At 33.7% G+C, this 144,179-nt stretch overlaps 1 long non-coding RNA gene across 6 annotated transcripts; it reads right to left on the reverse strand.

Moving 5' to 3' along the window:
* Positions 1–34,483: 34,483 nt before the first annotated feature.
* LOC141521460 (uncharacterized) lies at positions 34,484–102,447 on the reverse strand. Of its 6 annotated transcripts, none has more exons than XR_012477946.1 (7): positions 101,189–102,447; positions 87,589–87,643; positions 65,925–66,012; positions 65,339–65,424; positions 46,692–46,862; positions 37,455–37,565; positions 34,484–35,008 (listed from the first exon to the last, which is right to left on the reverse strand). It is a non-coding gene; the product is annotated as an uncharacterized LOC141521460 (long non-coding RNA). The 6 variants fall into 6 exon arrangements; XR_012477947.1 differs by having other exon boundaries at positions 46,692–46,805; positions 65,301–65,424; XR_012477943.1 differs by having other exon boundaries at positions 65,301–65,424.
* Positions 102,448–144,179: the final 41,732 nt, after the last annotated feature.

Here is a 144,179-nt window from a genome sequence, read left to right on the forward strand (position 1 = left end):
ACGGGCATCTTCAGATTTGACCTCAGGAGCAGAAGAGCTAACCCAGAGGATTTGCATATTTTGTACTGACAACTGGGGTAATAGCCCATGGATCCCCTTAGGTGACCTCAAAACATTTGAAAATAAGCACCCTCCATGTGCGATCAGGGCAGAGAGCTGGCATTCTAATTTTCAGATGTGTTGAGCTCCCAGAGACAGCCAGGTGTGCCACTGCTTACCATGCGAGCTGAATGTCCTGTCAGTCTCCCAAGTGCTGCAGAAGTACATTCTGAAATGCTAATCTTTCTCAGCTGTGCCCACTCAGGAACTCTTCAGAGTTAGAGACTACTCATCTCCTCTGTGTGCAAAGTCTTTGGTGTCTCAGCATTTTGGCAAATGGCTTTTCATCAGCCTATTTTTCTCCGATTGTGTGTGTGTGTGTGTGTGTGTGTGTGTGTGTGTGTGTGTGTGTGTGTGTGTGTGTGTGTGTGTTTGAAGTTCTTTTGTGTGCTAGACAGGAAGGAGTAGTCATTCCAGGAGATAGAATCTGGAGATAATGGACAAAAATGAGAAGACAGAGACAGGCAGAGAGACAGAGACAGAGACAGACAGACAGAGACAGAGAGACAAGAGAGAAAAAGAGATAGAGAGAAAGAGACAGAGACAAGGAGAGAGACACAGAGGCAAAAAGAGACAGAGGCAAAGGCTAAAAGAGACACAGAGGCAGAGAGAGAGAGAGAGAGAGAGAGAGAGAGAGAGAGAGAGAGAGAGAGAGAGAGAGAGAGAGAGAGATACAGGAGAGAAAGAAAGAGAGAGAGAAGCAGACAGACACAGAGAGACAGAGAAAAACAGTGATGGACAGCCAAAGTCAGAGAGAGAGATTAAGAGACAGGAAAAATAAATGTGTACATGTACTTCCTCAGAAATATAAATGCTCCAAACAAAACACAAGGACAAATGAGAAGAGTAAGAAACTACCCTGAAAAAAAATTAGTCTAAGAATAAGGTAGATAGGGAGAGGTAAGATATAATGGGATGTTAACTTACAATTAAGTGTAAAAACAAGAAATTAGAAGATAGTAAATTAAAGTATATTAAAGTTGTTATGTCTTATCTGATCCAAGAGAGTGAAACAGTTTTCTTTTGGAGAATATTATTTTGAACTTGAAGTACAATTAGGAGAGAACATCATTGTATTTGTAAGGCAGATGGCATTATCTACTCACCAGAGTAAGTAGTAACTCATACTAAATATAAAGGAGTACCAGGTACATCATATACTCTAAATACTCTGCAGAGACTACAAATTTCTGCTATAGATTTTTAACTGATGTCTTGGTTTCCAGATCTTCTCCCTTGAGAATGACATGAAGACTTCTGTTTAATTTTCACCAATTGTCTGACCTTCAAAGGAACACAAAATAGAGCAGTCCTTCTTCTACATGCAAATTCATCAAATATTTGAATATTGCATGTCTCCCTAAACATCTCTTTCTCTTTTTATGGAACATAACATAAACCATATTGGACTTCATTCTACTGTTTATCAATTTAATTCTTTCCTTTCTTATATTAAGAAAGAATATTGGAGTGAAATTTAGAGATTTCATAAAACTCCTTTCCATTTTCACAAGTAGTATTGTTCCATGCTCATCTCTGAACATAACTTTAAAATCACTACTACTGAACTCTAGCATTTTCTAGGTAGTTGTGAATTTAAACTTGATACCTGGACACTTATTACCTGGGTGACTATGGGAAAATCACTTAATCTCCATCTTCCTCAAGTCTCTCATCTGTAAAATGAGGATAATATTAAGATCTACCTCCCAAGGTTGCTATGAAGATAAAATGAAATAACCTTTGTAAAATACTGTAGAAACATTAAACTACTATAAAAACATCAACTATCCTTCTTTCTCTTCTTCCTTTTTCTCTTTCATTCTTTTTATAAGTTCAAATTACTTTTTGTGTGTTTTGCTTTGTACACTTTCATCACCTTTGGGACTTCTTAGAGATCCATTACTTCCTGATGATAAAACCTTAAGTATCAAACTTCAAATGACCTTAGAGTCATTTAGAAGAATCTTCTTATTTTGCATATGAGGAATTAGTGAGGTGAAATGTCTTACTCATATTTATATGGGTATTAAAAATTGTCAGTCTCATTTTCTCATTACTGTAATCATTGTCAAAATTCAATTCTTCAAAGATTTCACGACCATTTTTAGAATCTTCCCTTTTAAAAGTCTCTGCCCAAATAGTCCTACTTGCATTTTCTCTGAACTTTTTGAAATCTGCTTTTTGAAAGCTTAGATGACTTATTGATTCTTGAGTTTAAAGCTGTATGACCTTCAAAGTCATCTAATCTAATCTACTCATTTAACAGATGAAGAACCCGATTTTTGGGACATTGCTAAGGTGACACAAGATTGTTTGAAAGTAAGAGCAGGAAGAGATGTCATAAGTCATGTGTTCCAACCTGTACATATCCAAGAATCATCTCTAGAATATTTGCTGGGAATATTTATCAAGTCTGTGCTTAATCCCTTCCATATAGAGAGCATATGTTGAGATATGTTTGGGCTTTACACTGGGTGTGGGGTGGGAAAAAATATTTCTTAACATTTTGAGATACTTAAAAGCTAATTGGGCTGTTGCAAGATATAGTGAGTTCCTCTTTCCTTGAAGTCTTCAAATACAAGCTGGACAGCCCTTTGTTAGGTATATTACAGTAAGGATCTCTTTCAGGAATGGGTAGGATTTGATGTCTTTTGAGGTTTTTTTAATTGTTCAATCATATCAGACTCTTTGTGATCCCATTTAGTGATTTCCTGGCAAAGAAACTGGAGTGGTTTGCCTTTTCCTTTTCCAGTTCATTTAATAGATGAACTGAAGCAAACAGGGGTATGTGACTTGCCTAGAGTCACACAGCTAATAGGTGTCTCAAATTTGTACTCAGGGAAATGAATCTTCCTATCTTTTCACTGACTGCTGAGATGCTGTAGTAATTTACTACTCTACCATTTTTTGTAAAAATGGTTAGAAATTACTGAATTAGAAGATCTCTCAGGTTTGTTCCATTTCTAGACTTAGGATATCACTCATATATCTCTGTCAGATACCTGTGTAGTGCTCCTCCTACTCACCACCATGAACTCCAAATAAATAATTGTCCAATGAAAATTTAAGTGAAGATGGATCCATAAAAGTCTCTGAAATCTCCAGATTACTTACTAATTTTGGCCTATTTCAACCCCATTTATTATGACAGCTAGCAGATACAATGGCTAGAGTGATGAACCTGAAGTCAGGAAGACATGAGTTCAAATCCAGCCAAATTATTGTGTGACCTTGGCAAGTCACTTAACCTAGTTTGTCTCAGTTTTCTGTTCCATAAAATGAGTTGGTGAGGGAAGTGACAAATTACCCTAGGACCTTTATCAAGAAAGGGGATCATAAAGTGCTAGACATAACTGAAAAACAACTAAACAAACAGTTTCATTTGAAAAATGAAGACAAGAGATTTAAAGTGAATTGATCCAAGACCTCACAATGGAAAGAGCACTAGGTCTGGAGTTAGAGGACCTGATTTCAAATCCTGTCTTTGGCACATTCTATTTGGGTAACCTTTACAAAGTAATTTCTTCTGTTAGTCTGCTCAACTGTAAAGTATTGGATACAATATCCAAGCAGTTAATTTTTCAATGCCCCTTCTAAACTCCAAATCTTCTGAGTCTATGATTCCATGATTGTGGGAGGAGCATTGAAGAAATTGCTTATTTCCTTTAAATGGTTTGGGAAAAGAAGTTTTGGGAGAAGCTGCTTTTCCATTTATAGCCTTCATCAGATGATCAGATTTCAGAGATGGAGATAATCAAGTCCAAATTGTTCCTATAGGATAACATTATTGATGAGTTTTCATCAGACCTTTATCTGAAGATGTGCAGTTATAAGGAGCTCATAGTCAGCAGCTGCTACTATTTATTTGGGAGGGAAAAAATAGTCTTAAAAACTATTCAAAAAACCTTTAAACCCCACTAGTCTCAGTAGTTTGGATCTTTCCATTTCTCTTCCCTCCTTAAAACATTTTTTCCTATTTTTTTTCCAGCATGCTCTCCTAAGTCACGCTGTGAACTCCATGGCAAATATGATACACATATTTCATATAACTCACTGTGGTGACAAAGGGATAATACCATTGATTTAGGACAGTTAAGGAGCACAGTTAGATGATTTTATTGGAGCACAGATGATATGAATTTGAATCTAGCTTCAATTACTGAATGTGACTCTGAGAAAGTTACTTAACATTTGTCTACCTTGGTTTCCCCTAACTGTAAAATGAGAATAATAATAACATAATTTATTTCCCAAGGTAAGTTCTGAGCATAAATGCTTAGAAAGGTAAAATGAAAAATAGTAAAAAGATTTGCAAACCTTATAGCACTATATAAATACAAGCTATTATCATTATCTTATCCCAAGCAGGTAATGTTTTCATTTTAAAAGTTATCTATAAGTTGTTGCCAAAACTAAGTGAGTAACTAGTGAATGAGGATCCTTATATAATTGGAGTTACTTCAGTTTTCATTGTTTTTATACCCTTTAAAATTTTAAGTTGATATGGAAAACAGAAAATTAATCTTGCTACTTTTGCATTTTTATTTCATTTTCTATTGAATACTGTGAACAGATATTTTCTTCTGAAAATATTTTTTCCTTTTTATTGTGTGATTTTAAAATGTTTATAGGATTCTGAAATATATACATATGGGTGAGAGCTATTATAATGTCTAGAAACTATAACTTTCAAAAGTTTTCCACAAATTAAAAATGAAAACAAACAAGGACAAAGAATTTCAGATGATGAAGTTTCAGAAATCTGCACTCTGACCACTATCCTGAAATACATTTTCTCTATATAACAAGGGGCAATCACTCTATCTTAGTGAGTTGATACTCCACTTATGATATTCCTTTTTGTTTTCCTCAGAGAGACAACTTAAATAAAATCATGTATATTAAATAAGATGAAAGTTCTCCCTATCCCACCCATACACACACCATATTTTCCTCCAAGCATGATAAAAAAAACTGAATGATACCACTATTTAAAGAGTACTTGCAATTAGTTTTCATGCAGTTAACTAGTTAGCATTCTCTACAGGTCAAGGGTTAGTAGAGTCAATTATTTTGATTCAGTTTTTTTAGCTAGGAGTTATCTCTGTCAAGCAACAAGCATATCCCAGTTGAATCTTTAAATCTCTCAGAATTTTTTTTTCTTTTCTATGTAAATTTCCCTTCAGTAGGACATCTGTAGATTAAAATTTCTTCAGGTTTCTCCATTAAAGAGACATTTCTCTCTCATTTACTATAATAACTAGGCCATTCTTTTGTTAAAGATTGAAGCTATAGGGGTTGTGAAAAAACAAGAACATTATTTTATTGTTGGCAGAATTTTGAATTGATCCAACCATTTTTGAGAACAATCTGGAATCATTCCCAAAGAGTTATTAAACTAACTGTACCCTTTGATTCACCAATACATTACTAGATCTATTTCCAACAATGATTAGGGAAAATTAAAAAGAACTTATTTATTCTAAAATATTTATAGAAACTCTCTTTGTTACAGCAAAGAAGAGAAAATTGTAGGGATTTCCATAAACTGAAGAATGATTGAACAAGTTGTGATATAGGATCATGATAAAATGATGAGATCAATGATTTTAGAAAAATACGGATAGACTTGCACAAAATATTGAAGTGTGAAAGAGCAAAGACAAGAGAATGTTGTATACAGTAATGAAAATAGTTTAACAACTTTGAACACATAAGTCATTTTGACTATTTTAAATACCACAATTAACTATAAAGGATATATAAAGGAAAAGACACCATATGCATCCAGAAAAAGAGAAGAATTAATAGAAATATGTATCAAATGATTTAACATACCCATGTATTTGTGTCTGATGGTAGTTATCTCCAGGGTGTAGAGGGAAATAAAAAAAAAGAAGAAACAAATCACAGGATATCTTTATTTTGTATCTAAAAGGAACAACATTTAGGACAACCATTTTTGACTAGCTATGGACAATGCTATCCCTATCCAGAGGAATAAAAACAAAAGCAAAAAACAAACAAGCAAAAAGATCCTTCAGAATCTGATGCACACTTCGTAAAAATATTCTCTTATATATCTTTCCCTTAATCCTAATTCCTCATAATGAAAATGACTAATCTGTAAAAACATTTATCAAAAATATGTATGTACAATGTTCACTGCTGAATAGAGGTGGGATGTGGAGGAAGGATGGAAGGAAATTTTATAACTTAAAAATATGCACATGCATATGAATGAATGTAATATGTATAATTTTAATGTAATAATAATGTAATATTTATAACATGTATTTGGAAAACTAAAATATCAATTAAAAAATAAAAAGGAATAGCAAGTTGTACATAATAGACAATGATTTCATGTGCAATCACTTTTTTATTATACTATATTGTGGAAATGCTTGTTTTAGTCCACAAATTAAAAATAAAATAACTTAATAAATCAATAAAGATTAAAAAAATAAAAGGGTATTTTTCTCTTATAACCATTTTCGACTTTAAGTAAAAATGAATCAGCACCTAATTTGTGCCAAATATTGTGCTAGGTACACAAAGACAAAAATAAAACATTTCCTGTCATCAAGGGATTCATATTTTGTCTATTCTCAGGGATGGCATTTCTGATATCTATAGTTTAATCTTGTTACTTGGGAAAAGTTTAGAGTTTGGTTTAGAAATATTTTAGTGTTATGAACTTAAGAGTTTTGCCTACTTCAGATCATAGACTCATGATCTAGGAAATACTTGTATTTGAATCATCTGCTTTATCTTATTCCAGGATATTTAATCATTATACTTGACAGCACCTATTTTCAACGAAAGATTTATGACTGGACTGAAGAGAACTTTATAATCCAATGTCTTTCAGGAAAACAATAGACCATCATTAAGATTTAAAAAGAATGTAATCAAATGTCATATTTTCATCATGTTTTTTCTTATTACCTATTACCTCATCTCAGTATCTTGATAAAGAGGAAATATTGCCACAAATTGAAATTGAGGCTCTGCTACTATTTGAAAGAAAGAATCTGAGGCTCCAAGGTCACATGTGGCTCTATGGAGCTAATGGTTGAGTCAAGGGCTTCAGTTTCTTAAATTAGACCTCTGCCCATAGGTCACAGCTGACACACCATTTACATTCTCATACTAGAAATGTTGAGAGAGTATATCTGATTAATCCTTTGGAGTGAAGTGGAAATAAATCCTTTCATTCCAAGGGCATGGATTAAGAATGAGGGGAACAATGCTGAAAATGAGGAAAAGGACAGGTTTTTTTTTAGGTTTTTTGCAAGGTAAATGGGGTTAAGTGACTTGCCCAAGGCCACACAGCTAGGTAATTATTAGGTGTCTGAGAACGGATTTGAACCCAGGTACTCCTGACTCCAAGGCCAGTGCTTTATCCACTACGCCACCTAGCCACCCCAAAGGACAGTTTTTAAGTAGCCATTGTTCTGTTTTCATACATGTCCTATATGATTGAAACAATCAGATCACAAATATTAATAGCAAGGGCAAATAAAATGTTTTTTTAAGTCAAAGAGAAAGAATAAAAGATATGAGACCTGAATAAAAAGCTTGAGTTGATGAGGGAGTCCCAGAGGAAAGGTTGTCCCAGGTGGCAATTTTTGCAAAGTTCAGCCAAGATAAAACCTAGGGTGCTGGTGAGTATGTCAAGGAAGCAGAAAACAAATCGTTAGCTTGTAGAGAAAGATCATTTCTGAAGAAACTTGAAATTTTAAAGCAAGGGAAGATGAGGAGGAGTACTAAAATGGCAGTCATTTTAGAATTTTGCAAAGAACTTTATAGCCATTGTCTCCCTTGATAATCATAACAAACCTCTGAAGTAAAAATAAAACTATTTAACCCCATTTTATAGATATAGAAACTGAGATTCAGAGTACTTAATTGATTTTCTCAGGTAAGTATCAGGTATAGGCTTTGAACTGATAATTTTCCAAACTCCAATTCATGTACCCTATATACTTAACCAGTAGTGTTCAAACTGTTGTCTGGGAATCTATATAGGAATCCATAGGGATCAGTATCATGGGCCATATGCAATTATCTTACTATTTGTCTTGCCATTGAACTTTGATGTCTTAGGAAGAGAAAGTGAGGGTTATGACTTTGTGTAACTATGTCTTGCTTAAATCCAATTCACCTATAAGTCGAGATATCATTCATAATGTAATTGGTCCTCTTTAAAGAAATAAAGGATTAACAACAGGTATAAGCAAGATAAAATCATAACATTAAAATGTATTCATTTTCAACTCAGTCAACATAGGTAGATATAATTCACATAAATAAAAGCTCTTTATGGGATCCTCATAATTTTTTAAGAATGTAAAGAGCTATTGAGACCAGAAACTTTGAGAATCATTGCACTAAGCCATCCTAAAGTGAATTTTAAATCAGTCTTTATCCAAAAAAAGTTACTAAAACTGAATATCTTTATATAAATCTGTGAACAGGGTAACCAGATGATACCTTTGCTCTCTGACCTATGGGAATTGGATTTTGACATGAGGTAAATCTTAGACATGAGGAACACCATTGAACCTGTCATTATTGCTACAGTTAGAGAGACTAGCCTTCTTTTCTGACCTCAGCTTACATGTCCTTTGAGGGGAACTGCCAATTGCAATGTGAATTCCAATGGGATGTTTGAATCTCTCAGAGATTTTTTTTCTCTTTTCAAAGTGAATTTCCCTTCACCAGGACATCTGCAGATTGACAGCTCTGCAGGTTTTTATTTGTGACAGAGCAGTTTCTGTCTAACTTTTTATTGTAACTAAACTCTTCTTTCCTGAAAGGCTGTTTTTTTTAAAAAGAAGACCTTTCTCTTATAACCAGTTTCAGCCTTAAATAAAAATGAATCAGACCCCAGTATCATACAGAAATATTGTTTTTAGAAGTCTGCCAAAGTTGGGAATATGAAACAAGAGAGTCTGTTTTTCAGGTCTTGGGTTGCCATAGCAACCAGATTAGGCCCAATATAGAGAACAAGAATGGGGAAGATCAGGGATAAAGAGAGCACAGAACAAGTGTATTTCTTAATCTTAAAGCCAGAAGGACATTAGGCATCTAGTTAAAGAAGAGATATTAAGTTTCACAATTACAGGATAGTTGGACGACTTGGTTCCCTTTCCTTAAAGAAGCACAAGAGTGACTCATAAAATGATACATAGAATGCTTCATAGAATCATATATTTAGAACTTAAATCTTTACCCATTTTATAGATGTCAGAGCTCTATCACTTCCAGAGAAGGGAAGTGATTTGCCAGCTCTTTCCCACTAATTACAAAAGAACTGTTGCTCTAAATACAAAAGAAATCATTATCTTAGAATGATCATTCACCTTTCAGAAACATAAGGCTAAACTTCTGTTCACCCAAACTTCTGTTCAATCCCTTACATAAAATGATAACGAAAAGAAATGATGCTTTAAAAAATCATATTTTTTGTTGTTCAGTCATGTCTGATTCTTTGTTATCTCATTTTGGTTTTCTTGACAAAAATGCTAGTTTGCCATTTCCTTCTCCAACTCATTTTACAGATGAGGAAACAGAGGCAAATAGGATTTAAGTGCCTTATTTAAGGTCACAAAGCTAATAAGTGTCTGAGGCTAGATTTGACCTTAGGAAAGTTAGTCTTCCTTTAGGTCTGGCACCCTAACTGCACCAATGAGATATATAGATTAGAGAAAGGGAACCTCAGAGAATCTTATGAAAAGAAGGAAAATTGAGATGACATCACAACTTTATATATAGTTATACTTATGGTCCATACTATGCTGAATAAGCTTAATATTGTTTGATCTCAGGAGTAAAGCCCAATTGGCCCTGATTAAATTCGTGGAAGGTCAAGAAGGTGACACAGTGTACTGATCTTGGAATGAGGAAGACTTGTCTTTATAAGTTAAAATCCAGTCTTCTACACTAAATAGTTGAATGACTCTTGGTAAGTCACTCAGTCCTGCTTGCCTCAGTTTCCTCATCTGTAAAATGAGCTGGAGAAGGAAACAGCAAACCACTCCATTGTCTTTGCAAAGAAATCTCTAATGGGTCACAGAGTCAGACACAACTGAAAATGACTGAACAAAAATTTGTAAAAAAAAGGAATAGACATAGCTTTTCTCAAAATCAGGACATGGATTTGAGTCCAACCTCTGATATAAATTTTCTATATAACACTGTTCAGATAAGTTCAGCTTTTATTTCTCTGAACAATATTCTAAGACTGTTTTTCAGAGAAAGAGTTGACCTGTCATTTTAGAAAGATTGTCCTTAAATGAGAGCTCTTCAGATAGTGATATAACAGATCTAATCCTTATTCTTATCTCAACACAAACAAATACTTTAATAAACTCTAATCTAGGACTGGATTAGTCAAATTACAAATGGAACACAAGTCAGTGGCACAGAGGATAATCTTACTAAAGATGTAGTTTCATAAGAGGGGTTATAGTTTATGTTCCCCTCCTGCTAGCCTGGATTGCTAAGTGGAAGAAGGACTGCAGCAAAAGGAGCACCATAACAATTGAAACATTGTGCTAATTGTTGTAGAATGTATTATTGGAAAACTATAAGTGAAGATAGGAAGATGAAGAGCATATAAAAGATAAAACTCCACACTATATTGGCACCCTGGGAAGATCCCCATGCTAGTTGCAGAACCCAGAAAAGCATGGTTCACCTTTTATCTGTAGAGGTCATTTAGAGACTTTACTAGGAAATAATATCAGAATTCATCATTTAGGATGAGAAAACTGGGCCAAGATGTATTATTTAACATAAATTTGTCCAAGATTACACAGATATAAATAGTAGTGTCAAGATTTGAAAACAGTTATCATACCACAAGGTCTGTAATCCAAAGAGACTAAGAAAAGGAAAAAAAGACCTATCAATACAATAATATTTATAACAGTCCTTTTTGTGCTGCAAAGAACTGGAAATTGAAAGGTTGCCCATCAAATGGGGAATAATTGATTGAATTGTGGTTTATGATTGTGATTGAATACTACGGTGTTGTAAGAAATGACAAGCAAGATGGTTCTAGAAGTCTTAAATGAATGAATTGAAATCAATGTGAAGAAAGCAGAAGCAGAAGCATTAAGAGCAATATGGTAAAGATGATCCATTCTGAAAGACTTAGCTACTCTGATCAAGAAAATGATCAAAGACAAATAATTCCCAAAGGACCTATGGAGAAAAATGCTATTCATCTGTAGAAGGCAAGAAAACTTATGAATTCTGAAGATTTATTGCAGATGATTCTGCAGATTGAAGTGTACAATTTTCACTTTTTATTTTATGTGATTTTGTGTGTGTTTTCTTTTGCAGATTGGCTAATATGGAAATGTTTTGCATGATTTCACATGTATAATTGATATCATATTGTTTGCCTTTTCATGGGGTGGGGGAGAGATGTGATGGAGAAAAAATTTAAATTCAACATTACAAAATGAACACTAAAATTATTAGAAATGTAATTTAGAAATATGTAGTGACATAAATAAAAATATATTTTAAAATAGCTTTCATCTTTCAGTCTATTCTTTTTTTCCAGACTAATGATCCCTATTTACTTTCATCAGTTCACATAAAGGAATACTCTCTAGGGCCTTCTTATTCCCCTTGGACTAAGCTGTCTACCTTCTTACTGATTGTAAAATAGTTTTCAAAATTTTAAAAGACTAGATTTCAGTTATTATTTTCATTCTAATAATCGTTCTTAAAAGGAGCAAATGTTCTACAACTAAATAGAATTGTCCTTTTGAGCTTTTTGTTACATAAATGCACTAATGCTCTTCTATTTTCTAAATTTTCCAGTCCTACATAAAGTAAGGAAAATAAAAACAGAGAAGAATGAAAGGAGAATTATAGTTTTCAGTCCCAATCATCCTCTAAGTTAGTAACTAGCTCTTGCTGCTTTCCCACCATCACCTTTAAACCATGGAAGCTATGCCAAGGGAAACTCCGTGTATGGCAAGTAGACAAGCAGCCATTTATTTCCCCACTGAAAGCCAGAGGATGGCAAGGAGGATTTGGGTAGAGTGAAATGAGGGTTGTCAGGCTAAGAATGACAAATGAGATGCAATTGTTCTCTAAAGCCTGGGAGATAAGAAGGGACTTCCTTCCCCCCACCTCCCCTCACTCCTCATTGCTTCCGCCCAGCCTGCAAACAGAGAAGGTGGTTAACAGAGGAAAGCCCCTTGAATGAGCCCTGACAGCAGTATATTCAGAAACTGATGTCATTTCCCTAAATACTGTTTGTAAAATGGTAATTATCTGCCAGGCAATGACAGCTGGCACTTAGCATAGAGAGACAGAGAAGCAGGGAGGGAGAGAATGTGAAGAAAGGGTCCCTGCGTAATTTAACAAAAGACTGAAAGAGAAAAAGAAACATAATCAGAAAAATAAAATGATTACTAGGGTGTGATGGGGGAGAAGCAAAATTGCTTTGAGGCATTTTTTTCTTCAGAAAACACAAAATTTAACTGTAAGGATGAAAGAGACTAGAGCGCCCTGGTACGTGTTTGAAGAGACATGGTGCTTGGATCTAAAAGGAAGTAGGTAGGCAGGGACTAGAGTTCTCTCTTATGATGTTGTTCAAGTCAGCTATTACATAAAATTACAGTATACTCCAATTCCCAAAGACTTATATACTTAATTGTTCTATGACAAAGTTGCTGCCACCAGTTAATTTCTCCAGAAATTTTGTGACTCCAGGTCACTACAGCCACTAGTTGTGGGGTTCATTTGAATTCAGTTGAATGTAATTCTAGAAATATTAAGTGCCTGTTATTTGTCAGGGATTATGTTAGTCAATGGAGATGGAGACAAAAATAAAATAGATCTTCCCCTCTGCCAAGGAGTTTATATTCTATTGCAGAAAATAATATGTACATCGACAATTAAATTAAAAAAAATTAGAAGTGAATAAAAAAGTAATATTAGAGTAGGAGAAGGCACTAAAAAGTATGAGTCAGGAAGGAATTTATATGAAAGGTGGTCCTTGAGCCAACTGTCATCCCTCTCCTCAAAAACTGCTACTGTTTCCATATTGCCTACAGGATACAATATCAAATCCTTTGACTGGTAACATATGCAATCTGGTTATAATCTGGTTTTTCAAGCTTATTTTATTCTATTTTGAAAAATACTTTGAAAAATGCTTCCATGTGCAAAATTGTTTCTGCCTAGCAGGAAATAGACTTCTTAACATCAGGGGCCATTCTGTTAGTTTGTGACGTTGTTGTTGTTGTTTCAACTTTGTATTACAAAATATAAGAACAATGCCTTATACATAACAGATACTTAAAACTTTACCAAGGACAAATGAAAATTGTTCTTTGACAGATGAATGATGTCAAAGAATATGTACTATCTAATCAAAGTTTGCAAAGTGCCCTTTATGAAAATCCAATTCTTTGTCCTTCTTGATCATGGCAGCCAAAGAGACTCCACTTAAAACATGGGGGGTGGGGGGTGGCTAGGTGGCACAGTGAATAGAGCACTGGCCCTAGAGTCAGGAGGACCTGAGTTCAAATCCAGTGTCAGACATTTAATAATTACCTAGTTGTGTGAACTTAGGTAAGCCACTTAACCTCATTTGCCTTGCAAAAATCCTAAAACAAAACAAAAACAAAAACACATAGGAAATGATGAATTATATTTCTCACACCATAGCAAAAAGCTGAGGGACTAACAGTTGCAAAATATATGTTCAGAAATGGTCAACATACTTGTTGATAATACTTGCTTGTTAATAATTAACTAATTAGCTAACTAACTAAACTTAAGAAGAGTTTCTATTGGGGGGGGGATGGAATGAAGTCGTAATGATAGATTACAAAAAAAAGCACAAATAAAATATCCAGACACAGAAGAGGAAAAATTCAAAACTGGGGAATAATCAGGCAATTTTATTAAACATTATTAAATTTAGTATTTATTTTTTTAAATTTTTTATATACACAATTTAAAATACCATTATTTCCCCTTTCTTTGTGTAACATTTGTGTTGTTTGGTGATTGTTTAATATATATATGCACATGTGTGTATGATGTATACCATATAATACATGCAAAATGTGTTTATATAGATCATATGTGTCCAAACACATAATTTATTTGTTTGTTTGTTTACTTATTTATTTGCTGAATCCAAGAGACACTTTAATTTAACTCATTTAAAGAAAAGACAATGAAGTCAAAAGTTAACATTAAATGAAGTATGGAGTTAGAGATAAGGACTAACTGGGAAGTATAGTAGAACAAGTCACTCAAGCCTCCATTCTTAGACTGGGACTAATACCTCTAAAAAGAAGCCAGGAGTACAGAGCACAATCTTCCAGTTGCTTCCTTGTTTTTAAGGCTAAAGCAGGAACAGGAAAACCATGATTGATTGATTGGTTTATCTATCTATTTATTTATTTTTCCATTTATATTTTTGAGGAAGAAATGAGTTAGCAAAATTAATTTATTAAATTTATTTAATTAAATTTATTTAATTAAATATATTAAAAATTAAAGGTAAGCGTCTTTGGTCTTTGTTTAAATTCCATAGTTCTTTCTTGTATAAAGATGATATTCTCTGTCACAGGTACCCTAAAATTGTCCCTGATTATTGCACTGATTATTGCAAGTCCATTAATGTCGATTATCACTCTATGTTGCTGTTAGGACACACACATAATTTAACAATCAAATGAGAATTGAATTCTTACAAATTAAATAACTGTTTGCTAGCAAACTTCTGCAATAAAAATACATGCATTTTTACAACTTAGTATGAAAAATATCCCTTTCCTGGGCCTTCCTTCATGTTACACTCTTGGTGTCAGTCCACTTTGGCTTCCACTAGTCCCAGATCTTTTAATTAGTTAATCTAGGATTGTATGGCCTAACCAATACTTGATAAAGATCACTTAGTCCCAAACTTTCAATAATGAGAAAATGATGGAAACTGGCATTTGCTTACTCCCCTGATAAATAAACTCCAATGGTTCTCATTGCCTTTGGAATGAAATTCAAACTCCTTCATTTAGCTTTCCAACCCACCTTTCATTATATTTCATTAGTCATTCAGTCTCTCCATTCATTACACATTCTAGTCAAACCAGTCTTAGTTTTTCTCACAAGTAGCATTCCATTTTCTAGAAAGCAGTTATATAATGCTAAGTTTTGCCAAGCATATTACATAAGTTTTCTCAGTTATCATCTTAATAGTTCTAAAAGATAGAAATTAGCCATGAGACCATTTTATAGATGGAAAAGTCAAGAATGAGATGAAATTACTTTCCTCAAACTATGGAGAATCTGAGACAGGATTTGTGACTCTAAATTCAGTACTCTAAGAGTGCAACTTTTAGGAATTATAATATAGCATACCTGTGAAGATGACTGGAATATATTACCTTCAGTTCTTAGAATACTTTGTTTCAAAGCAAATCACTCTTTCATTGGGTTTTTCCCCATTTAACTTTCTCCATTACACAGGTATGTATGTGTATGTGTGTGTGTGTGTGTATACCCATGAATATGATTAAATTTTGTATCTTGTCTACCTTATATAAATTATAAGTTCATATTCATCCCCTGGAAAGGATTTGTCCATGGTAATCCAGTATCATCCTAACTTTAGTTCCTAGAAGATGAATATAATGATAATAATAATAATAATAATTTTTAGAAAATTGCCTTGAAATTTGTCCAGATCACTCTGAACATATTCTCAACATATATCAAGTTTTTGCTTGGTAATAGTTTATCATTGCAATCCTGACCCACAACACAGTATTTGGCAAATAGAAAGCATTTGATAAATGCTTATTGATTGATTACAGTAGGTTAATTCAAATCTTCATTACCTCAGAAGGAGGTAACAGGTAAGGATGAGTGCCTCAACTTTCTCATTATACAAAGGTTTATAAGGTCTATCAAGTATTTCAGAATGCCTTGTTCAAAAACACACACACACACACACACACACACACACACACATATCAATGACACATGTATATACAAGTTTATACCTGTTAAGCTATGCATTTGCATGATAAATATGTGTATATAGAAATATATGCTTATCTACATATATGCATGCATATAAACAGTCTTTCTGTATATATTTTATAACATATAAATATATGTATATATTGGTCTAAAATATTTTAGTATATATACATACATGGGTATATGCTTGTCAAAGAATTTATATGTGTGTATACTTGCTTATGCATGTATATATACATGAGTGCATATGTATTTGTATGCATAACTATAGTGATACACTTGTATATACACATGTATAAGTCAATGGGAAGAAATTACATAGATATCATTATTGATAGTTCTAAATAGTTTCTAAACTCTACATAAATTTTATAAATAATATATAAATATATATATTTGAGTTTTTATATGAATGTAAATTATATATAAGAATGTTATACAAATAGCTTCTCAATTATAAATAGATATAGATACAATTTTCTCCCTTTAACAAATATATATCTGGATAAGTATATATAGAGAGATATATAGACAGAGATATAGATATATTTATACACCTATATGCTTACACAAGTAGTATCTAGTGTCCTCCCATTGACATTTATATGGATGTATTTATATGTGTGGTTATGTGTGCACGTATATACTATATATATATATATATATATATATATATATATATATATATATATAAACACTTGTTTGTTTATGTACACATATATAGATATATGATGACCTTTCCAGGGAAAGTGATATTGGTTTCTTTCTTATCTTCTAGTTTTAAACTGATTTGAAAAATTCCTGTCTTGTTAGTCTCAGACACATTTTAATAATGTACTGATATTTAAAGTGTACACTGATGTTTGCAAACTACTTTACTTGCAATATCCTATTTGGAGTTTACAAATAACCTCCAGAGGAAGATATTACTGATATTATTATCTTACAGGTGAGAAACTAAGGTTCCGAGTGTTTAGCGATTTGCTTGTGTTTCTGCAGCAACCAAATATTAGAGACAAGATGTGAATCTGTTTTTCACCTCCAAGTCCATCACTCTCATCTATATATATATACCACATTGACCTCTGAATGGTACTTATTTATAATCTAATAGTCAACAAATTTGGATGTGGTATTCAAATATTATGAATCTGGCTTTGGGCATGACCACTGATCCTAAACTTTGATAATGACTTCAGCTTCATACTTAGCTGCATGATGTTACCAGGAGAGAGTTCTGTTCAATAAAATTCATACAGTTAGATGCTGCTCTGGGTATGTCCTAATATTGTTGATCAGACCAAAATTAGTGTCCTGATTAAGAAGAACAGCTGTTGGTTGATAAAAGAAAGGAAAGTCTATCTTTGATTGGTTATGCAGTTGCACTGAGTTTTCTCAACAGTTTAAATGTTTTATTTTCTTAATGACAAATCAATCAATAAGCATTTATTAAGTGCTTACTATGTGTCAAGCATTTTGTTTAGTTGTGTGCTATTGAGTATTAAAAGCGCTGGTAAAAAAAAAATGAAAGTTTCCATTATCCTTAATGATATGATATTTATCATTTGAGGATTTGAATAAACAAGAGGGAAATGATTTTAATGCTGTATAATGCTTATCAGTTAGTAGAAATGGAACTAGAGTTGAGAATTATGAACAAGCAAAAAGATTTTTAAGAGAAATAAAAACAAGAAATATTCAATGCATCTTTTAAAAATTAACATTAAATTAAACATAAAAATTAACATTAAGATTTAAAATTAAAATTTACAATGACATGTACCTTCAATAAATATATTGAAATAACTAAAGTATATTCAAATCAGAGTATATTAGAACTATAAAGCATATTAAAGGGTATTTTGTTCAAATTTTTCACTTTATAGTGGGGAAAATGAAGTTCAAGAAAACAGAAGAAATTTTCTTATGAATTTTATATTATATATTTAAGTAAAACATAAAATTTAATTATTATTATAGTTTATGTTTATCTTTAGTTTATGTAATATATATACATATAAAGTTTATTTAGTTATATATTTAACAGCAAAGCAAAGAGAATTCTGCAAAGAAAAGAAATTTAAAAAATAAAATAGAAAGAGAACGAATCTCTATTCTACCACTGACTCTGATACCAATTATGACTTGTTTCCTTCTCTACAATGATTAATTTATGCAAGATGATTTCAAGAATCCCTCCCTATCTGAAAATCTGTTTAGGAAATTGTTGGAAGACAAAGAAAAAGAAGTGAAGAACTTGAGAACAATAGAGATGAAAGAAGACAAAAGGAAACCTCAGACTTTCAGGTGAGAATTAGTGGGTGCTTAAGCAGTTTGACTACAAGTAGTGTCCTATTATAACATCCCCGTGTTTACTCAAAACCATGGAGGCAGCCAGACTACATAGCAGATAGAGTGCTAGGACAGGAATCAAATATTCCTTCAAAACCAGAAGACTAGTTATATATAGAAGAATCCTTCCAGTTTTGTGATCCTGGGAAAGTGACATTTTATGTTTTTTTTTTATTCTCAGTTTCTCACCTATAAAAAAGGATTCATAATTGCTCCAGTCTCTCAGGTTTGTCTTAAGGATCACATGGATTAATTCCTTACAAGGACTTAATCACTTTTTGCTTCTTTCTTCTCTACAGACTATAAAGAAGCAGTTCAGTCATATCAAATTTTCACTTGGAAAAATGTTGATATTTTAGAAAGTGCAGTACCAAACACTAAGACTGAGGTTTTTTTCTAAGTAATTTTCAAGGTCATTGTTATCAGAAATGTATCTTTTTGTGAACTTAGTAAAACCCTTATCTATTATGATAAGGGGAGGGGTATTATTTATTTGATTAACTCCTGGAAATAACTTCCTACTAGTTATTTATTGAAGGGCTAAAAAAAGATATTAAACAATGAATGGGGACTGAGAAATGGCCTTGGATGCTCTTAATGTTGTCTAGGACCTTCTTTTCTTCAATAATTAGATGACAGAAGATTTGGATGAATGTGATGTGTGCTCTGGGGCTGTTTCCCTCTGACAATGACTGCCTGAAATGTTAAACTTCTGCTATACACTCTATTACAATAATACTTGGCTATGTGGTATATAAGCCACCATGGACTAGAGGAGAGAGAGTCCTGAATTTGGAATCAGAATACTTGAGTTTGAACACTAATTCTGTTCCTTTCTACTTTTATCACTTTGGAACAGTCTTTTAATTTATCCAGGTCTTAGTTTACTCATTTCCAAAAATGAAGGTTTTGGAAATTTATTTTTTTTAATATCTCTCCCAGCTCTAAATTCTGTGATTCAACTAGTACAAATGCCATGTAGAGGAAAAAAGAAAAAGTCTAGCTTTCTTCCTATGAAAATATAATCCCAACTAGAGAATAACAGAATTCCTTCCTAAATCCTGGGGGAACCTATTACTAACACTTTGGAGCCATGGTGACTTCCTTCCTAAAGTATAGGTAGTACAAAAAGAACTGATCTATTAGAATCCTACTAGGATCACAGTTTAGAAAACTTCAGTCTGTTCCCTTTAGATTCTTCTAAAGATCAGGAAAGAAAATAAAAAAAAAATTTCTGTATGGTGTGAGTGACATTACACATATATATTATATTTCCATAAATATATTTTATATTCAAATATTTAGGACTCTAGTGGATAGAGAGTCAGTTTTGGAAGTTAGGAAAATCTGTGTTCAATTTATTCTCTGATATATACTGACTATTTCAATTTGTGCAAGTCACTTCACCTCTGAGTACTCTAGGCAACTCTATATGACTAAATGTTACAAAGAAGGTGTCAGTCTACTTAGGGAGAATGTCGTTTTCACTTGAGAATCCCCTGAAAAATGAAATGATAAGTTCAGGAATTATTCAGTCCTTATTTAAAGGCTAAGCACAGTAAATACGTTGATTTCTGTTGGGAGAGGATAAGAGAAAATCAAAAAAAGATTAGTCAGGCTTTGTTTTTAACTTTTTCTGTGAAGGATGAAAATATTTAAATAAGATTATATTCTTTTATTATAGCTGTGCCAGTACAAGAGAGTGTTTATTAAGGATGGGCCCTCACTGTGAAATGTAATAGTGAAAACCTCAAATATACCTCTGATTTTCAAATGCATTATATTTTACCTTTTTGGGGTTAATGACTTTTATAAGACAGAACATCTGATTATCTTGGACTAAAGAAATATAAGTAGAATATATTAAGTGAGATTTGCTAAACCTTCTTCCCTGATGGACAGTTGAGAGTGCTGACATAAACAAACAATGCCCAGAATTTAATTTTAAATATAACCCAGGGCAATTTATTACATGAAGAAAAATAGGTATGATCAGACTGATTACAGCATTATCAATCTAGCTTTTTTATATGCTGATATCCTTGACTAATTTCTTTATAAATACATATAACCTCTGAAAACATGTTTAAGCTAGTGAGCATTCTCTACATTCTCTTTTGATAACACCTTTTGATTTGTTTTAATCTAAATTTTGTTAAGATCTTATTTTTTTCACATTCCAAAATCTTCAATTTTCCCTTCATTTCCTACTACTTTTCTTCTTCCTCCTTCTTCCCTTCTTCTCCCTCTGTTTCATTCTACTTCTCCCCCCCATCCCTTCCCTTCTTAATCTTGTTGCTGTTGCTGTTGCTATTGGTGCTGCTTTTCTTCCTTGTTCTTGTTCTTGTTGTTCTTGTTCTTTTCTTCTTCTTCTTCTTCTTCTTCTTCTTCTTCTTCTTCTTCTTCTTCTTCTTCTTCTTCTTCTTCTTCTTCTTCTTCTCCTTCTTCCTTTCCTTCCTTCCTCCTCCTTCTCCTTCTCCTTCTCCTTGTCCTTCTCATTCTCCTCCTCCTCTTCCTTCTCCTCCTCCTCTCCTCTTCCCCTTCCTTCCTTCCTTCCTTCCTTCCTTCCTTCCTTCTTTCTTTCTTTCTTTCTTTCTTTCTTTCTTCCTTCCTTCCTGTCTTTCTTTCTTCCTTCCTGTCTTTCTTTCTTTCTTTCTTTCTTTCTTTCTTTCTTTCTTTCTTTCTTTCTTTCTTCCTTTCTTCCTTTCTTCCTTCCTTCCTTCCTTCCTTCCTTCCTTCCTTCCTTTCTCTCTCTCTCTCTCTCTCTCTTTCTTTCTTTCTTTCTTTCTTTCTTTCTTTCTTTCTTTTCTTTCTTTCCCCTTCTTTATTATTTTCTTTCATCTTCTCCTTTTCTACATTCTCTTACATTTTCACTACCATTGCAATCACCACACCATTAACAAATATTTACTGACAGAGTTTACTCAATTATTTTAATTTCCTAGTATATTTTTATCTTCCTAAAACTGTGAACAAAATTTACATTAATATAATGGTGTATTGGTTGAGAATTAGCATAACAAGTACTATAGCCTCAATGCTAAATCATGGAGGTTTTTTTTTTGGGGGGGGGGATTGTTTTTCTAATCCATTCCCTTGATTTTCTTTTTTTTTAAATTTATTTATTTACTTTCATCAATATGCAAATGTATATTTTTAAGTTACAAAATTTCCTTCCACCCTCCCTTCCCAGACCCCTCTCCTCAGCAGCGAACAGTCAGGTTAGTATAATGCATACATATTTTTATATGGATTAAAAATTTTCAGTATGAGGAATTAGGATTAAGGGAAAGAGTTATATAAGAGATAATTTTTATAAAGCATTCATCAGATTCTGAAGAGTTGGGGTTTTTTGCATGCTTTTTGTTTTGTTTTATTTTTCTTCCTCTGGATGGGGAAAATATAGTCCACAGTTGTCCTAGTTCTCTGGACTTCTGAGAGGCCTTGATTTTCTTATTTGATAAATGAACCAGGACCTCATGGAGTACACTGAGGAGAATGTTCTGGTAGGAATGACTCACAAGTATGTGTGATTACCTTTCAAATACAAAGTGCTAGAGAAATGTTAAATATTAGTACAGATTTTTGACCCTGATGTCTGAGCATGATTATATATTCATAACTCCCATGTATATGCTAATTTAGTTGATCTTTTTCATCTTATCCAAGACAAAAATCAAAAGAAATTCAGGTTATTTCTAATAAGTTGGTCTGTATAAAAGTGTAAGTTTTCACTAAAATTAATTCGATTATGTCTCCTCTAACGTCTTTCAGTTTCATTTAATTTTGTTTTCCTTATTTTTCCCATGAGTAAAGAAGGAAACTGTATTACAGCTACATTTTCTTTACATTCCCTCCATCAGAAGCACAATTTTTACAATTGAGAAATGATGCTACCAAACAAATTAAAGTTCAGACAAGCTGATTCAAATTAAATCCAATCAACAAACAAATATGTATTTTTTTTATATATTTAAGGCAATGGGGTCAAGTGACTTCCTTAAGTTCACACAGCTAGGAAAGTATTAAGTGTCTGAGGCTAGATTTGCACTCAGTATTCCTGACTCCAGGGCCGGTGCTCTATCTACTGTGCCATCTGGCTGCCACCTATGTATTTTTTTTTAAATCTCCCCTGTTGTCTGTCTGAGTTTTGGGGAAATTTCTTTTTTTTTGGTCTTCATTTGTGATTTCTATGGTATAGAATAGCACCTCTACTAATGTATCTACTCTACTGTTCAATTCAGAGACTTTAAAATTAATCTGGATCACTGAGAGGTGAAGCTAAGAAATTTATAGCTGGTATGTGTCATAAAATGATTTTTGCCTAGATACATCAAACTGTATTCTAGTCACTAAATCAGTGGTTTTTCCAAAATGGTGACTTTACATATAACTTTCATATAAAGCTGAATTTCAGAACTGAAAATTGGTAAAAATGACAATAATAACTTTAAAAATTATAACTGTTTTATACATCTATTTCTTTCTAGATAAATAGATTTTGTAGATAGAAAAGAGAATTCTCATTTGATCTTCACAATAACTATGAAAATAGATACTTTATCAACAGTTTGCAGATGAAGAAACTGAAGCTCGGGCAGACTAAATGACTTGCCCAAGATCACACACCTAGATAAATGATTCTGATAGGAGTGAGTCCAGAATCCTTGTCTTGTATTCTATCCATTGAAGCATGCTGCTTCAATTTCTGCTCAAGTTTTAATTTTAGAATAACTAAGGATTGAAATATTATTATCTCAGATTATCTCTAAACATACTTCCACATCTCTGTTCCTAAAACCAACCATGTAAAAACCTTTACTAGATCTTATTATCTTTGTAGCTGTCATTACCTATATCACTTCTATTTTTCAACCAAACTTTCAATTTTATTTCTTTTATTCTTAACCAATTGCAATCTGATTCTGAAAGCATTCCCTCCAAAATTATAAATAATTTTTAATTGTTCCATCATATATGTTCTTCTTTATTAGTCATTCTCCTTAACATTATTGATCACGTTCCCTTACTAGATACTTTCCCTTCATTCAGTTTTTTCTGACATTGCTCTCTCTTGATTTTCCTCTTATACACCTAGTGGTTTCTTCTCAGTCTCTACTGATGCATACTTTGTTGCTTAAAAATACTTGATGTTTTTATTCATAAGAATATAAAGGAATTTTACCCCCTTTCAAGAAAATTGATTTTTGCCAAAAAACAAAACAAAAATATCAATGTATATGAGATAAACAACCTTGATGGAAGCAGCTCCTCTCAGCAATTCAGAGAGCTAGGACAAACATTTTAGAACAACTATGGACAGTGTTATCCCAAACCAGAAAAAGAAAAAACAAAACAAAACAAAAAGAAATGAAAACAACCTTCAGAATCTGATGAACACATTATAAAAATTATCCCTTATTTATCACATTTCCTTAATCCTAATTCCTCATAAGAAAATGACTAATATGTAAACATCTTTATCAAAAATATGTATGTACAATGCTATGCTGACTGTTTGCTCTTATGGAGAAGTGGGTGGAAAGGGAGGGTGGATGGAAATTTTGTAACTTAAAAAGATAAATGTGCATATGGATGAAAAAAATAAAATTAAAAAAATTAAAAAAGAAATAAACCAAAAACCAGGTATTCAATTTGAATAGATATAACACTACAGGACTTTAAAAAATAGTCTTGGTCTAAAAAAAATAAACAGGCTTTTAACAAGAAAAGATTTCCATAAACTACAAATTTTATTCATGGTCATTGTCAATGGATGTATCACTGTAATGGTGCCCTCAAAACATCCACTACCACATTTATTACAAAGATCCTTTGTATTGTTCTTATGTCATAGCCTATATATTTTATTTCCTCTAATAGAATATAAACACTTTGAGAACCTAAGTGCAATTTAATTCATGCCCCAAAATAAAGCACTTACATAGTGCTTAATAGGATTAAATACTTTTTGTTATTATTGTATATATATAAGATCTCTCAGAATTCAGAATATCAAATAGATTCAATCATAGAAGTCAATGCTATGGCATTTGGTTGTTATTTGGTGGTCAGCTAAGAGATATTTAAAGTTTTCAAGCAGGGCAATGACATGATCAGAGTAAAACTGTAGGAATGTGAATGAACAAATTGAAAGAAAGAATGAATGAATGAAAAAATATTTAATGAGCAGAAGACAATGCATGAATATGCCTAATTCTACTGCAATAGTATCATTTTGTGCTTTCTTCCAGAGAGTGAGCAATATTAAGATTTTCTGTGGTTTATTTAGGTAGAGAAATGCCTGGATATATTCCTAAATTTCCCTCTGATAAAAATAAGGAATTTAGGACTAGTTCTGTAAACATTTTGGTGCAACCACAGGAAGACACACCCCCCATGTAGCTATGAAAAGAATAAATGAACAATTTGAATTGAGGATTTTAGTGAGTTCCTTATTCCCTAACTCAGCTCTTCTTCACTGTGAAATAGCTATGAACTAACCCATGCTTGGCCATTTGAGACCCAATAGAGTGTAAACCTTCATTGCTAATAATTTTAATGCTAGTGATTCTGTAACCACTGTAGGCATCCTGTTTCCATGTTAAGGAAAACTTTGTGATTTAAGAGCAATTTAGCATCTATACCAAGGCTTCTCTGCTGCAGTTGAACTCCATTTCTACTTCTTCTATCTTGAGTGACTATAGAGAATAATGGATCCCTGCTCTCTTTATAGCATCTCTTTCCTTCTATGTAGGTAGTTATCATGCCTTCCCTCAGTTATCTTTTCTCCAGTCTGAACATGCCCAGTTCCCTTAATGTTTCCTTATAGATCTCATTTTCCAAACCTTTTATCATTTTTGTTGCTCTCTTCTGAACTCATTTCAATTTATCTATGTTTCTCTTTCAACTGTGGTTCCAACACTGAACATAGTTATCCAATTGAGTCCAAACAGTGCTGGGTAGAGCAAAATAATTACCTCTCATTTTGGCCATGCTTTTCCTATTAATATAACCCAATACAGCACCTGGGATTTTATATGACAGTATCATATTGTTGACATATATCCATCATTCATTGTAGCTTTTACCTTCTTCCCTAAAGAACAATTGTGTATATACATCTTACATTTTTATTGAATCTCATTTTATTGATTCTTCCCCCTCTCCTCTATTTATTGAGACCATTGTTTGCAATTCTGAGTCTCAAATTGCCTTCCTCCATTCAGGATCTGGGATGCCATAAATTCTTAACTGTTTGTGAAAATGATTAGCACACTTTCTGCTTTATCCTCCAAATCTCTCAGCACACAGCCAAGTGGGTTTAGATGGAGAAAAAATGAGTTAAGATTTAAAGTGTCTACCCCCTATGGCTTCTACTGCCAACTATGGCAGCAAGAACTGATACAGTTCAAGAACATGCTGAAGAGTTTTTTACTCATTTTCCAAGAGGCACCTCAGTGGTTTTGTTTGGTTACTCCTAGAAAATGTTTTGGGAAGACTAAGGCAATGTCGTCTCTCTAGGGTGTCCTTAACCAGACTCCAGTGGGGCAGAAGAGGAGTTTGCTTTCTATAGCTCATTAAATATTTGCCTTCCTTGGAAATGTTAACACTGTCCTGTGATAGAGACATTAAATATTTGAAACAGAGATAGCATCCCTCACTCAGAGAACCTCAGCAAAATGTGCAGGGGTTGGTATTTGGAAGTCTACCCCATAGAAGTAGGTATTTGCTTTACCTGAAATTAGCTTTTAATATTTTGTATTCCACTGTCGTTATCCATAATTCTATTTCTTTGTTTTTCAAAGTAACCAAGGCCAAATATAATAGAGAACATACCAAACATATGGCAGTGGTTGCCAAATGAGGGCCACTATACCAATGTGGGTTTTAAACATCCCTGAAGAATGCTGAAAATTTTAATTTGCTAGCTCATAAGAAGAAAACACAAGTTATGCTTTAATTAGGATTTTATATGTTGCATATATTCATACTGGCCACTTGATACCACTTTTTCCATATCCAGAAATACATATATATGCCCATCTTCCAGGTGTCTATTGACCTCACTTGTGGGGCAACTAGGTGGCACGGTGAATAAATCACCAGAGTCAGGAGGACCTGAGGTCAAATCCAGCCTCAGACACTTAATAATTACCTATCTCTGTGACCTTGGGAAAGTCACTTAACCCCATTGCTTTGCAAAGAGCAAAAAACAAAACAAAACAAAAATAATAAGACATCACTTGCAACAATTCTGGGTCATATCTGTAGTGCTAACTTGCACAAAGGAGTGTTGTTCATAATGCCAATATAGATAAGTCTATTCCCCCAGTTAGGGGGTGCAGTAGATAGTGCACTGGGCCTGGAGTCAGGGAGAATACCATTCCTGAGTTCAAATCTGATCTCAGACACTTGCTAGCTGTGTGACCTTGGGTAAGTCACCTAATCTGGTTGTCTCAGTTTCCTCATCTGTCAAAAAAAACTGGAGAAGGAAATGTTATACCTCTCTAGTATCTTTGACAAGAAAAAAATCTCAAATGGGGTCAGGAAGGATGGGACACAACTGATAAGAGAGAGACAGAGACAGATAGAGGAAGTAAGGAAGAAGAAATAAGTGGTATAGTTAACACATGCTGGACTTATCAGAAAGGTCTATGTTTGAAGCCTACCCCAGAAAGTGTTAGTTTTGTGACCAAGGACAAGTCACAAAACCTCTTCCATTCTCAATTTCCTCACTGCAAAATAGGGATAATATTTACAAATAGGGAACTTGTAAGGATGAAGTGAAATACCATTTTAAAACCCTCTGATATCCTTAAAGAGCCATATGAATGTTAACTGTATTATTATTATTATTATTGATAGTAGTAGTAGTAGTAGTAGTAGTAGTAGTAGTGTAATGAGCAGGTTACAGAGGCTGAATGACATGAAGAATAGAAAATTTCACTAGTTTCAAATTTTAAAAACCTGGAACTTAAAAATATAGATGAATGTCACATGAGAATGAAGGTGCTTGCTGTAATGAATGATAAATCAAATATGTTGGCAATAGGATAAGCAAATTTACTATTCTAAGAAAACAGGCTTTTCTTGATATGAGAATGAATTTCATCTTGACCTTGAATGCATTGAGTGCAGAGGAGACTTCAGAACTGGAGCTTATGTAATTTGCAAACAGATGACACATTTTTCTTCCAAATAGCTACACATTTCAAGTAAAATCCTAGATTGCTTTTAAGAGTATGTGGTTCTATGTTCACTTCACGTTAATTAATGTCAGTAAATCTTGTGATTCTGAAAAATGGTATCAGAATATTTTCCAAAATATTCAATTCATTGTCATCTTAAAAAATCTATTGAAATTCTTTACTTCCTTCAAGGCTCTCAGATGCTACATCATATGAAGCCCTCTCTGGTCACTTCTTATGACACCACAGTTGAAAACAATCTTTTCTTTCTCCAGTGTCTCATAGAACATTGGCTGGGTTTTCCATTTCACTTTTCTTTATTCTCTGTGTATCAATTATTTTTGTCATTTATTTGACCTTCTATACTGGACTTTTAAACTCACTGATGTCAAGATAGGTGTCATCCCCTTGCTCAACCCAAGCTGACCAGACTGATTTGAATTTTAATCTTTGTTGAACCAAAATGTATTTCAGTACCTAAATGAAATTATTAAATTTCAATTATAATTTGAAATTTCTCTAGTCAATTTATAATTTACACTGCCCTTAGAATCAGGAAGACATGAATTTATATCCTGTCTCTCTGGAAATTACTAGCTATATGACTTTAGGCTGGTGACTTCACCTATGTCTACCACTCAGTAAATGTCTACTCAGCAGTAAAATGGGGAAAATAGCAACTACATCCTAGCGTAATTGTGAGTCTAAAAGTAGATTATATTTTTAAAGTAAATTTTATAAATCTAAAGTATATGTTTCAAATACACTTAAAATGCTATGAAACGGGGAGGCTAGGTAGCGCAGTGGATAGAGTACTGGCCTTGAAGTCAGGAGTACCTAAGTTCAAATCCAGCCTCAGACACTTAATAATTACCTAGCTGTGTGGCCTTGGGCAAGCCACTTAACCCCTTTTGCCTTTCAAAAAATGCTATGAAAGCTAGATATTATTATTATTACTTAAAATAGAGATAGTAGTCATATATTTTCTTCAGAAAGTGTTCAGTGTTTTAAAATCATCAAAATAGATTTTTAAGGTTTTAAGTAAGACATTTTGGGGACAACTGCTAAGAGCATTTGGGGACAATATTGTAACCAGTAGGATGCAAGATAACTTATGGAAGGTAAAAGATAGTAAAAGGAAGGAAAGATAATAGTACTAGCAAACATATATAGTACTTTGAGATGTGAAAAGTACTTTACATGTTATGTTATTTGGTTCTCGTAACAATCCCATAAGGTACTTGCTAGGATCATCCACATTTTATTTATAGAGAAGCTTAAGTTATAGGAGGTTATGAAATTTAGCCAGAATCTCATATCTAACAAGTGTGTGAGGTAGAATTTGATTTCAAGTCTTCCTAACTCTAAGTCCAGTATTCTACTCATTTTGTCACCTAACTTTAAGGAGTATCAAATTAAAATTAAGACAGATATAAAGGGTAATGAAGAGTGTTGTGAAATGCCTGAGTAAAATAAGAAATTGTCTAGGGAATAGAATCAGGGTATCTATAAGAATACATCGAAGGAAGGTTAAATCAAAGACAAAACTTCTATATATGTGTAAAAATTATTTATATTCTATAAAACCTGGGAATTTTCCATCTTCTCCTCAGAGATGTTTATAGTCTTGGACTATGAAACTATGGTCAAATCATGTGGAAACTTTAGAAAATCATATATTTATCTGTATTTATCTGTATATACATATATATATATATATTCATGTACAAATAGGTACATGTATAAATAGGAAATATATAATACACATAGGTATGTATATCAAGATCTTTCACTACAACTTAGAAAAATTAAAGAGAAAGGAGAGGATTAATTGTGAATAAGTATATTTTAATATTCTATAAACTGCTTATATATGAAAACTATGTAACAAAAGTTATAAACATATGCAGAAATGCCCAGAAGGGGATTGTGTTTGAAAACAAATTCTTAAAAGACAAATATTTAAAGGTTTTTCAATATTCAGCATCCAATAAGGGGAAAACTACAAGGAAAATTATGATTTCATTTGGGATCTTTCTATATAAAAATAGCAATTCCATAAACCCATATTTTAACTACTATGACAAAACATTCCATGAAGATTTTTACCAATGAACTTATTTTCCAAAACAGGTATATTTCCTTGTACTATTTTGATCTGAAATGATTTTGATTTATTTGACTTTCTCTCATAGTTGCATGTTGAAAATAGGAACCTATCGTTAGCCTCCTCAGGTCTCAGAGAGTAAATACAAGTAGAAATGGGTACCTCTAGATTATAACTAAGGGTCTTTAAAGACAGTATATTAACTTAAAAACATATATTAATATATATGCTTAATATCTATATGTAAATTTTTTATTTGTTTTGTCAATATTTTCTAATTACTTCTTAATATAGTTTGACTGCAGAGCATGGAAGTGTGTTTGACACCTATTCTGTAAAGCATTAAAGGATCAGAATTGCTCTGCTAATAGAAAAGCTATTTCATGGATTCATGAGTTGTTTCAGGGAAATGCCAATTGTATAAACACCTTCTGACTTCTAAGTGGCTGCTGCCTCTATAACCACTCATTGCTGACACCATGACTACCAGTATCACCATCATTTTTATTTGGTTGTAAGAAAAAGAGACCAAAAGAGCTATCATATAAAAAATGTTAAAATAGTACCTTCTCCAAAGTTAAGGAGCTATATATACTTTTAGTTTGTGTTAATATTCCAAAGAGCAATTTCAATCTAGCTCCTGCTCTTTGGGGGGGTGTCTTAAGTATATGTTTTGCACTTCAATAATGTCTCTGTTATTTTTATGCAAATCATTGGACAAATGACTTAAACTTTTGTTATTTGGGGCAAGTGTTTATGACAATTAAGTTTACAAAGAATTTCCAATCTTCATGGTACTATTAATTTACTCATTTAAGAAGGCCAACAAGAATACACAAACAAATAAAAATAAATAAATAAATAAATGAGCAAATGAATGAATAAAAAAGCAAATAGACAAGAATTCAAATTAATAATTCATTCACAGATAATTCCTGTCTCCATTTTAGACCAATATGTTGTCTCAGTTGGCTTGTAGGATATATCATCATTATTATTATTATTATCAGCATCATTAAAAGTGGTAAAATGTCATCATCATGTATTTTAGTGGACAGCCATCATATCTATGTTGGAAAGATTAAAGCATTCTCATCAAGAGAAAAGTTCCTCAGCAGCTAGCAAGAAAGAATAATTCACATATACACAACACTCTCACAGGTACAAACTTCAGCATATAAATATTAGCTAGTATAAATACAATTCTATTTCTAAATACAAGTCTAAATTATCCATGTACTTTTGACTGAAAAAGATTCTTACAAGCATGTGAAGAACTGAAAAATTTATGAACTTTTAATCTAAAACACTAAAACTCGAGATCATTGCTCTGCCCCAGACAACCCCAAAACAATAGCCAGTTGTTTTTTCTTACCAGAAATCAAACAAAATAATATTAGTGGCTTTGGAAGATTTTATGAGTAATATATTGAAAAAAATTTAATTTTGAATTTGCATTTAACATTACAAGCATAGATAATATAATCTAAATTCTTTCTCTGCTTTTCCCTTTTCCCTTAGCTCCTAACTTCTTGATTGCTAAAAGTACTACTGGGGAAATTGCTTACCTCTTGGTTTTACAGAGCAACTATTTTTGACAATAAAGTTACAAAGAAGTTGCCAAACTGCATGATAGAATTAGTTTTTCTCTTCTAGGAGTTTCATAAGCTAAAAATCAAAAAATAAAATCAAAACCACAGGTAGTAATTGACTACTAAATGGAATTTGAAAGAGGTTATGTTATGCAAGCATCTTTGTTTAAACAGGATTTGTTGCTCTCATGTCTGCAAAGCAGTGTTGGCAAGGTCTGAACACAAAAAACACTCATAGTTCTGAATTCAATTCAACAACAAATATTTATTAAATGCCTCCTGTGTGTCAGAAGGAAAAAAGGGGGTCTAAATAAAAAGTTCCTAAACTCAAGGAACTCATGTCCATTGAGGCTGTAATATGCACAGATAAGTCAGTATAAATAATATGAAATGCAATAAAAATAATTTCATGAGAAAGGGAAATAAGGGGTGAGATTTAATGGGGTGGAAGGGATCAGAAGAGTCAGAGTGACAGTCAGTAGTGACAGCCAAGCTGTGATCTGAAGAAAGCTAGTGATTCTAAGAGATGAAGATGAGTAGGGAGGGCATTCCAGTAATGTAGCAGAGCACAGGGCTTGGGAATGGCAAACAGTTATGTTTCTGTGAGAAAATGAAGTAGGGATAGGAACTAGAGCTGTAATTTCACTGATCTAAGGAATTCCCTCCCCTGTTTAAGGTTAGCACTTTCTCTGTGACTTAGACTCTTAGAAAATTTTCTAAAACACTGAGAAGCTGATTGTCTTAACCAGGGTCATATGGTCAGGATGAGTTAGAGACTGGATTTGAAACCAGTTCTTTCTGCCTCTGAGGACAACTCTCTATATACTATATCAATCTGTCTCTAAATTGAGAGGAATGAGAAAATGTGGTCTGCATTCCTAAAGAGCTTAAAATTTATTTGGAGGAAATAAAGCAGGTGATTGTTTAATTGTTTTTAGTCGTGTCTGACCTTTTGGGACACATTTTTAGGGTGTCTTGGCATGGATACTGGAATGACTTGCCATTTCCTTCTCCATCTCAAAACTGAGTCAAATAAAGTTAAGTGACTTGCCCAGGTCACACTAATAAGTTTCAGAGGTCAGATTTGTATTCAGATCTTCCTGACCCTGGGTCCAGAACTCAATTCACAGCCCCCATACTGCCTTCAGAGATAGGTCTAGCTGACATTAAAAAATAAAATGTATGGAAAAACATGAAATGAAAGGTGAAATATATCAGTTAGTATCTACTGCTTTAATAGTCAGGTAATTCCATAATATACTTGTAATCTAGGGGCTATGCATGGTCACACAGTTGGACTTGAGTCAAGTTTTCCTATCTCCAAATCTAGCCTTCTATGCATTCATTACATTATATGCCAAGGATAGGCTCTTATACTATTATGTAAATAGATATATTATATAATGGGATATTAGAGTGCACAGCGCAAGCTAACTGATGACATTGTACATAATCTTCAGAGTATAACTTATTGTCATGGCTATGAAGGACATATAGGTTGCTGCTTTGGCCCTTAAACTACATTGTCACAATGAGTAAAAGATATCTGTCCCTGATCTATTTACTAAATGCACTCTCCCCCCCTTCCTCCCTGGCCTTGAATTTGTGACATGGTTATGACAACTCAGCAAGATTATGCTAGGTAGCATTGAGCCTGGTTATAGTGATGATATTTTTGAGACCAAAAATTGGGACACATGGTTTGACAAGGAATTCTTCACTGCTCATATTGCCTTGTTATAGTAGTAAATCAATGTTGAAGCTGAAACTGTTCCAGAATATCCAGGCTGTGTGGTCACTATAAATACAGTAAAAAAAAAATTATTCAGTACTTCTAGATTTCAGTCTAGTAGTATTTACATATGTAGGGAGGTTTTTTTTTTTAATATTGACTTCAGTGGAAGTCTAAAAGCAGTCAGGTATCTACTTCCCTTTCTAGATTTTTGAAAAATATATATTTGTTCAATAAACATCTAATCAAAGAAGCAAATAAGTTTTATACTATAACTCCAAGTTTTCTGAGATGAAATTGTTCACTTTATACATAATAGCTATTAGTCCTCAAAACATAATAAATGTGAAGTCACATATTGGATTTTTGGTCATCAGAACAACAATTTAAATCTGACTACTGTCATAGATTGGTGTAATGTAAGTAGAATGGCAAAGGGAAAATAACATTGCATTTGGAGCCAAAAGTTCTAAGTTCAAATTCTTCTTTGATTATTTTGTTTATAATTCTATGATCCAATGAACATATGATGACATGTATAGATATCAGCAATGATAAGGAAATAAATAGCAAGCAATAAAGAACAGTGGGTATGTTGGGAGATTTATTGTCAAATTTATTATTGTTATTAAGTCATTTCAGATGTGTCTGACTCTTCAGGGTTTTCTTAGCAAATATAATAGAGTAGTTTTCAATTTCCTTCTCTAATTCTCTTTATAGATGGGAAAACTTAGGCAAACATGTAGAAAATGATTTGCCCAGTGTTACACAAGTTCTGAGGTCAGATTTGAATTCATGAGAATGAATCTTCCTGATTCTAAGGTCTCTGACCTGTGCCACCTACTTGCTTTGTGGACAGATGCCTTAGATGTAAATCACAACCATTTCACTTTGTACATGTATGAGTTTGGACAAATCACTTTTCCTTAGATCGTTCATACTTCAAATGAAAGGATTATACTAAAATTGATCTTCTCTGAGGTCCAAGACAGCTTTGAACCTTGGTTCTTGCCATTATTGATCTAAGTAACACAATGGTTAAAGTGCTAGTACTTCAATCAGGATATTCTGAATTTAAATCTAGTCTCAGACCCTTATATGCTGTTCTACCCTGGGCAAGTCATTTAACTACTCTCTGCCTCAGTTTCCTCATGTATGAAATGGTATGATAAATTGCATTTGTGAGAATACATGCAAGGCATGTTGCAAAAGATTAAAGAATTAGAAAAATTTAATTATTCTTAAAATATAGCATATTGAACTGAATAAAATATTACAGATATGGTTGGACAGGATATGAAATAACCATCACTTCCCTATTTCTGATTCTCAGTGAAACCTAGATTTTTATTAACCTTTTTGACTGCTCCATTATTTTGATGATATTTTTAGATCTTGTTTTAAATTGTATGCTTTCTTTGTTGTTCAGAAATACTATGCATATTATGGTTAACATGTTTGATATGAAATCAAATCATAGTATTAATACAACAGAGACTAATTGGTAAGAAAGATGCCCACAGGGTTCTCCAAATGATCAAGGAGTGGCTGTTCCCAGATCAGGTCAGGGAATCCGGAAACCTGTTCAGTTGCTCTTATGTTCTCAGCTGAAAGGTATACGGATTTCCCCTGCCTGCCCAAGTGTATTAACTGTGATGATGAATGTGAGCTAGTAAGAAGTCTTCTGTTTGTCCAAACTGCCAACACAACTCTGGATACATGTTCAGTTCTTGGCCAATGGTGAGTCTTTATAAATCAGGAAGGGTTCTGTTTTTTTTTCTTTTTTTCTTTCTTTCTTTTTATTTGTCATTGACAAGATGGGGTGTCCTCCTTTGAATGGAGAAAGACAAATACATCTCCCTCTTCCTCTTCCTCTTACATCATCTCCAAAGACTGTCTGTATTTAAAGAGGGATAGTAATGATATGACTTGCAAACATATTGAACACAAATGAACTCTTTTGGACATGGAAAGACCACCTAAGGTATCTGTTATGTTCTTATCTAGTCAAATTCTCTCTATTCTGCATATCAGTAAAAACAATATGGTTTAGAGAAAAAATGACAAACAGTTTTAAAAGTGTCAGTCTCTCCCTAGGCCACACTGCACATTCGGTTGGAGTGGTCTTATAGAAATCTTTTTTTGGATGTTTTATATATTTCTGTAGGCAACAAATGTTTTTTTACACTTGTCAAAGATATGCAAAACTTGAAGAAATATTGTTCATATTGTTCAAAAACCTTCATTTTGCATATAAAGACAAAGAAACCCTTGGGGGAGGGAGGGATGAATTTCCCAAGGTAAAATCAAAAAAATAAGTGGAAGGGCTAAGAACAGAATTCAGGCCTTTTGGATTCTAGGTCAGGTGTGTCTTTTCCCTGCTCCACATTAGATTTGGTTGTTTCTGTAAAACTCCTAGAGCCTTACCCATATATTTTTCCTTTGACAACTGTTCAAATTTTTCTGTTTGTTACATCAGCAATCTGTACATTTTCATCACTGTTATATAATCATTTTTGGTATAAGAAATTATTTAACAAACATTACTTTCTGTGGGTCTTTAAATTTTATATGGTCATTGCATGCCACTTACCTGATTATGACTTTAAAGGAAGAAAAAAAATTGATGAACTGATTTAGAAAACTTGAATATTGCAGTTCCAATCAAGAGTACATCTATCTTGTCAAATAGTGTGGTATTCAGCCTTCTTACCCTCCCTCCTATTTGTTGTTCCCAAGATTTATAATGTAATCTTCTTCCATATTTGAATTAGAACTGAGCTGTGCTGATGACAACTAAATACAGGTTAAATTATAAAGTTAAACACCTCAGTCCATTATATCTTCTCCTTTCACTACTGTCTTTGTTTTGACACCAAAGTCATTTTAAAAAAATCTTACTGTGATTTAAAATTCTTATATTGTTGTGGAAACAATTTAGCACTTTTATGATATTTAAGAAATATTTTATATTTTAAAATTCTCTATTTCATTTTATTAGTCATTCCTTATAAACAGGCAACAAAACTAAATAATATTTAATCTTTAGGTACATATAGAAAATACCAGAACACCTGAAGGACTTTTCTAAGGTTATGGAATAGTGAGTACTAGTAGCAAATACAGAACTTTTACATACTAAGCATATTCCATTACTTACTAATTTGTATTAACTGAGTAGAGAACTTGTTGCAAGTTGGGATTGCTTCACTCATTTTATTTGCAATTTCAGCACCAAGCATATTATCTGGCATATAGCAGATACCTAATAAGTACTTTTTGACTGAAATGTGAAGTGAGCAATGTGAGACAATGGTATCCTATAAGAACCAATTATCTGTGTGCAATTCTTTTAAAATAAGACTATATGTAATAGTCAATTTCCAAATCCCGAGTAATTTGAAGAGAGCCCACATTGTAAAAGGACCAGAGCATCCATCTCCATGACTTGAGTTTAAGTACCTACTCTGATGTACCCTGGTTATGTAAGTCCCATTACTTCTCAGTGAGTCCAATAAATTTCTAAGGATTTAATTTGTAAAGAAACTTCTATCTTGCACTGATAGAGGAGGATTCCTCCTTTGGAGTTCTTTAATCAATGAAATAACAGACCTATTTCTAAACTACCTTCCCTATAACAAATAAATAACTAAATAAATTTTATGGTTTCATATAGTTAAGGTTAATTCTTTTTGTATCCTTTATATGAACAAGGACATTATATACAAACAATGGATAATGTTGGATTCTTCTTTTCCCCTAAGCTAAAGATCTCAAGTTGGGATCAGGATAAAACCACATTATATTTATAAATAATATACCAACCACCATTGTAGAGTGAAATAAATATCACTTCTATATAGTAAGAAGTGTTATTTCAAAGTTACAATCTTAAAATAAGTTTCAGTAAATGAATTCAGAGAAATAGAAACTGTATAAATTGTTAGAGCTCACTTTGCAAGCTGTAATGCATTATAATAACCTCTCATAGAGAATCCATAGCATCCCATAAGTAGATCCTTGTAGAAACACTTGGTTAGAGGTGGATAGGAAGACTAACATGGCAAAATGAACATTTTGGTCAACATTAAGTTGACCAAATATCAAAATTCAAGATCTGACCCTATTCATCCCTTTAACATTTTCTGCACCCCCAGGCACTCAACTAGTAGCAAAACTGTGCCATCATGTCTGATATTTAAATACAAACTTTAGCTTAGCACAGTGAAGTGGAAAGAACACTGAATTTAGAACCAAGATACTTGTGTAATAGAAAATGTCATCCATATCCAGAGAGAAAACTCTATGGAATCTGAATGATAATCAAAGCAAACTATTATCACCTTTTAAAGTTTGTTTTTTGCTTTTTCCTTCTCATAGTTGCCCTCACTTTATTTGGATTCTTCTTTCATGTGATTGTAGTATGTCTAACCCGTATCAGATTACTTGCTATTCTAGGAGAGGGGGAAAGAAAAAAAAAGCTTTACAGAAATTAATGTTGAAAACTATAACTATAATTGAAAAAATAAATTTAAATTAAATTAAAAAGCAAAACCTGACTCTTCCCTTCACATAAGAGATTGATAAATTACTTAACACCTCTGAGTCTCAAATTTTATCTGTAAAATGAGAGGAAATAATGCTAGAAATAGTGACCTCTCAAGGCTAATGAGAATAAAATAACCTAACTACCCTATAGAACTATTTAAAAGTAAGCTATTGTGAGTAATGAAGTGACACATAAAGTTGTTGTTAGGGACTCTCATCAGATAACAATCCTCTAATCCTCTAAATCAGGAAGAATTCTGACCACTCCTAGTAGATGACCCTGGCAAGAGTTCAACTTCTCAACACCCAAATAAGTGTCTAAAGTAATTCTAAAATGTAGAGCAGATACTGTGTATGTTGAGAGAGTTTCCTACATCAACAAAATCACAGGTTCAGTCAAAAACTGTATATAGATAATAGTTAAGAAATCTATTTAGCTGAAAAAGAAAAGTGATTCAGATGACCTCCATTCAAACACTGAATCTTCCATTTATCAGCTGTTTGTCTTTGGGCAAGTTGTTTGAACTCCCTGAGCTTAGGGTTCTGCAAAATAAAAGTGGGGCTAATCATACTTGCATTGCCTAAATACATCAGATTATTTTAAAGAAAGTTCTTTGTAAATCTTAAAATGTTATGGCATGTGAGTTAATATATATAATAACCTAAAGGGAAGTTCTGTTTTTTAGATAATATAGCTATGGAAAGTCAAGCATTATAGTACTAGTATATTTGTGTGTGTGTGTGTGTGTGTGTGTGTGTACACACTTATAGATATATATGTATGAACATATAGAAATATATGAGTACATACATATATGCATATATAAAGATATTTCTATATATATAAAATATGAATTTGGAGAACTTATCATTTTGAAGGGTCATTTTAAACACTTTGATATGTATCAAAATTCCTCATTCTGTTCTTATTAATTGTATCTATTCTTAACTGTTCTGCCTCTTTTGCTGAATCTGCTCTAATCTGGCCCCACCCTCTCATTCCACATGCCAAGATTTTAAAATGGTTTGCCTTAGGCAAGTATCATAAAGTGCATTGAGTGTGGGCAGAAAGATCCCCAAGATACAGTCATTTCTGGGAGTATATGTGTTTTTATTTTCTGTGTATGTACATGTATGTTTTAGAGAGGGAAAAGAGTCCCAATCTGCTACTCAGTAATTTTCTATTTTAATTTACACTCATCAGATTGACTAAAATGACAGAAAAGTCAAATGACAAAAGCAAGAGTGGATGTATAAAAATAGATACACTAAGGTGAAACTATAAACTGGCCCACCCACTTTGGAGAACAATTTGAAACTATGCCCAAAGTGTTATAAAACTGTATAGACCCTTTGCTCCACCCATAACACTAACAGGTCTATATCACAAAGAGATCATTAAAAAAGGGCAAAAAAGACCTATATGTGCAAAACTGTTTAACATATTTTTTGTTTTTTAGGCCACATAGCTAGGTAATTATTAAGTGTCTGAGGCCAGATTTGAACTTAGGTACTCCTGACTCCAGGGCCGGTGCTCTATCCACTGAGCAACCTAGCCACCCCAACATATTTTTTTTGTGGTGGCAAAGAATTAATTGCAGGGATGCCTATCAATTGAAAAATGTTTGAATAAGTTATAGCATATGATTATGATGGAAAATTCCTATGTTGCATTAATAATGAAGAAAATAAGTTTCAGAATAACTTGTGAAGACTTATATGAACTGATACAATGTTAAGTGAGCAGAACTAGAACCATGAAAATTCCAAATGTCTCATGATGAGTCCTTCAATTAGAGAACCATTTACCTCTGAGAGTGCAGAATGAAGAAGATTCTTTTTTTTTTAAAATGCTTTTATAACAGGGCTAACGCAAAATATGTTTTCCATGACTTAATAAAAATAATCAGTATAATATTTCTTGCCTCCCAAATAGGTAGAAAGGGAGAGATTTTGGAACTGAACTTTTTAAAAAAATGAAAAATTTTGAATTTAAAATAATTATGCTTTCTAATTAGATGCTAAGTTTCTAAAGGACTGTAACTGAAATGGTTGTCTATCCTCCAAATTCAGTAGTGAGGGTGATTCTCATTTATTCCACTCTGATTCCAATTCTATCAATGAAGCTCTTTGGTTTATTGCTTCAAGATGTGTATCAAGTTCATTCCTTCTCAACTCAATCTGTAATGTTCTTTTTATTCTCTTCAAGCTATTTAAATCCTTCCCTCCCTTTCAGACTTGGTTCAAATCTCACTTTATGAAATCTTTCCTCCAATTATTCTGGTCCACAGTGACTTCTCCCTTATCTGTTCTACTCTTGCTTTTATAGCTAATAGCATACAACCTAACAATATTTCATTGTTTTTAATTATTTTTGTATCTGCTACTTTACTTCCCTTAATTAGTTACTTGAATCGGGGAAGGGAATAAACTTTAACAAGGACATACTATGCATTAGGAATTGTTTTACATATTGTTTTTTACAAATACAATCTTATTTAGTTCTCAGCAACCTTAAGGTAGATGCTTTGCTCTATTATCCCTGGTTTAGGGTTGAGAAAATTAAGTGAGTTGACTAGGATCACACAGTGCCTGAAACCACATCTAAATTCCAGTCTTCCTGGTGTCCTCTATGCACTGTGCTATTATCTTCCCTGAGAAAGGACAGGACAATATCCATGAGGACAACAATGATGGTAAAGTCAAAGGTTCAGATTTGGGTAGATCCTGAGAGATGATCTATTTTTGTCCAATGCACTTATTTTAGTACTTTATTCACTGTGCCACTTGGAATGTTTTATTATTTTATATCCTCATCAATACATCCCTGTATATATAATATATGCTAAGCCAACATTTATTTAACATAATCCATCAATATCATTGTAATTAAGAATTCAGACTTACTAATAATGCCTCTATTTTCTTCTTTTTTGGAGGCAACTAGGGGGTGTAATGAGCAAGATATTAGATATAGTTTGAGTTCAAATTCTGCCTCAGACACTAACCCTATGACTCTGGGCATGTCACTCTCACCTTTTCCAGTCTCAGATGCTTTATCTATAGAAGAGGAATAACTACAGGGTCATTGTGAAACTCAAATGAGATGGTGATTTAATAATTTTCAAGCCTTAAATTACTTTTTAAATACAGTAAATGTCATAGAATATTTAGCTCTGGAAGAGACCTTAGAAGCTTTCTAGTTCAACTCATTTTTCATTTTACAAATGAGAAAACAAAGAACCAAAGGACTTCAGTCAAATGATTTTATATATATATATATATATATATATATATATATATATATATATATATCCTTATACTAAGAATCAATATTCATTCTCCAGTACCATGGGGTCCTTAAAAGGTGACTGATTAGTATAATTGGGGAAGATATTTGTACTACCTTAAAGGTATGATGATTCAGTATTTCCCCATATAATAGGGACTCTTCTTAACATTTCTAAAGAGCATTCCTCTGATTTGGATTTGCATTTTAATTTTCATTGTGATTTAAAGAGTACAGCAAAATTACAGCCTGGGTTTTTACAACTATTTCCTTTTGCTTGGAAAGCAGTAAAAAAAATGTCCTTCAGCTCCTAACTTCTGCCATTTTCACCTTCCCCATCAGAACAATTCTTGCCAAAGGAAGAGGAATGAACAAGATCTCAAAAGACCCTCAATTTTCGTTTCTTACATCCTCTCAGACCCTGGCCTTTTGCTGTGCCCCAAAGGTGAGTTTTACCTCTAGCAATATACTTGCTACCATTAAGGACCCAAAGCAGGCTAATGACTACAACCAGGAAGAGCAAATAACAAATTCATGAATTATATTTCTCATCCCAAAGGTAATGGCTTAATAAAAACCCTTTGCCTCAACTGTAAAGAGATCAGGAAATGTAAATGTGCTGGTAGCTCTACAAGGACATCTGAATTAACTCTGCATCTTATGTTTTACATAAGGGAGCAAGAATCAGCCAAAACTTCCACTAGCTTCAGTATTTTGTTTTATATCCATAAGAAGACACATATTAACAGAACAAAAAATTTCATTAACTTTCTAATTCTTTCATGAATCAGACATTAGCATATCGAATTAATACACCTTTTATAATAAAATTCCACTTCACTAATGAAGTGTGATTCTCCACTGTAGTAAAGTGGAGATATTTCAAAAGAATATGACTTTTAGTTGTATTTCTTGCTCTCTAGATGTATCTGGACTCGAGTTCTAGCTCAGCCATGGATCTCTCTAGATGCTGATTGTTGTGTAATATTTAAGGGTAACAAACTTCAATCTTATACCTAATGTTTGTTGTCTGTACTCTCAGTTAATGGTGTAGGTTAATATGGCTATAGAAGAAGCAGTTGTGTGCTTCAACCTGGCTTGTGAAAGTCAATTGCTCTATTATTAGAATGCACTCAGAAATCAGCAATCACTATAAACCAGGGCTTGATTTATTGTTTTGTTGATTGTTAAGCCTTAAGAAAGTAATGGAAATTATATTAATGCAGATAAAAATTAAAGGTGTCTTGTACATATATTTTGGGGGAGATCTGGTTGTTAAACTTTTACCTAAATACCACTTGTATGAATAATCAAAAAGTCAGTGGTTAATTGTTAGTTACTGAAAACTTCAGCCAGGAAAACTCAATGGGAAAATCTTGCAGAACATAAGTAGTTGGGAGTGATTGTGATGAGTATGGATGAATGAACTTCATCCCACAGATGCAATTACTCCAAAGTTTACTTTTAAAACTTTGATAAAGGTCTAAGTTAATTAAGCATTAATTCCTGTTCATTTCCAAAACCATTGTGTACATACATGCCTTACTTAAAATTGTGACATATTCTTACTTCTGCTCTTCACAATGGTAGGCTCACAGAAAGAATATAGCATGGTTATTTTCTTCTTGCTTTCAAAAGTAAGCCACCTGCCAAGTTAGGCTTGGGTATGAGAAATTGACAGTATAAGGAGAAGGTAGAGAAGGAACCAGACCTTGTAAAGGAGAAAATTGATTCAGGGATTGGAAATTAGGCTCAAAGTAAATAAGACTTTAAATGTTGATAAAGTAAGTGACATCTATCCTTGCTGGGTTTGCCATAGCAGGTCATGGGTGAAATAGGATATGACTAGATGCTAGATGGGATGGGTGCTGGGGAAGAGACAGGGATAGTTTGAGTTGTTATGAAGAATAGTAGATGGGCAGTGCTTATTATCTCCTTTTCTTTATGGTCCTTTCTTATTTTGAACTGACCATCTTCCCCTAATCCCTTACATATGCAATTGAAGTACAGGGTGTCCCAAAAGTTTCCATGAAGTTTTAAGCTGGTTAAGTTTAAAACTGCACAAAGACTTTTTTGGACTATGCAGTTGTTACATCTAAGATTTGTTTCATTTAGAAAACAAAATCTCACATGCATTATTGTTAACTTCAGATAGCAATCAAGCTGAATAGAATACTGGTTCAAATAGAATCAACACATTTCCCCCTCCCCTAGATTCCTTCTATAATTGCAATCAGCAAGAGACTGACAATAAAAGTGTTAAAAAAAAAAAACAAAGAGAGAAGTGATGATAAAAATGAATAACATTGATTTGAATTGGAAAAAATAGAATAAATAGTAAATATAGATTGTTTATGGTAATTCTGTATACTGAACTGTATGTTCTGTCTTGATGTATAACTGTTACTGAGTTGCTACACTCCCCCATACACCCCAAAGATCTTGAAGAGCAGATAAATAGAAACTAAACTTTGGCCAGGTCTATCAAGTTGGAAAGGGTCCAATTAAATATCACATATGTGTATGTGTGTATTTGTATATATGTATGTGGGTAGAATATTTCAAAATCACTTTGTCCCAAGTACAGAGAGACTCAAGACCATTATGATGACAAAGGATGAATAAATCTCTCTCTTTTTTTTGCCTAAGCAATTATCAAAGATATGAGAATGAAGATTACTGCAATGTGTATAACTGAAGGGAGAATTAACACTAAGAAAATTGCAGTACTGTGAAATATTGAAGTGTTTATAAAATATTTTCATTGTATACTTCTACACGTGTATATAAACATGCTCCTGTGTGTTTATATATGTAAATATGTACATGTACTTGTAATGATATGTTATATATGTTCATGTCTGTATATACAAGATGTTTCAAAAGATTTTGTGTATTTTCTGTACTTCATGCCATTGCTGTGAGATAAGTGGTATTGTTTTCTCCATTTTACAGAAGAGAAAACTGAGATTGAGATCAATAAAACAGCTCCAGGTCGAACCCCTAGTAAGTGTTTAAGGAAAAGTCTATTGACTTCAAAGTCTTAACACTCTAATGTTTTTGTCATTCAGTCATGTCCAACTCTTGCACATTTGTTTTGGAGTTTTCTTGGAATAGATACTAAACTTGTTTACACTTCTCTTCTCCAGCTTATTGTACAGATGAAGAAACTGAGGTAAACAGCATTAAGTGACTTGTTCAAGGTCACACAGTTTGCAAGTCTGAGGTCAGATTTGAACTCAGGAAGATGACTCTTCCTAAGTTCAGTTTTGGCACTAGAAAACACAGCATTCCCTAACATTATACATAGTGTTATTTTCTTTCAAAGATATCTTATTTTAGGGGTACCCAAATTCATACCAATAAAGTAGTTTGCTCTTTGCATTAGTATCCATCCTTGGATATCTGCTGATAAATACATACATATATATATATATATATATATATATATATATATATATATATGTGTGTGTGTGTGTGTGTGTGTGTGTCTGTGTGTGTATACATTTATATATATAGTTATGTAAATATATATAGAGAGTTATGTAAATATATATATATTATATATATGTGTGTGTGTATACATTTATATATATAGTTATGTAAACATATATATATAGAGTTATGTAAATATATATATATATATATATATATATATATATATATATATATATGAAACAAAAAAAAAAACATGAGCAGAGATTCCTATAGAACAAAATATGTTTAATCAGAGCAGTGTTGTTAATTGTACCAGGCCAAGAATTCAGACATATCTAGCAAATTTAATGGAGATGTTGCATGATAAAAATATGTCTAAAACTGTTAGATATTCAGGTATCCTCTGACAACAAATAAGGAAGATCATATTCTTCTTTCCAATACAACCCTCTGGAGAAATTATCAGAAGTTGTAGTGAGTAGTTTACATTCATTTAGAGGCAGCATTTCCTGTTCTTGGATGTCCAAAGGGGAATTAGAATTCAAAATATTTTACTTTCTTCCAAAGGATGAGCTAATTCCAACAAAAAGAATATGTTACAACTCAAAATCCTTAACAAGTCCAAGGAAAATGATGACATAGATTATTGAATTTATCTCATTGAGAAGGTTATGAGGGAAAGTGATGCAGGATATTGCAATAGAAAAGAAAAATATGTTGAGATTTTTGTCAGGTGTCCAAACTGCCTGGATGAGCTGAGATATAGAAACCAGTTAATTATTGTCTGTTTTTTTTTACTTTCATAGCTTAGAACAAAAGAAAAATAAACCACACAACATTTTCACACTCTTACTAATAAGCAAGATTTCCTCATTTCCCCATCAATCTTTCCTCAAGACTCTTGGGACAGAGGCAATTCTGTCCAACAGCTATCAGGCTCAAGAGAATGGAAGCAATAATGAATTCATGAAACCTAGCAAATCCACATGAAGGAAACTAGTTTTTTTCTAACATTCAAGAGCATTCCACACATAAAAATGCCTTAGAAACCTATCAGTAATATATTTTGGCTGATGGGTATATTATAACTTTTGAGAAATAGTTCTGTTAAAAAAAAAAAAGCCAGTGAGTCAAAAATAGATTATTAGATCTTAAGTTTGATAATCAAGCAATTCAAGGAAAACCTTATAATTTTGTAATTAGATCCACAGACAGACTATAACTAGGAGAATCATCATCATCATCATCATCATCAGCTTCTTCCTCATTCCCTTCTCTTCCTCCTCCTTTTCCTTCGACTTATTCTTTTCTTTCTTTTGTTCTTTCTTTCTCTCTTTTTTCCTTCCTTTCTTCCTTCTTCTACTCCTTCTCTTCCTCTTGTCCAGTTGTAAAGATATATTAAAAAATAAATACCAATTGAGCGCTTTCTTTAGACAAATCACTTTACTAGATGAATACAAAACAATATGTGATTCACCCTTTTAAGGATTCAAAGTCTAATTGAGGTACATCAAACCCACTGATCTGGAATTAATTCATTTCTTCATTCCTCCATTTAATTTTTTCATATTCATTTATTGAGAGAAAATATGAAGACTGGATTTACAAAACTTAAAGCCTTACACAAATTTTAGAGGGTTATATTTATTATTATTGTTATGAAATTGACAAGGTAAGCACTGGGGATTCAAATAATAACTAAAACAATCCTTACTCAAAAAGACCTTACATTCTAATTCTTAGTACCTTCTAATGAATTGATCACTCATTAATGAGACTTTTGAGAAAGTCCTCTGGCATAAGGGAGGACCTAGGTCCTTCTGGGAGGACATAGGTTTCTTCTATTGATCCTGGCTTTTTACAATTGTGTTCACAATGTCATACTCCCCAATGTAGGTGCAGCTGTTGAGAGGTTAAGTCTTTGTCTGGATATATAGTTCATGTGAAGGAAAAGACCCTGGAGGCTTGCCAGAAATAACAGGAAAAACTACCCTGTTAGGAGTTAGGGTGTAGTGAATAATATGTAAGCTAAGAGGAGTTGAATTATGGCAAGTAATGGATAGCAGGGTTTAGGGGAAAGAGAAAATGGGGAACTGACATCTCAGTCATATACACTAACACAGAGTATAACTCAAAAATAGGGCAACTCTGGGTTGGGAAACACAGAGACACAGATGCATTCACGAGAAAAAGGATGCTCCAGAAGAAAAGTTTGTTTCTGCTAGGGGGAGGGTATTTCCCAGCAACAAGGGTGTGGCTGCTAGAGGTGAGGGTATACTACTGTTGAAGGGGAGAGGGTACTTACTCCTTCTGTGGGGGAGGACTTCAGCAGGAAGTGGTGCTTTTGCTGGAGAGCAAGATTTGCTCCAAAAAACGCTTCAAAAATGGGATTTTCATGCTTTCATTTTGTGTAGCCTTCCTGGAGGTGGATAATATGCACAACAGGAGATAGGAGAAATAAAATATTGGCGGTTTGCTATCAGGGAAAAAATAAAACAAAACTGGTGGAAGACCAAAAAATTATGTGGGGGATAGCTTTGCTAAAACTTTAAAAAACGTTATTTTCAGTATTTTTTAACTATTTTATTTTACTTTTAATTTATGAAACAAAGAAGCAATTCCATAATGGCAAAATTAAAAAAAAAAAACTTGATTGTACCACAAGAATGTTCTTTAAACCTGTAGTGCCCATTAAGGGAAAATTGTCTTTGGGATCTCAAGATTTCCCGGACTAGTCTCATAACAGCAAGGTAGAGGAGGAAAAGCCCTGGACCTGGAATCAGATTCTTGCCCACTTCTACCACTAGCTAGCAACATAACCTTAAGTAAATCAATTAACCCTTTGGAATTTCAGTAAATTTGTTAAAATATCCTTTTCATCTATAAAATGAGGATCATAACACATGTTCTAAATGTTTAAAACTGATTACAGGGAATAAAGCATGTTAATGGAATGAAAACCACTTTTAAAAATGATAAAACCACAAAATAGATACCTATTCATTGTTATTGTCATGGCCCAGGGTTCAATGATATGGTGTTGGAAGAGATGAAAAAGGTCATAAAGTCCATTCTTTTCATTTTACACAGTTTTTTTTTTTCTCTAAGGCCCAGGGAACTCAGGCAACTAACCCAAGGACAAATAATAAGTGATAAACTAAGATCCTCTGAATCCAAATCTAACATTGTTTTACTATATCACATTGCAATCCCCAGACAAGAATTTATGGAGTCCCTACATATGCTAAGGTACTATAAAGAAGCTGAAAAAGGAGACAGAATGTTTGACCTGGTGTTGGTAGACCTGTTTTCTAATAGTATTTCTGATATTTAATAATTGGTTTATCATGAGCAAATCATATTAGACTCTCTTAACCTCAGTTTCCTCAGCTATAACATGGAAATAACAATGTCTGTGGTGCTTTATCTCACCTGGGTAAGGTATTCATGAGGTATTATGTGTGAAGTACTTAGAACTCTTTCAAGAGCTGGGAAATGGTAGCTTTCTAACACAGAAGTGAGTCTAGGTTTAAAGATGGAGGAGCCTTGGAGAACATACTTTCCCAAGATTTTCATAAAGGTGAAGAAATTGAGATTCAGAGATTTTATGTGTTTATACAAACCCTGAGCATCAGAGATGAGATTTGAGCCCAAGTTTATTCTAACTCCAAATTTAGCCCTCTATTCACTATACCATAAGTAATTATTACTTCAGAAAAATGACAAAGCAACCCTTCAAGAAGAGTAAAACAAGTCCACAAACTGAATATATCAGTGTTGAAAGGGATCACAGGATGAAGGTTATTAAAATGGAATACAATAAATCTAGAAAGCTTTCCTGGAAAAGCTTGAGGATATTTTTTTTCTCTAACAAAGCTATTCTCTAATGTTTGTTCTACTTAGAATTTCAGGATTAAACAATTGAAGTATTCTCTATTGAGTATTACACAGAAAGCTATTTGGAACCTCCTTGGTGTCTATATCTGCAAAATGAGGGGGTTGGACTAAAAGATCTCAAAGGGCTCTTCTGATTCTAATTTTCTTAGAATCTGTAATGCTACAGTATGTACCAGTGGTCAGGGGGTATTGGTAGAACAACTGGTCCTCAATAGGAAATCTCCTAATTAGCTCCATTAAGTGATGATTTTAATAAGTTAAAGCCCCCAAATGCCTTCAAATCTGATACTTTTGATCTCACTTCTCACTAGGATGTAAAACAGCAATAAAGAATAAGCAAAGCACTCCTGTGGATGCTAAATATTGTTTTTATTCATGTATTCTCATTCTTTCTTCTGCTTAAACAAGAATTTGAGGAGAAAATAAAATACCTCCCTTACCCCACCCTTCCAAGATTACTATTCCAGGCAAACTGCTGTTGACACAGTACTAGATTTGAATAAATTTTATGGTTTTCTCAGACCAGACTAGCATAGAAGCTCATGTTTAATGTGCCCAGGCATATACCTGAAAAAAAAGTCTCTTCCATTTTATTTAGATATAAGGTATGTATAACATTATGTTCCCATAATACAATCTATATGTTCCTATAAATATATATATATATATATGTTTGTGTGTGTGTGTGTGTGTGTATGTGTGTATATGTATGTAAATATAGAGCTATCCCTTCCTTCCACATCACAACTTTTCCTATCATGGATTTGATATATTGCAATCAGCATATCAAATTAAATTGGAATTTTGAGGGAGTTTTGCAGAAGCCATAGATGATATGCAAAGACAAACAGAAGACATAGAAAAATTTTAGAAACTCAGAAATGCATAATATCAACATATTTTATTTTTAATACCAAAATATACACAATTTCTTTTTCAAAGTCAAAATAAAAAAGGTTAAAGTTTGCAAAAAGAACATGAAAGCCAGCAGAGGACACAAAACCGGTACAACATTTTATGTGAATTTTCTAGATCTCTGAGGATATCCTGTATACACATATAAAGATGTATATATGTATGTGTGTGTATATATATATATATATATATATATATATATATATATATATGAATATATGTGTATATAACATGAGTTCAAATACTGCTTGGGATACTTGCTAGCTGGATTATTTTAGACAAGTCACTTATTCTCTTAGATTTAATTTCTTCCTCTATAAAAATGAGCATCACAATAGCATCTACAGGAAAGGGTTGTGACAAACATTGCAAATCTCACCTAATCTGGTCACTCCCTTAAGGCATTATCATTTAGATCTTCCTTTCACTGCTTAACTCTTTTAAAAAAACTACTCTATATTCATTATGTTGATATTCTCATCACTTACTCTTTCAGCCAATCTGTATTGTCTCCATCTCTCTATCTAAACTGTTATCTCCAAGGTCATCAGTACTTTCTTAATTGCCAAATTCAATATTCTTTTTTCAATCCTTATCTTCTTTGAACTTTCAATAGCAGAGACCAGTTGAGTGCTCTCTCCTTATAGTCTATCCTCCCTTCCCATTATAGACTTCAGGTTCTCTTGATTCTATTTCACATTGACTATTCTTCCTCCAATTCTAGGAGATTACCTCTTCCCCCTTGATGATACTGTCCATTCCTATAATTTCAGCCAGCACCTTATTCAAATAACAACTAGATTTTATACTCAATCTTTCTTTTTTTCCAGAACTCCAAATATCCATTTTCATCAGCTTGTTACAGATTTCCTTCATTATGGATTGTCTATTTTTCTATGGTTTTATATATATATATTTATTTATATATGTCCTTAAGGGATATTGGCAAAACAACTCTAATCCTCTGAACATTATTTATGCTTCAAATTAGTTCGATTAAAATGATGACTTTAATATATATATATATATATATATATATATATATATATATATATATATATATACACACTCCTGAATGATTCAAAACTGATACATTTGAACTTACAGTTTACTAGGACATAAAACAGAAACAAAGAAAGTATTCCAAGGTTGTTAAATATTATGTTCATTAATGTATTTGCCATTTGCCATCCCTCTCCTCTCTAATTTGAGAATAAAATGAAATATCCATATCTCTACCTGGATATTTATTTGACTAATAATAATTAACATGCCCCCAAAAGCTGCTCCTCTGCTGAAAAGTTGTTCCTCTTCTCAAGTATCCTATGTTTTTTTTAATGAGACCATCATCATTCCTGTCTCTCACACTCAAAACAGTGAGTGGAGTTATGTACGACTCTTCCCTGTACTTCATCTGTAATAATCAACAAATAATCAAGTCTAGTCCATTTGATAACCTCAGTGTGTCTTATCCTCAAACTCATTAGTGTACTCAGTAGAAAAGGTGCTAGCTTTCAAATCAACGAACCTGGGTTTGATTCATAACTTTGCCACTTGATACTTATAATGTTGAGTACCTAGCTTCTGTTTGTTCATTAATAAAATAAGAACTTTGGTCTAGATGTCCTGCAAAATCCCTTTCAGCTTTAATTTATGATCCTATAAGCTCTCCTCTTATTTCCCACTACCACCTCTTATTTCCCACTACCACCACTGTAATTAATACTTTCATACAGTCTTTTAGAACAGCCATTCACTGGTCTCTCACCCTGTATTCCCTCACCTTTCTAATCGAACATTTGGATTTTTGCCAAAAATCTTCTTGCTAGAACCTAAATCTTGTCACTTTCTTGCTAAAAAATAATTTGAGGGATTTGATATCACCTTTTGTGCATTTTTTTTAAAAAACACCTCCTTGTTCATTTAATTAACATCCTCCACCTACCCCCCCAAAAAAAGTTGGTTCCAGTCCATCTTTCCAGTATTTATTGCACTATTGCCCTTCATAAACTACATTCTCTAAGCAAATTAGACTACTCTTTCTATAATCTAGACTTGGTGCTTCCTCCCTTTGTGTATTCACTCAGACTACCTACTCTATGTTTATGGCTCAGCTCAAGTTTTATTTCCTCCATGGAGGTTTCTTTGATCTTTTATATGAGATTTTCTCCTTCTTCAAATGTTCTATAACACTTTGTCTGGATTTCTTCTCAGCCCTTATCAAATTCTACCTTGTAACAGATCAATTTATATACATGTGTTTTCTCCAATCCCCATTTCATCCTCTTTCCCAATAAGGTTATAAAGGTCTCCTTGAAGGCAAGGACTATGCCATTTGTCATTTTTGCATCTCTGGCCCTTAGTACAGAGCCTTGTACACTTAATAAATTTGAGTTGTGGCTGTCACTTTAACTTCTTCCTCCAGAAAATGACTTTTCTCTCATTGTTTCAGCACAAATTCCAGAAAATGCCATATCATTTCCAAAGCATTCTTTAAACTTTGAACAAAAATACCAAGTTTATTTTCCCATAAAATTGTGAATATTTTGCCTGTGAGTAAAAATAATGAATTCAATTGAAAAGCATATCTAAGGTTCCCAAGAAAATAACTAAAATCTTTTTAGCTATCATCCTAAGTGAAAAAAACCCCTTTGACAGAAAAAAAAAGACAAAAACAAGCTTGTCTTCTCTGGAGCTTTAGCCTGACAGTAGACATTTTGAAGCTTTTCATGTAAATAAGCATGCAAACACATTTGATATGCCCTAATAGCAATTAGTGCTTCAGAATGCCTGAAGCTTCCTTTTAAAATTTGTATTTACTCCTTCAGTAAAATCTAGGATTTTTAAAAATTTGTTTTTCTTTTAGATCTCTTGACGATCATATGTAAAATTTTTATAAATGTCCTCCTTTCCTCTCTCTCTCTGTATCTCTGTCTCTGTCGATCTGTCTCTCTCTCCATTTCTTTCCCTGTCTCTGTGCTGTGTCCCTCTCTGTCTATATCAGTCTGTCTCTCTGCCTCTCTGTCTCTCTCTCTCTCCTCTCTGTCTCTCTCTATGTCTCTTTGTCTCTCTGTCTCTGTCTCTGTCTATTTATATCAGTCTGTCTGTCTCTTTACATCTCTCAGTCTCTGCCTTTCTGCCTCTTTTTTCTTTTCGTCGGTGTTTCTATCTCTCTATCTCTTTGCCTGTCTTTATCTCTCTCTCTCTCTATGTATCTCACACACACACACACACACACACACACACACACACACACACACACACACACACACACTGAGAGGCATTATAATGAATTGACTAGAAAGCTAGTCTCTGAGTCAAATCTTGTCTCAGTCACATAGGGTAAGCTCCAGGTAATTCTCTATGTCAGAGCAGGTTAACAATCTGTATTCTTAAAATGGAAATTCTTCATTTAGGAATTTTCTATCCTCTAGAAAAACCATAGAGAAACAAACACAGGTTAATAGTAAGTCAGTCAATCAGTAAAGTTTTATTAAGCACCTATCATATTCTAGGAACTGGATTAAGTTCTGGAGATAAGAGATAAAAAAAAGTTTGATCTTGTTCTCAAGGAGCCCATTTTGGGAGAGATAATATGAACAACCATTTACAAATAGCCTATATACAGGCTAAACTGGAAGTCAACTGAAGGCAGACACTAGCATGAACAAGGTTTGGGAAAGGGTTCTTGTAGAAGGTGGAATTTTGACTGTCATTAGCTCTTTAAAAACCTTCAGAGGTTCTGCTGAGTAGAAACTATTGCTAATAGTTTAACTCACCACCACAAGGGAAATTATGATTTGCCTGGGTTCCCCACAACCAGAGCTCCAATACCACAGATTTCCTCCTTAAACTCCACTCCCCTGTGTGCACTCAACTAAACAATCTACCTGTCTTAGCAATAAACAGGCTACAAAACCAGAGGGAAATTAGTAAACATAGTGAGTATCTATCTGTTCACTGACTGGCAAGTGAAATCCAGACTAGAATGTCAGGAAGCAATGGGCAAAGCATATGTTGTCCAAGGGCAGTTCATTTAGACTGAATTCTTAGATCCTCCTGGGCTCACTGAAAGACATGGATTAATGTATATGGAGGCATGGTTGTTCTAAATATCTTTCTGCTGTGTATGATTTCCCTTGGTCTTTTGCCCCCTTTGAAATGTTGTCTATTCAAGTACTTGCAAGCTAAATTGTTTGAATGATTCTTTCAAATCTGAGTCTCAGAAATGTAACTATTTTGATGGTAAGCAAGGATGTGTGGTACATTACAGAGCATTAATCCTAGTCTGCAAGTTGCTTCCTACTATTCCATCCACAGAACCCCTGAGTCCTATAGCATGACCAACTGAGACAGTTCATTAAGCTCTATCTTTGGGAATCAGGAAAGATCTATGGCTAATGTGTATGTGTCAGTGTGTGTGTGTGTGTGTGTGTGTGTATGGGAGGGGTGCAGTGGAACTTAAAGGTAACAGAGACTGAAATCCTTGATGAGATTCCCTACACTTTCTATAATGGGGACTGGCCATGGATTGTACCAGAAAGAATTATTATTATTATTCCTTTATTAAACATGCTAATGTTTCCATGGCCTGTGCCTAATAATTATGCTGCTTTGAGTCATCCCCTCTGTCCCACATCTTCCCAAGTTCCCTCTTTTTTTTTTTGAACAAGCCCCAGGTAGCAACCTTCCTAGTTACAATACAGATCACATTACCAGACATGAGGAACACTTGCGGCTCTCTTTCTCTTATGCACCATTTAGTTAGAGAATATATTTAGAGATGTGTGTGTTCAAACTTTTATACATGAGCACAGAAGCCTTCAAGCAGTAGAGATGTCTTTTTTTTAACTATCTAATAAATAAGTAATAAGGTGTAGGGCATGATCCTATTTTAGGTATCTCTGAAGATTATTCCTTGCATTGACAACCTGTATAGATATGTACAAATTCACTTCATTTTGTCTCCTGATCCATTCCCAGTACCAGCACTACACACACACACACACACACACACACACACACACACACACACAAACTATTCCTCTCTAGAAGATATCAAAATTTTGAGGTTCAATTATTTTGTACTTTCTAAAATGTCTAAAGATTCTTGAATAAAAAGTGCTATGTAAACACAAGTAACTTTACCATTCCCCCAATCTCTGGATTTTTAAAATTGCCATAAAATGATAATATATTATACAAAGGGGCTTTTTGATTTTAGAGGAGATTGTTTGGAAAAAAAGTCCTTCCCAGTGACAAATCCACAGATTCAGTGGATTTGGAGTTAAAGTGTGAAGAGGACTATAAGTAAAGTAGTATTTGAGGGTTATAAATATCACTTTGGGAAACTCTCTAGGTCTTTACACAAGAAATAAAATAGAGAGACAGACAGACAGATAGACAGAGAGACAGAGAATATATTGGTAACAATAAGCCCTGTATGAATAATGGAAAGAGGACTGGATTGTGAGTGGAGAATGGGAAGTAGAGTTAGCAGGGCTTTCCACCTCTGCTTTTAACTAGCTGTCTTAATTTTCCTCTCTGGGACTTGGTTGCCTCATTATGACCCATTCAGCATTGTTTGTGATAAGTTCTACAGTACAAAATTTAAGCTTAGACATTAAGGCTTCTAAGGTTTTAAAGATTATTATTATTACTGCTGGAAGTGAATGAATGAATGAATGAATTCATAATGTGTTTTTGCCGCAATATAATTGTATGTATATATACAATCTGCACACACATTTATTGATGCCAACAAATGAAATCACAATGTGGACTTCTCATGAATCGCTAAGCATGTAGCAAGTAAACAAGGGGAACAAGTGCATAAAACCTTTTAGAATGGCAAATATGATGTCTATAGAAAGAACATAGATCAGGAGGAGGAGAAATTGTTACACTTCATGAAATGTGTGAGGCTATTTAATATTTCAGGCATATGCTATGAATAAAAATATTATGCTAATTTCTTTTCTCTTGTCTAAACATGATATTAGCTTGAGTCTGATTTTCTTTTGGTACCTGTAGGTTCTCCTCTATAAGCCTCAAGAATTCTACCAGTAGGGGTTCTATGGGAAGCAAGGAGAGGTATGAGTAGCTTAGTTCTTATTGTTGAGTTGTTTCCAATTGTTTCTGACTCTTTGTGACCCCTTTTGTGATTTTTCTTGGCAAAAATGCTAGGAGTAGTTTATAATTTCTCTCTCCAATTCATTTTACAGATGAGGGATAGAGGCAGACAGAATTAAGTGACTTGCTCATAGTCACACAGCTCATGTGTGTCTGAGATCACATTTGACCTCAGGAGTTGCCAGTCTTAAATTGAGAATACTCCCATATACTTTTTCTATAGATCTTGTAAATTATTGTTAGTATGATCAGTAACTTTTCTATTTGACTTTATCAATTTTGGCTCTCTATAGGCCATCCCCTAAATAATCTGCCAACCTTTCAGCTTATCTGAGTTGTTTATATCAGAATGGATTTGAGTCTTTGGTCTGGCATTTTTGAGAAGGCTAACATTGAATAATTGGGTCAAATAAACTCTGCCTTTTCTATAAAACAGGAAAATTGATAATGATTATTTCTGTAGCTGCTTCATAGGGGTGTTATTAAAGCCTGGGCTAGTATTAATTTACTAGGGAGATAAATGAAGAGAGACAATGAGAGACAGAGACAGAGAGAGAAAGAGATAGAGAACAAAGAGAGATAAAGAGACAAGAACAGAGAGAGAGACAAGACAGAAATAGAGAGAAGTGCTTGTGTGTGTGTGTGTGTGTGTGTGTGTGTGTGTGTGTGTATGTACCTATAGAGTAGAATAGATAGATAATTTATTAAGTGCTTAATGGGTTCAGATGCCTGTACTAATAACTGGAGATACAAATATAAGAAAGTAAACAATCCCTGTCCTCAGACAATTTACCCTCTAATAGAGAAAAGGCAATGCAGCAAAAGGGGGAAATTGAGGAAATATGTGGTGCTGGGACAGGATGAAATAATAAATGGAAAGTGTCTCAAACAAGGGGAAAACTCAATAATCCATATTATTAGATTCTCATCTGTAATGCTTCTCTATTTTCTTCTTTTTTGGGCTGTTAAGTTGCCATGTCTTGTTACTCATTCTCAGACTGCTCTTAATGTTCCTTTGACTGTTAAGAACTCCTTTGTGTGTCTTTATTATGCTCTTATTAGCTTTCTTCACACTCTTTTATCCTCATTGCTCTCTTCTACTACTACTACTACTACTGCCCCTATCAGCTATTATAGAATGAGGGAAGAAAAGCATGCAATGGTTTTGGATTCCAGATCTGAGAATGTCTTGATCCTACCACACACTTGCCATGGAAAGTCCCATAACCTTCTTTATCCTCAACTTTCTCATCTTTAAAATGAGAATATTTGATTGGGTGATGCATTGTTTATAGAGTTGACCTCAAAGGCAGAAGATGTGTCTTGTGTATGTGGCTGTGTGAGTGTGGTAATTAACTCCTATGATACAGAAAAATCTAATCTATAAATTACAGAGAAGGTACTAACAACCTGTATTGGTAAAATTTGCTTCCTAATATGAGCTTTCTCATACAAATTAAATCACAGATCCATGTCCTATCACCCATCCCTATTCACCTCAGAGAATTCATAAGACTATTGTGGGAAATAAGACTATATATATATATATATATATATATGTATATATAATATATATATATTATACCATTTTTCTTTGATGTCTCTCTCTCTCTCTATCTATCTATCTGTCTATCTATCTATCTATCTATCTATCTATCTATATATATATATATATATATATATATATATAAAACATCAGGATATGATGAAATTTCTGTTCCCTTTCCTCTATAGTGAATTCACTTTTTTCGTCCATTTCCAATACAATTGTTTCAGTTGTTTATATGATTGTATGTGTATATGTGTGTTTGGGGAGAGAGCTAATTTTTCCATTGTTTGGTGTAGCTTTTCATACTTGCCCTTTGTAGAGTGAGAGAAATATACTATGGGTTCAGGGTAGGTCACAACATATGTTTCAGATTCTGTAGACAAGCTTTGTTCACTGTCTGGAAGAAAGAATGGTTAAGTTAATCCCAGGGTTGTATTTTCAGTAATGACACATATCAGACCCATCGATCCATGGTTTTATTTTCAAGCTTATTTAAGCAGAAGCTGTAAAAAACAAACTGTCACAACCACTAAAAAGAATTAAGATTCCTCCCTCATTCATGCTAACCTGTCTGTTCCCCTCACAAACCTCTCTGTCCTTATTTTAGCCAGTACAATTCAATAAAAAGTAGGTCGTGAAATAGTCTTCTATTGTAATTTTTCAAATAATGGGAGAATATAGAACTGTCCTTTTGCTAGTTAGGATCCAGAGTTCCCCTCAGGTATTAACCTTCCCCAGGAAAACAAATCAGTTTAGCAACTCTAGGTTACTTAGAATAGTGTAATGGCATATGTGAAATTCATAGAAAATGTAAAACAAATCTATGAGGGTTAGTGATGATTTCAGTATCCTTATATAAACAGGCAGCAGGATTAAAGAGATCAAGGCTAGAAGGAACAGGTAAGGTGTTTCAATGAATTCTGCTATGAGTAGCCAAGGAAGCTCAAGGCTATTTTAGCCATTAAAAAACATCTTCATACCTCCTTCCTTTCTCTTCTTTCCTGTTGATCTGAAGGTAGGAAAAGATGGCTATGGATAAACAAGAGAGAAAGGAGATGGAGAAAATGTGGTGCACTAACTAGAGGTTAGGAGGTCTATTCCCTGATCTGCCACAGACTAAACTTGGATTATTGGGTGAGTAAATTAGCCTCTCTGGACTTAATTTTTCAGAAAGACAAAGAAACAAGACTACAGGAATTTTTGCCAGAAGCAGGAAAATAAATGTTTTCATATTCCTTGAATGAAATATATTTCATATATCATAAATAATGAAGTCTACTGTGTGGACCATATGTACTTTCAAAAGAAAAATTCTAAGTTGTAAAAGCCTTATTATAATGCTGTTCTCAGAGTCCATGCCTCTGGCCTGTATTTTAGGTAAATGAAAAAGTTATTACAAGATTCTTCTGGTTATTAGATTAAGAAACTACCCTAGACAGCATTCAAAATAAGTATACCTTATAGTACACAGTAATTTTAGAGATGTGAGGCACCAGAAATTGTTATAGGGGAAAAATAATTAAGGAAGGAGCAACCTCCAGTCTGGGATTCAGTATCCCCAAATGCCTAATCCTCTAATGATTCATAGATACTTAGAATTACTTAAGGAAAAAAGAGAGGTATAAAGAAAAGAAAGTTGCAAGGGAGACAGCTTTGAATTATGACTCCATGGTTTAGCCTCGCAGTGACTCAGTTGGTTGCTCTTTACCACAGAGAGTTAGAAACAAAGATGTAGAGATGGAAGAAACCTTAGTGGAAGAGACCTTGAAGGTAATTCTACCCTTTCATTTGACAAATGAACAACATGAGTCCCAGAAAAATGAAATAATGTGTCCAGGGTTATCCTAGTCATTCTGTGAGGAAAGTCTTTTGTAAACCTGAAATTGCTTTATATGGAAGTATTTGCTACAGTAGACATATTATCACAAAATTTCCAGATTCTTAGCTTTAAATAGGAGGTCCTTATATGGAAACAAAAGTATTTATTTTCAAGGCACTATTTGTATTTCATAGAACTCATACATAATCTATTTTGGAATGCATCCATTTCTCATTTCCTCCTTAGCATCCTGATCTTCCTTCAAAACAGAACTACTACCTGAGATCTTTGCATATTTCCTGTCATTAACACTCTCCTTACCTTTTAGAATTCATATTATTATTATTATTATTATTATTATTATTATTATTATTATCTGGACTTATGATTGTTGGACCAAATCTGTTGTTGTGGGACCAAATTCTGCACCTCTATTTAAGAATAGTTTTTATATTTTCAAATGAAGTTGTGTTGAATTTTAAAATATTACAAACAGAATTCTTAGCTTCTGGACTGGATTTGATCATCAGGTTTTTTGTATGCTAGCCTTCTGGTCCAAGAAATTTCTAGAAAGAGATGACTTTCAACCAAAATAAATCAATACTCCTTGGACAGTTAGTCTTAGGACATTGCCTGGAACCTGAGATATTAAGTGATCTGTCCAAGATCCCATATGTTTTGGAGGTAGTATTTGTTGTCAGTGGATTTAAGCTCAGATCTCTTTGACTCTGAGGCTGTCTAGGTCTCTACCTTTCAAAGGTTAATAATATATGTTTGCTTAGTTATGTCAAACATTTTGTGGCTTCATTTGCATTTTTCTTTGCAAAGATATTGCAGTGGTTTGGCATTTCCTTTTTCAACTCAATTTACAGATGAAGAAACTGAGGTAAATAGAATGAAATGACTTGCCCAGGCTCACTTAATGTCTGGATTGTGGTTGGATTTGAAGTCAGGTCTTTATTCCATGTCTGTGACTCTCTATTCACTGTGCCATCTAGTTGCCATTTAATATATATATGTATATGAATGCAAAATATTAATATTATTAATATTTTCTTTAACATTATATAATAATAATTATATAATCTAATAAAACATAATTATATATAATACATTGTATATACTATATGTATGTTTATGAATATGTTTATGAACTTTATTTGCAAGCATATAATTCCCTCCCCACACCAGTTTGACAAATATGGTCTTGTATCACCAGCATGTAGCAGTGTTTTAAAATATAGCAGATATTTTATACATCAAAAAAAATAGCTGATTCTATTTGCCTTGAAAATGAACAAGAGAGAAATGCAATTAAAGGAAATTTTTATTCTCCCTCTTCTTTTTCCTCCTTTTAGACTCTGTTTTCCAATTCTTAAAATAACATCTGCCCTAGTCAATTTCTAGTGCATAAGCAAGTTTTCAATGATAAAATATTTTGAATATTTGAAGAGTTATGAAATTTTACTCTCCATTCCTTTATTAATTAATAGACTCATTTCCTGAAGAAAATGTTTGTTTCCATAATTTTGGTGAAAACAAATGTATTCTGTGGAGCTGTCCAGATTACCAATTTTTTTTTTTCCTCAAAAAGTTTCAACACATTACTTTCTATGGGGGAGCACCCCCTGGTGGAAATGTATGAAAATACTTGAAACATGTTTTGATTATTAAGTTCTAGAGGTAATTAAATGTTTTGACAGTACTTCCTCTGAACAAAACATAATTGGAACTAACATTCTCCTGCTCAAAGGTCCTGAAAAATGATTTCACCTCTACCTAATTATCATTATTCAACAATATTCAGTGTGTGTAGTAAATTGCTAAATGTGTTACAGAGAGATGACCCAGAAATTATGTCTAAATATATGGTGACTTAATTTAGGAAGCATTAATGTCCACTATGGGCAAGGCACTAGGTTTTGGCCTAGGGAATGGAGAAGAAGAAGAAGAAGAAGAAAAAAAAGACTTTAGCCCTGAAGGAGCTTAGATTCTCTGAATCTGAATGTAAAAAGAAAAGAAAATATAAGATTAAGTAGCCTGGATTTGGGGGAGGGGGAGAGGAGAAAAATTCTCAATGAGAACTGAATTTAAGCTGAATCTCAAAAAAACAAAACAAAACAAAAAAGAATTCTGAAAGGCAAACTTGAGGAGAGAGCACATTCCAAGCTTGGAAGACACCACTGAGGTGTGGCAATTGAGGGCCAAGTTCTAGGAACTGCAAATCAACATAAAATGCATCAGGTCCCACAGGCATTGTTATTAGAGGCTTCTTACATAATCTCACTATGGGAAGCACAATACATTTCTATTCCTTTTTCTCTCTCTCTCTGTGCTTTTATGACTTTTAAGCTGAATCAGATCCTCAAAAATAGAAGGAACTATGATGATTTCTTAATAATCGAAGAGCCAGGAAAATGACTAATGAATCCAATAGAGGAGTTGGTAAGTATGGAATTATGACAATTCTGCTTTATGTAAAACCTCCTATTCTAGAGGTCAAAGACTCATTCTCCATAAGGTGATTATGCCTACACAGGCTGTTCTCACTTTAAAAAAGTTCACATTAAGCAAATTCTACATTAGGAAGATAATTTTTCTTATGTTGAAAGTTAAACGGTAGCTTCTGGGTGGTGCAATGGATTGAGCACTTGCTTTGGAGTCAGAAGGATCTCAGTTTAAATCTGGCCTCAGACACTGGCCACTTATTAACTGTGTTATCCTGGGCAAGTTGATTAATCCCAATTCCCTTGAAAAAATAATAATAAAAAAAGAAAAAATGGAACCAAATACTTGAAGCTTTTAAACAGTTCAAAGACTAAGCTGGGGATATTATTGGTTGCTACCCTCACATAAGGTAGCTACTGCCCCAAATCTCATAGTTTCATAAAGAAAGTTGAGTGGCCAACCACAGTGATGCAGGGTAGGTGCAGTGGGTGCAGAAAGGACCACATAATGCGAATCTATGTTAACTTTACAGAATTTTGAATACTTTTTTTTCATTAAGTTTTCCTTTTATGCCATAATTCTGCTAATTGTTATAGTATAATATGCAATATGTCTGTATTTCATGATATTTTATGGTTTTTGTGAAGGAATCATATAGTAAGTCCTGTCTAAGGTAAATAAGCACCTTCATTATAGTTGATACCCATATGCCCTAATACCCACTGTAATGTCTGGCGTCTAGTTATCCCTAACTAAATACTTAGGCTGATTAATTGATTATATTTTAAATTAGTAATTTGGAATGTAGAATCATAGTCTATGGTTTTCAATCAGTATTGAGCTATTCTCTCTCTATGGTGCCAATCCTGAAAAGATTGACTATTGATTGACAGAGTACCAATAATTACCATACCATGTATCTATCTTAAAACAAAAAGATATCTGTCTATTGCAGAACCAGAAAAAAATCTATTGCTGCTGTCACCACTTCTATTATAAACTTAGAATGCTACTTGACCCAATGCCCTGTTCCTTTATCCTTTCAAAATGGAGCATTAGAGTACTGATAAATAAAATATCTAAATGAATCTATGGTTCACTTGATTTCTTTGGAAGAAAACTATTAGTCAAAGACTAGCTGGACTGAGGTAAAACTACCAATTTTTGTTGCCTATTACTACAATAGATTTCTGGTAGTTCAGAGGAGGAAGTCTTTGAGGAAAAAAGGCTAACAACAAAATTCTATTCATCACTTGCTTGCCTTCACCCCCAAAGATGACTTTGGTCTTCACCCTTTATTTTATGTACTCTACGTCACCAACCCAAGGACTGAGTATAGACTGATTAGAAAGTAATATCTTCCCCCTGTGCCTAGTTTATATGCCTGTCACCTTAATTTGAACAAGAATTTGAGACAAAATAGTAGAATACAAGGTCATGGAGGTACAATACTTGGCTGATTCCTCAAAGACCAATCGCATAAAGGACCAAAGACTGCTGTACTTATCACCACAGTGTGAAGCTATGTCTGTTGACACATTTCTAATAGAGAACATGGAGACTTCTTGCCTTTCCCCCTAGATAAATACCAGAGAGACCAATCCTTTGGGAACAGATGATTACTTATTTTACCCATCTATAATACTCTCCTTGCTTGTAAATTTATTAGTGGTTATCTTAAATTCTTTCACTCATCTATTCTGAATTATATGTCAGTCCTCCAAATTATGGATTCTTCTTCTTCCCTTCCTCCCCCAATCATACTTTCATATCTTAAGTTGTGGTACCTAACTGAAATGATTTCTTTTCTTGCTCAAATAGTTCCATTCCTTTGAGGTTTAGTTCCAGTTCTATGTGCTTTTTGGGCCTGCACTGAAATTCTGGTCCACATATGATTGCTTTCTGTTCTAAAAACCGATTGTACTTATTGGTACTTACTACCAATCATTTTGACACAATGATATAGTCTTTTATTATTTTCTGGTCTTATATGCTTCCATTCATTCATTCATAGACATTTATCCAGTTCCCAGTAAGTACTGCACTGTGCTAGGAGCTGAGGGTGATAAAATGATAAATAAAATTTGGCTGTTATTCTTGTCTTCTCAAGGAGATTATGAGTTCCTTTAAGGACAGAGAGTCATATTTCTTTTGTATATCCCTTAGCACCTGACACTATGTTGGGTGCACAGTAAATGGCAATAAACATTCATTATTTGGAATTGAATTTTAAGACAGGTGGTGACAAATTTTACTGTTGGAAGAAAAGTGAGTGAGTCTGTGTGTGTGTGTGTGTGTGTGTGTGTGTGTGTGTGTGTGTGTGTGTGTTATTTAATGAAAGGTTGGCATTTAGTGGTAGACCTTCAATACATGTAATTTCGAAGGTATATGCTTATTCCCAACATTTGTTATAGTAACTTTTTTCAAATACCATGAAAAAGCATTTTTCAATGTCAGTTTTTGTATATACTTGGGCTTGTACAGCTGCTTTTCCCATTTAGATTTATTAGCCATTTCTTCATGTAGCATGCCAGAGAATGTGATGATAGTATCCAAATATTGTAGTTCTACTATCATTAATGGAAAGAAGTATTTGTAATAGAACTTTGATTGATATTTTCCATTTTTCATCTGCTCTGTAGTCTCCTTAGCATTTCAATCATAAATGCTCATGGAATAACCTAGCTTCATTTAATCTCTCCTTAAATTTTGTAAAAATATGTATTTTTCATTTTCCTGCTCTTTCCTCTTTTATGAGGTAATTCTGGATATAATTCTCTATTATTTTACTTCATATGATTTTTTAAATCAATTTTTATTTTACACTCTCATATCTATGAATTTCAAGAAAGAAATAGAATGTTTGTTGGCTGAAATGATTTCTAAATTATTTTCATCTCCTCATTGTAGTGATTGATTTACATTGGCTAAACTTCTTAAGGTAATGGAATAATCCATGTTAATGTCTTTTCTTTTATTCATTTTCCATTCTTTATGAATAGCTTGTTTACATTTTTATGAAAATAATAATACTAGTAAAACTTTATTCAACACTTTAAATATATTATCTGGTTTTATGTTTACAACAAACCTGTGATAGTAAATACTATTATTTGTACCATTGAGAAAAGAAGGAACTAAGGTTAAGTAACTTAACTAGGATCACATAACTAGTAAATATCTATGATAGGTGGGTGTGAGTAGGCTGCTATATATATTTACTTGAAGAACTGGTTGAGGGAACATAGTTAAAGGCCATCCTGAGAGAGAAATAGGAGGAAAAATGTGTTGACCTAGTCATATAACAAAAGAGAGGAATTATGATAGATAGCTCAAATTCTCAATTGTTATCATTAAAGGAAGAAGAAGCATAAGGATATCCCACTGACTCCATAGTGTCTTTACATTTTTGAGATCTTAAGAAATTCTTTTCCTTTCCCTAAATTGGATGTACTCATTGTGGAAGACATATGAAAAGATCTAGAGAGGAGATGTAGAAGCTGCTAAGAAAGAAAAGAGGTTTTATTCTCTTTGCCATTGGAGGGAGTACCTTCATAGATCTAATCACAGATGCATCAACATTCCAAAGCATAAGAAGAAAATAAGGGGGTTTAAACTATCTCAGGAGAGATTTGAGAAAGATTAAAAACTCAATTGAGTGGGGGATGGGGGGAGATGGTATGTAGCCTTTTTTACTGTCATAGAACAAAATTCCTTTGTTCCTCTTAGGTTGTTACTGAGGGAATTTTAGATTCTTTTCTCTGTGGATCCTTTTAGAGGAGACTGGAAGATTTTAGGTAAAGCATGCCTAGAGGCAAAAGCATAGACTAAATGATATCTGGGAGGTTGTTCCAGTTCTACTTCTAAAGATTTGATGTTTTTATGGAGAAATTCTGATGAGAAAGCAATTTACACTTTTTTTCTTTCCTTCCTTCCTTCCTTCCTTCCTTCCTTCCTTCCTTCCTTCCTTCCTTCCTTCCTTCCTTCCTTCCTTCCTTTTTTCTTTCCTTCCTCTATCTCCCTCTCCCTCTCCCTCTCTCTCTCTCTCTCTCTCTCTCTCTCTCTCTCTCTCTCTCTCCAGATTCATTCTAGTAAACACAGAACTTTGACTTGTTCCATTTCTGACCTGGGTTGCTCTCACTTTTCTTACCAACCTGGTGCCTTCTCTTGCTTCTCCTTCCTGGGGACTCACCATATTGATATTGCAGGGATTCCTGATGGACATAGTCCATTGCAACATAGAACTCCATATCTGAAGTAATCCACCAACCCAACATCCTAGGAAACAGAAATTTTACTTATGTGCCACCATGCCAAGAGTTTAAGTTCTTTTCTTAAAAAAAAAATCCCTATCCCCATGTTTTTTATTCAAGAGTTATTTTGGTATTTGTACATTTACATTTTATGCCCTTCCTTAACAACCCCTCCAAAGAAAATTATTTCTCTATGTATATACATAAATGAATGTATATATAGATATAGATATGTGTGTATATATATATATATCTGTGTATTTCTCTTTTTTAAAATCCACAACCTCTCCCACTCTGGTAAAATGATGAGCTGGGTGTCATTACTAGTCAGTCTGATTAAGGTGTCATTTCTTCTCTTCATTTATATTTGTTTTTTGGAGGAGATCCCCCCTCCCCACTTCCTTTGGTGTTTGTTTTTTTTCTTTCATTTAAAAAAAAAGTCATGAATCATGGTACGATTTACAACCTCTCTCAAGGGAGATAGGCAACTCTAATGAGTGAACAGCCTGCAAGTGTAATTAATACCTGCCAGACTTTCCAATGTGTGCACTGCATATATTCTATGGATGGGAGGATGATGAAGTTGGAACACACCTGCAGGCATCTCTGTATCCTGCTGAATTAAAAGGGATGAGAGTTATGGACAAGGAGGGTACAGCACTATGGTATTATGGAAGGAAAAGACTGAAAGAGGCATTAGACTTGGCAGAAGAAATTTAGGGGCAAAGGGAAAGACAGGGAAGACAGGCAGGGTTCACTCTGGAGGGAGGTGGAGATAGAGATGCCACACTCAGCTGATGGATTACTCCCATTTAAAACACAAAAAGAAGGCAGTTTGCCAGAGCAGTTTTTGTGAGTTTCATTAAAACTCTTCATTCATCTTACTGAAATAAGGTAGTGTTTGTTATGGCAGCAGTTATGTCCCAGTGGGAAAAGTATTATGATACTGAGTGGGTCATCCAAGAAAGGTCAGACATCAGGTGGAAGAGGAGAATGGAGAATGCTTGTGACTGAGGCATTGGCACTCAGGTCATAGCTTCAGCTCTTCTTTTGCCCTCCTTCCCCAGATATAATCAGTTTCAAGGTCTTGCAAAGTCCACTTTCATAGCCTCTCCCTGAAACATTCTCTTCTCTCTCTTCACATGCCACCACATAAAATCATGTCCTCATCAGCTCTCCCTTGGACTATGGCAACAGACTCTTAATTGGCTTCCCTGGCTCCAGTGTCTCTTTCTTCTAATCTCTATTTCCACAAAGCTGCTAAATAATATTTCCAAGGCACAGTTCTGATTATGTAACTCCCTTGCTCAAAATGATTTTTTTAAACTCCTGTTTGGAGTTTTCTTGGTAAAAATACTGGTGTAGTTTGATATTTTCTACTCCAGCTCATTTTACAGATGAGGAAACAGGATTAAGAGACTTGCCCAGGGTCACACAGCTAATAAATATTTGAAGATGAGCCTTTGAGGCTTCCTAACCCCAGGCTCTGTACTAGCTGCCCTCAAAAAACTTTCCTGTCATTCTACTTCTTGCCTTTTGGAAGAAATATGTCTTCTGCCTCTCTCTGCTTTTGCACAGACCAAACTGCATTCCTTCCTCATTATGGTCCCTTAGAATCTATAGCTTTTCCCACAGCTTGGCTCATAAATGAGTACCATCAGCTATACCAGGTCTACTCTGATCTTCTGTTAATGTGCTCCATCCACATTAATTAATTTGTATTTAGTTTTTATATATTTTTATTAACTTATCTTTTCACTTGCTGCTTCTTCCCTAAACAGCTGCCTCCCTAGGAAGTAGAGAATTCAAGAAGACTCTGAATCCAGTCTCAGATGCTTGATTAATGGATGTGAACCTGAAACCCTCTTAAATACTGTTTGCCTCAATTTCTTCAACTGTAGAGTGGGAATATCAATAATATCCACCTCCCAGGGTCATGTGAGGATAAAATGAATGAAACACTTAGCACATGGTAGATACTAATTTTTTTTTTAATTTCTAAAGAATGCAAACTCCTTGAAGACAGGGGATAAGGTGGTTTTCGTCTTTTTTATCCCCAGTGCCTAGAATTTAATAGGCATTTAATTAACACTTGTGCAATTCATTTCAACTTAATTTAACCAAAGTGTTGAATGCCTCCTATGTGCAAGATATTTGAGTCCAGCAATCTGAAGGGAGTAATCAAATATCCAGAATCTGTGAAATGATAGAAACCTAGTTCAGCCCAAAAGATACAGTAGTCCCACTTTTTTGAAAGGATTATTTATCAGCCTGGATAGTATCACCCATAATAGACTCAGAATATAGCTGCATTACCCACATGTGGCTTTCCTATCATGAGAGATCAAGATATTCAGAAGCTGAAGGAGAAATGAGAATTTGTTGGTATTCTCTTTCATAGTGATTGATTCCTAAGATAACATCATAAGATCCAATACAGAACAATGAGAACCTTCCAGAATTCCTCCTTCTCTAAGCTACTTTAAAAAATCAACACTGTTTTCTAAATGTCTCTAAATGAACATGGCAAAACTACAAAGTACCTGACAATGCAGAAGGAAAAAAAAATGTTTTGAAACTATAAAGAATATGACTGGTCAACCTTTGCAGTGGACCTTATTACATGGAGGGGAGTAGCAGAACTCCTTTCCAGAAGAAGCTAGAAATCATACTCTGTTGATCCATATGTATCACTTTTCATTTCCCTGGAGATGTTATGCCAATCTTTTCTGTGTGCAATACTCACCTTGAGATCCTTCTGACAGTCAGATTATGAAAACTTATGTAGCAATGTTGTAGGTGCTATAAACTGAACAAAATCCCCCACAGCTGTGTGTACATGACTGGCAGTGATGTTGGAAAATGAAGAATGAACTGCATAAATCAAACTCATCTCCAAGCTTTTTGATGGATTCTTTTGTCTGTGTTCTTGAGATACAATGGTTCAGAATTGGTACTAACAGTCAGGCAGTAGCTAACAACAATCACAGATGGTTTATCTGGAACTCACTTGATCTATATCTTATCTGCTGATAAGGTCAAATAGTATTGATTTGAGTATCAAGATACCTCCACACATTGTCACTTTTCTATCAGTTTGTGATATTGTTTTGGTATCCCATATATATGCTTACAAAGGATGAAATATTGATCATGGACTTGGAGCAGGAGAGGATATGAGTGACTATTTACTTCAACTCACACTCATTTAACAAAATTGGGGAAATTAAGCCTCCTTAAGAAGCTGTAAACTGAGATTTGGACCTGGATCCTCTTATTTGTAAAACATCATTGTTTCCCCCAGATCAAAGTATTCTTGGAAATTTATTCTTTTAGAGTCTTCACATACTTTATGTCATCTATTAATGAGAGTCATATTTATTGAGCATCTTCTATTTGGAAGACATTGAATCAAGTGAGGTTGAGTATGTAAAGACAAAGAAAACACTACAATTGACTTCTAGGGGATTCTAATATAGTAGGAGGAAGAGAAGAAATGAACCTGTATTAGGCAATATATGATAAATACCATGAAATATCATAGGAGTGCAGAAAAGAGAGAATAAATCCAGTGGGGGAAAAATGACCATGTTGGGCAGCTGATTGAGTTTGTTATATGTACTTATCAGTTTTGTAAGGTGGCTGCATATTAAGGAAAACTAGAAATGAATTTCTATCTTTTGTACTAAATAAATCCAGAGGATAAAAATAAAGTGCTGTTTTGATCATCTTCCACAGATCTTTCTTGTTTTAACTTTTATAAATTCTGATAATGTTTTGATGTAACACCATAGAGATAACTATTATGGGGTAACCAGGATTTTGCCTAAGGGTTATTAAATGTAAAGGGTTTCTGTCATTATTTATCCATTAGAAACAAAACTACCAAGTATAATTGCTTGAAATAGAAAGTCATCTTATGCTCTACATCCCCACACCCCTCCCTACCCAACCATGTTCACATGGAGATAATCTCTGTGTTCTGACCCTAAAATGATGTTCAGGATGTCAATACTACACTTTCCAACCGAATCTATCTTAAAACAATTGTCCTGAGACAATATTTGGTGTTAATTGCCCTGAAACACATTTTGAGAAAATTGCCCTAGGCTCAAATATTGCTAGTCCAAGTTTTGTGCAAGCCTTATCAACTTTCTTCCTTTCTTGATGACTGTGGTACAAATAAATTACCAAAAGACAGAAAGGTGAATCAGAAGCAAGGAGTCTTGACAATAATTATACTAAATAGTTTTACTTATTAATAAATTATATGTATATATAAATTACTAGTTAACTAAAACAGATAAATCCAACAATAACATTAGAACACTGTAATTAGGTAATTTACTGAGATTGAACTCAGCCTTAAAATGTCAAAATGTTAAAAACATCAAGTGGTTAATTATAAATTCAGTGTTGGTTATAATAATATAATAATTAAAAATCACTAGCCCTGATATCACCACTGTTACATTTCCCATAACCCTTAAATTACTCTATTTAAGTTTCTTCTTTGACCAAATTCAGATCTGGCTACTAAAATATATTTATCTTGCTGGTCCAGACTAGTACTCAACTCATTTTTTTAAACCAGACAATGAGTAATACTGGGAACATATGTAAGCAAGATCCATTGCCAATTCTAAATCCTGTTTTAACTAATGACTCCTAGTCTTTTCATCAAGGAATTTAGCAAATCAAAAGTAAATTGGCTTCTCTTATACTTTATAGTAAAAATTCCAGTATATAGTAATATGACTTAAAGTCAGGTTCCAAAAAAAAAAGAAATGTTGAGTTATCTAGATAATTTACCAATTAGAAAATGATATGCTAGAGCTAGAAGGCACCTTCTTGAGGTCAATTGATCCAATTCCTTTACTTGACAGATGAGAAAAATTGATATCCAAAGAGGGGAAGCAAATTTTTAATGCTAAAAATTAGTTTAGTTTCTAATAATTGGACTTAGACCTCTTGACTCTAGATCCAATACTTAGTGTATCAAAGCTGGAAAAATTTCCAAAAGGCTTCTAGTTTAATTTGTTCCTAAACAAGAATTTTCTCTACAATATTATTGACAAATATTCCTGTTGCCTCCACTTAAAGATCTTTAATGATGGTGAACCTTTTACCTCCTTGGGCAGTTTATATCACCTTTGATTAATTTTAATTTTCACAATTTTTTCCTTACATCAAAAAAAGAAATCAACAAATCAAAAGAAGTAAATTGCCTTCTTTTATACTTTATAGTAAAATTCCATTATATAGTAATATGACTTAAAGTTAGGTTCCCAAAATAGAAAAAAAAAAGAAAAGTAAAGTAAGTTATTTTTTTTTTCTGCAATACCTCTTTGCTTGCTCGTTCTAGAACCAAATACAGCAAGTCCACCATAGTTTTTTTTTTTTTAGTTTTTGCGAGGCAATGGGGTTAAGTGGCTTGCCCAAGGTTACACAGCTAGGTAATTATTAAGTGTCTGAGGCTGGATTTGAACTCAGGTACTCCTGATTCCAGGGCTGGTGCTCTATCCACTGTGCCACCTAGCCACCCCCACCATAGTCTTTTACAATCCTCCAGAATCCCCCCCCCCCCTTAATCAAAATATTCACAGCTTTCCTCTTTTCTATTAGACCATATTTTCATTCAAGGCTTGAATGATGCAAGTCAATTATACAGAGTAGCTCAAGCTTCAAAGCCCATTTGATTTGAGACTCACCTCATTAGTGTACAATGATTAATCATTCAGTCTTCTTCACCTGTATGAGGGACAGAGTTGGTGGGAGCTAATATATTCTAATCTTCTGACTTCCAGGTATGAGAGAGAAAATACAAAGCTCTATTCTCTCTTCGGGTCCTTGAAGGGAGGGTGATGCTTGGGAAGAAGATAACATAACAATTTCTATCATATCAGCTTTTCCCAAAAGATTTTCTCCATCTTCAGTGACCTGAAGAGAGGCTGTAACCTTGTGACTTCTCTTTCAGAGCAAGAAGTCAAAAGAGTTGGATGAATTTCTTCTTTTTAATTTTCAAGAACTCTGCCCTTCATGAAAACATAGAAAATTGAGTAATTAATTTCTACCAATGAAGAGAGTTTGAAATTAATAGGTTTGAATCACAGAAGTCTATTTCTAACAAAAAAGAGATGGGAAAACAGAAACTCAAATATAATACCTCAATATTTTGACTCCTATATTCACTACTGATGGCACCTTCCATTAGTTGAATCTACTTTCAATTTAGAGCTTATATTTCTAGGCATCAAACAAAACTGAGGAAACCCAGGGAGTTTTATGCACCAAAATCAAATCATAGAATTATAGACTTTATTGAAAACTCCATTTAAAGAAGAAGAAATGGGAGTGTAAGGACCTTGATATGATTTGTCCATGATTACAAAGCTAGTTAATATTTCCGTAGACCATGACTACTCCCATTCCATTAATCTTATTTTGACTCATTATGGGGTGACAATTCTAGTTGGAGTATTAATACAGCATAGTATTTATAGTGATCCAAATGTGGAAGGAGCTGCAATGGGAGGTAGGGAGTTTACCCTTAGGTATAATTTGGACTCTGATTTCAGAGGTCCTTTTGCTATAGTATTTTTTTTTGTTATTAGAATTTGTTTTCTTCACCTCATATCAATACAACACCTTAAGATATCTTTGTTCCAGAATACTTAGATCCCATTCATCTACAATTCCTATTTGAGCTCAAAAAATAAAAGTCATTCTTGTCATAAATCAATAGGAAAAAATATTTCATATCATAGTGATTAGAATGACAGTAGTTTCTCCAGCAGTTGGTGAAAGGACAAATCCCTGTGAAATGGGTTTTCAGCAGGACTGAATTAATCTAATAGCTGTCTCTAAACATAGATTAGTATTTATCAAATCAAAAACTTTTTTTGCAAATTTTTGATTCTGAAAGTATAATTATGTCAAAGAATCTAGAAACCACAATAACATATAACAGAAAGCTTTCATTAGATAGTAATTATTTAAAAACCCAGAAAATCCCCCATAATAGTTTGTATTCTCCTAATCCATTCCAACTATGCCACCCAGCTTCTTAAAATGCCTATATAAAGAATATATATATATATATATATAGATAGATAGATAGATAGATAGATAGATAGAGATATATAGATATATAATTTAAATCTGCTATCTTGGTAAGTCTGCTAAGTATGGAACTTGTAATCATGGCAAGAAAGTAGTGGGGATCTATCAAAATATCTAGGGAAGCAATAATAAAAATAACTGGAACACTCCAAGGATGATAGATAATATAGTGAATATTAACTATGAAATGTAAGCTTCCAGTTCTTGTCCACAGAAGCTTTCACTCTTAATTCATTGTAAAGAAAAGTCACAGATCAGTGATATTTTCCCCCAAATCATGTGTTTGTCCACTACAAATTTAGTGAGACACACACTCCCTCTCACCTTCCCTAGCTCTGTCTTAATTCCATACTCACTGAAGCATTCTAATCAGGTTTTGCCTGCCTTCAGAGAGAAGAGGTAGAACATGTAGAAAGTGATAACTAGAAAAACTGACGTGTGTAGCTTCTGTTTTAAAATGAATTCTGCCAACTAATGCTCTTATCTCTGTCTGGTCTAGTTGTGATTGGTGTGCTGAAGGTGACTAGAACCTGATTACTCTGGATTACTACATTTGTAAAAGGCTCTTATTCCATTTATCTACCTCAAGGGGGAAAAGGTCTTGATGTATTCAGCCCATACAGTACCATCAAGCAGAGTTAGAAAGTTTGGTGTAGGGTAGATAGATTATGACTGTACCAAGCACTAACTTCATCTGTCAAAACTAAAATCAACACCAAAATTCCAGGTAGTTATGATATCATATATTCTATTATTATATTCATACCAAACTGGCAGATTCACATTAGAGCTTTACTATCCTGTGCATTAAATATATGGAATTATCTGTGCATTAATCTATAGCATTATTTGTGCATGTATTCAAATATCTCATGGTCCATTCTGATGCCAGTTCCATATAGATGGATAATTAGATAGATGTAGGTATAGGCACATATAGATAAAGATTAGTTCTAGATATAGATAAAGATAGAGACAGAGACAGGGAATAAATGAATTATATATGTACAATGGTTTTTTGTTCCTGTTTTTGTAGGTTAATTTCATAGTTGAAATGAGGAAGTGACTTTAATGAAATTTTCAATGCAGGTAAAATAATGATGAGAAAAGAAAAAAGTAATTATGAGTTGTAGTATATATATATAACCTTTATTATATTGCTCTCTCTTTCAATTGGAAGTGGGGGGATAATGTGGAACTCAGAACCTTAGAAAAATGATTGTTGAAAATTATCTTTAGAAATAGCTGGAAAATGAATAAATTAATTTTAAAAATGAGTTGCAATAAGAAGTTTTTATTTGTATTAAGATCTGCTATTTCTTTTTCTTCAAGTCTGACTTCACCAATTCATAATTATACTTGTTTGTATAATATTCAATAATCACTTATTAAACTCCTACATGTACTAAACTTTACACTGTACTAAACACCAGAAATAAAGAGACATAAGATGAAATAGTACATGCATGCAAACATGGAGACCTATAATATACACACATATGCAAGATAAATGGAGGACAGCAGAGACTATAAATAATTGAGAGAATAAAAGTTAGTGTTGGGGTGGTTCATCTTCCAGGTCTCCTGTAGTGACAATTGAGTGAAGGGAAACTCACTATTTCATGAAGCAGACTATTCCATTTTTTTTTACAGTTTCTATTATTAAGAAGTTCCTTATCAGACTAAATTTGTGCCCTCTATCTTATATCTACTACCCCTTATTTTAATTACTAAATACTGAAAAAATAAATGAGTATGATTAATATAAGATAATAAATATAGTGAAATTTTCAGATACATATCTAGAGTAGCTATGAATGAATTTTGGTTTTATGTTACTTCAGCAAAATTAAGTTTTTACATTATGATCAATCAAGCAGTGGGAGCAGATTGGAGAAATTGTTTTCCCTTCACAATAAGACAGGCTTTCTGTGAACCCACATAATCTGAATCCTTGAGGGGTGACAGTGGACTTTTCAACCTGATAAACCACATGCCTGGGAGAATAGAGAGAATCACAGTAAAAAATAAAAGATATAGTTTATAGTGGGCTGGGCTTTCCTTTCAAGTATGAGTTGTACTAGATGACTGCTGAGATCCTTAACAACTGAAATTCCTGTGTTTCTGTGATTCAGTAATTCTCCCTCACCATCCCACCTTGAGAATTGTACATCAAAAGATCATTGGAAGGAATGAAGAGTAATGAAAGAATAATGAAAGAGGGCAAGGGAACATTATTTTAAATATTTTCTGACTATATGAACTCAGGCAAATCTTTTAAAGTTTCTGAATTCATATAAAGTGAAGTATGTAGACTATGTAGCTCTAAGGTTTCTTTTATTTCTAAATTTTATGATATGTCCCTCTGACTTGGAAATATCTCAAGATGGTAGAAGTTGTGTTCCTTTTTGTTGAACCACAAGTCCTGGCTTGGTAGCAGTGTGATGGAAGGTTAAATATATTACTCTTGCAAAAGGTGGGAATGGAAATTAGTAGAAGAAACAAAATAATTATTTTGCATGTTGGAAATTCAAGAAAGAAACAATTAAACAGAAGTAGGATCTCTCACATTTATAGTCTAGGAGCCCGAACAGTACTTTTATTGTTGGTTTTTCTTACTCTTTAGGCCTCTCTTTCCCTTCTATTTGTTGTCAGATTGTTTTACCTTTGTGTGACTTTTTTTTTATTCTGAGATCTCACTGCTTTACAGTTTTAAAATTCCTGGGCCTGCTGTCTAAAAAGCTCATCAGAACTTTGGAAAGAAAGAATCCAGGGATTATTAGTCTTTATTTTTTTCTGTCATGGATCCCTTTAAGCTGTCTGATGAAGCCTATGGGCTCCTTCTCAGAATAATGTTTTAAATGTACAATATAAAAATACATAGAAATAAATGCAAAGGAAATCAATCATATTGAAATACAATATTTAAAAGCATCCCAGACCTGAAAGACAGAATTCCTGTTATAATCCCATTTCCATCTCCTTTTGTGAGCATGTTTGTAGGAAGTTTTTGGGGCTTTGAATTAATGTTCAACTTGCCCATGCAAAAAGTGATGCATGAGGTAAATTTTCTTCAGAGTCTTCAATGTGCATATTATTCACATTTGTTTTATATGTTTGGTTAATATTCATGCCTGTTTACAATGAGCATTCATCTTGGTTTTTATTATTATATTTTGGTATTTCAATGAATCTGTGATCTCACTGATATGGGTACTTCTTCCAGATCTAGGTCTTTTCTTTCAGTCCTCTAATATCAAATCAGACTATTGTCAATTGTCAAAACATCCAAATTCAATCCTATACTTTGGGCTTGCTATAATTTTACTATGTTCATTACTGTGATTACTACCATTACTTATGATTTTACTATGTACAAGGCACTGGTGATACAAGATGAAAAATGACACAGTCTTTGCTGTCAAGGAGTTTACAATCTAATAGACAGGAAAAGATATGTATATAAATTCAAAGTAGAATTTGACAGCATAAAGGTAAGACAAATTAGCTTGAAGAAAACTTGAGGAGGCAGAAATTATTTCTCCTGAAGGGTCAGGTCCCAAAACTTAGAAGACTAGTTTTGTTTTTTAAAAATGGTGAACAATCTCATTTATTGTTCTTGTAGGGAACATGGTCAGGCCAAAAATAATGGGAGCAGTCTTTGTAAAATCATATAATAGTCTTTTAAATGTCTGAAGATATCTATCATGTCCTTTTTTTCAGGCTTTTTTTTTTTGTAAGGCAAATGGGGTTAAAATGGCTTGCCTAAGGCCACACAGCTAGGTAATTATTAAGTGTCTGAGACCGGATTTGAACCCAGGTACCCCTGACTCCAGGGCCAGTGCTTTATCCACTATGCCACTTAGCCGTCCCTATCATGTCTTTTGAATCATTTTTTCCCTTTTTTATCCTTTTCTTTCTTTTGAAAAAGATCATTCCCTACAATGTTTCATATGACTCCCATATTAGTTCATTCTCCTAATTTTTGTCCATTTTCCTTATTATTTACTTTTTCAATGTGTGTTTTTTAATACTTTGCTTTTAAGTCTCCCTTCTTCTTGGAAGGGTCTCAGATTTTCCTTTCCTTTATAAACATCTTGGCTTCCCAATAGTTTTTAGTTTTCCTACTACTCTTAATACTTCCCTTTGTTTTTGTTGTTTAAGGTCATATATATGACATTCAATGAATTGAGAACTAGACAAGTCAGGAATTTGGGAGCTTGCATATGGCCTCATTAACTCAATAGCTGAGTGACATGGGTAGAACATGTAACTTATATTGACTTTATGTCCTCATATGTAGAATGGATGTAATAACAGCACCTACCTCATAGGGACATCATAAAAATCAAAAAAGTTAACCCATGTGAAGAACTTTGCTAACCTATATAAAGCACTATTAAAACTATCATTTATTATAGCTTATTATTACAAATTATTGCTTCTTTTTCTTTTAAGGTTTTTGCAAGGCAAATGGGGTTAAGTGGCTTGCCCAAGGCCACACAGCTAGGTAATTATTAAGTATCTGAGATCGGATTTGAACTCAGGTACTCCTGACTCCAGGGCCTGTGCTCTAATCCACTGCACCACCTAGCTGCCCCTAATTATTGCTTCTTTATACTGAAAGTCTATAGACTTCGTTTGAAATTTAATAATGTAATTTCTCAATTATATAGACAACTTTCTTTAGTTACCAAATTTGGTCACAATTCCACATAATTAACACTTTATTATTCAAGATAAAACTGGTTATTCCCCTTTCAAAAGAACCTTTCAAAAAAAAAGAATCATTTCCTATTTGAACATGATATGTCATGGATTTAATGATGTAATGATTTCTATAAGGACACTTTTTTTTTAAACAAGAGGTGAGTACCTCTAAAAGCTGCCATGTGAAACACAACTACTTTCACTTATATAATAATTTACCAGTGTAGGTTTGTGTATATAGGTGGGGTGGGGATGAGGGTGTTTGTGGGTGTTTAGAATATTGTTAAGGATTTTTGTTTTTCTACACCAAAATAATTTTCCAACATCCGCTTTCTCTTTCCTTTCCATCCAGATTTTACTCTCACAAAATCTTAAATGAATCCTAATGGACATTTCATGGAAAACTAGCTCCTGTTCAGCTTGAGTGCTCTGCCTTTGGTCCCTCAAGAGTATAAGAAAAGCTTCCATTGGCTATTTAACTTCAGAAAAGAAAATAATACTCGTGAGAGAGAAATGACAATTATATAAACAAACCTTTGTGCTAAAGTAAGTTCTTGGCTTATTCACTGTGACTAAACCATGCCAATTTTTTAAACCCTCTAGAAGGGCAGCTAGGTGGTGCAGTGGATAGAATACCAGCCCTGGAGTCAGGAGTACCTGAGTTCAAATCTAACCTCAGACACTTAATAATTAGCTGTGTGGCCTTGGGGAATCCACTTAAGTTACCATTGCCTTGCAAAAACTAAAAAACAAACAAGCAAAAAACTCTCTAGAGATTAAGGTTTAATTAATACTAGATTTCACTTTAGAAAAATAAATATTTTGGGGCAGTGAGGTGGTATAGTGGATAGAACACCAGTCCTGGAGTCAGGAGGATATGAGTTCAAACCTGAACTCAGACAGTTATAATTACCCAGCTTTTTGACCTTGGGCAAATCATTGCATTGCCTTGCAAATACCAAAATGAAAAGAAATATTTTAACATAGCTTATGCAGTGAATAAAGTGCCTGTCCTAGAATAATAAAAACCTGAGTTCAGGTTTCAGACATAACTTGCCTAAAATCTATTTACCTCACTTTCCTCAATTCTAAAATGTGGATAGTACTTACCTTCCAGATTGTTGTGAGCATGATTACATTAGCTCATATTTGTAAAGTGCTTAACATAATACCTAATATATAGCAACTATTTTGTACACATACACACACACACACCCCTATTCCCTTATTTTTCTCCTTTGTGGAAGAATTAAACAAATATTTGTTGAATTAATAGTTCATTAAGTAGTTCAAATGTGACCAACTGGAGGCAATGCAATGATTCAAATTTTTTGATATTCAGTCATTTTTCAGTTGTGTCTAACTCTTTGAGACCCCAATTTTGGGGGGTTTCTTGGCAAATATAACAGTGGCTTGACATTGCTACAAATTTTTTTAGACATATGGAACTAAGACAAATAGCATTAAGTGACAGACAGGGTCACATTGCTAGTTAAGTGTTTAATGAAGAAGAGTCTTCCTGACTCCAGGCTCAGTACTTTGTATACTATGTACCTTAGCTGGTTACAATGATTCATGATTCTGAACCAATCACCTTCATCACTTCACTATTTTGTCACTGGGTCCTTGTCTTGCTAATAAGCAGAAAGATGAAGAATGAAAAGAATATAATAGGAACTTCTAGAAGTTATTTCACAAACCTGAAAAAAAACTTGCATGTATTGTTAATCTCACAATATTTTTTTCCTATTTTGAAGATTGAGATCCATGTACATTTTATTTGGCTGTTTTCATGGACTCATGAGATTAATTGGTTTCCACTCTTTATGTAGTGTGCTTTCTTGAGTATGAAGATAGTTTCACTAAACTTTCCCTTATTCAGTCCAACTCACAGAACAAAAACCTTAAACTTTCCTCAAGAGCCTTCTTATGCAAGAAAACTTTTTTTTGCTGTTTTTTTCTCAATTTTAATGGTGCACTAGGGCATTCCTTATGCTTCCCAAATAGGCATCTAGCATAGTTACATTTTTGGAAACACAAGCTGAAGAGGATAGTAGGATTTTCTAGTTTTATTCATATGTGTATGTTTAAAGTTTTGTTTTTCTTCTTTTCTGAATAGTCCTCTCTCTCTCTCTCTCTCTCTCTCTCTCTCTCTCTCTCTCTCTCTCAAAAATCCTAAATTATTCCTAAAAGACATTTCATAAAAAAACTAGCTTCTAAATCCAGTAAATGTCCTTCAATTGGGGAATGGTTTAGCAAACTGTGGTATATGTATGTCATGGAACACTATTGTTCTATTAGAAACCAGGAGGGACGGGATTTCAGGGAAACCTGGAGGGATTTGCATGAACTGATGCTGAGTGAGATGAGCAGAACCAGAAAAACACTGTACACCCTAACAGCAACATGGGAGTTATGTTCAACCTTGAAGGACTTGCTCATTCCATCAGCGCAACAATTGGGAACAATTTTAGGCTGTCTGCAAAGGAGAGTACCATCTGTATCCAGACAAGGAGCTGTGGAGTTTGAACAAAGTACAAGGACTATTCCCTTTAATTGGGGAAAAAAAAACCCAGATGTCTTATTGTTTGATCTGGTTACCTCTGAGAATTCTGTTATCTTTAAGGATATGATTTCTCTCTCATCACACCCAATTTGGATCAAGGTACAACATGGAAACAAAGTAAAGACTGACAGAGTGCTATCTGTGGGGTGGGGGTGGGGGGAGGGAAGCAAAATTGGGGGAAAATTGTAAAACTCAAATAATATCTTTAATAAAAATTTAAAAAAAGAAAAGGAGAAAAAAATTAGCTCCTATTCAATTTGAGTGCTCTGCTTTTGGTGCCTCAATGTTAAAAGAGAAGTTTTTGTTTGCTATGCAACTTAAAAGATAATAATATTCATAGGAGATAAATCACAATTATATAAACAAAACTGTCTTGCAAATTTGTTGCATCAAATTCTATTTTATTTGTAATGTGCTTTGATTTATGTTAGGAAGAGTTTTCACATATGTAACTATACATACATGTGCATATGCATACACATGCACAAATATAGAAACTTTTGTCCTAAGGTAAGATCTTGGCTTATTCACAGTGAAGAACTAGACATGCCAAAATTAAAAACCTAACCAAACCAGAAAAAATATTATCTGGAGATTAAAGTTCAATTAATAATGGAAAAATTGATACTAGAAATTAATTCTATTAAAATTGTTTTAAAATAGACTATGTAGCAGTAGATAGAGTGCTGGGTCTGAAATCAAAGAAATTTGAATTCAAATTCAGCCTCAGTAGTTGTTAATTATGTAATACTTAACAATGACGTTAGTAAGTTAAAGTGGAAAGTTGCATGGCCAGATAATGACTAAAGAAAAAACACTTTGTTTTGTTTTGTTTCAAGGCAAATGGGGTTAAATGACTTGCCAATGTCACATGGCTAGGTAATTATTAAATTTCTGAGGTCACATTTGAATTCAGGTCCTCCTGACTCCAGGGCCAGGGCTCTATCCACTGTGCCACCTAGCTACCACAGAAAATCACTAGCTGCAATATATAAAAGAGACTGCAGTGGGAAGAAATGCAAGGCAAGTAGACTACTGTTGCAACAACTAGATGAGAAATGATGAGATGTGAACTGAAGTGGCAGTTATGTGTGTGGAGAGAATGTATCATAAGGTAAAGTAAGATCTAGCAAATGATAGATATGGGGTGAGGGAGAGTCAGGTTTGTCAAGTTTGCAACTCGTAAGACTGAAAGAATAGTGATGCCTTTGACAGAAATAGGGAAATGTGTAAAATGGAGGGTTTAAAGAAACAGATAAGGAGTTCAGTCTTGGATATGCTGATTTTGAATTGATTCTGGATATCCAACTGAAAATGACTACCAATGATTAGTGATATATATATATATATATGCATATATTATATATGTATATATCTATATACACATACATGCCTACTTATATGTTTATATTTTATATACATATGCATATATATCTACATATATGATATCTTTATCATCTATGGTTATATGTGAGTTATCTGTATAGAGAAAGTAGTTGTATACAAGGGGAACTGGTGAGGTTACAAAGAGAGAGAGAATTTAAAAGGAGAAGAGGAGGTTTAGAATAAAGGCTTTGGTAATACCTGGAGTATTATAGATGATAAGTCATCAAAGGTTGAAACAAAGTAGTCATTTATCTAGGAGGTAACTAAAAAGTGTCCCATTTATCTAGGAGGTAACTAAAAAGTGTCCCAAAAAGAAAAGAGTGAATATCTAGGTGGAGAACAAAAAAAGAGGCCAATATTGTCAAATGAAATGCATGAGGACTGAGAGAAGACAATCAAATTTGAAAATTTCTGCTTGGTCATTCAACCTGTTCTAAATCCAATAAGCAGAATAACTTTGTAATCCCATCTTTTTAAAAATTTATTTAATTTCATGCATATGCACATGTATATTTTTAAGTTACAAAATTTCCTTCCATGCTCCCTTCTCACCTTTAGTAGTGAACAGTCTGGTTAGCATTGTACATACATATTTTGATAAACATGCTTACAGATAGTTATTTTTGATATGAGGAATTAGAATTAAAGGAAAGAGATACATTAAAGATAATTTTTATAAAGTTTTCATCAGATTCTTAAGGGTGTGTGTGTGTGTGTGTGTGTGTGTGTGTGTGTGTCTTTCTTTTTGTATCTGGATGGGGATAACATAGTCCATAGCCAGTCTAATACAGTTGTCTTAGCTCTATAAATTATTGAGAGAAGCTGTTTGCAATTCCCTCTTAAGGGGTATTTTTTAAAAGGGGAAACAGATCTTTACATTTTCTTTGCAAACTTGATGGATTTTCAAGATAAGGGATGTGAATCTGTGTGATAGTCTCTCTCTTAGAAATCATACTTCTGGAATATGATGGATTTAAGTCAGGAAAATTGTAGTGAATAAAATAATTTTCAACTGCCTGGCAATAGACAGAAAACAGAGTGTAGGATGGAGGAAGATTATAAGATTATTTTTAATCCTAGGTCAGATTTTAGATGAGTAATCACTTTTCATGCATTGACCTGCCATTTATGACACCTCCCTTTATCCTAGACTTTTTCCTTTTCCATGCTTTCCATCATCTGGAATTTACAGATACTTTGCTCCTCACTGGAGAAAATGCATTCCTAGTCACATCCAGAATGAATCCCACTCATAATGCACTAGACAGGAGGAGCAGCCACCTTCCTCACTTCCCATTCTCACTTCCAGATACTCCTTTTGTCCTAATCACTCACCAACCTCTTGTCCCTTGCTTCCAATTCTGTGATTCAAAAATAAATGTAACCTATTGACAGTTATCTCAGTTTTCAATTATTTCCCCCCCTTCTCAGAAAGTTGTGTGCTTGCTTCTACTTCTAATGTTGTCCTTTTTTAAAGCACTTCATTGCATGATTTGTTTTTAGCTCAAATACTCTGGTTGCATCTTTGTTCATCAATCATTTCAACCAACATAACTTATACCTTCAATCAACTTTAGTCATACACAGGGATGTTCATACTTTCAATCTCACCATGACTTTTACACTTCTTATCCAAGAATGTTGAAATTTCCCACCTTCTCTCTGACATGTCTCCCCATGCCTCACCTCTGTTAAACCTGTTCTTTATCCTTACCCAGGTCCCTCTTTCCCTAATGCTTTCCTAGATAGATATTCCCATACCCAATTACTTGTCAAGTCTTGTCAATCCAATTTTTACCACATCTCACATCTAACCCAATCTCCCTACTCACACCACTACCACATTATTTTAAATCCTCGTAATTTCTTGCCAGGGTTATTTTTATTCCCTCCTAATTGATCACCTTGCCTTCAGTTTCTTCCCTGTGCAATCATACTCCACACAGCTTTGAAAGCAAAATTTCTATGCCACTTGATGAATGTTTATTGAACAACTGATCATATCACTTCCCAGCTCAAAATAGTCACTATTTCCTTTAGGATAAAATATAGACTTCTTTGTCTGGCATTTAAAATCCTTCACAGTCAGGTTCTAGCCTATCTATTCAGGCAGAACATTAGTCCTCTTTAAGAATTCTAGCTCCCAGAAATACTAGCAAAATTGCTGCCACCTTGTAAAGTAATGTACCATATCTATGTCTTTGCAAGACTGACCTTCATGTCCAAGAGAAAGCACCTTCTCACTTGTACCTCAAAGAATTTTCTCACAGTGCCATGGCAAATGGGATTTCTTGCTCAGACTTTCTCCCTATTTTCATTAATCTTAAAATCACTCCAGACATTAATTTTATCTATTTTGAAAATAAGTATATATTTATCAGAGTTATGTTAATTCTCCATGTGAAAATATAAGCTCCCTGAGGACAGAAATTTTCATGTCTGCCAAAAGGGTATAGTATTTGTAAAGTAGTTATCACATTGGCACTAAATATTTTACACAAATCAATTTTCTATCAAAATAAGTGCACCTAAAATGAGATTGTCTTAATATTCTTACTGTTAAATGAGAAAATTGACACACTTGGGGTCCCTAAGGTTCTGCTTACCTACCATGTTGCATGACCATGTAAGAAATTTTCTTCTTGTTTCCTCTGTGAGCATTGCCATTCACAAGTCAGGACAACACATTTCATTATTTTGGTCAAAACTTAGTAAATATTGTTAATTATTAAGGGTCATTTACATTGATTTTAAGGACTCAAAAAGACAGGTTGATATAATGAAGAGGAGTCTTTGTTGTCCATAGTGGCCAAAAAAAAAAAAAAGGATTGAAAATGTAAAATGTGCTATTCCATGCTATTTAAAAAAAAGTATTTTTTCTCCACATTTGAATCTCTACAAACAGCTCAGTGTTTAACTTAAGTGTTTTTGAGTATGTTTGTTTTCTTTATTTAAAAAATAATTTTATTAGAAGCTACAGTTTCCTTTCTTTTAGGAATGAGACTGATCCAGTAAAACCTTTTGTGCAGATAATCAAAATTCCAAAATTCTAAGATGTTTATTGTGCTTTCATTTATTAGCACTGACATTCATTTGTGCCCAGGTTTTCTCAGAAACACAACTGTCTTATCCCTACCAATATCAGAAATGATAACATTGAAATACCTCGACAGGTCTTTTAGTGATGCTCTATAAAATTTCCCAAGTGTGTCTAACTCACTAGAAACGCCTTAACATCAACATTAAATATACTAACTAATTGAATTACAGAATCAGAGAATATTGAAACTGAAAGGCCCCTCTGAGCTCATTTATTCCAACTTCTTCATTTTATTTATGATGGAACAGAGTTCTTTTGAAGTTACTGATTTTCCTAAGATTACACAGCTCTGAGTTGAATTGATATTTAAACTTTAGAACTCTAAATTCTAAAGAATCTTTGCCACTTTGTGGCATTGTCTTCTTTTTCCTAAGCTGTAATATTCTTCAATATAAAATTCCCACAAAGAATTCCATATTGAATGCAAACATGAGGGTTTATTTGATATCACAAAGCTTTGGGATAAATTGTAAGTTTATTGAGGGCAGTAAATAATACTTAATTCTTTATCAACTTCCACAAAATTTCAGATGTAATGGGGACTTAAAAATGTGTTCAGTTGAATGTGAAGGCAGTGTGGTCCATAGAAAGAGAAGGGAACTCGCAATCTGAGGACATGAGATTGAATCCTGGTACTGCCACTTAAGCAAATCACTTAAACCCTCTAAGTTTCATTTTCTCATCTTCAAAATGTATTGGTTGGATTAGATAAACTCTAAACTCCTGCTCAACTATAGATCTTTCATTCTATTAATTAATTTGGAAGCATCAATGGCATCCATATATTCTTTTTATTTTATTGTTGTTGTTCAATCATTTCAGCAATGTCTGACTCTTAATGACACCATTTGGGGGTTTGTTGACAAAGATTTTTGAGTGGTTGTCTTTTTCTTCACCTTATCATTTTACATATGAGGAAATTGAGGCAAACAGGCTTATGTGGTTTATCTAAGATCACACAGTTAGTAAATATTTGAAGTCTGATTTGAACAAGAATATGAGTCTTTCTGACTCCAGACCTGACACTCTATTGCTGTACCACATAATCTTCCTCTGGAACTATTCTTACAATATTTTGAATTCCAAATTTTTCCTCCCTTCTCTCCCTTTTCTTCCTTCTTCCAAAAAATGGTAGGCAATTTGCTGTTATGCCTGTGTTATCATGTAAAACATTTTCATAATAGTCACAGCTGTAAAAGAGAAATGGATTAAAGGAAAAAAATGAAAAAGAAAAGACGTGAAAAAGGTATGCTCTGATCTGCATTCAGAATTCATCAGTTCTTTATCTGGATTTGCATAGCATTTTCCTTCATAAGTCTTCTGTACTTATCTTAGATCATTGTGTTGCTAAGAAGAATTATCATTCATAGCTGATTATCACATAATTTTGATACTGTGGTCCAACATCTTCCTGATTCTGATCATTTCACTTTGCATCAATTAATATAAACCTTTCTGATTTTTTCCCAAAATCTGCCTGTTCATTTATTATTGTACTTTAGTACTCTATTACATTCATAAACCACAGCTTTTTCAGGAATGGGCATCCTTCAGTGTTCTATGTTTCGCTACCACACAAAGGACTGCTATAAATATTTTTTCAAATGTCCTTTCTATTTTTTACTATATCTCTTTGGGATATAGACCTAGTAGTGGTATTCTAGATCAAAGGGTATGCACAATTTGCTTGCCTTTTGGACATAGTTCCAAAATGCTTTCTAGAATAGTTGAATCAGTTCACAGTTCCATCAACAGTGCATTAATGTACCACAATTTTCCCACATCCTCTCCATCCTTTGTTATTTCTCCCTTTATTTTTTATATTAGTCAGTCTGATAGGTGTGAAGTGGTACTGCAAGATTGTTTTTATTTATGCAAATCTATTTCTTTTTGAAATTATTTATTTTGAAGTCATTTGGCATTCTTTCCCCTCTTTTATTACAGCACAACATTATAGCATCACATTCAGTTATTCGTCAATCAATGGAATCCTCTTAGTTTTTAGATTTTGATACTATCAAAGGAGTTCAAATCTTATTTCTTATAGTATTATTTTTTGATTCTGAATAAATTATTTTACCACTATTTGCTATAGCTTCATGTTTTACAAAATGAGATGGTTGAACTAGAGGAGTCTATCATCATCAACATGTACATATACATGGAAGGACATTAGTAAACCCATCATCTGAAACTAAATGAAGTACCATCTTCACAATAGCTACAGCACATTCCATCTCTATGTAAAGGGATTATTTACATATCCTAGTCAACAACCCACACTGTTTTAATGATGTAGGCACAACAGAATTTGCATTGCTGCAAAGCAGATATTTTTACAAGCCCCTGTCCAATTAAGAGCAAATTTGTTTAATGAAGAAGCTATGCCATTGGTATTTATGTACTATAACTCTATTTGCACTTCTATACAATGTTAAATATTCTTAATTACACTTGACATTTAAAACATGTTATGTTGGTGATGGGGGATGGTATTTGTGTACACTTGTAAGTATATAGGAATATTTGGATTCTTTTGGCTAGGATGGTATTCTGTGACCTGATTCTATTCATAAATGCTAAGATCAGTACAGGTCATACAATTTAATTAAACATAGATCATTAGGGCTCAGGCATGAAGATCTCCCATGAATAAATCAGGAGGAATCTTAATTTCATATTGTGCATAGAAAAAGACTGGGGGAGGTATGATTGTTACCTATTAGTTTGTTGCATAGTCTGTTTCTATTTATTCTAAAATAAGATTTGTGGTGGTATGGGCAATATAAATGGAGGGGATGAGGTTGACTCACTCTCTGCTTTTCACTCTAACCAATCCTTTGTATTCTCTATAGCTTAATATTTACATAGGATTGTGCTACTTCAGCACTCAGATAAATTTGTCAAATTTGGCCATGTGATGCCTTCTTTTTTCATGTCCATCTCAACCTGATAGATGAAATTTTAAATCCTTATTTCATAATGCTTGGTGCTTAACAGAGTGCTTCAAGCATTATTATGTTTGAGGTTTCAAATGTTAATTGGCTGGATCTATGAATGAATGAATGCAAGAACAAAGTTTGAGGTGAAGAAATTAGAAGCAAGAGAAAAACAAAGGAGTCTGAGAACGAAAGAAAACAAAACAAATTGAGATTCCAGTCTCTTTCTTACTTGCCGTGCTCTGCTCTGAGACACTCCCAGGGTAATAACTTATAAAACACCAAATTATGAGTTCAATCTCATGGCAAGATTACCCTATTTGTAGGTCAGAGGTTTGAGTTCAAATGATAACTTCTATATCCTACCTATAAGAAGTTGGATAACTCATTTAATCTTTCTTCTGTGCTTCAGTTTTCTTACCTATAAAAGAAAATGGATTAGACCTTATCATGCCTTCCTGCTCTAAAATCATAAGATATGTTCTTTTCTTCCCTTCCTTTAGCATCCTCATCATTTCCATCTATGGTCAAACACAAAGGGAGAGAAAATGAATAAGAATGACTGTGTTGGAGAATTACACATTCATTTTTCTCCCCTATCACCCTCCTTGACCAGCTGAATTATTGATTCAAGGGAGTACTCTATTACTGCCTCAAGCTTAGACCTTGTATATCAGCAAACTAAAGGCAGGCAGATGACCTGTACCCAGATTGAGGTTATCACAGCACTAAAAGATAGTGATAACATTGGATTTTCACAAATAACCTAGTAGGAGATGTAGCACAACTGTTTTTAGGCTCATTTTTTTAAACAGATGAAGAACTTGCCAAGCATTGGTGGTTCACTATGGTATCTCACTGACACTGGAGGAAAAGAAGCAAGAAAAGAAAAGGAAGATCTGAGAGGAAAGGCCATAATGATGATTAGTTTTTCAGGAGACAGAGTTGGATGTATCAGGTTTTCACCTTCTACTGTCTGATATAACTTGCTGGTGCTTGCCTGGTGTTGATAGTGTGCTGTGTTGCCTAGTTGATATGGGAGGAAGTGAAACCAATTCAGGGCAATAGATTATTGTAGCATCTCCAATAATTCTATTTCCTATCAATCAGGTGGGTGAAACAATTCTAGTAAAGTCAAATAAGAAGGATACCTAACACAACATACCCCTCACTATAATAAACATAATTATGCAACTCGTACTTCTAATCATTGGCATGGTTGGTGTGGTCCACCTCTTTGATACTGAAGGACTTGTAGTAAACAAAAGAGGAAACTGAATCCTTGAAAGATTGAATGATTTAATTGTCAGTCAGGACTCAAGATCTCAGTACTATTCTACACTCAGTAGAGTTGAGAGTTGTCTCAAAAGAGATCAAAATATAGAAAATCCATAATATATATCGTACATACATAAATACATACATACTTCTGTGTTTTATATATGTACATTTATGTGTGTTTTCATATATATTTATATATATGTATATGACATCATGTAACTTTATACACATATGTTCATATGTGTATATGTGCATTTTTCAGTCACCCCCCCCCAATTCTTAAGGAAAATAACATTCTTTAAAAAAAATTCCATCTTGGCTAAATAAATGAGTAATTGGGAAATTATATAAAGATAACAATAGAGCATTTTTATTTTTTAATCTCTTCTCTGAGTCAACAGTCAAGATGTTTGTCATTTCTAATTGAAGAGTATCATGTCAGAATATACATGATGACATGACTTGCATAATTATATGTATGATACTTAAGGAATGTTGTGCAAAGGCGCCCCAATTCAATAGCAAATTAGAAATTCTGAAAATCAAGAAAATCATTGACCTAAAAATAAAATTAAGAGTTGGTTTCATAAAAAACAATAAAATAGATAAACCTTTTGTTAATATGATTTTAAAAAAAGAAAGAAGAAAGCCAAATTACCAGTATCAAAAATAAAAAAGGGGAACTAATCACCAATGAGGAGGGAATTAAAGAAATAATTTGTAGCTATTGGAGACCTTGGTGTATAGGGAGAACTTGTCTTCCTTGTCTTCCTTGTCTCTGCCCCTTGAGGGACTCAACAGACATACCTCTATGGTTTTATGAAAACCCCTTTTATTTCTTGGATAGCAATCTTGGGATCATTTTTTTTTCTTTCTGTAAGTGTTATACATTAGCTCCTCTCCAAAACAATCAATTCTGTAATGAAATGGTACTGTTTCTAAGTATTACTGTCTATAGTTATTTTTAAACTCGACCCCATAATAAAAAGGAGTAAGGCAAGTTAGCAGCCAAATCTCAGTGGATGCTCTTAGATTGACTTCAGGGCTTGAAAAATGTCCAAGGAAGCCACATGTTCAAGGAAAGCACACCATATCTCAGTGGGTCCACCTCAATAGATCAAAAATGTCACTCTGGGCCTTAGAATGCAAGGGCTATGAAACTGTAAGTTGGGGTCATGGGAGAATTATTCAGTCTTTTTATCTATCCTAAGTTAATAAATCATGAAGTTTACTATAGGTAGAAAAAAGAGGGGAGATAGTCTTGAGTATTCAGGAATAATATAGCTCAGCATGCTTAAGTAGTTTTGAAGTCAAGAATTTAGTTGCCCTTTTCTAACCAATCACCTAAGGGATAGTGATCTAAAGTGAAAAAATAACAAGGGAATAAATGATGAGGTGAACAACCCCTCATGCTCCCACTCTTAGAAAATGATTTATCTCTGTCTAGTCATCCTTCTCCTCACCTTTAGAGCCCTTCTCAAAATTCACCTGCTCTATTAAAGTCATTTCAGACTTATGTCACCTGTTTCCAATAACTTTATTCACCCAAGTATTCTGTCAGCACTTTTTTATATACTTTCTTTCTGATTGTATGAATTTATATTTTTAAATTACATGGATTTTTTCAAAAATTAATTATGAGTAAATAAATATATCCCATCGATTTTTCCATGTATATTTGTCCTGTCTTCCCCTATTAAGTTGCATGCTCTCTAGGGCAGGGACAATATCTAGCCAATATATTGTCTTGATATTCATTTTTAAAATGCAACAAAGTCTAATGGTCTGAGCAGGAGATTTCAGGGTTAAGATACCTTCATTTAAATCTTGGATGATCTCCACCAGATAACAATTTCTCTATGCCTCAGATGCCACTGCTATAAAACAAGGACTAAAAATGTTTTACTCATTGAAAATTCATTTGGAGGAGTGGGGGGAGACTCTATAAACCAGTTTGAATTCCTCATAAATGGTTATATAAATGTCTTACAAAGTCAAGATGCAATTATTCATCCTACTGCCACTTTTTTTTTCAGAAAAAACCAATCCTAATCCATCAATAGTTGTTATGGAGACTTTTTATTGTTTTTTAATACCCAGTTCTGCTCCCTTGTGCCAAATTTAATAATTTCCCTCCTTTGGCAACTGAAAATTCCATCTATATCTGATAGATATTAGTAATGAATATAATATAATGTTTTTATTACTAGAATGTATACTTCTGAAAGTTATATTTGTATAAAATATCACAACTGTTTCAATCCAGTGGATTGAAATCACATGGATTGAATCCATGAATTCAAATAAATTCAAATAATGTAACTATCTAATGGTCTCACAAATTGAGACCTAGCTGTCATTGCAAAATCTCAACTGTAGCCACTTCTATATTATATGCTCTCTCTCTCTCTCTCTCTCTCTCTCTCTCTCTCTCTCTCTCTCTCTCTCCATATATATATATATATATATATTACTTAGTATCAATTTCATTAATTTCATGATTTATCTGTGTTCTCTGAATATAGAAATTATTCTTCAATTAAAAATGATATTGTCAAGAATTTATATCTCCTCAAGGAATATTTAAAATTATGGAGATTTTATTACTTTTAGATCCACTGTCATACGTGATCACAATGGAATGTATTCTTTTTTCCTAAGTGATTTAACAAGTTAAGGCTCAGGAAGCAAATACTAAACAGGTAAAGGTGGTAGATGGCAGAAACTTCAGGGTAATAACAAAAATTTAAAAAGAACAAGGCAAGAAGGTCAACTAGGTCTCAGTTTATACTCCAAAACCCACTTCTATACTTTCCAGCATCATGAGCAGAAACATTTATTTACTACATTCAGCAATTTCCACTCAAAGACAGTTAATAAATGAATGCACTAGTCCTAAACTCCTAATGTTGGGGTGAAATTATCTTTTATTTTTGTATTCTCAGTGCCTAACATAAAGTCTTAACCATTGAGATGGCTTAGAATTCATTTATTGAAAAAATTCTATTTGGTAGCTATAGAAAAGAATAGGTGTTGTCAAAGGAAGAAAACCACGTTATCAATAATCATTTAAAATGCTCTATCATTAAAAGCTAAAGAATGTAAATTAAAAGAAACCTTAAATTCTATTTCATACTTTGAAAAAATGACAAAAATTATAAAAGTTGCAAAGGATGTGATATCATAGGGATATGAATTAGTCCACTTATTTTGGGAAGGAAATTAGAACTATGGGCAAAATATCTTTAAAAAATTCATATCTTTGGTGAAGTGATACCACAACTAGACTTATAGATTAAAAATATAGAAAAGTGAAAAAAGTGGAAAAAGTAATAATTGAAAAAAGACCCATATATATAAACAGATTTATAGTGTTTTTTTATTATAGCCAAGAAAAGGAAACTAAGAGTATATATAAATTAGGAATTATATATTGAGAATTACATATATATTATAAATAACTTAGGAATTATATATTGAGGATTACATATATATATATATATATATATATATTCCCAATACAATAAATTGGGAAATTGTAGAAAAATTATGCTATAGGAATATCCTAGAATATTGTTATATGTTAATAAATTATATAACAGATAGTTTTTAGAGAAACCTGGGAACATTTATATGAACTAATAGAGAAGAAATTGGGAGAAAAATTCACAAAATTCCAAAATATTAAAAAAGAAAAACAACTTTGAAAGCCTTAAGGATTCTGATCTTTGCAAAGACCAAGCACAATTCCAGAGTTGAAGATGAGGTGTGCTGTTCACTTATTATCAGAGAGATAGTATAATAAAGATGGAAGAAAAGATAAACATTTTTGGACATGAATAATGTGAGAACTTATTTTATTTAATATGTCTATGGGGGGTGGCTAGGTGGTGCAGTGGATAAAGCACCAGCCCTGGAGTCAGGAGTATCTGGGGTCAAATCCTGTCTCAGACACTAAAATAATTACCTAGCTGTGTGGCCTTGGGCAAGCCACTTAACCCTGTTTGCCTTGCAAAAACCTAAAAAAAATGTCTATGTATTCATCTAGCTATGCATTTATCTACCTATTTATCTATTGCAAATGTTTCTTTACTCAAGCAATATGCTGTCATTTTAAGATGTCAAGCATACAGCCTACTGTGTCCCATTATGCTATCAAGGGCAATGAAAACCAGATAAAAATTAGGAATTTTTAGGAAATATTTATCAAAATAAGTAAAAATACAATCATACATATACATTAACATATGTAGTATTACATTATCACGCTATTTTCCCATCACATTTCTACAGCATTAATTATTTAGTTATTCAATTGATGAAATTCCCTTAGTTTCTATTTTTTTTGCCACCATAAAAGATCTATTAAACATGTCATCTTTATGTAAAAAAAAAACCTTATTTATCTTTAATTTCTTTGGTTATAGACTTATAAGTGATATCATTGGTGAACACTCAGCCCACAGACCATAAGGGGGTCAGGGAGATGGCAAAGGTCCCTGGGGCAGGTCTCTGCTATTTGCCATATTCAGATCCAGGTCAAAATCTGGAGCTTCTACTATCATAGAGGAGTACCTTCCTCATAGTTCCAGGGCAAAAGGGAGAGCTTGCAGCCATCAGCAGAGCAGAGCATAGGTCAGGAGAGCAGTGAGAGCATCTCATAAGACCTTGAAGGAATTAAGGTCCCTGTCAGGTGATCCAACGCCCTCCCAAGCCTTAGAAGTGGGGTAAATCAGTCTTGGGCTGAGGAAATGAGCAAAAACAGAAAAACAAGAATTTGACCATAGAACATTACTTTGTTCCTATGAAGGATAAAAATACATATTCAGAAGATGACAAAGTCAAAGCTTCTGTATCCAAAGCCTCCAAGAGAAATAGGAAATGGGTTCAGGTGATGGATGAGCTCAAAAAAGATTTTGAAAAACAAATAAAGAAGGTAGAGGAAAATCTGGGAAGAGAAATGAGAGGGATACAGATAAATCATGAAAGTCAAGTCAGCAGTTTGGTGAAGGAATTACAAAAAATATTGAAGAAAACAAAATATTAAAAACCAGTTTAGCCCAAATGGAAGAAGCAACCCAGAAGGCAAATGAAGAGAAGAATGCTTTAAAAACATAATTGGCCAGTTGGAAAAGGAGATAAAAAGCTCTCTGAAGAAAATAACTCTTTCAAATGTAGAATGGAGCTAAAGGAAGTTGATGACTTTACAAGAAATCAAGAAACAATAAAACAGACCCAAAATAATGAAAAAACTATAGGAGAATGTGAAATCTCTCATTGGAAAAACAACTTGTGTGGAACACAGATCCAGAAGAGGTAATTTTAAACGTTTTGGGCTATCTGAAAGCCATGACTGGGAAGAGAGCCTAAGCTTCATTTTTCAAGAAATAATCTAGCAAAATTGCCCTGGGATCCTAGAAGCAGAAGGTAAAATAGAAATTGAGGGAATCCTCTTGAAAGAGATGCCAAAAGAAAAATTCCCAGGAATATTATAACAAATTCCCAAACTTCCAAGTCAAAGAGAAAAAATACTATAAACTGCCAGAAACAAATAATTCAACTATCATGGCTCTACAGTCAGGATTATACAGGATCTGGCAACATCTACATTAAGAACTCATAGGGCTTGGGATATGATATACCAGAAGGCAAAAGAGCTTGGATTACAACCAAGAATTAACTACCCAGAAGAACTGAAAATCCTCTTTCAGGGGAAAAGATGAACTTTCAGTGAAACAGGGAACGTTGAAACTTTCCTGTTGAAATGACCAGAGCTGAACAGAAAGTTTGATCTACTAGTACAGGATTGAGGTGAAGAATAGAGAGGGTGGATGAATTTAATGGTATTGAACTGCATATATATTCTTTCATGAGAAGAAGGTATTGCTAACTCATATGAACTTTCTCATTTATAAGAGCAGTTATAAAGAGCATATATAGACAAGTCACAGGAAGGAACTGAATATAGTGATATAATATTAAATAAAAATGGATGATAAAGGAATGGTGATAAAGGAAAGTACTGGGAGAAAGAGAAAGGAGAGGTAGAAGAGGCTGGGATATTTCACAAAAAAAGTCAAGGAAAAGTTTTTGCAATAGAGCGGAATGGGGGAAGGTGAGGGGGAATGATTGAGCCTTCATTTTCATCAGAAATGGCTCAGTGAACAAATAACATACACACTCAGTAGGGTATAGAAATCAAATCTTCCTCTGAGCAATCCATAGAGCTAGGACAACTATATTAGATGGTGATTACAAGGTATATTTCCCTCCATTACATTACTTCCCAATCCCATTGATTCTATTTCTCTCCTTTCATCCTGTCCCTGTGGACTATATTATCCCCTTCCAGAGGAATAAAAAAGGAAACAAAACAACACACACACACACATACACATACACATACACACACACACAAAACCCAACCCTTCAGAATCTTATGAACACTTTATAAAAATTATTCCTTATGCATCTCTTTCCCTTATTCCTAATTGCTCATACCAAAAATTACTAATCTGTAAACATGTATATCAAAATATATATGTACAATGCTAACCTGACTGTTTGCCACTGAGGGGAGGAAGGAAGGAAGGAAGGAAGGAAGGAAGGAAGGAAGGAAGGAAGGAAGGAAGGAAGGGAGGGAGGGAGGGAGGGAGGGAGGAAACTTTGTAACTTAAAAATATACATGTGCATATGGATGGAGATAAATAAATTAATTTTAAAAAAAGAAATCAATCTTACCCTATAGAAAAATTAGAGGGAAAGGCATGGGAGAAAGGGGACAGAGGAAGGAGAGGGAGGGGGTAGATGATAGAAGAGAGAGATTGTGGGAGAAGGGATTCAGATACAACACACTTCTGGTGAGGGACAGGGTGAAAAGAGAAAGAATAAAATCAAAGGGAGTGGGAAGTAATAGAATGGAGGGAAATATAGCTTGTAATAGTGCGAAAAGATATTGAAGCAACTTTTCTATTGGACTTATGATAAAGAAAGCAACTCATCCCAGAGACAGAATTGATGGAATCTGAACCTGGACTGAAGCACACTTTTTTCCTTTCTCTCACTTCAATTCTCTTGAGATTTCCCTTTTTTGTGTGGAGGGGGGATTATGTTTACTTTTATATCAAGATTATTATAATAATATGAAAATAAATAAATCTTAATTTTTTTAAAAAAAGAAGTGATGCCATTGGGTTCTGAGTCTATTTATCAAACTAATATTTTAATTTTACTGTTTGTATTTAACTATTTATTTACATATTTTAAACTGTAATATGTGAAATTTCCTTAGTGATTCTTTTTATCTTTTTTGCATTCCTAATGCTTAACACAGGGGCAGCTAGTTGGCACAGTGAATAGAGCACCAGCCCTGGAGTCAGGAGGCCCTGAGTTCAAATCTGAACTCAGATATTTACTAATTACTTAGTTATGTGACCTTGGGCAAGTCACTTAACCCCATTGCCTTACAAAAAACCCCCAAAATGCTTAACATAATGCCTTGTTTATAGCAAGTGCTTATAGACTAAAAATAACTAAATAATATTGCGTACTATGCTTCTTTTCTCCTCTAGGAAAAGTTTACCCTCATAGCTATTAAGGATCAAAATATTTCATTCAGAAAATGTAAAAGTCTTTACCATAATGTCATTCCAAGAGTTGTACCCCATTACTCTTGCATTCTTTCATCTTTGCCTTCCATTTAAGTATTAGAATTTAACCAACCAATTTATGCCATTCTGGCCTGATGGTATCCAAATAATGGTGACTGGCTCCTAATCCCTCCACAGAAATGGATCCCTGTCACAGATCCCATTTAACATTCATCTGTTCTCAGGGATACCACATGCCCCTTCTTTTCTCTAATTAACAACTCTAGATCATGACATAAGATATCGCAAGTGTTCTTGATCCAGTGAACCTGTTTCAAGTTATCTTCCCTCAATTCATTATCATAACATTTTCAAAACTCAATCTCATCTTATATACTTGGCCAAAATTTACTAAAATCTTTAAGTCAACTTATACTTTATTCAAGCTTCACTGTGCTAGCAACACCTTTCTACTTAGTGTCATCTAAACATACATTTCATTAACATTTATTACCTTTTTCAGATTTCTCATAAAGACCTTAATGACATGCTATTGAAAAACACTATTTAAATTAATTATAACATCCTCAATCATTTGTTTTTACTCACAGCTTCCTTTTAATTCATTCTTACTTAAAAACAATTTAATCTTCTTTCATATATTACCTTACATCATATTCTGTATCAAATTTATTATATGTTCTACTGGATTGTATACACTCCATGAGCACAGGAAATATCTTTTCTCTTTACCCTATTATCTCAAAAGGGCTTAGAAACTTTTTGGTCAATTGATTCATTCTTTTAAATGAAAAGTATAGTAAAGCAAACTCAATAGAACTTGGTTCTAGTACAACTTGCTTGACTGTGTTTTGTGCTAATTCACTTTACTTCTTTTGAACTCTGTAACCTCACATTAAAAAAGGGAGAATTTTAATTATACTATTATTTAGTCTTTTTTCTTCTGAGTTAAGAGAGTTCCATAATAAAAATGATACAGCCATGAAAACAATGCAAAGACTAACAGAATGCCTTCTGTGGGGGGTGGAAAGCAAGAATGGGGGAAAATTGCAAATCTCAATATAAATAAAATATTTCTAAAAAAGAAAGAAAGAAAGAAAGAAGGAAAGAAAGAAAGAAAAAGAAAGGAGGAAAGAAAGAAAGAAAAAGAAAGAAAGAACAAAAAGATACAGGCTTTTGGTATAGAGCTCTGGAAGTTTTGAATTAGATGTAGTTTATAAAGTTACATGTAATGTGAAACCACAATGGATTTTAGATAAAAATAACATTTTTAAATGTCCTGCAATGCAAGATTAGGATAGCTTGAAATGCCTGATGGAAAAGGAGATATTTATTTTTCCTTTACACATAGAGCAAAAAGTTCCATCATTGTCTAGTGGTGGAGTCACAGTATTGTGAAAAGGAGATATAAATAGAATTTGAATGATTTTTATCTGTTCTAATTTCTTTCAAAATTGAAAATGGTATGTTCACTATGATTCCTTCTTTTAAAATACCCCATGAACCATTTTTCTTCAAGAACTCAAATATGTTTATGCAAGAATGACCTTTCTCTCATTGTTCATGGGAATTGACTGGTATTATTATTATTATTGTGTCAAAAATATTTTCCTATTTTAAACCTGTGATAATAGGATGCTGGAAAAAGTCACTCTCTTTGTGAAAAGCAACTGAGAGAAGTATATAGAGTTTATAAGTTGAAAAACAGTGATGAATTATATACATAATCACAGACCTCAGATCATTAAATGAATTAAAAACTTGAGACATCTCACATATCCCAAATAAGGATGTAATGAGAGATACAATAGATAAGTTAGAATATAGGAAAAGAGGAAAGACAACAATGAGTTATAGATCTCTGGAGGAAGCTGACATGAGGGAGTCTAGCTATGGTATTTGTGGTCAACAGGATCATGACCATTCCACATGATCAATAATAAGAATAGGTTCAGATGTGAGTTTCAGATAATGTGGAAGATAATATGATTTACCTAAGGATAGAGACAATATTGAGCTGAAATGTGTCTGGGTGACCTCAAAGATTTGCTAGCCAATTAAACAGGTAGATAAACTTCAGTTTCCATAAGTGGAGAAATCTATGTTCACATGTTTATGAACTTTAATCATTTTTTTCTTATTTCCTTCTATTTTTATTTCCCTTTATTTGCTTAGCAATTGTCTTTTTTAAAAAATCCTACTCATGGCTGGGGCAGGGGGGAAGCAGGGAAAAGAAATATGTGCTCAATCCATTGTCAAAAAAGCTAGGGAAATTAAAGATTGCTGGAGGTCACATTTACTTGTGTTTGTTTTTCAATTACTAAAATTAAATTTGGGAGTTGAGGCTACAAAAGAGATAAAAATTCTTAGTTGGAAAGTCTTTACTTCTTTCTCCCTTCCTAATTGTACTTTTTATTTTTTTAAGATTTTATTTGCTTGTACTTGACTGCTACAATGGAATGTATTACTGCATAGAATGGTGTGTACCACAATATATGTCACTAATGTGGTACATTTTGTGATTTGCTTGAGCTAATAAGAGATGAATTACCTTGTATTCAGTTAGCTCTCTAGGGATGAGACTGCAACAGATAAGCAATGATGACTTGTACTTGAGAACTTCATAAGTGACATCATTGAAAGATATATATGAACAGAGAAGGGCATAGAGCAATAATAAAAATAATTGATATTCCTACAGCATTTTAAGGTTTGCAAAACAGTTAATATCCTTTGTCTCATTTATACCTCATGATAGTCATCATCACAAGATGGTTGATCATGAAATATGTAATCATTTTGACAATAACCATCCATTGAATGGACCCCCAAATTAGTAAAATATATATTGAATATATATATATATATATATATATATATATAGACATACAATCCTTATAACCCATATAAAATAACATTAGATGAGAAACAGCACATTTTATACTGTAGAAATTATCCAGTATTAGCTGGTACAATGGATATTATACTCTAGGCATGGGATCTAGGATCAGGACAGACCTGAGTCAAATCTAGTTTCAGACACATTTTCAGTGTGACCCTGGGCAAGTCATTCAGCCCTGTTTTCCTCAATTTTCTCATTTGTAAAATGATTTGGAGAAGTAAATGGCAAAACTTCTCAAAAAATCTCAACATATGGTCACACCATGAAAGAACCACCTGAGCAACAGCAATAGTTGTTATCATTATTCCCACTCTAGAATAAGTAAACAGGTCAGAGAGTTAAATTGATTCATTAACTAAACTAAATTAATTAAAGATTATTAAAAGCAGGTTTCAAACCATGTTCTTCTTAACTCTTCAGTCTCCTCTATTCACTATGCTATGTAATGCAAATGAGAAAAATAGATGAACAGATCATTGAAACATTTGTACCAGGACAGCTAGGTGGTACAATGGATACAGCACCAGCCCTGGAATCAGAAGGACCTGAGTTCAACTACAACCTCAGACACTTAATTGCCTAGCTGTGTGACCTTTCCATAGAAAAGCCACCACCATATTGTAGGACCTCATTATATATGGAAAGGACAAGTAACACAGGATGAGGAAAGAACTCATGAAGGAAATATTGCTATGAATGTACTAATAGAAATATCAAAATAATTCACCATTTTATTAACTACTAATATTCCCACAGGTTCAAGTCACAATAAAACTTGACTTAAGAATCATAAAATCATAAATTTAGAACTGAGATGGATTTTAGAAGTTATCTTTGTAAATTTCCTCATTTTACTGATGAGGAAACTAAGGATCAGAATGATTAAGTTATTTTTCCAATATCACACAGGTAGCAAATGAGAAAGTAGAGATTGGAACCTATGCCCCCAATCCCAAAACCTTTGATCTTTCCACTGTGCTACTGAGCTATGAAGAATTAATATCCCTTTGACATACACCCAAGTTTATGAATATTATGCTTAACATAACAAGAAAACACAAGAGATTTATAGATCATTAGCTGTTAATGCTTACCATTGATCACTTAGAAGACATACATTACTTAATTCTGTTAATGATAATAATAAAATTAGTTTTTTTATTTTTAGAGTACTTTAAGGTTTGGAAAGCATTTTACAAATACTAGTATTCATGAACCTAAAGTAATTATTCAGCCACTAAATTCAAATATTTGACAAGAGAAGACAAGTTTCTTTAGTATCCCTTTTGTACAGATTAATATATTAATATTGTGTTATAATAGGAAGCACCCAACTGGATCTGGTATCAAAATTTCCCTTAGTATTCATAAGAGCTGAGACAGAAAAATTTCAGTTTCAAGGGCAGTTAGTTGGTGCAGTGGATAGAGCACTGGCCCTGGAATCAAGAGGACTTGATTTCAAATCCAGCCTTGGACACTTAATAATTACCTAGCTTGTGTGGCCTTGGGCAAGCCACTTAACCCCATTACCTTGCCAAAAAGAAAAGAAAAGAACAAGAAAGAAAGAGAGAGAGAGAGAGAGAGAGAGAGAGAGAGAGAGAGAGAGAGAGAGAGAGAGAGAGAGAGAGAGAGAGAGAAAGAAAGAAAGAAAGAAAGAAAGAAAGAAAGAAAGAAAGAAAGAAAGAAAGAAAGAAAGAAAGAAAGAAAGAAAGAAAGAAAGAAAGAAAAAGAAATATTTTATAAAGCTGGAGGAGTCAATGAGAAGTTCTGGTTCTGATGCTAGAGTGATTTCTGGTTGGGATTTCATCTGGAAGCCTACATAGACAGCATGAGTAGGAATAATTTAGCAGTCATAGTAAAGAAAGCTTTTAAGCACTCATACACAGACTTTAGTATGTTTTGGTTAAATGAATTTTATATTTCCCACATGGGGCAGGGAACTTATTCCTGTGATCATTTTAAAGCAAAAATAAAAGACAGAGAAAATCAGATGAGTTTTGACTTGAAAAGAATTATATAGGTTTTCTCGAACATATGAGAAGTAGTCTAATGTCATTACTCTATTATAGACCACAGTATCTTCTAAATACTTTCAAATGTGATAAAATTATACTGAGAGATTATAACATTATTTATAATTTGTTTTATTTGAATATGCATGTGAAATAATTACCTGCCTGTAGTGCATAACTGTCCAAATTTTCTTCTCTTCTTTACTTTTCATGCCAAATAGCTACTTTCTGTTGTTGACTTTGCCAGCAAAGCTCCTTTACACCATTAGTTAGAGCTGGTGCTAACAAGGCTGAGGTCATATTTGTGACAGCTTTGATCTGCTCTGTGACTTCAGAGTGCACCCCTAATCCCAGCCATCTGTCTAATAATTGCTTGCCACTATACAAGGGGAACCTTCAAGAGAGGGTGTGGTTCAATGACAATCAATCATGATTCCCAGATCAGGCCTGGAAAGAATTAAGAAATGGGAAAAGTTTTATCTTCAAAAGCTCTTTTTGGGTCTTACATTTACTAGTTTCCTAGTACCTAGTTATTAGTTTACTTTTTCTGTACAGGTTCCCTAAAAACTCTATTCCTTTGAAAATGAAAGCCTAGGGCTTGAATAATTTTGATGGAGAGGATTGACTAGTTTAGTGTTGAAAGGGGCATGCTACCTTAGGGTAGCATGAATGAGAGAACCCTGGTGGAATGGCTTTGGAAAGTACTTTACAAATATTAGTATTCATTGATTTAAACCTTATTTTGGCACCAAGGCAACAAGAATCATCAAAGAAATGAGAGCTGATTGTGTTGTTAGAGAATCAGAGTTATATGAGTAGGAAGAAAGCTGGTCTATCTTGAATCAAGTGGTAGAAGTTTTAATGAGGAGTATAGGTAGGATAGAGACCTTTGGAGGGGGAGCAGAGAAATAAGTTGTAGAACCTCATAATGATTTATTTTTATTGATTTTTCTTGTACTCTGTGTTTTGGAATTTCTCCTTTGTTTTTTAATTGTGATCACTATGGATATTCACAAGAATCCATGAATTCTTTCAGTTTAACCTCCTATTTCCTATTCCTAGTCTATTTAGGTAGCTTGTTTCTTTCTGCTACTCTCATTTTATGTATCATTATCTTAATGTCTGTGTGGTGTCTGTCTCTGTGTCTTTTTGTCTATCTATCTCTTTTACTTTATTGACATTTTAAAATGATGTATCACTGTAACTTGTCAATATCCCCTAATAACCCAGTTCCTTAAAATAAACTAGAACCAATAAGTAAAATAAACTATTTGCCATATTTGTCATCAATGCTCCATTTTTTTACCCATAGCCCTCTCTAATGTTATCTTGCCCTTTCTTTTCTCATACTTCTCCCATAAAATTTATCTTATATCCTATCTCCTCAGGGACTTCTTGCCTTAGAAGATAAAATATAAGTTGATAAGGCATTAATCAGATAAATAGATTCATGCTTGGATGTTAATGAATGAGATAGAGAGAAAAAGCTAGTTCATTCTTAGAAACTTTTGCATTCCAAGTAATAATAATGAGTGATAAAATTTAGACCTTTAAAATTCAACCATGTCTTAAGCTAGAAAAAGCAGTGGTACATAAAGAAACAAAAATTAGTAGAATATTTAGAATACAAACTTGGGCTACATTTTGTTCTCTCTCTTTCCTCAAAAACAGAGAAAAATGACAGAAAATTAAGTCTCCTATTTAATAGTACTTGATAACCACATACAAATGAGTCTGGCTGTCTAATTTCTAGAGGAGGAAGAGAATTACGAATGTATGATTGCATGATGGGATATGTAAGGACAGTTCAGAGGTTTATGTGTAGATGTAAACCAATTAAATTTAGCATTTCCTGAAATTACTTTCTACTGTCTGGATGAGAAATGTTCACAAGAAGCAGTATTTAAGTGAAAAATCTTAACATGCAAACTTGGGCTAAGTGATTTGTTCAAGGTGTGACAGCAAGTTAGAGAGAATTAAAAATAGATATTGGCAAAAATTGATTCCTGTCTCATGATCTAATCCTAAATACTCTGCTGTACTCTTTATCTGTGGGTATCCTAGTATGTGCTAGAACCCTAAAACCCTGCTTGGCATGGGATTTGAGGGAATCAACAGGCAGTCATACAAACATAATTGATTTCTTTCCTAAGGGTCCTCAATTTCATCAAGAATGACACATCACATTTTAAATATTTTTCTTGAGAAGGAAAAAGCCCATTTTGCACTAAAATATCTTTCACCATCCATGGCTATTAACTGTGATGGATGGTTTATTTTTCCTGTTTATTCTACTATGGTAGTATTGAATTTAACAGATTGTGAATAAAACTTTATATTAAATATGGCTTTAATTTTAATTCATCTGAGGGGGAGGGAAGGAAGTAGAGTGGGAATGGAAGATAGGGCACAAAACAATCATCTAAAAAATCTTCCTCAATGAGAAATTTTACTTTTTAGGTTCTTAAACACCATCAAGAGACCTCATTATTAGGTTCCATCATGAGAGACTCAAAATCAGGTTTTCCATAGAACACTGAGAAGTACTAATGTGCAGCTATAGATATTACTTCTAGAATGAATAGGAGAAACAGGAGGTCATCCTCATCTCTAGTCATTAAACAATCAATTGGCATCTCTAGCAGTTTTATCCTGGTCAAATGATAAACCCAAAATCACCCAGCTAAGCTTTTTTGCCTTCTATAGCCTTATTTTATTTTATTTTTTATTTTTTTTGCAGGGCAATGGAGGTTAAGTGGCTTGCTCAAGGCCACACAGCTAGGTAATTATTGTCTGAGGCTGAATTTGAACTCAGGTTCTCCTGACTCCAGGGCCGGTGCTCTATCCACTTTGCCACCTAGCTGCCCCCTCTATAGCCTTATTTTATTAAGGAGATTATTTTATCTCCTCTTCCTTATTTCCACAAAGTTGTTATGCCTTAATGCTATTATAAGGAAAGTCTCAGAGATAAGAGAGACATCAGAGGGCTCCTGGTCAAGAATATGAAAAAAAATATCACTTTTCTAACACAAATGGTCATCTAGCCATTGCTTCAACTCTTCCCCAGGGATGGGTAGCCCTCTGCTTTTCAAGCAGCCCATTTAACTTTAAATAGTACTAGTGTTAGTAATTTATTTTTTTTTAATATAGAATCAAAATTCACTTCCATTGTTCCTAGTTTAAGTTGAATGATTTTATATCCTTCCTTATGTTTTGACCTCTCAAATACTTGAAATCAATAATCATGACTTTTTTTTCTAGTCCAACCATCCCCACTTCCTTCGACTGATATTCACATGGAACACTCTTTAAATCATTCAGCATCTTGTTTGACCTCCTCTCTAGATCATTCTAACTTATCCACACCCTTTCTAAAATGTGGACATTGTATCTGACATAGAACAAGTTTTTAAAATGGATTGACATATAAGTTCTTTAGAAACATGTGTTTATTTGATTATTATATGTGATCAGAGTTAACTCCGGCTTGTGTATCTACCATAGTCTTCCTTGATCAATAATATCAGCTATATTGACCTGCCATACATAGTTTTTTCAATCCCAAGAATTTTTGTATATCATAGCAGGGTATCTAGATTTATTTAAAAAATCAATTATGTTTCTGTTTCTTTTACTAGTTATCTGTTAGGAGGGATTATCTCATGTTCACACAGGCACCTAAAGTAGGACTAAAAATAGGGACAAGAGAAAAAATGCATTAAGAGAAAGAATGGGAAGAAAACCAGAGTCAAGGTATATTATGAAAACACAAGTATTTTAGAATATTGAAATTTTAAAATAGATCAGGGTAGGGAGAGTTTACAAAAAATAATGTCTGTTTATATATAGTAAGTTGAATTTGGTGTGGAAGTGTTCAGTTTAGGTACATACTATGGACTACAAGTGGAGCTGTATGAAAATCTTCAGAGAATCCTCCTTGAGGAAAAAAAAGTGTCATGGAAACAGACATCTGCATTTCGACATCAAAAACTAGAAAGAACTAAATATTGACTTCTCCCCATAACTACTGTAAAAATATAAAAGAACTTTTTTAGTATATGTAGAGAATAAAAAGATTAGAATTTATCATTGCTTATTAAAATTGTTTTTGAAAAGAATTAAAATGAATACTTTTTTCCCTGAAAAAATTATGTTACTAATTCAATGGCTTTTCATGAGTTGGCAGAGCAAAAGAATTCTGCACAGGTTGAATGACCTATTATGTGGCCTGTTTTAATAGGGTATGAATAACGTATAAAGGAAAGAAAACATATTTGATGGATCTCTGGCAATGAAGGTTTTGGAGGATGTGTATAAGAGCAGCACAGTAAGGGTCATCTTTCGTAATATTCATGACTATAAGGCATCCTCATATAAATGAGTTCTCAAATCCATTGGAATTTTCTTTGGTGTGTGGTTTGTTAAGGACATTTGGAGCAGTAAGAGTTGAGAGGTAAATTATGTCATCTGAATATAATAGGGATGACTTTACAGATAAGGGGGAGGGAATTTGCTCCAGTTTGTAACCTCTATAATATGTAATTTCAAGAAATAAGGACATTACAGTTAGCTAAATCTTCCTTGTCTAAAAACTGATAACCACAGTAAAAGCACAGGTAAAAAGGAAAGGCCCTTCAAAATAATTTGCCAAATTGTCATCATTCCAAAGGCCTAAGATAATTCAATTTTCTCATTGCTTTAATAGAAACATCATGTACAGAATAGTGACTAGGTATATAGGGTCAGAGAAAGGAAAAATGGCAATCTTCCCACTGCATTTTATACTGACACATGAAATACTGTGTTTAGTTTTGGGTGCAGTATTTTTGGAATAGCAATGACAATGTTTGAACACTTAAAAAGAAGAGAATAGTGCCTGGCTTAATAAATGCTTGTTAACTCTCCTTCTTATGACATAATCCATTTCATTTGGAGGAAGCCCTAATTCTTTGACAAATGGAAAACAGAATAACAATGACAAACAGAAATGAGTCTTGAAGACTGTGACTAAGAATCACAAGACCTTCAAAATCATGTCATGTAAATACTCTTTGAAAGAACTAGGGATTTTCAGCTTAGAAAAGACTTAAAAGGAAATGATAGCTATCTTCATATTTTAGAAGCCTATCTTTTAGAGGAGGAGAAACATGATGAAATGGGAAATCGAGCTGACTCAGAGACAGAAAACTTTGGCTAAAATCCAGATTCTGGCATTAATTAGCTTTTGACCTTGAGATGGATAATTTATTTCTCTCAGTCACCATTTTTCTCAACTATAAAATTAGGAATTTGACCTAGATGGTTTCCAATGTCTTTTATAGATGTACCATTTTAAAAATCCAGACTTTTTCAGATTGAACAAAGGGTTTCCAACTAACAGCAATGAGTGGAAGACCCCACCTCTTATAGGTAGCATTACCTACCACTTAAGAAGTAACTCTTTAAGAATTAGGACTTCTCCAAAATGAAATGGATTACTTCATGAGGAAGAAAAATAAAAAGCATTCATTAAACTAAGCACCATTCTTTTCTGTTTAAATGTTCAAATGGTAGTCAGATGACTGCTTATTGGAAATGGGTAAAATAGAGTTCATAATGAAACAAAAAGTTGGACCACATGCCTTTTAAGTTTCCTTCCTTTTAGGTCTCCAATATAATAACTGATGCTTTTATGAACTCCAAATTGGTGCTGCCAATGAGATCCTCAGTATCTGGTTAAACTGCTCTAGACATGTTTCATTGCCTTTCTACACCATCCTCTTACTGTCTTGCAGAGAACATGTATGCACTGTGTATTTCTGAATCTCATAGAAGAACTGAAACCAAATTCCACCAAATTCTTTTGATGCAAATGAAATAGTTATTATACTCTTCCCCCCTATTTTTCTACTATGATCATTCCTACACTTCCTAAAAGAAAATACCCTTCCTTGACCATCAGTCTCCTATTATCAAACAAGATCTCGAGGACAAGGGTCCTTTTTTTCGATTTTGATTTTTCTATGTTCATTTTTGTTGATAACACATTGTAATTAACTGCTAGAATTTTTCATTCATTTATTCATTTCTATCACATTATATAACTCTACAAAATACAACCTTTTTACATTCATTTTTAATCCTGTTTAAATAATTGTGTCAACAGTGATGAAATATTCCTATTCCCTGAAATTAAATGATTTAGGAGTAAAAGGGATGCCTACATAGAAACACTCCCCTTCCACCTTGTTTTCCCCACTCTGAAAACCTCATGAAAATGGACAAATCCCCCTATTTAAAAAATATCTTTAAGATAGTCCATTGACAATAGGAAAAGTTTTATGTAGCAGTGTTTTTAAAATAGAGCTCATGTTCATGTTCATTAAGTTCAGGCAATGCTAGAAGTTTGACCTTAGTTATCTATAAGTAATGGAAACCTATGACTGCCTACATAATGAAGGACTATTTTATGAATATTCCTCTCTACTTATTTTATTAATATGTATTGAATTCAAATAGACTTTAGTTATATTTAGTGTTATATTTTTATTTAGTTCATGGTGATTCAAAATCTGTATTTATTTTTAATATATTAATATTTACACTTCTGACATCTACTGAAGTAATTGTATATATTTAGGTTTGCAGAATCCATATGTAATCATTTAAAAGATCTACATTGAATTTATATTTAAGCTACACTGCCACCAAGTGATATTAGGAGCCTTAGCTTTTGTGAACTGATTTGCTAATTTAAATTGAAACTATGATTACCTAAAGGATTGATATTTGTTCATATTCAGGATTATGCTGAAGCCAACTAGAACAGTTCCTGAGATCCTATTGTTAACATGTCAATGTTAACAATATAACTTGGAAATCAAGAAACATTATAAATCTGCATTTGATTTCTTGTTTTTTTTGACTGTCTAGATTTAAGAAAGAAAATGTTGATAATGAAGATTAAGCTTCAAAAATGTGCCTTGTATTCATCCCCAACCCCTATCCCCAGTCAGTTGTTAAACGTTTACTAAATTTCTGTTTTAGGTCTTTTAAACATATCTAACTCTTTTAAAGAAGCTATAATAAAAATGTACTTGATTTGAATATGATGCCAATAACCCATTAAAAAGCCAATTAAAATTCCAAAAACTATTTAAGTATATTCTTGAAGACAGCAAAAAATAATGTAGCGATGACTTGTATTGAAGTGTCGATTTGAAATCATATAGTCCATGTGGGAGCATGAGTCCTATTATTCATGACTTGTTTCCTCAACTCTAAAAATGATGCAGTAGGATAGATTATCTCTCAGGTTCAATGGAGTCCCAATATTCTATGTTTTCTAATCTGTAACTCTTATCAGTCAGTAGTTACTATTATCCTATTTTCTCCTCATATATACTTAAAATGTACATTTTCTCTTACCTATCAACTTTATCTTAGAATTAAATCTAATAGGGCCTCAGTTTCCTTTGTGCTGCTGTACTTTCCTATTCAAAAATATGTTGAATTTCAAGAAAGAACATCTGATATTAAATGAAGAAATTGCTAAGTGTAAAAAGTTATATCCTATGGATCATAAGACATGTATCTGTCTTTTTTATTTTCCTTTCTAGTTCCTATGGATTCATAATCCTAACTTGGCAAGAAGAGTCTTTGCCTGATATTCATACTTATCTCTAAAGTCTGAAGTAAGGTTCCTCTAGTTATCTGTTATAATGACAACAAAATTTTTCCTTGTAGCAAGTAATATGTGTCCAGGCCATTTTCCTTACAGTAAATAATATGTGTCCAGGAAAAGTCAATAAGTGTTCAAGACCTGGATTTAAGAAGATCTGAATTCAAATATGGCCTCTGACACTAGTTGTGTGATGCTGGACAAGTCATTTAATCCTGTTTGCTCTAGTTTTCCCATTCATAAAATGAACTGGAGAAGGAAATAGCAAACCACTTTAGTATCTGCTTGGAAAACCTTATGTGGGGTCACAAAGCATCAGACATGACTGAAAGGACTGAACAGAAACAACAAAAGCATGTGTCCACTTGTCAGGTCAATGAGGACATTTAAAAATTATAGTCATTGAAAGAGTGAATAGAAACTAAAAGAAAAATCATTAGGGTGTGAGAAAGGTCAGAATATGGAATGTACAAAGAGAAAGGGGAATGTCTATTAGAGATTTAATAATGGGTTTGATACAACAATTGAAATAGGATGTGATTCATTTTATCAATTCAGCATTCAAAATTGTACAGGGTCATAGGAACTAGAAAGGAAAATATTTTATGGCCACATTTTATGGCCCATAGGACATAATTTTTTACAGAGAAGAATTCTTGGCCCCAGAAGTCATCATGAGGGGAAGCAACCCTTGAAAATATGTGACTTTGGCCATTGCCTCTCTAGGGAACTCCATCCTTCCCTTCACATCAGCCATATCTATTGAAAATCCCCCCCCAAAAAATGAAAGGAAATCTATGACTACCTCCAGAGTCCCAACAAATGCTTCACCACCAGAAAAAAGATATGATTTTTTCAATGGAAATGAAATTAAAGGACATGGGTAATTATCTGCTTTGCAATTATCCTTTAAAGACCACTGGACCTTTCCATCTGACTTGAAGTTGAAATCACCTGCTATCCCCTCCTTTAGAATGCACATTCCTTGCTAGCATAGGTTATTTCTGTTTTCCCATTTTTATTTCCAGGACTCTGTGGGTAGTAACCATGTAATATGTGATTTTTTCACTCATATATTCCCTCCCAGAATTCAGGGAAAGAACTTGGACATGAGCAGTACAAGGCTGTAAAATCTCTTTCTCTCTCCCTCTTCTTTTGGGCCCCCATCCTTACTTTACAAATCAATGATTTATCTAAGGGGAAAGGTCTTTGTTTTAAAGTTTTTACTGTACCTATGCAAATGTCATGGAAATTCATGTGCCACATTTACATTTGTCATGGGCTCTGGGCATTAATAGCATATTTAAAAGTCATGATGTCATTGTTATTAATCAGGTCCCTTTGGTGCCTTTGCTTCTGTGCCATCAATTAATCACTAGCAGTCTACAAGCTCATGTATTTGGAAAGGCTAAGTTTGGAGTCATAAAATATGATTTATTTTTCAAAGTAACATTATTAAAGATGAATTATAAGCTCCCTCTTTTGGAATTTCCTTAGGAACAGTCTGGTATTTCCAAATTGAGCTTGAAACTCTTGTTCTAAAGTCCAAGGAAATCCAGCAATTCCTGGTAGAGGGAGTAAAAAAAATTCCAATGTCACTTTTAAGACATAGCTTTTGCATCCTTTTAAAAAGGCTTTAGCTCACATGCAGTTCTGTTGTTCCTCTCCATCACTCAGAGAATGAGAGAGAAATGTCACAGTTATACTGACAAAGAAAAGGAATATTGAATGAGAGAGGACACAGAAGTAAGTCCAAATAGATTTACTTGGAACCTTCTATCAGGTCATGGTTAGTGCTATTTTCAAATTAAAGAAAAGTTTGTGAACTTTGTTTATTTGTATTTTGTGGTGTGATCTTAGAGTTTGGTCACAGCAGATTCATGTATTGTTACACAGAGAGACTGAAAGGGATAGAAAAGAAAGACTAAGTAGAAAAATAAAATCAGGAAACTGAAAGATACAGAGATGGAAATAAAACAAAAACCAGAGATATGATAGACAGATCATGAGGGGAAAAGGGAGAATGTAAAAAACAAGGAGAGGGAGAAAAGGGAAAAGCATTGAACAAAAGGGGACAAAAATGATTTGAAGACAAGTCAATATTACCACAAACACATGCATGAGGCAGTAGAGAGCCTATCATTGTGGAACAATCTGCTCATTCATTAACTATATGAGAGCTCTTGGCTCTGATTGATCTGTGCTTTTCAGATGTCTGCCGACTTCAACATTGGGTTATATACTCTGAACTGTACATTCCACATTGTTGGCACTGATAAATAACATCACCTTCTATTTAAGGAGGATTTCATCATGCACTATGTAAATTACCCACCATATTTATTTCTTCTCTGCAAGAGTTGTTATTGCTTCTGTTCCATATTTAGAGTGATTGTAGAACCAGGGACCATGAAAAGTCAAGTCATGAGACTATTTCTGAGTCCATGCTTTGGGAACCATCTACCAATTCCTCAGTGTGGTCATTGTCCTGGATTAACAAGGACAAGACTATGTATTTCATTCTTTATTCCAAGAAAAATGGCCTTCTGGGCAGCTAGGAGGTGAAGTGGATAGAATATCAGCTTTGGAATTAGGAAGGAGGATGTGAGCTTAAATCCAGCCCCAGATATTCACAACTGGGCAAGTCTAACCCCATGAGGAGAGAGAAGGGGAGAGCTAAAGAGGGAGGGAGAGGGAGAGGGAGAGGGAGAGGGAGAGGGAGAGGGAGAGGGAGAGGGAGAGGGAGAGGGAGAGGGAGAGGGAGAGGGAGAGGGAGAGGGAGAGGGAGAGGGAGAGGGAGAGGGAGAGGGAGAGGGAGAGGGAGAGGGAGAGGGAGAGGGAGAGGGAGAGGGAGAGGGAATCGAAACACTGAATTCGGAGTGGAACACCTTTGGATTCAAACTGTACTTCTGTTGTCCACTAATTGTGAAACTTTGGGAAACTAACTTTTCCTTCTTCAAACTTAGTCTTCTATCTCTATAAAAACAAGAGAGATAAACTACATGATCTGTACAATCCCTTTCCTAAATCTCTGATTGTTAGAGCATTATCACTTCTCTCTAAACTTTGATTACATCCCTTCTTCATTCCATTGTGGTGATATAAAGATACCACATTTCTGATTTTGTAACCCAGAAAAAGTATTTTATAACTTTGGAAGAAATAGGCTGATTCTTCTGCATCTGTATGTCTTTTAATTGTTGCAACAAAGGATCAAAAAAGGCAGGTTGCAACATAGAGTAAATGTAGCTATTAACATGGATGTGAGTATCTATAAAAATACCTCATTTGTTAAGTGAGGAATTTCAGAACAGTGAGAAGAGTGCTGTCTTTGGAAAAAAAGAATCTAATTGCTTGACCATTTCTGAACTTTTCATTCTATATTTTTTTTTGTCATTTAACTGATCTTTTATGTTTCATCATCTGAAAAAATGGGGAAAGGTGCTTCCAGGTCTAGGATTTGTGATCCTATGTCTTCAGTTTATTTCTCCATCTCCATTTTTCCCTTCACTCCTGTGATTAGCTGAAAGTAAAGGAAAAGGGGGAAAACAGTTCCAAAGGCATATCTTGCTATGAATTTTCTCTGTTGCTATTGTACCTGGAGAAACCAAGAATAGTATATTCATTATGGATGCATATGTGTGTGATTATAAAAGTACCACTGGACATCACAATGTTTAAAAATGTTCCCTGTGACTTTGAGATTTTGTTTCTGTTATCCCTAAGTCTGAGAAAGAATCCATCTGTGACCTAGAAAATTCAAGATCCCTAGTGCTAAGGAGCGTGTGAATAATATAATTTGGGAGTCATTTTCTGCCTAGCTGGAAATAGTGAAAAAGAAGACAAAGAGCTAATTTATAAGTATCAGCTTTTCTTGGTAGATTATCTACTATCTTTCATTAGACACTTGGAACTTAGACCATTATTAGATAGGTTTTATTTGACACATGGAAGATAAACAGTCAATAAACATTTACTAAGCCTTATTATTTTATTATTATTATTATTTACATGTGCAATCATATTTAGCCTATTTTCATATTTTGTGAAAGAGGAATTATAACTAAGAGGAAAAATGAGTAAAAACATATCAAAACTGATTATAGTATTCTTTGCTCTGCATTCAGATTCCATAGTTCCCTACCTGGATGTGGATTTAAGCACCTATTATATAATAGTCACTGTACTAAGCATATAACAAATGTTATCTCATTTTCTCCTCAAAATAACCTTGGAATGCAGTTGCTATATTCCCAGTTTACATTTGGGGGAAACTGGGGCAAATAAGTAAAAGTAACTTGACTTGGGTCACACAGTCAATGAATATCTGAAGGTAGATTTGATCTTCCTAACCAAGGTACCAATGTTCTATTTTCTCTACCATCTAGTTACCTGAATGTCAGGAAATTAGCTGTGGAAAAATCCATTTTTAAGCCTCAGGAAAAGAGAAAAGAGATTCTCTGAAAGAAAGACCTTGAACTCTGACATAGCCTTAATTTATACTGAATTCATCATGTGAGTAGCTGGGTTTGGAGTAAAAGGGAAAAAAAATAAAAGCTTCCTTTGCTTTCAATTGTCACAAGTGGTGGCACCTCTGATGTCAGGGAGCATTCGTCCTTAAAAGAAAGAAACAGCTAATACTGTGATATTTGTTCTCTGTTTTAATTAAAATTCTTGCTTGCTAACAGCCTGACTTCTTCCTTTAGGTCTAGCTTCATTTCTCCATCTCTTCTTTGCCTGAACTAAATTCAAATGATTCTAAATAAGTAGTGTCTAAAATATCTCTTAGCTTACTTTTAATTATACTGATAGCATAAAAATTGCAAATTGGAAGTCCTTTTTTCCTCCGATATCTCTTCATTTCCATATATTTTCTTCTATTATTTTTGCTAAAAGAGTTTATTTCCTGTCATTAAGAAATGGACTTTGGGGTTCAAATCTGTCTTTAACATCAATATCCAAACACAGCAAGAATGTGGGAATAAGGGCTTTAAACCTACCATGTACTGCAGAGAAACAGAACCAAATGGTAACAATATTCCTTCCCATTAGCTTTAATTAGATCGTGTCCTAGTGGAACAAATATTTCACATGAGGACTGAGCCTAGCCTCTGGGTCACTTTTGCTCGCCCACTCCTCCTGCTTCAAAACTGCATTACAACAATCCTGCCAATCATTTGATGCTTTGCCTTTTCCTCCCTCTCATAAACCCATGCTTTTCATTTGATTTTTTCATCATTTTTTTCTCTTTCCTTCCATAGGGATGTGGACAGTAGGGGGGAGGGCTGTCTAGGGGAATAAGGAGAAGATGTTATCACAGCCTGGAGAACAAGCTAAATCAGCCCCAAAGAAGACTCTGCTCCCCCGCCCCACTTCTGTGCTCTCTCTACATCATCTCCTTTGTCTTCATCATTTACCCTCCTTTCTTCTTTGTTTCTCTACTCAAGAATACAATAAAACTAAATATGTTTGCCTTTGAACCATCTGTCTGTGTTAACGTTATGGCATGAGAAAGAGCAGCCATTATATTCCAGGGCTAGAAGCAGGAAACTGTGATTGTCCCCATCTGGTTACTACAGAGTTTAAAGTGACTCAGTATTGTATAGCTAGGCATATTATTCCAAAGAACCTTTGGACCACATTTAATTTGTCTTCCTCTAGTTTAAATTAAAAAAAAAAACTATCATCATCATCCTATAGTATAATTATTAAGGTCACAATTACATTCTATTTGAATGAATAAATGAATAGGGAAAAATCTATTAAATGTTTAAAATGTGTGAACTGCTATGTTGAGATTTTACCAAGACTGATTTTATCCATATAGGGAGCTCCCTATGCCAATGAAGATTGTTCAGCAACATACTTTTTTAGAGAGATGTTTGTAATACAGAGAAATTAAATGATTTGCTTAGGTCAGGCAACCAGTCTGCATCCGTGATGGAATTTGAATTCAGACCTTCCTTACTTTGAGAACAGTTCTCTGTTTAGAATATCATTCTGTCACTTAATTATAAATTGAATAATAAAAAAAATCAATACAAAGCAAATTAAGATCTTTATAGAGATGTAAAAGTATCAGAATATAAGCACAAACAAACAAACACAACTGTCTGAAGGAGTAGAAATTCCAGACCCTTCTAGAGAGATTACTTAGACCTCATACTCCTTGGATGGCAACACAGTGTCAAGAGTTAGAAAAGACCCTAATGTATTGAATGAATACAAAGTGTATGACTGGTAGAGGAAAAAAATATTCATACATGAACAAGAGGAAGATGGCCAATTACAATTGAGTTGTAATATTCAGCACTGGACAAAATACTTATATAATGAAATCACTGTTTAGCAGAATAAAAACCACTTATATATTGTGATAAAATGCTATAATACATATATATATATACATATACATATACATATATATATATATATATATATACTCATACTATTATGAACAGAGGATACAGTCCAGACAAATTTGTAGTAACAGTGATAAAACTAAGTTAATCCATCATATTCTCTTCTTTGGTTCCCCCAAGTGACTAATAGTACCAAACTAAAAGTAACAAGTGTATGGAAAAAGAGCAATATTAAATATTCAGATAAAAAAATTAAGGGCTTTTTTCCCCCCAAGGGCTAAGGGAACAGATCCGTGATTTCACTGTTGTAGAGAACTTCCAATGTTGAAAAAACCCTCAAACAATGCATATAGGTTACTGAATTGTGAGTTGTTACAGATCCATCTGGGGCATTGAACAGTTACTTGATTTGCTTATAATCACATGGTTAGTAGATATCACAGGCAAGACTTCACCTTAGATGTTTCTGATTCCAAGATTGCCTCTATTCACCACCCACAACATTTTGCAATGATTTATTTCCTGATTAAATTGCTTAAGACTACTTTAATTGTTCAGACTGAGTCTATAATTGCAAACTTTGGCTACTTTGGGAACTTACTTTGAAGAGAAAGAAACAAGAATTGAATTCAGATTTGTTGTTTCATAATGCTTGACTGTTTGTGACTTGGCCCTACCAGGATTTGATATTTCCTCTGACTTCTATGATGCAATTCCTGGACACAGAAACTGGACAGAGGAAGAGAAGAATCAATCCTTCTGAAATTGGTTCAAGATAAGGAACTAGCCTGACCTGTTCAGTCTGGAAAAGCCCTCACCCCAAATGTGTGATAAATTGAAAAGCTACAACTGCTATAGTAGATAGCAAGTATGGTCCTATTACAAAATTATGCTAGAAAGAATCAGTGTTGGAATTCAAATTCAGCTTCTTTAACTTTAAATCAGTGTGTATATTATGCTAGTTTCCAAAAGATAGAACAGATAATTCAGTAGAATTAATTGATATCACTGCTCAATTTAGCAGAAATATTTGTTTTATCACTTGATGTAGTAAATATAAAGAAACAAATGTCTAGTAAGAGCTAAAATAAAAAGAGAAAATTTTAAAAGGTCAAATTAATGGCATTTATTTCAGTAACCATTGTTTTAAATTAATTGAGTATCTTTTTTTCATGAAGGAATGTGAGAATTCTCTGGAAGTGTTGATTTATCATATACCATTTCAGAAGATGGTAGGAGATTTACATTTAAACAATGATATTATACTTGTAAAATCATACCCTAGGGTTAATGTGTTAAGGACAAAATATTCTGAGTAATAATAATAAATACTAAAATATTGTTGATAGAATCATGATACTTCTGAAGAAGCCCTCAGGCATGGAGGTAGAACCAAGAAAGCTAAGATAAGGAAACATCCATTTTGATCTTCAACTAAAGTGTGTTGTCTTTGTATTCAGGAAGTTGCCTTTAATTCCAGAGATCCTACAAAACAAGTCACCAAGAACTGCCAAAGTAATTCATGGAAGCTAAGGAAATCCTTTGAAAACACCTGTCACCTGCTACATATGCATATGGTAGACATGAATACTAATCTGCCAGTCGAGTCTGGCAGACCTTAATAAAGAATACTGCCAAAGGAATAGCATCCCAGACAGTAACTGATTTGCCCAGAGAATAAGATTGAGAAAGCAAAGGCAGAAGTAGAGATCCAGACTACCTGAAAAACATTGACAGTAAAAGTATAAGGCAGAACTTTATATTAATTCCTTGAAACCTGTGATGATGAGGAAGGCAGAAGGTATGAATAGTGCCTTGGACAAATCCATAAATATATGTCTCTCTATTGACACACACACACACACAAACACAAACATGAATGCCATTCATGCTCTATCAATTAACCAATAAATATGTATTAAGTGTTTACTATGTTCCAGTCACATTTCTAAACTCTGGGAATACAAAAAGTTAAAAGAAGGGACCCTGCCCTCAAAAAACTACCTAATTGTATGTGACCATTTATATGGTTATATATATAACCGCATATGTGTATGTTAATATCTATAACTATATATATGCATATATTTATGAGAATATCTTAATATTTTCATGTTATTTGCATACCTGTCTTGATTTGAGTCAAGTTCCAGTTTTAATGATTGCATAGGTTCACGTTTGCCTATTTCTGACCCTGTTTCTCATTATTGTTCACTTTGTTTCTGTTGTGTATCCAAATTCCAATATCTCATCATGAATTCTTACTAGGTGCAAAGGAATTGTCAATTAACTGAAATTTCACTACTTGTGGGTATTTTATAATAAAAGTATATTTTCCAATAAGAAGCATGACATGTGAAGTGACATAGTATTTCGATCTTGCACCAAATGAGTTCTAGATCAGAGAAGTGATGAGAGCGTATCATGTAACTGATGAAATGGGCATATTTAATGATACATTATGTAATTTGTGATTACTTATAATTTTTTAATTTTTAACTTGATAATCTTCTTTTTAGTACTTGAACTTGATGGCAAGTACCTACATTTTGCAATTGATTATAACAAGTTCCTTTTATTTTTAATAGAGGTGAAAGAATGTATAATGAAAAGAACACTGTCAATTAGGAATTGAATTTCATTTTTTTCAATAATTAGTCTTATGACTGTAACTTACTTTATAATTCATTTATAATTTTATTCTTCTTAAATTCAAATACTGATTAAAAATTAAGGGTGTATTGGGGAAACATGTATACCTATAAGTGCATTTTCTCAAATACTATATAATTCTATATGTTTATATGTATATGCACATATAAAATATAATTTGACCACCTTGAACACAAAGCTAAGTATAGTTGTTTTAGGAAATCCTTTGCAAGACTTGGCAGTATTACCCCCAAGAAAATCATTTTCCTTCACATCTGTTCCTATATAGCTCAAGAACCTTGACAGAGTAAGGAGATGTGTCACAATAATGATGTGAAGATTATGTTTCCAAAGGTTTCTCAAAATAGGAAATTATTCAAAAGGGAAATTCCACATTATATATCCCAGGCAACACAAGTCTTCAAGAATTCTAGCTAGAAAAGCTCACTAATCATTTTAATTATCCAGATGTGTTGATTTTAGATTTTTAAACAGTGTGAGATAAGACTTAATTGAGACTGCAGATCTGTATGATGCAAAACAACTAGCTAGAATAAAATTTAAATGATCTGACTTAATGACCAAGCTATGTCTATATCTGATAGAATGTGGGATAACTGAAGCTGTCATCCTGTCTATAGTATTATCTGTTGATATTCTTTGAAGGCAGCAGTTTCCTCACTTTTATATTTGGATCCCAAGAACTTTGCACAGTGGTTAGCACAAAGAAGATACTTTTAAACTACTTTGTTGATTGAGTGATTGGTCCGTGTTACTGGGATCAGAGATTTGGGGATAGAAAAAGGGACATGGATATTTCAGCTGGTAACATAAGATCACAGATATGGACTTGCAAAAGAGAAAGTGAATTGGTGTTCATTAAAGTGGATAGAGCACTGGCCCTGGGGTTGGGGGAAGACCTGAGTTCAAATCCAGCCTGACACACTTAATAATTGCCTAGCTGCATGATCTTGGGCAAGTCACTTAAACCCACTGCTTTCAATAAATAACATTTTTTAAAAAGAAAATGTATCTGTTCTAGCAACCATATAAACTAGTTTAATCTCTGGTAGATTAAAAATCTAATAAAATGAGATAGCTGGCTATCTCAATCTGCAAAGACAGAAATAGTGAAAACTAGGCCTAATGCAAATTCAGTTGTGTTTGTGTTGTGGTGATTGATGCTAAGGAGATTTTACAGAAACAAAATGCACTGGGGAGGGGGTTGAGGTTGCATAGCAGGGAGACCAAGGGTAGAAGACAAGGAAGTGCCCATGCAAGAGAGGTTGAGGATGAAGTTTGTGATAAGGCATCACAAAGAACAATCTCCCTATTAGATGGCTCAGACAGATGCATGCTTGGATTCCATTCTTGTTCCTTTGAAGAACTGTGTTATTATTCTTTGGAGGAAGGTTTTATAGCCTACTTTTCAGGTAAATTTCAGGTAAATTCTTTTCTACATTTATCCCAATATCATGGAACATAAGAAGGGAAAGGAATGGAATGAGATGACAGGTAATTGGAGTAAAAATAGAATCTAACATGATCTCATCACATGTAATATATCACTTTCTGTTTCAGAATCATTTGCCATTATCTCCCACTTCACCTGATGTTCCTTTTCTTTGAATACTTTTAAAGTAGGTGACCAAGGAGTCAATCAACATCATAAGCTTATCAGTTCTTATAGGTGCCAGCTGAATTTGATCTCTATTATGAACCTTTATCCTTTCCACTGACCTGAGAACTTTAGTCATGCTTTTAGCCAAAATAGGGTGAGGCAAGTATGACTGCATGAGCAGTAACATATTAGAGATCTCTGAAAAATAATAAAGTCTATGGACTACTGGTGACAAACGAGTAGTATGATTTTTAAATGCATATGGCTGAATAATAAAGTGAGAGTCTTTGAGAGAAGCTCTCTCCATGAGAGATTTCACTATAACTTGGACAGGTGGAGCCCATATCCCCGATGTCATAGAGTTAGAGTTTTAGAATGGGAAGGGAAATTCTAAGAAATCAAGTTTAGAAAATTGAAATAACTTGACTGTATAACATGTATTTTATTTTATGCATTAAAGGACATTAATCTAAGAAGGAATAAATAGATTTTATCAGATTGCTAAAGAGATCTTTGATATGTCAAATTTCCTGGGTTAATTTGTGAGACTAAACATCTTGACCATTTCAAATACTTCCTCTAATTTCTTGTTCATGAAACCCATCTTCCCCACTAAATTCTCTGGAAAATTCCATGTTGAGGAGTGGCTAAATTATTAACTAAATTGTTAAATCAGAAGTCTTGGGTGTACATCAGTATCCTCTAATGATTTTTATTGTGGTCTACTTGGAGCTAATCCTGCTTGATGGACTACTAATACCATATCAGAACCACCTTAAGGCATATCTACACTGTTCATTAGCAGTAATAGTATAAATAAAAAGACATATCATATTTAATATTCCAGCTCAATTGTCTACATCTAAACTTAAGGTTTTCCCCCATCAATGAAAAGACCCATTTCCCCATGAAAAAGCATCAATGGGGAACAGCTACCAGATCACTGTTAGTTGTTTTGAATCTTCTTCCATTTTCTCCTGCTTCATTTTGATTTATTTCTATCTGAGGAATTTCTCTCTTCACACTTCAGTGGTAATGGTCCAACCTGTTTGTGATCTTTAGGGTCTCTAAGATTATTCCTAACTGGTCTTCGTTTTCAGTAGTGTCAGTGATTTAAAATATACCCCAGTATCCTATAGGCAATGTTTTCAGATAATTTTAATGATGAGTGAATGATAATGCATTTCTTAAAGCTCTTATGTACTACAACATGTTTCCTACTGAGGATACAAAATGAAAAAAAAATCAAAAAGACAGTCTTTGTCTTCTTGGGGCTTACATGCTAAAAGATTAAAACAAAACTGAACAGACTTGAGGGGCAGAGCCAAGATGGCAGTGTGAAGGCATTTCCTGGGAATTCCTTCCCCCCTAAATTCCAAAAGCCAACAAATTATGACTTTAGCCAAAATTTAGAGGGGCAGAACCCACAGAAAGACTGAATGATACATTTTTCCAATCCAAGATAACTTAGAAGTTCCACGGGAAAGGTATGTTTCAACAGCACAAGGGGTTGGAAAAAAGCTGCCACCTCAGCTCAGCCCAGCCCAGCCCAGCCCAGCCAAGAGATCACCTGGAACAGATTGAAGGGGCAGTGAGAGAACTCTGCTATACCAAAATGAATATGAAGTGAGGAACACAAGCTGCAGAATCTGCAGCGAGAATCTGGAGAAAGCAGCCTGTACCCCCAGAGAGGGTAAGGGAAGTCTGCAGAGATTTCTCTTCTCTCCCTCAGGGTAGGACTCTGCAGCTAGCCTATACTCAGATCCAGGTTGCAGTTTGGGCTTCCATACTAAGTAGCCCAGCTGGATCCCTCCTTATAGCTCCAGGGCAGAGAGAAGTATGGGGTCCATCTACATATCAAAGGACAGGCAAGAGAGCATAAGACCTTGGAGGAATAAAGATCCCAGTGGGGTGTCCCCCCCAAAATAACAAAACCCAAAGCCTTGGAAGTGCTGTCTTGGGCTGAGGAAATGAGTAAACAACAGAAAAAGAAGACTCTGACCATATAGAATTATTTTAGTCCCATGGAAGATCAAAACACATATTCAGATGATGACAAAATCGAAGCTTCCATATCCAAAACATTCAAGAGAAATAGAAAATGGGCTCAGACTTTGGATGAGCTCAAAAAAGTCCTTGAAAAATAATTAAGGGAGATGGAGGAAAAATTGGGAGGAGAAATGAGAGCAATGCAAAAAAATCATGAAAACCAAATCAACAGCTTGGTGAAAGATACTTCCCAAAATACTGAAGAAAATAATATGTTAAAACCGGTTTAGGCCTAATGGAAAAAGTAAAACAAGAGGCAAATGTGGAGAAGAATGCCTTAAAAAGCAGAACTGGCCAGATGGAAAAAGAGATAAAAAAAACTTTCTGAAGAAAATAACTCCTTCAAATGCAGAATGGAACTAAAGGAAGCTGATAACTTTGCAAGAAATCAGGAAGAAATAAAACTCTTACAAAAGAAACCCCCAAAATGAGAAGAAAATATGAAATATCTCATTGGAAAAACAACCGACCTCAAAAACAGATCCAGAAGAAATAATTTTTAAAATTATTGGGCTATCTGAAATTTATGATCAGGAAAAGAGCCTAGACTTCATTTTTCAAGAAATAATTCAGCAAAATTGCCCTGAGATCCTAGAAGCAAAGGGTAAAATAGAAATCTAGAGAATTTACCAGTCACCTCCTGAAAGAGATCCCAAAAGAAAAACTTCCAGGAATATTATAGCCAAATTCCAAAACTCAGAAATCAAAGAGAAAATTCTAAAAGCTTCCAGAAACAAACGATTCAACTACTAAGGCTCCATACTCAGGATTACAGAAGATCTGACAGCATCTACATTAAGGGTTCATAGGGATTGGAATATTATATTCCAGAAGGCAAAAGATCTTGTTTTATAACCAAGAATCAACTACCCAGCAAAACTGAACATCCTCTTTCAGGGGAAAAGATGGACTTTCATTGAAAGGGGGACTTTCAAACTTTCCTACTGAAACAACCAGAACTGAACAGAAAATTTGATCTTCAAGTACAGGACTCTGGTGAACTATAGAGGGGGTGGATGAGAAAGACTATGAGACACTTAATGATATTGAACTGTTTGTATTCCTGCATGGGAAGAAAATATTGATAATTCATATGAACTTTGTCATTTATAAGAGTGGTTAGAAGGAGCATATATAGACAGGACACTGGAAGGAGTAAAATATAATGGTATAATGTAGTGAAAAGATAGAGTCATTGGGTGATAAAGAAAAGTAGTGGGAGGAAGGGAAAGGAGATGAAGAAGCAGCTAAGAAATTTCACATAAGAGTCAAGAAAAAGCTTTTTTCAATGGAGTGGAAAGGGGCCAGGCAAGTGGGAATGAGTGAGCCTTCATTCTCATCAGAGATGGCTCAGAGAGAAAATAACATATACATTTAATAGGGTGAGGAAATCTATCTTGCCCTAGAGAATAATGAGAAACAAGGGATGGGATAAGGGGGAATGTGGGGAGGGAAGGGGGGAATAGGTGATAGAAGAGAAGGATGATTGAGAGAGAGGGTACTCAGATTCAACACACTTTTGGACAGTGCCAAGATGAAAGGAGAGAAAGAATAGAATAAATGAGAGTGGGGAGGAATAGAGTGGAGATATAGCTAGTAACAGCAAATGTGGGAAAAATATTGAAGCAACTTCTGTGGTGGACTTATGATAAAGAAAGCAACTCACCCCAGTGACAGAGACATTAGAAACTGAACACAGACTGAAGTACATTTTTTTTTCTCTTTATTCTTGAAGTTTCTCATCTTCTTGGGTGGGGGAGGGGTTGGGGTTTTTTTTGCAAGGCAATGGGGTTAAGGTGGCTTGCCCAAGGTGGGGGAGGTTTATGTTTACTCTTATAACACAGTCAGTTTACATCAATGTATAGCATGGAAACAATGTAAAGACTATCAGACAGCCTTCTGTGAGGGGGCGGGGAAGGGAGGGTCTGGGAAAAGGTAAAATTCAAAATCTTACAAAAATGATAGGTAGGTACTACTATTGTATATAATTAGAAAATAAATAAAATGTTAGTAAATAAAATCCTAAAAAAAAAAAGAAAAAACTGAACAGAACCCTTGAATGATTTAGATATTTCTGGGAATTGATGGACAGGCCTCTTTCTAGGCAGGTAATTTTATCTATCTTTATCCAGAATGCTACCAAGAACAAATTCTATAATTCTAGTGGGAGCGGGATGAGGATGAAGATAATGACCATAGTTCAGATAGGATAAACAATATATGATAGGAATAAAGATTCAAGTGTGATATAAATAGATAATGACTGAATTATTGAGGTCAATAAATGAAGTTGTAAAAAAAAGGAAATCAAAATACCAAGAATTCACTTTTTGCATCAACTTATTCTATTCTTCTTTTTGAAACAAATTTTAATTGATATCAGGAACTCTTGGGGGCAACTTCCCAACTTCATTTACAGTATGAGTTGTCCCTAGTTTTCCTATCAGTGCTTCATAAATCTTCTTGGTCTATTTCTTGCTTTTTATTGCTTTTTTCCTCCCTCTCCTTCACAACTTAGGACCAGTCATGTGCTGCAAGCCTCTAATTCTGGTGCCACTTTCAAAACATTCCAGCCTTTTCCACACTCCGATTTTAATACTCCCATGATTGGGCATCTCAGGCAGACAGCTGTGTTAAGAGATTTTTCACATCATAACTCTATTAAATCAATCGTATTTGAACTCTCCCTTTTCACTACTTCACTGAAAATAACCTCCTGGGGACCAGAGGGTCTGGAAGGGCAGAAAGCTTTTACTGTTGCTTTGGAGAAAACTTTGTGTGTAAAGTACCTATCAGACTGATCTATGTATTCTCCCCTACCAGGTTTACTTGTCAGTTCACAGCTACATTAAGAGGGATACAGAATAATTACTAACCCAGGTGATGATTACTGGCAGGCAATAACAAGGCTTCTGTAAGCCAAACACTTGGCAAGGCAGAGAAAATGGATGTTTTAAAAGTGATGAGAAAATAAGGGAACCTTTAGCACTGAGAAAAATATAAGCAAAGTCCCTTATACATAATGGGTTTGTGAGTGTTTAACACAAATGTTCTACCTTCTTCCCCCAAAATAAAAAAGAAGCTATAATTCTGTCTTCCTACCAAATGTATTTTCACTATATCTGTAACAAAAGACTTTGAAAATCAAGACACTAGAATGCTTTCTATCTTGTAGCATGAACATTCTTCTGGCTTAACAGACAATATCAAACAGATACAGGAAAACTGATTTCAATCCTTCCTTCCAATACAAACCATGTAACCATCGGCCACCAACATCATCATCATTATAATCACCATCTTCATCATCATTTCTATAGCACTTTAAGTTTTGCTAAGCTTTTTTACAAATGTTTTATCTTGACAATAACTCTGGAAAGTAGATATTATTAGTCACATTTTGCAGATGAGAAAATTGAGGCATGCAAAGTCTAAGTAATTTGGCTAGTCATAGATCTAATAAGTGTCTGAGGCTGGTTGTGAATATAGTTATTCCTTCTTCAGGTCCTGTTCTCAATCTATTTTATAGTCTCAGGTACCTAAAACATAAAATAGGAATAATATAATGCATATTAATTACTCCCAAAGTTGTGTTTCTTCAATGAGATGATGTATTCAAAGTGCTGCAAAGTGGTGTCATTATTATTCAATTTTAACCAAAAGGAGTCTCTTCATTGAATTCAAGGTTAAGCAAACAATTGAGATATCCATAAGAATAATTTAAAACTAGCTCAAGATCTTTTTAAAGTTACAACCTAATCATGTTGTTGCTGAATGATGTGTACATTTTTTGTGTTTAATCTCTGTTGAGTCTGAATACAATCTACGACAAATCCTTCCTTTGAGTACAATGAAAGGCAATGAATGGAGTATAATTGAGAGAACACCGAGCCTGGAATCAGAGAATTTTGAATCTCATGTTTGTTATTTCATCAGTTTGAGAAACTTCTATTCAAGTCTCTGAACTTTAGTTTTTTCATTTGTAAAATGAAAAATTTAGACTTAGATCTAGAGCTTAAAGTGACCTCAGAGATCAAATAATCCATTCCCTTCATATTTAAAAAAATAGGAAATGGAGGTATTGTGTTTTTCTGTGACTTAAGAAAGGTCACTCAAGTTAGAACTGTTAGAGATAGCACTGGAGCATGAATTTTCTAACAGAATCAGTACTCTTTTTCTTTATACTTTCATTTTAATTTTCATTGTCTCATTTAATCCTTGCTGCATTCTTGTGATATAGAGAACACTCAGTCTGCCTTATTTCACAAATGAAGAAATATGAAGTAGGTAAATGATTCCCTAAGACTACAGGGCTAGAAAGAAGCAGAATCAGCTAGATCTTCAACTATGATATTGTTAGGGACTGTTGTGTATGGGAGACTGTAAGTTATCTTCACCTGGTATCCTTGAGCATAAGAACCTTATCTTACTAAGTGCCATTGGAGTGGGAGTAAATTAGAGACTGGGAGGTATTTAAGCACTTGTATTTTGATAAATAAACTGAGACCTTGGTGTTCGAAGGGAGAACTTGTCATCTTTGTCTCCAGCCCCTCCAACACTTATCCGGGGAAAGTATAAGGTTGTCCTGAAAGGGACTCAACACGATTTTTTTTCTTTGTTTACCAGTGAATGGGAAGTATTCACAAGTTTGTTTTTTTTTTTTCAAAGTAGTGAATGAAATTGTCCAGACAAAATGGATTGGTATATTCAGGTTTTTCTGGAGAATTTAAGCATTCTGAAAAGGGCATAATAGTTTCTACAACTGATAGATGTTCAAAAAACATGAACAGCTAGTTTTCAAAGGAAAAAAAATTAAGTTATCTATCATCAGCCACATGAAACAAGATTCAAATCATAATTAGAGTGATGCAAATTAAAACAATTCTGAGGTTCCATCTCTTGCTCATCATTTTTGGAAAGTTGATCAAAATAAAAATGACAAATGTTGGAGGGCTTTTGGGAAAACAGGAACATCAAAGCATTGTTGGTGGCACTATGAATTGACCCAGTCATTCTGAAAAGATTAGCATCTTAGATATTATCAGTCATGTGACAATTAGATAGAGCAGTTGGTCTGGCACATAGAATAGTCCAAGCTCCTATGGGTCTGATCAGTCACAGTAGGACACACAGTAACTTGACTCCACCATAGTATCTCTTTGAGAAGGAGAGACAACAACCAACCAACCAAACAAGCAAACAATGACCAGTAGGCACCCAGCAAACATCTTGTATACTTGATTATACTATACATTCAATGTTTCAAAAGAAAATACATAATATTTTCTTTGTGAATGAAACTTTTCATTTACTTTTAATTTTAATAATTTTGTACAGACCAGATAAGGGGGCAATTGTGTTTTCTTAGAGTGAATTGTCCTGTAGGGGATTTTTCTATAGTTTTCATAGAGAAATGAACAAAGACATCAATCTATGAGGAAACACAATATGTACATAATTAAATATAGACATAGACATAAACAAAAACACAGACAAAGACTTAGATTTTTGGGGGGTAGGGGGCAACTAGATGGTGCAGTGGATAGAACATCAGGCCTGAGTTTAAATCTAGCCTCAAACATTTATTAGCCATGTTACCTTGGACACTCTGTTAGCCTCAATTTCCTCATTAGTAAAATGAGCTGGAGAAGGAAACAGCAAATCACTCCATGAAATCCCCAAATAGGGTCATGAAGAGTTGGATTAATTGAAAAAAAAAAGACTGATCGAACTGTGGTTTTCCTCCGTCTAAAGCAGGGATTCTTAACTCCATGTCATGGAACCACAGTTTGACTGGTGAAATCTAAGACCCCCGCCTTCTCAGGATAATATTTTTTATAGAGCATAAAATACTTGGAATTACAAAAATCTGAATGAGGGAACTTCTACCATTTCATTTCAGATCTTCTCTGCTATTTATACATTCATATAGTATGAATGTATGTGTGCAAATATATGATTTTATATATATATGTATATATATATATATGTTTGCCACATGCATCCATATATATAGTTATGCATTTGCACAGTCATGTCTATATGTATAGATATATGGTCCTGTGTGTATATGTATCCTATACATGTGTATACATATATATAAAAATACATATGAACATATAACTTCTTCTAAGAACATGGAGAGGCTTTTAGTCATCCTTGCTAGTCCAGAATAGCCATTGACCATATTTATTCTCTTTGAAGGGCAAGGGGCTAGGAAATATGTTGAATGTTCAGAAATATGAGGCAGCATTAGTTTTGGAAGTAGTATTTCCCTGAACATTTTTAGAAGTTCTGTTCTTATTTGTCAGACATTGGTTTGTGTGGGAATAGCCATGAATGAATTCATGTATATAAATATATGTATATACAAACACATGCTTATATAGACAGAAATAAATAAAAAAGTAATAGGATGAGGTAACTATCATGAGCCATAAGAAACATGATTCAAATAATAATTAGAGAGATGCAAATTAAAGTAATCCTGAGGTTCCATCTCTCCCACTCATCATTTTGGCAAAGTTGATCAAAATAAAATTGACAAATGTTGGAGGGGTTTTGGGAAAAGAGGAATATCAAAGAATTGTTGTGGAGTTGGATAAGGAAAAGTTCTCTTAGAAGGTGACAGGAGAGATAAGCTTTAAAGAAAACTAAGGATTCTGAGAGACAGAGTTAAAGAGTACAATCCATACAAAAGATATAGATAGGCCAAACCTGATGTTGAACAGAATAGAACTAGGAGAACATTATACAATGACTACAACATTATAAGTACAAACAATTTTGAAAAAAAATTTAGTTATGCAAAAACACTCAGTGATCAACATTATTCTAAATAACCACTGAAGGACCATGCCTACCAAAGGATGATGGATTCTAGATGCAAATGAAGCATATATTTGTTCCATATAACCAATGTTAGAATTTATGATTATTTATTACAATAGTTTTCTAATTTTCTTTATAAAGAGGATGGGGAGAGAAAAAATACTTTTAAATGAAAAAAATGAAAAATTAAAGAAGAACCCATGAAAGTAAAGGAAGGGAGAATTGACCAAGATACAAGAGAAAGAGGAGAGGAGCTGTGAGCTTCTGAATTATGAATAAAACAATGAAAAAGTATTTAAAAATGTAAGTAAAAAGAAAAAGCAACTACCTCGCCTTTCTTTTTGGTTCTGAACTAAAATGGGAAAGATCAAAAGTGAAGGAACATTTTGGCAATCTGACTTAAGCATACAAAGTTAGGGGCTAAGTTTTACCTTGTCAGGCCCTGCATAAATAATTAGACCTAGCAGCAAGGTGTGGATGCCCTTTCTGTGATAAGGCAAACAGACCCATGAGCTTTTACCCTGCAGTGTCCAGTGCAGGCCAGATGAAGCAAAAGGCTATAGTAAGTATTCAAACTGAGCAGCTGCTTGAAGTATTGCTGTTCCAGAGTTGAGTTTAACCCAGAAAGATTTAAATGCCAAAATCATATGCATTGTGCATAGGTCTAGAGCTATTTGAGTTGGGGAAAAGAAAAAGTTCGTTAGCTCTGAAACTTTTTGGCAAGTAAGGGAATCTACTTTAACCAAAGGAAGTATGGAATAATTTTATGCAACCTCTAATTCCCCATGAAATTTTATCCATTCCACAAGACCCAACTCACTCAGAGTTGTAGACTTTAGAGTGAGCTTGAAGGGACCTTATAGGACATTTAGTATAACTGAGATCTGATGTGGTTAGGTGACCTCTTCCAGACCTCCAAATAGAATTTCCTTTTGTCTTTCACAAAAACTCAAATTACCTTGTTTGTTTCTCTTTTAAACATGTATCACATTCTTTTTTATATTCTTATTTGTTCTATGTCATATTCAATTCAACAAATATTAAATACATCTGATATGCATTAAGAATCTATTATAAAACCCTGTTCTAGGAAGGATGGGGAGAGTCATTCCTGGAGTCCTAGAAAAGCTGGTGCTTATCTACTAGTGTTCAAAAAGTCAGAGGAGTTCATCTGTGTACACTGGTTGAGTTTGACTTGCAAGCCAACACTTCCTACTTTAACAAAAAGAGATCTTAAACTATATGTTGGTATTTTGTAGTATGCTCAGTCTTTCTTTAAAACTTTAAGCAAAGCCTTGGTATTTATTTAAATAGATATTCCCAGTTAAGTAAAAAAAAAGGCAAGGCTTGGGGTGAAGAGGGAACCAAGAAGATTGGATCTAGCCCTAAGTACAATTGTTTCCAGAGAAGTAGCTTCTAAAATTGAACCTGCTCACAAATGAGATAAATAATTCATATCATCTTGCTCCATATGGTCAAATGGGGAATACTTACATTTTATGAGTATTTTGATTTTTGTTTTCAACTTAGACATTTTCTTTTCTCCTGGTACATTTATCTGCTCAGGTGTTAACTCTAAAATGCTTACTCAGTCATTAAATTTACTTGAAAATCAGTAATATTTAGCAAACTACTATCGGCCATTTTATTACCTAAAGAGACAGGAGCAGAATTTGAACTTGAATCCTATAAATCTAGGTCAGCACAATTGGTCTAAGGAAAAAAATCCATAAAAATCCAAAAAAATCCCAAAAGAAAATCCATAAAACCTAATGGCAGATTTCTAAATTATTTCACAGGGATACATTGCCACCAAAATGATTTAAAAGTCTGATATGTTAATGGAAGAAAAAAAAAGACAGGAGACAAAAAGTAAGGAATTGATCAACCACAAAGTAACTAGGGTCCTCCAGTTACACAGAAAAAAGAAATAGTATCTTGCAGAAGATCTAATAAGGAGAACCATGAAAATGGCATTTAGCTTCTACATTGAGACACTAATAGCTACACTCAATAGCATCAGTCAATTCATTCTTGAATTTGCTGTCTACTATATAGACATGATTCAAGTTAAAAAAAGTAAATAGATCAAATCTGTCATAGAAACTGTCTAAGCATATATTAGGCACAGTATAGAAGAAGGAATGCAAGGAAAAATGGAAAATCAAAAATGATAAATTAAATAAATGAGTTGTCTGAAGGAAATGACATTAAGAATTTAAAGAGAGAAGTTTTTTTTATGAAGAGATGAAAAAATAGTGGGGGGGTGACATGGCATCACCCTATTCCTTTGGATTCCAGAAAGGTCACTGAAATCACTGAAATGGTTTTGGAAATCTATCAACACTGGATGTGGAAGGATCCTACAAATGATATTAATGTACTTGAAGAAAAGGAATGAAGAGCACAGGCAGACAATGAAAAAGGTAGAAGATGGAAGTGATGTAGTTTGTACAGAGAAACTTGAAGATTGCTGAACTGATAGATAGTACTTGTCCACAATAACAAGGGAGAAAAAAAAGTACCATCTTTTCACCATGTGAACAATTTTGTTTGATTTAGTAGCAGTTGGTTTGGCTAAGAATGGATATGATGAAGGATTCTAGATCACAGTATGTGAGTTAACTCCACTTTAAATATATATATATATATATATATATATATATATATATATATATATCTTTATTAGGAAAATCAAACATTTGCTAAGTATGTACATAATTCTGTGCTTGATTGACAGAGGGGGAAAAAAAAGTACTCAGAAGGAAGCCACAGTTTGGTTTTGTTTTTCTCCCCTAAGGATAGAAATTTTAACAAGAGAGAGGAGAAATTTCACAGTACTCCTTCACTTTCCTGGCTTTCTCTAAATTGGTTTGTCATTCCCCTAAACACAAAGCAGGGAATACTTGTTTAAAGTGTCAGAAGAGCTGAGGAATGAAGAACTAATAGTAATACTGCATGACTCTATGGTTGTGGTTAAAGCTTCCTGGGAAGGCCCTGATAAAATCTAATTCTCTTGAAATAGGAAGAATTAAAATCTTAGAAAATATTTTGTTCCTGAGATGTTAGAGCATTCATTCTATACTATCCATCTTATTGATTATAAGATCAATAATAATGGTTAATAACTAGTATTTATATAGCACTTTTAGATTTACAAAGCACTTTAGGAATATTATTTCATTTGATTTCCCACAACACTAAGAGGTAGGTACAACTGATGAAACTGAGGTAAATAGGGTAAATGATTTGCCTCAAGGTACACAATGAGTAACACAGTCTAAGTTTGCTTCTGTATCTAGGCTTCCCTGGCTTCATTATTGATCATCGCTCTATCCATTGCACCAGCTAGTTGCTTCTTCATAGATCTGAACTTGAGAGACCACCTAGGCCAGTGCTCTCAGAGAAATCAGGTAAGATGCCTAGGATAGGACAGGTAAGTCACAGAGATAGAGTTAAAACTCAGGTCCTGTGATTCCAAGTTCAACCTTATTAATCTATGGGAAAGTCTAAGTAAGCCATTATACCACAGCAGTTCTGAAAATATTTTACAGTTACCATTAAAATCTGCCACAAACCTGAGATAGTATGAAAACAATTGGATTCTCAGACAAAATCTTTCATGTGTGATTCTGTTTGCTTTACCTTCCACCCCCACTTCACTTACCCTCCTTGGACTGTTGCAGTATATCCTTTTCTGACATTAGGAAAAGTTCACAATAAGTCTACAAACAAGAACTGGTAATTGGACTATTAAGGGCTTCCAAGGATAATCTGGGTAATTCTCAGCATTGTCCCTGAATGTCTCTGCAGTCCACAAGGAAGCTTGAAGCAAAGCCAGCTCTTAGTCTGATTTTTAGGTTTCTATTTTAAAAGGCGGCCAACCACCACCACAATTGGCCCTAATTGGTTCCTTGTTGGCAGTCTCAGGAGAGGGGACAAGGGCTGCATGAGCAGGGGAGACTAAACTCCTCATTAATAGCAATGGTCTGATGGGTCAGGGCTGAAGTACACAGGGGAATCGACTGAACTGCAGGGACCTCTCCACAGCTGCACCTGTCGGATGAGTAAACGAGATGCCAGCCTCAGGACTTTCAATTTACCATTTCTCAACGGGAAAAACGGAATTGATTAAATGAGCAACTGAGTGGCACCAAAAATGAAGGAAGGCTCTCTCTGCTTTTGTAGAACTGAGGGATGTAGATAGTCACTGGGTTTAGCTTTGCAACATGTGGGTTGTCCTTGATCTTGTAAGAAAAGGGAGGTCTTGGGTTCTCATTACCTCAGAGACTGGATAGGGTAAGACTTTGTGTTTTCTTCCTTTAAATAGTGAAAAAGCTACCCACTAATGAGGAACAAGAAACCCTGCTTGGCATAGAAATGGAGAATATATAGGAATGAGATAAAATCTGTATTCTTATGGAATTGTCAAATGAAAAAGCAAAACTGTTTTGATCCTCTCCTCACATTGCTTTTGATCAGCAATAGTGTGGGAATCTGAGAATGGATCAGTCTCTTGTCCTGCTGGAAATCATTGGGATATGCCCCTTGCTATGAGGAGGCTGGAATATCGTGTGGGGGGGCACCAAATAGATTGGCCGGAGTAAATGTAAAAAGTCAGAATTTTAATAAATAAAGGATTGGAAGGTTGTTAAAAGTCATTTTGGTACAACTTCCACATTTTACAAATGAAGAAGCTAAGATTAAGAGAATGAGAATGACTAATACAAGAGCACACAAAGTATCAGAGCAGGATTTGAACCCAGGACATCACTCTCCCCACTCTCACACAGTTCCTATGATTTTGCTATCAAATAAGGAGACTTATGCTGTTTTTAAACCAGTGCCAGTAGGAACTTAAAAATTGATTATATTATTATTGGGTTTTATATACATTTAATGATTTTATTTATATTTTGTCTTATAATCATTTCTGCATCTAGTCTACCTTCTTTTACTCAGTATTACCTTGTAATAAAAATAACAAATCAGTAGAACAATTATATATAATAACAATATCAGACAGTATGCTCAGCATTACAAATCTGTAGTACAGTGAGAATATTAGTTCTATAGTAAGAAGACTTGGGTTCAAATTCTGTCTCTGATAGGAATTAGTATAAATGGTCTCTGAGATACTTTCTTAGATCTCCTTTTGGTCACTATATTTTCACACTCTTTAGCTACATTCTGTGGTTCTTTTCATTCTCAGTGTTATAATCCTGCATATTATTTTCCTGGTTCTGCATACTTCATTCTGAATCAGTTCATGAAGTTTACACATTTTCAAAAATTTCTCTGATTTATTTTTTACATTTGTCATTTCTTTCAGCACAGCCCCAGTACTTTAACATCTCTACAATTCAATCAGTTTAGTTCTCTAATCAATGAGCTGCTGATTTGTGTCTAATTTGTTGTTGTTGCTGTTCATTCATTTCAGTCACGTCCAAATCTTCAAAATGCCAGGTGGGGTTTTCTTAACAAAGATATTGAAGTGATTTGCTATTTTCCTTTCTAGATATTTCCTTTTTTTAAATTGATATTTCATTTTTCAGATATATCTTATGAAAGTTTTTCAACATTCATCCATATGTATTTGCATATTTTAAGTGACATAATTTCCTTCTACCCTCCCTTTCCAACTCCTTTCCCTCAGTGGAGAACAGCCAGGTGAATATTTTATATACATATTTTATATACACATGTTTACAGATTAGTCATTTTTGGTATGAGGAATTAGGATTAAGGGAGAGAAATACATAAGAGAAATTTTTAATGCGTGAATTTAGTCTTCATCAGATTCTGATGAGTTTTTTCTTTTGGTTTGTTTGTTTTGTTTTTCTTCCTCTGGATGGGGATAGCATTGTTCATAACTGGTCTAATGGATTTTGTCTTTGCTCTCTGAACTACTGAGAGAACTATTGAACTATTGAAGTACTGAACTACATCTATCAAGGTTGATCAACTCACAATGTTGTTAATGTGTAGAAGGTTTTCTTTGTTTTGCTCTCTTCTCTCTCTAACTTATTTCAAAAGATGAGCATTAAGTGACTTTCCCAGGTCACTCAACTAATAAGTGTCTGAGGCAAAATTTGATCTCAGGAATGTCTTTCTGTTGTCAGTCCAAGCACTCTATCCATTGTACCACCCAGGTGACCATTCTAACTTTTTTATAACTATGAATATAAACCCATTAACTGGAAAATAGAGGAAGGTGCTAAACTTCTTTTCTGTAAAGAAATATTGGATTAGGATTGAAGTGAGTAATTATCTATATATAAATTGCATATATCGGGCTCCAAAGGACTCCACTGGACACAAATGCTATTTAAGGTGTTTCTGCATAAAAAAAGAATTAGATAGTCTTTTAATATTTCAATTACTACATAGAAAAATTTTAAATAGGTCTTTTCAGAAATGTATCTGTATGCCAGTTCTCCTATCTTGTATATATATATTTGGAGTGTTGATAGTTTGGCAAAACAGAAACATTAACAAATTAATTTTATTAACAAATCACAGCTCAACTATTCCTCTGATTTTCCATATAGTTCCTTTGACACTATCTTGCATGAAATAGAAGGATCTACATGAATACATATTGGTATAGTCAAATTTCATTTCAGATAAGAGCATAAATCTCTGCACTCCTCATTATAGAGTCAACTCTTAATTTTCTGAATCCTGAATAAATATTGATATTATCATGTACTTGTTTATAATATTATTTTGTATTTTTAGATAGAATAATAACTTTATTATCTAAAAGAATGAGCCATTCATTTTTATCAATAGTTTTATAAACGGTATTTTTATATACATATACATCTATATAAATATGTATTATATATATATATATATAAATATGGATGCAAGTGCATATATACCCATATGTGTATATATATATATATATATATATATATATATATATATATATATATATATATATGTATGTATGGAAAAACTTCATGAAGCTCTTGATAATATCTCTCTCTCTCTCTCTCTCTCTCTCTGTGTGTGTGTGTCTAAGAAGTCCAGTGAGGAGTATGTTGTTTTTTTTAGGTTTTTGCAAGGCAAACGGGGTTAAGTGGCTTGCCCAAGGCCACACAGCTAGGTAATTATTAAGTGTCTGAGACTGGATTTGAACCCAGGTCCTCCTGACCCCAGGGCCGGTACTTTATCCACTGTGCCACCTAGCTGCCCCAAGTGAGGAGTATGTTTTGAGGGATCTTGGAAAGAGAGAGAAATTAAGATGGTGTCATGAGTTAAGGTAAAATTCAAGGAGTCTGATTTCTGTTCAGAAATTGAAGGGCCAGAGGGGGAAACTATAGAAATGTGTGTTTTTAAATTCTGAAAGAAGTTGGTGACATTGTCATAGAAATATCCTTCACCTGAAGCAGTTTACAAAACCAGATTACTCCCTACCAAGAGAGACAGGCTTGTCCCTTCTGGAATCTTCTCAAATTCCCTTTAAATGACTAATTCAGGTTTACATTCAAGGTCAGAAGAGTGGTCCTTCTGTGATTTGTTGTAGTCCCTCATTATTCTTCTCTATCTCCCTAACAAAACAAAACAAAAGACTTTAAATGTAAGTAATTATAATTGTTCCTACTAATCATAAGATAAAATAGAGTTACAAATTTAGAACTAGAATGGAGTTTAGAGGGCATCTGAGTTCAGTAATCTGATTTGAAAGAAGAACTAAGGCATCAGAAGGTTAAGTGATGCCTAGGATCATCCAACTATCAAGTAGAATTTTAAGTTAGAGCTTCCTGACTATAATTTCAGTGACCTATTCATTATACCATATGGTTTTGCTCAATCCTAGGATCTGATGACAGACTGAGATGACACTTTAATGAGTGAGTTTCAGTTAATGTAGAACCAGTTAATGGGAGACTTCTCCCCTCTCCAGTGAATAGCACCCCAATTCTAAACTAATTCATTTACAAAACGTAATTTTACTTTCCTTTTGCCTCCAACATCTTTGAGATACAATTTCACCTACATTACCTTTAACTTTAGGGTGATTAGGTTCAGATTTAATGAATTTGTACTTAATGTTGGTTCTTCCAAGTTAATGGTCAAAGGTGACATTGTTACCAGTTGTTCCTTTATCTTAGTTACTGATGGATTAGGGCTCAAAGGTCCTACAAGCTTGAAACCTGAACCAGCTTGACAAACAAAATTCTGCTCAAGGTCATTAGCCCTGACATCATTGACCAGTATTTTTCTAATCATACTCCCAATTTATACTTAAGTTCAAGTTGACTGGCTAAATCAAGTGTAGACATTTTGTAAACTGGTTCTTTGCTTCTCACCATGAAGTAAATAAGAATAATAGATATCCAACTGGGGTTAATTCAAACAGCCTTAATCTACCACCTCCTTTTTTTCTTATTTTGACTTCTTCCTAGTTAAGGATATTGGAAATAGTGACCTTGTGAAATCAACAGAAGTCAAGTGGATGAGATACCGAGAACTATAGCTATAGCTAACTAATCTAGCACTGAAACCTGAGAAGCAAGGAATGACCTTCATACTTTCAGGACCCAAGAGTAGCTGAGGCAAGATCTTATCTCATAGTTATTCCACATTTGGATGTCAACTAGATAGGTCTAATGCTATATGGAAGCTCATTAAGTTTGAATTCATACCCCAAGAGACACAGGCAATATATGGGAAAGAATGCTTTCAAAGTGATGGGGAAAAAATCTTTGTACACTGGTGCTTAGTATAATTGTCAACTAAATATCCCTTTGTAAATGCTAATTGTTATTAGTTGATTAAAATGGACTGGTATGCTAATCACTAGAGGAAAATAGAAACATAATAGGATATTGGAATGGAGAAATCAAACCAATAACATTTGAGAAAGATTAGTACAACCCTTAGAGGAACTGTGAGGTACATATAACTAAGGTATAGGTCTCTCTGCCCTGGAAGAATAAGGAAATTTTGCATGCAATTATATTTTTAATGTCATGTTATAGAAATGCTTGTTTTATTCTATAAATTAAAAATAAAATAAATTTCAAAAAGAATATGACAGAAAGTACTCACTATACCAGTAACAATTCTATATTGATGATGTCAATTATTTCCCCTGCTTTTGTAGAAAAAAGAGATGAAAGGAATAAGAGATATTGAGAGTGTTAAGAAGGGATTCAGGGATTCAGGAAATCACTTCAGAAGGTATGGAAAGAAGTAGCCAAGGATCAACTTAACAAAGGTCACAGATGTGTTTAGAACTGATCATGTTTACTGTGAAATTGATAGGGAAAGATGAATCAAAATGTATTTGGGAGTAATTTATTTATTAATTAATTTTTAATAAGGAGAATTAGTTTTCCAGCAGGCAGGGCTGCTTCTTTTGTTTTTCAAAGGATTTTTCCAAGTTCTTTTTTATATTCATATGTTTTGGATTGATTTAATATAAATTCTACTTTGATTTTTAAAGCAAACTACCAGTACCAAGACTCATGACCAGGGCAAGGTTTGTTAACTTAAGGGCTCATGAACTTGTATTTTAAACTTTTTGATAATTATGTTCCTATATAATTGATTATCTTTATAATGCTATGTGATTTGTTTTATGCAATTAAGGCTGTTAATCTACTAAAGGAGTCCATGACCCAGAAATGCCTAGGTAATCCTGCTCTGGAAAAAGAAAAAAAATCCCTTTTAATAAAAACTGGAGGGTAGAATGGCTGGACATAGATAAGAAAGGGAAGCAGTGGACATGAGTGAAAAGTTTTGATCTTTGGTTAAAATAACAATTCATGAGACATACTGATATGATATGAAATCTGAGCTTGGGAAAGACATGAAAAGTCTAGGAAGGTTGTTTATGATGGGTGTGGTAGGGAACCCCAATGAGCAAAGAGCATTATAACTCAAAGTCATCTATTCTATGTTCTGCCTCTGTGTGGGGGTGACATAGTTCTTTTAATCTTTTTAAGTATGTGATAGCATCTTTTCAGATGAAAGATAGGATGAAATCACAAAAAAAGTCTCTTCTTTGTGACTCCAAGGTTAATAAGAGAAACACAGGGCTAGGAGAAATATATATAATTTTTTTTAAAGTCAGAGATAGAAAAATTTGTGGTAGTCTATGTAACATTTTTTTCCATCAAGGAACCTGTTAATTATCTACAAATTTAAAGGTAGAAAAACTGGAAACTTTTGACAGTTGGAGAGGACATAACCTCATTAACTCTTTTGCAATAAGTTTTATTTCAGAGAGTTGCCACGATGGACAAATGAGCTAGTACATGTAAGATCAGAGAGACATTATACTGAGATCTTGGTAATAATGGCATTTCAAAGATAATAGTGGTATTGTACTAAATGCATTTGCCATACTGGTTCTAACAAATTCATCCAGAATTATAAAAGTTCAAGTTAGAGGACATTGCAGGCAACATATTAGAGTGTGAATGACAAAAGATCATCTGAAACAAAAAATCAAAGAAGAAAAGAAAAAAACATCTGCAGGACAGCAGGGAGCATGTTAGAAAGCACCTGCCCCAGTATATTATTTGTTTGGAGACGCAAGATTTCTACCCTTTGTAAGTTATTGTTTGATTGATATATAGCACAAGTTTCTTATCTTTTTTAATCATTCATTCTTTTGACAGTCTCATAAAGCATATAGACTCTGCTCGCAAAATGTTTTTAGATGTATAAAATAAAATTACACAGGATTTCAATGGAAACCAAAGTTTAGTAAAACTCAAGATCTATTTTTCTCAGTATGTTCACAGATGTTCTGAAATCAAATTACAGATAGCCTCCCTCTCAATGATAAAGCTCCCTAATATATAGGATCATAGATTGAGAGTAGAAAATGGATTTTTAGAGGCAATCTGACTCAACCTTTTCATTTTACAATGAGAAAACTGAGATCCAAGGAGATTTAATGTCTTGGCCAATATCACCAAAGAAGACAATATTGAAAGGCAGCTACTGAACTTAGCATTAAGGTTTCTTTCCTTTTTTAAAAAAAAATTTATTTTATTCTGAACTTAAGAAATAAAACAAGGATTTTCTTAACTTAAAACAGAATAAAAAGATGATTATACATGAAAATGCAAATCTGTTAACTATTACCTGTGATTTCTTTTAAACATATAACAATGTTACCATGAAATTTTCTTTATTTTCTTTTTTTCCCTCCCACCTCCCCACCATCCTAAAGATAGTTAATATTAGTCACAAATATGTGTATACAAATATATATATATATAATGACAATTCTATACATACTTCTAATTATCAGATCTTTCTCTGAATGCAGATGTCTTCCTTTTTATATGTCCTTTGTATTGAAGTTAAGTTGATATTTATAATAGTCAAAATGACCTTGTCCCTCAAAGTTTTTTTTTCAAATAATATTGCTGCTACTGTATAAAGTGTTCTTTTGGATATGCTCATTTTGCTCTTTGTTATTTCATGCAAGCCCATTGATGATTTTCTGAGATCACTGAGCTCATCTTTCTAGCAGCACAGTAGTATACCATATGATCATGTACCACAACTTGCACAATCATTCTCTAGTTGAATGAACATTGAGATTTTAAAGAAAGGAAAAAGTAGTTGTTTACCTCAAAGAACAGCACAAGTAAATCATTAGGTATATACCAAGTTTATAGAGCCTAAATATAAGGTAATCTGAGAGGGAAGGTCTCAGTAGCTGGAGGGGAAGGGCGGGGGGAAGCAACTAAGCCTCCTAAAGAAAGTAGGATTTGAATATATTTCATTTGATTCCAGGGTCAATGCTATTTTCAATGTACCAGCATTAAATGGCAATTACTTTATGATATGCTTAGGAACAATGTGCTAAACTGGGTAATAGAATTCCAATCTCAGCAATCCAATCTTTTACCCACAAGTGATATTTTTGAGCCAGTTCAAACTATTTAGAGAGCGTTATAAACTTTTGTGCCTTGGATATTGGCACAAAACGATTTTAAATCAAACTTGGATTTATTGTTTTGCTGATTTGCTAGACTTAAGATTGTTTTCAGGGTGGCTAGCTGGTGCAGTAGATAGAGCACCGATCCTGGAGTCAGGAATACTTGAGTTCAAATCTGTTCTCAGACACTTAATAATTACCTAGCTGTATGGCCTTGGGCAAGCCACTTAACCCCATTGCCTTGAAAAATCTAAAAAAAAAAAGATTGTTTTGGAGAAAATGTTAATAATACATATTAAATGTAAAATTGTGTTGTTGATTCCATTTATTTTTTTCCTGGAGGATTTGTTAATATTTATTAGAACACAATTGCCTCATCTGCTGTGTAGTCTGGCATCCACATCTCTAAATCCAACTTACAATATGGAAAACTCTCTGACCCTTTATTCACACCTGGAGCCTGTCTACATCTCTCCTCTACTAAAATTAGTTTCCTCTACTCTTCTGTAGTCCTCTTCACTCCACTGAACATTCCCCAGATCTGAATTGCAACATTGTAGGGAATCTTGTGTTTCCTCACGGGTAGCTTAGATACATACCACAACAGGTATTCCCACACATTTTGAGATTCCCCACTGGCTTGTTTCTGACTTTGGTTTCAAATTCACAAAAGTACTGATGAATTAATATGAAAAGGTGCATGCCTCAACAGGAATCTGAAGGGAAAAAAATAAAGATGTTGCCAGCAACCTGAAAACACCATGAATCCTGTAAATGAAATGTGACAGCTCAGAAATGGGTATTTCTTTTTCTCTGTTTTTTCCTCCCATCTCATTCTAAATATTAGGAGTAAACTACCATTTTCCAGGTCTCTAGATCATGCATAGACAACAACATACATATCTAGCTAAGAATAAAAAAGATTTCAATATTAACTTTGATTCCCTAATCCCTCTCCCAGGTGTAATACCACAAAACCATGAAAGGTAGAACAAAAAATCCTAAATACATGAGAATATTTATGTCAACACTTAATAATAGTAATGTAAAATATCAAGTTGATGGTCATCAAATGAAAAAATGCCTGAACAAGTATACATGAAGAGGAATATTATAACTTTGTAAGAAATAATGAATCTGAAAAATTCAGAGAATTGTAAGAAGGATCATAATTTTTATTAGAATTATTCTCAACTTAGACACCAAAAAATGAACAGCAAAACTCAAAAAATACTCTACATGATACTGGATATTAATTTTATTCCACTTTTTAAAAAAATATAAAATTTTACATACTATCCTGCTTATCTGTGCTTAATGTGAAGACTTATGGGAATGAATGCAGAGTAAAATAAGCAAAAACAGGTGAGAATATACATAATTACTCTAAATGGAAAGGATGGAAAAATGAAAACCTGACTGTTGTGTCTTTTTACTGATAAAGAGATGATAAAAATGTCCTTTCTTCCTTCCATTGAAGTAGAAGACTACGGGTGTAGACATGCATGTTAGCTCTCTCTCTCTCTCTCTCTCTCTCTCTCTCTCTCTCTCTCTCTTAAAATTTGGGTCACAAAGGATAGCTTCTTTGACAAAAACATCAAGAGGATTGTATCCCCACAGGAAAATTGCATAAAATAGAAAATTCAAATGAAACACATTGAAAAAAATTAAATATTATATTTAAATTCTTACTGTTAACTATTCCAGAATTCATTCTCTGGCATGGTATTAAGGAACAGGTTATTGGAGGATATGTTTGACTGATATGACATCAAACTCAAGGAAGAAGCTTTAATCTCAATCTAGCCTTATGTTATCCTATCACCCTTGGCATCCTTTGGTATTATTTTATTTATTAAAGTCATTATCCATGACTTTATAATAAACCTTCTTGAACCTATTTATATGCTCAGTATGGCATTTCATTCAGGGGATAAAGTCCATAAATTTAGCTTATTACTCACACTGTAAGGGTATTTACAATACAATTTAAGCTTTTTAGAGCAAGCATTGTCTTCATGTTTATAAACTCAGCACCTATCAGTGCCTTGAATTTCACAGATGATAAGTAAAATAACTATGTGCTAAATTATTCCAAAATTTTACCTTATAAAAATTCAAAGTCATTTGCTCTATTTTTAATATTTTTTGCTTAACATATCTATACAATTTTAAGTATCTTTTGTTGTGTTTATTATTTTCACATATTTTCTTCCTGTATCTCCCCACTCCCTGCAAATAGTTATCCCATAAAAAATAAAGAAAAAGAAAAAAAAGCATAAGTGATCAATATGTCATAACATTCTGAAAATATGTGCAGTGTATCACACTGATAGACCTCTATACCTCTAAAAAAGGCATAGTTATGAATTTATTCTAATCTCTTTTGAGTCATGCTTCTTTTTTTTTTTAATTTTGCAACATTCCCTTATTTTGTGATTGTTCTTTCTGTTTACATTGTTATTATTGGATGTATCATTTTTTTGGTTCTGTTTTTGTTGCTCTATATTAATTCATGCTAATCTTTCATGATTCTCTGTATTCATTTTATTTGTCATTTTTATACACCATAGTATTCTATTACATTCATGTTCAATTTGTTTAACCATTCTCCAATTGAAAGGCATCTGTTTTCTTTCAAATATTTGTTATCACAAAAATGCTACTATAGAAGATGGCAATGAGACACTAGCATGCTCACAGAGCTTTTCCATGCACAACATAAATGAAAGTTCTACATAAGCATTAAATCTACAGATCCCACCAAAAAAAAAAAAAGATCAAAACAAAGTTTTCAACTGCAGATATCAAGGAAGATCTTTTGTGAAGGGCTGTCTCTTTGGAGGGAAAAGGGGAAGTGACATTTAGCCAAGGTGAGGATGGGAAAGCCAAAGAGAGTCTTTTAGCCACAGTGCAGCCTAGGTCTCAGCAGCTAGATACCAAGCAATCCAGGAAGGGTACCAATCCCATCAAAATCTGAAACCTTGGAATAGTGCGGCAAAAGACAGGACTGAATTTAGAATATACACTGCATGGGCAGAGACTGGACAAAAGGAGGAAGGAAAAATCTCTGCATAGGCAGTCTTTTACCCGGGGACCAAACCTCAGCCCCAGCACAAAAAACTTGTTTCTAAATTCTTTATTCCTCCTAAGCAGAGCTCAAACAATCAAAATGAGGGAAAAAAAACACAAAAGAGCACTAATTATAGAAAGCTACTATGCAAATAGAAATAATAATAATGCCATCTCAGAAGAAAGTGACAAATTATCTACATGGTAAGTCTCAAAGGAATATATGAATTGGACTCAAATCCAAATTCACATAAAAAGGTTTAAAAAAGAATTTAAAAACCAAAGAAGATAGGAAGAGGAAAAATGGAAAAAGAGAAATGAGAGCCATGCAGGAAAATTATGAAAAATTGACTGAAGAAATCATCTCCTTTATTTTATTATTGATATTTTATTTTTCCAAATACATTTTAAAAGTTTTTCAACATTCATACATATGTCTATGCATATTTATAAGTCATAAAATTTCCTTCCCTCCTTTCCCACCCCCCTCCCTCAGGGGCAATCAATCAAGTTAACATTGTATTCACATATTGCGATAAATATGTTTACAGATTTGTCATTTTCCATATGAGGAATTAGGATTAAGGTTAAAGAGATACATAAGAAATTTTTTAAAAAAAGAAAAGGAAATGTAAGGGGCAGCTAGGTGGTACAGTGGACAGAGCACTGGCCCTAAAATCAGGAGTCCCTGAATTCAAATCTGGCCTCAAACACTTAATAATTACCTAGTTGTGTAGCCTTGGGCAAGACACTTAACCCCATTGCCTTGCAAAGTCCTAAAAAAAAAACTATTAAAAAAAGTAAATGTAGTGTTTATCAGATTCTGAAGGATTTCTTGTTGTTGTTGTTTAGTTTCATTTTTCTTCCTCTGGATTGGGATAACATTGTCCATAACCTGTCTAATAACATTGCCCTATCTCTCTTAACTGCTGACAGGAGTTTCTTCCATCAAGGTTGTCCATCTCATAATGTTGTTGTTCTGCTCCTT

This window comes from Macrotis lagotis, chromosome 1 (assembly GCF_037893015.1).
Source record: "Macrotis lagotis isolate mMagLag1 chromosome 1, bilby.v1.9.chrom.fasta, whole genome shotgun sequence".
Classification (NCBI taxonomy): domain Eukaryota; kingdom Metazoa; phylum Chordata; class Mammalia; order Peramelemorphia; family Peramelidae; genus Macrotis; species Macrotis lagotis.